The 116,900-nt window shown below is 39.9% G+C and overlaps 1 protein-coding gene across 1 annotated transcript; it reads left to right on the forward strand.

The window, feature by feature from the left end:
- The first annotated feature begins 61,312 nt into the window (after positions 1 to 61,312).
- PIK3CB (phosphatidylinositol-4,5-bisphosphate 3-kinase catalytic subunit beta) lies at positions 61,313 to 107,612 on the forward strand. The gene is made up of 22 exons (XM_074153277.1): positions 61,313 to 61,465; positions 63,354 to 63,579; positions 66,961 to 67,184; positions 69,876 to 70,058; positions 70,322 to 70,492; positions 71,580 to 71,657; positions 75,947 to 76,198; positions 76,756 to 76,852; positions 77,768 to 77,898; positions 81,370 to 81,423; positions 83,190 to 83,378; positions 87,818 to 87,939; positions 89,952 to 90,095; positions 91,090 to 91,189; positions 93,630 to 93,808; positions 94,463 to 94,572; positions 94,882 to 94,960; positions 101,581 to 101,748; positions 102,618 to 102,741; positions 103,811 to 103,956; positions 105,475 to 105,607; positions 106,108 to 107,612. The coding sequence occupies exons 1-22, from the start codon at positions 61,313 to 61,315 to the stop codon at positions 106,243 to 106,245; spliced, it is 3,201 nt and encodes a 1,066-aa protein (XP_074009378.1). The 3' UTR covers positions 106,246 to 107,612.
- The last annotated feature ends 9,288 nt before the right edge of the window (positions 107,613 to 116,900 follow it).

Below are 116,900 nucleotides of genomic sequence, written 5' to 3' on the forward strand. Positions count from 1 at the left end.
TAGTCTTGCTTTCATATCTCTTGGCTATAGAGCAAGAAACACTCAGAAATCTGCTGTGTTCATAATATGAAAAGATCACTTACTGAAAGGGAGATGTTTGGGAGTAACATCCCAGTTTTCCCTTGCGTTTCCATACCCAGGACTTGTGGCTACCAGAAGGGACTGCAAACCGAGCAGGCCCTGGGGAGCAGCGAGCAGCTCTGCCTCTCAGCCTGCCGTCTCCTTCCCTTGCTCGGCCCGAATCGGCTCGTGGTTTACTTTTAACACTTTCTACAGGGCTGCTCGGTACCTGGGGATTGCTGCTGTGCTGCTACTTCATGTGAACGGTTTTTTTGGCTGCCTTCTCCCTTTCCTATAGTGAAAGCAAGATGCTGGGCTTCCCCATTCACACAGTCACCCCGGGCCAGGGCAGAAAGAGCTCTGGGTGGTATTGGCAGACACTAGTCTTAACACATCTTCTGCTCTGTGTGTAGGGGGCGGTGGGGAGAGGGGAAGATTTCTCCTTTTGGGTTTTCTTGTAAGAGTCCAGATCTTTAAAGATACGTTTATAAAAGAAAACATCAACCTTAAAAAAAAAAAAAAAAGTCAAACCAACCCCACCAAAACCCCAATTGTAGTCCTTATAAAAACGTCAAGAATTTAAATTAATAACATGCTAAAGTATAATTTTTGCCCTAATGGTTGCATGAAAAAAATCAGAAATGAGATGCAGCTGTAACCTGATAGTTCAGGCAGAAATTAACTGATAATTAATACAAAAAAGTCATACTTCTAAAGTCATTTGCATGATTTTTAAATGCTAAATATTTGCACTGTTATCTCTTTAATGGCTTAATTCAAGACTACGATGCTGCTTTTTCCTCCAAATAATCACGGAATCACAGAATTGTTGGAGTTGGAAGGGACCTTCTAGAGATCATCTAGTCCAACTCCCCTGCCAAAGCAGGATTGCCCAGAGCACATTACTCAGGACTGCATCCAGGCGGGTCTTGAAAATGTTATAACGATATGGAAAAGCATGCTTAATACTGTTAGTTGACTAGAATTGGGCAAGCACAGACATGAAAGAAATATGGAAGAAGACAAAGCCAATTCCTTGAGGACTTTATACGACCATCAGGACATTCTCACTGCTTATCAAAAAACATGTGAATAGCTCCTGGCTCCCTTACTTGCTCAGATAGTCAGGCAAGACCTTTTTGGGTAAGCCTTCTTCCAGGAAACTCGCCTTCCTCAAGCTGTGTAATGAGAGAGGACAGTAAAAGGAAAAAGCAAGAAGAATAAAAGGCAAGACTAATTAATGACAAGAGTACAATGATCCTGGGAAGTGGTGAGGGAGAGGCATGGATTGTGAGGATCTGAAGAATGCTAAATATGCTGATAGGTGACAACTAGGTGAGATGAAACTGTGGTCGGGAGTATGTAAATTAGGCCGGGCAGACAAGCTGTCTGCGGGCTGAAAAATCCAACTATGCTAGTGGACATTCAAAATAAGATTTCTTCACAGCAAGGGCAAGAAACTGAGCAAGTCAGACTTGTCTCTGCCATACCTTAGTACTTATTTTTACCCTTTCAGGTGACACTTAGGTGCCGTAGCTGTGTTCAGTGCATGGGGAACAGCCTTACTTGGGGAGCATCATCTGTGCTGAGATGTCTGATGGAGGGTGGAAGAAGCGAAGCATTGACCATGCTCTGTGGGAGGAAATTGGAAGTTTGGGTTAAGGAGCTGTCTTAGCGACGCTCTGTGAAGAATTAGAACCAGCGGTGCCTTTGCTGCTGATTGTTCTCTGGGATTTTTAAATTGAGGCATTAGCTCCCTTGGCGTAGGTGGTGGTACCGGGGTGTTGAAAGGAAGGAGAGTCCTTTCAAAGTGCTGTTTAACTTACAGATGCCATAAAAGCTGCTAGTAAAGTGCTGTCAAAAGTCAGTCATGGAGAGCTATACCTCACTCAAAATCTGTCAATTCTGATGCAGATACAAACTCAAAAGCATCAGTAGTCTCTGAGACTTACTGGCAAAAAACACTTCCTAAGGTCCTAACTGAAATTGTCTCTCCTAGTTGTTCCCTCTCAGCTGCTTATAGGGTCTTCGCATCTGCTGGTGATTTATATAGGTGTTAGGATAGGTGTCCGAATTTAGATTATTAAATGACCACTTCCAGATACAGAAGTGAGTACTGGCTCTTCCATGCTCAAAAAAACCGACAGGGTATATTCTTTTTGCATTAAGAAGGCAGTTGTTAAGGAGGAATCACAAGTACATTGGGGAAAAAAAGCAAAAAGCGCTGTTTTGGCCTGGATTAGTTCACTTATCCCACTTGTCTGGTGGGAAAGAAGCCTGCAACAGTGGAAAGGAGGGGGCGATGCAGAGAGCACCGCAAGTGGGCAAGGGAAGGTGGTGTGGGTTTATGCCAGATAAAATTCCAGGGGACAGGGAAGAGGTCTGGCACTGAGGATCCACAAAGCAAGCCCATGAGCGTAGGCTCAAGAGGAGCCTGGAAAAGGAAGCTCCAGGTGGAGGCTGCTTTGGGTTCCTTTGTTTTGTGACATTGGTTTTCCTGCCTGGTTCAGACCCTTATTTGTGACCAGCACAGCTGTAGGGGAGGGTTTGGAGTTGCTACTGTTCATTGCAACCTATTGCCCATACTTAGCACTAAAAGAATGTCAGGCTTTAAAAATATAATGTTGCCACATTTTTAGCATATATTCCAACTTTGTAGGTTTGAAAAGTCTCATTAAACCTTTCTGCAAGTACTGTAATTTATGAGATACCATTAACTCAAGTTCCTCTGCTGACGAACACCATTCTCACTGCTTATGACAGCCAATAAAACAGGAATATGGGGTTCAACTTGTCCTGTGGGATGTTCCAGGCCTCTTGCTAGGGCATTTTTTGGATTCAGGCTTTTCTTAGAAGCCACGTTTGCCTTTGCTCCCAGTGATTGAGGCCACCCCTTCTGTGGGAGCAGCTTACTGTCCTCCTTTTAGCTCTGACGGTTACCTTATGTCTCTGAGCAGAACCCCCCCAACCTTCCCACCAACTACAGCCTGCAGCCCACAGCAGCAGAGCTTTGTGCTCTACCACCTGACACGTCGCCAAATGCCATGACTGGATTTGCACATCTGTGAACACTACACCTGAAGTTACAGATCCTGACTTATCAAAACACCATCACCAAAGTGGTGGCCCAAAACCTGGCAGCTGTGTTGGTAGTGAAGGTTGGCACAAGATGGTACTGAAGTGTGGAGGAGAGTGCTTTGAGTGACGGTGTTTTGATGGCTGGAGGTTAGCAAGATGTCCGTATGGGCTGGGGATAGCTGGTTTCTGCTGGTGCCTGGAAAACGTGCGGCAGTACTGTGCTAGCTCAGGCAGGCCAGAGCATCCCCTGGTCTTGCGGGGAGGCGGGTGTCTGGAGGATGGCCAGGGTGTCAGGCTGAGGGGCTAACAAGGGGCTTCTGCATGAGTTTCTGTGGCAGATGGAGGCCTGTAACACACGTGACGTTTGTGAGGAAGGCAGGCACCATGGATAAGTGGCTGGATGGCGAGGATGCAGTGCCCTTGCTTGGCTGTGGCAGACCTGGGCCATGCATCCCCCATCGCTGTCACGTATTGGGTCCTTCCCAGCCAGTTCCTCTGGGGAAACTGGAGACTGGTGTGCAATGAACCAGCACTTTGTATTGCGATAATCACCTGTCCTGATGGAAGGAGCTAAAGGGGGAGAGAGTGAGGAATATCTGGGTAGCATTTAGCATTATGAGTCAATATTTCACTATCAAGTGCAAAATCACACCTGAAAAAACCCCATGCTTGTAAACTTTGGTGGCTGGCCTGCTCTCCTGCCCAGGGTGAAGGTAGCTTGCCCTTCTGGGGCACCTGTGCACAGCAGTGACATGCTGACAGGCCCCCGCGGGTCTCCCCTTGGCCCTGGGGTGCTCCAGGCAGGCAGCGCCGCTTCAGAAAAGTGCTAACGCCTGGGAAAAATCCGAAAGGACCTGGCCCGAAGCCCCTGTGGGGAGCAGGTTGCCGGGAGCCCCGCTGCAGCCCGGGATACCCAGTGTCTAAACGTGGCTTGGCTCGGGGCCGGGCTGAGGAGGAGGAGGAGGAGGAGGAGGAGGAGGAAGAGGCGGCGGCCGCGGGGCGGAGCGGGCTGCGGGGCAGCGCTGCCGGGGACGCCCTGTCGGTGCGAGGCTGCGGGAGACGCGGTGCCGCCAGCACAGCCGGGTAGGACAGCGGGTCTTTATTTCATTTTACTGTCTTTCCCCCAGGCCCCTTCCCAGGACTTAGAGCCCCTGGGCGGGCTCGCCCGTTCCAGAGCCTGCCGAGCTGTGAGAGCCGGGCGCGGCGGGCGGCTCTGCTCCCCGGCTGGGTTCCCTCCGCTGACAGGGCGGCAGAGGCGTTGAACTTTGCTACCGAGCTCTCCTCGGCGGAGGATGGCGGGGGACGGCGCTGCTCTGCGCTGAGGAAGAGCCCAGGCTTGGGGGATCGGGGCAGCCTGGTCCTCTGCCGTGGCAGCGCCCGGCCGGGCATTGGGCTTCTGCGGCGGGAGAGCTGAGCTCCTCCCTGCTCCAGCTCACCAACAGCCGGCTCCTTCCTGGCTCCTGGCTGTGTGGACTCCGGTGTGGTCCCTTCCCTCTCGCTGGCGCCTGGGGCTTTTTCATTTTGTCAGACGCTCCTCTGTCCCGCTTAGAGGATGCTGGTTGAGCGGCTTCCCAGCCCTTCACGGCGGTGCATCCCCAGGAGGGGAATCCCTCCTCCCTGGAGGTGCTTCTAGGGTCTCTTCCCATTTTCGGGGGAGAGGGGGGAAATGAGAAGAGGAGTTGAGATTGAAAAAGATCAGATGCTGCTGCTACATCAAAAAGAAACCAGACGGAGGGAAAAAAAACCAACAAAAACAAACAAACAAACAAAACCAAACCCGAACAAATATAAAAGAATGAAAAGCCAAGGAGATGTGAGTACAGAGGATAATTTACCAGAAAGCAATGGGAACAGGCCTCCAGTAGGGAAACTTGCAAACCCCAGGAAGGTCTGGCAGCTGCCAGGAGTGGGGAAGCGTGGCTGGCAGCATGTCTGAGGCTAACACCTCCTGCCTGCCAGCATGTGTCAAACCGTTTAGGGCGTTAATGGGAAGAATTCACCAATTAAAGAACATTTCATCTTTTTTTCCTTAAATGTTTTCCACATGTGCTGTCCTGAACGGTAACCTCAATTTTTTTTTAATGATGTAAAGCATTAACGTTGCCTGTCTTCTGTAGCAAGGTGTTTTCCTTAGCTGTGATTAATCACCCTGTTTTTCTGTTCCAATTAAGCTGCTCGCTTGGAGCAGTGAAACAATCAGTGTCTCATCATAAAAAGTGGTCTCAGAATTATCAGCGACTTTGTCCCTCAGACTGGGTTCTTGGTAGACCAGAGGTATTTTCAGTTTCAGGCTATTGTATTTTACTGGCAACCGTAACATGCGGGAGGTTATTTGACTCAATGACTTGAGCAGACTGGGAGGGGTCTGATAAGAGTGGAGCCTTGATTGCCCACACATGTGTGCACTTGGATTTACTTCTTGCAGACATTACATCCTGTAGGAGAGCTCAGACAGCTACTGAGGCACTATGGGCTATCCATTGCCCTGGGATCAGAGTCTCCATGAAATGTTTGAATGCGATGTTCCAGTAACAGGTTTTGTATGTTAAAGACAAAGATCAGTGAGTTAATCTTTGACGTTGTCAGGGTGATGCACAACTTTCCCTGGTGAGCTTAGTCCCTTTAGGCACTAAGAGTGGACAGGTACTGGAGCTGACATGCTTCAGGAGGGGAAGAAATGGAGGAGGAACAGCAAACTACTTGCAATTCCCAAGCATGGGAAGAGTCTGGCGGTGCCGGGCTATGGCTTCTACCATTGGGGTCTCCCATGTCCTGGTGTAGCAGTGGCAGCTTCAAGGTTCCTCAGAAATCATGAGGAACAGACCTGATCACCAGATACATTATATTGCAGAAAATTTTAAAACAAAGCATATGCCTTTTGCCAACACTTGCAGTATATATTTTTTTAAAGTTTTGAATACTTTTGGTTGACAGCTTTGACTCAGCTGCAGACTGGCTTCCCTGGCTGGGCTGTATCTGCCCAATGTGTCATCATCTCCCCTTTGGGTGATCTCACACCGCCTCGTGGGAGGTGTGCTCTGGCGGGTGCATCCAGGGCGACTGAACCACAGCTCTAGCGAGGCACTGCTTCAAACCCAAGTTTTTGTTGAAAAACAAAAGATAGTAGTAGATCTTGTGTTTTTAGAAATAAAATACTAGAATGAGTGCTTTTAGTGGAAAACTTCCCTCCCCCCCCCGCCCCCCGGAGAAAGCCACAATTTTCAGTAGAAAAACATCATGAAGGGATTTTTTTGAGCAGCCCCGCGCAGCAGTTATTAAGATCCAATATTAATGGAGGGATGAGAAATGAATGTAGTTGATCTTGTCCGTTTCTCGCCTTGACAGCATCCATGACTGAAATGCTGACTGCCACGTCATCCCGGTGTGGCACTTTCTTCCCGAAGAGTAGGTGGCATGTATAAATCTTTATCCTTCGCTCCAAAAGCCTGTGTGGTGTATGTGGTAATACTAGTCCCTTTCATGCCTTGGTGGATTTTGTACTGTTTGTACACTAGTTGCCTAGTTCCTAGGCTAACAGAGCAATGAGTAGCCAGGTTTATTTTCCACGCTTTTGAAGCATATATGGAAGTTTGTAAGGCCTGGGAGTTCTACTGGGATGCTGTGTGCTGTACCAAGTGCTGTTTTCAGGGAAAAATGTCAGGAGTAGATTCCAAATTTTATGGCCAGGGATGCCATGTTCTGAATAGCAGATCTTATTTTCTGCCTTGGCTAATATTTCTCTAACCTGGTGGGGAATTTTAGCAAAACTTATCTGTCCTGCCCTGCGGGAATCACGTTTAAGCCTGTCAGACGGTGTGGCTGGGAACCTTCCTCTGCAACATCTGGGTATGAGCAGTGCTGCAAACAGGATCCTTGGCAAAAATGAACCCTGTCTCTGAACCATTGTGGTTTTTCTAATGAGATCAGTTTGCCACCTGCATCTCTGGGGTGTGACTTTATTTTAGAGATAGTGTAAATGTATAAACAACCTTCTGACCTTCCTCACTTCCATCTTTTGCTTTATTCTCCATTTCCTTCTCTTCCTCTTCATCCCCTCTCACAGTTCCGTGTCCTTGCAGACATTCCTTGTTGCTGCCTTGAGACATGTTTCCAATTGACCATTGTTTCACAGCTAGTTCAGACAAGGGAGGAAAAAGCTTGAGCAGTGAGACGGATAGCCTTCGGGATTTGATGAGCACCCCCTAAATATCACATCAGCTAAGCTCTGGGTTTTTTTTGAAGGCATCACAGTACCCTGGTTCTCGCTCTCTGACTCCTAAGCATTTGTGGCAGCTCAGCAGAGCCCAGTGCTGGGATCCCTGTGTGTATAAATTGAATCAACTTCTCCATTTTGTGAACAGGATGGACTTCAACACAGAGTTGTGAACAGTGAGACCGAAATTCCCCAGTGACAGTGTGATCCAGGAACTCGTTTACCCTGATAGAGTAATGCTGTGAGAGACAGGTTTATTATTATTTTTCATGGAAGTTCCTCAGATGTGAGGAATTTGTGTTCAAGGCCTGAATGTTTGGGATTATATTTTTTTATTTACTGTAATCAGTCAAAACAACACTGGCACTGAAACTTCTGTGGGAAGGTTGTTTGTGAACTATTAATTATTTTCAGTCTACTTGGCATCATGTGAAGGGTTATTAGCATAACCAGTCTTGCAGGTGATGATAAATTCAACAAGCATTACTTCTACTTTTTAAAGAGGTTGGTTTTCATGATCGATCTTTCACATAGATGCCCTTTTCCAGCTGACACAAATTCCTTTTAGAGCTGACCTAGACCTTGTAAATTTCCAGGAATTTAGGATAGCTCTTTATTTAAAATACAGTTTTCCCCCTTACTTAATGTAGTGACCAAAACCAGGGCTTTAATTTCATCTTGTAGAAAGCGAAACACAATGATGTTTTCTCAACGCTGTAAAGTTACTTTACATTTAATTCTGTGACTTACCAGTTCATCCTAAGAGGAAGAACATGTCTGTTAAATCACAGGATAATTTTTGTCTTATCCTTCAATTAAACTCCTTCCCTCACCAACATGGCCAGGAGGAAAATGTTTTCAGTTGTTCCTGTGTATTTCCTTTCAATATTGAGTGTAGCAGCCTGAATCACAGAGGCCAGACTGAGAATGGGCTCAGTGTTGGTGAAGAGGATATGTGTATTTTGGACCAGCTTGCACTTTTGATCTACCTACAGTCTCCTTTGGCGGGTTACTCACAGCTCTGACGTAATATTGTCAGCATACGTGAAGCATTAAATTGGCTTTTGTGGCTTTGATGGACGTTTGTTTTGGTGAATATATATAAATTTCTTGCTGAAACTAGTAACCAGGTTGAAACAGAAGACCAGCTGTGTAATCTTACTCATTTTACTGCCTCCATTGCATGTGTTCATGTCATTTCCAAGCATGCATTCGCTGTGCAGTACCATACTACGTTGAATACTACGGTATCCTTTAGGTTCAACAGCTTTTGAAAATGGAGCAATAAAACATAAATTTATGAGAAAATAACATGATAATGTGAATACCCATCTGTTATATCAACTGAAATGTATGTGTGCAAGAAGTTAGCCTTCTAATAGTCTAAATAGAGAGTTACTTGTGTGTATCTATAGAAAAGGGGGGGAAAAAAAAAGGTTGCCCCTCTTGTGTTATTTTTGTTAATAGTAAATACCTTTATTTTTTTCCCTCAGAGAGAGGGTGTGGTGATAGTATGTCTGTAGTTAAAGGAAAATAATCTGTTTTCAGTTATTTTGGGGCATCAGAAGAGTGATGGTCACTTCATAGGGTTAGAAGTACTCAGGTTGTTTTATAATGAGGCACTGCTCCTCCGATGAAAACATACCTTTCGGTATCCCACCCTTACAGCTTCTTATCAGTGACTTACTGGACTTGCCCTAGTCTAAACAAAGCTCTGGTGCTGCTATTTGTGTTAGTTGTTTTCATTGTAGACACCTTTTTTTCCTTTTTTTTTTTTTTTTTTTTTTAAGTTCCACTGAAATCTACTCTCTGTTGGTCTTTTGGTACAAATGGCTTTGTGGCACTTGAAATAAGCTGCCATGAAAATACGTTGTTTATCCTGAGCTGGACTTACACACAGCCTTAGTGTTCAAAGCAGAGTCCAGGGCATACCCTACACCAAGTGACGACGTGCATCATCTCCATGTGTGCCTCACTCTTTTTGCTTCCAACTAGAAACACAGAAATGTGAAGCAATGCAAATAACTGTTTATATCCCTTTTTCCTACATACTCCCCCAGTTAAAATGCTGCAGACAAGTAAATATTAAAAACAAATGTCTATTTCTTGCCTTGACTTGTAACCCAAGTAACATTTCAATGGCAAAGAAATGTCTATCCTGCCAGTCAGCTTTTGTGACGTGGTCCAGCAAGTATCAGCGTAAACTGGATTTCAAAATACTATTTATAGAGAATAAAGAGATTGCCGAGAGAAGCTGGTGGTGTCACTACGCATTACAGGGCTCTTTCAGGAGTACAGATGACCTCAGAAGTCAGTAAAGTGTCCTTTCAACTTTGTTTCCTAAAATACAGGTTTCCTTTGCCCTATTCAAACCTCAGTTAATACTGAACTTTCTTATGAGTCACTAAAATGACTTTTACAGTCCTCCTTTCAACTTTTTTACTTGATTGTGGGGTTCCCCCCCCCCCCCTATTTTTCAGCTGCATGTTTTACCTACAGTATTTGTGCTCTGTTTTTGGTGGGCGAGATGGAAACACGGAAATCCCATTTTTCACGTTCCCCAGCTGCGCAGCCAGCGTATTATAGTTCCACCTGTGTGTGGCAGGGATTTCCTGTTTTAGAAGATTAATTTTGTTGAGCAACTCTGAGTTCCTCTAAAAGAAACGATTTTCCTTTCCTGTATGGCAACGGAGATTACAGCCTCAGAAGATAGCAAACTTGTTTATACCTACCAATAAAGTAGTTGGTATCACTTAGGGATACTTAACTGTCTGGTTTAAATTCTGTTCTGTTACATGGACGTAAATCTGAGTAGCTGCCTCTTTTAGAGGTTGTTGTCTGTGTAGCCAGGGTTTTTCATCCAGCTAGAAGTTTGCCTTTCTCTCTCTCATTATCTCTTCTTTCAAAGTCAAAAGTCACTATTTGTATTTTACTGCATCTCAGAAAATGACTGCCCTGGTTGACTTCAAAACTTTAATTCTGCAAGTGTGCAAAAGTGGTTTCTAACACAGCTGCCCAGTCTGGATGGCCCTAAGTATTCATTTGGAAACAGTTTTCACTCATTTTCTTTTTTTAATTTGCTTTTTTTTTCTCTCCCCCCGCCCCCTTCAGCTGGTTGAATGACTAGTGCTTCTGCCTCACCCAGTTAGCTTGTCCTGGTCAAGTTCCAAAAGGCAGAGGGAGAGGAAATGGCCTTTTTCCTAGTGAATTTTGCCTCTGACAATTTTTCTCATTCATCTCAACTGTGTTAAATTGGTGTATTTCTTGCTTTGTTATGACGTATATTTGAACATAGCTTGCTTTAGGACAGCTAGATTCTGGCTTTGTACTCATTGTTGGGATATCATTGGATTATTTGTGTCCTGTACGTGCAGGGCTACAATTTGGTTTGAATATTGACACTGGGGTGCACATGCACCGCTTGTCCTCGTCCTCTAGAGTTTTGCTGCCAGAACCACAGTGGATTCATAGTGGATTGAGGACATAATGAATAAAGAAGACAGTGCCAAAGCCTTCTGATCCAAAACAGGACCTCCCAGACAGTTGAGACACCTGCAAAGTGAAGTAGCGGGGACATACACTGGGCTTGTTTTCTGAAACATGTCGTGGTGGTAAGTGAACCAGAAAGTAGACTCTTTCCACATGGTTCTCAGTTGTCCTCAGTTGTCTCAGTTGTCTGCCTTCGCTGGCCGGAGCTTCACAGGGATGCTCAGGTTCTTGGGCAGTGGTGGGTGGCAGAGGTGCTGTGGCCAGCCAGCGCTCAGGCTACCAGCCAGAAGGACTTTCTGAAGCTCTACAGCTTTTTGAAAACATGCTGTAGCAACAGAAGCACGTGGCACACACGGGATGTTCTTATTTTCTTCACCTCTAAGATACAAGCAAGTGTAGGCCCTGTTATTGAGTATTCTGTTACTAGAGCTATTTTGAGGCAGTTACAAGAGGCATAGGCAGGTTGATTGAGATAAAATAACTGAGCTGGAACCTGCAGCAAGGCTGATGAGTTCAGGTACGCCCTGTGAGGGCAGCCCTGTCCCTGGGGATCTCTAGCACTGTTGTGTAGTTATGGTTTCTGTGTACTTTCTAGAACTAAAATATTAAAAATTATCCTAGACAATTTAAGGTGCATCTGTTACTGGCTTCTGGCAGTGTAGTTTGATCACTGCTTTAAACTGGGAACACTCAGGACAGATAACACCATAATTTTAAGCAGTCTGAAGTTTTGCCGTTTGTTTTTTGTTTATCCTCCTGTGCTTTTTATTAATGGCTTCTTTGGGGGAGGCAAGATGGGAAGGTCTTTTCGTAGTTGGGAATTGCCAGTTTTCCAAAATGCCAGAACTTAGTGAGTCACATGTCTGAACCCAACGTGTGGTTACAAGTGAACATGAAGTCAAGATGCAGTAGGATGAGAAGAATGAGACAATGGACAAGAATGGGTAAGAGGAGTTAAAAAAAAAAGAAAGGGGACAGTGTATCATCCAAAATGAATAGGAGAGTTCAAGTGGAGAGAAGGAAAGGAGTTCATGAGGGACATTGAGATTTTTACTCGTTTCTAATTTAGGCACGAGCTATAAAAATATATGTATTCATATATCTCTCATATGACTTGCTTTGAAGGCTAGTAGGATTTTCCATGAATAAAACTCTTTGTTCCTCTCTTTGACCTGTCATACTCAATCTTTTCAAATAGTTACGATTTAGCAGCAACTCTAAGAAGATATTTGAATTGGTGTCCTAATTCCAACCTGGCATCTGGAACCAACACACCAATCAGGGATTAGTAAAAATTGTAAGAAACAAGCAACTTTTTCTGCATGTGCCATGGACACGTAACTTATTGGAGGTGGTAGGGCAGCAGAATGAGATGATGTCCCACTATGTTTTCAACAGATTTCATCAAGCCCACATCTAGCATTGTTGATTTGAGACTCCTGTTGACTTGAGATTAAGAAAAAGTAATTCTTAATGAACACTTCGGAAATACTGTTCAAGAGATGTCATTTTTCTCCCCCTCCTGCTCAATGTCTAGGTGGAATTTTGGCCACAAACCAGATTTTTGTGTGTTTTTTCCACTGTGTACTACTTTTGTCTCCTGCAGTTTCAAGGGGTTAGACTAGAAGATGTCGGCTCAGCTACAGAGTATTTTTTGATCTGATGTAACAAAAATCATTTGATACCAGTTTTAAAACTCACATTGACAAAAACTGGAAAAATAACTTGACAAATGACAGGCTTCTGCCAAGTATCTTTGAAAAGGTCACACTCAGCCAGCCAGTTTGGAGAAACACTGTGGAAAGAAATTGAGTTAAGCTAGTTCTTTAATAAATTTCCCCTTAATATCATTACAATGTACATCAGATAGGAAAAACTGAAAGGAAAAAGGTGAATTTGAAACGTTGGAAAATCATAGTCAACTAGATGGAAAAGCTATAAACAAATGGGATGAATTGGAAAAGGGCAAAATGTACAGAACCTGACATGCGCTGAGCACAGACTGGTTTGGAAGGACGGTTAAGCTCAGCAGGATTGCTCGCGCGTGTAAGGTTACCTGTGTGGGTATGTAGAATCGATCATTACAGACCCAGAGTGCGAAACCAATTGTGTTTTTCTGTGCTTTAAAAAGGCAGATTGCTAATTAAGATACTCGGTATCTCACTGCCTGTCAAAGACCCCGAGTGAAGCAACCGCAGTAATGCAGAACTGGCAATAAACTCGTTATACAGGCATTCATTTGTAGTCTTCTGACTTGAGTAGCCTTAAATCGAATCCTAATGCGTTTGCATGCCATCATTTGCTAAGCACAAGCCACTTTGCTAATACGTGGATTAGTTGTTTGATCCTGAGTGAATTGATGATGTGTATGGGCTGCAACAGCATGTTGTTCCCATCATTGTGAAATGCAGGTAGAAGAGGGAACTCGTTTTTGGCGCAAAGGCCAAAAGGAGGAGCAGTGTTATGACAGCTGAGGTCTGTGACAGTCTGCAGGCAATGCCACAGGTGCACCCGCTCTGCGGTAGAACTTGCACGTGCTCTCTGAATACGTGCGCTTGAGTATTATGTTAAGAGTTACCTTACTGGGAGTCTGATTCATGCAGAGTTTGCCCAGAAGGATTTATTTAAAAACGCTTTGTTTCAGGCAGGATGTGCAGCATGGGACACTGGTTTGTGCTTTTCAGCTACGCTACAAAAGCGCCTGTCAGGTGTATCTTAGCAGGGTGTGGAAAAGCAGTGTTACACTATCCCAATATCGTGCATGCTTCCAGTGCTGGAAGGGGCAGCCCCCCCCGGAGCAGTTATTACCAGCTGTAATGAGAAACACAAAGCATCTTTTGTTGAGTCTCCCTACATTATTATTCTAATTCAGGGTTTACACAGTGCAACAGCCCCACTTCTTTATCAGATACTAATTAGAGGCTATGCATATTTTTTTCATCTTTTGAGGGAGGTTATCACCTGATCTTTAACAACTTGAAATAATCAGGTTTTTAATAGAGTTCATATGGCCAAGCCGCTATAGAAGTGCATGTCTATTCCCTCAGCTGTCGTCGCGGGGGAAAGAGAGAAAACAACAAAAGAAACTCATGCTCAGTTTTTCAAGGTATGTTTATGGTAAATGGTAATTTAGCTGAGCATCATCAATACTTAGGTTTGTGTAAAGTCATTAAGCCACAAAGTGTAATGGCATATTCTTTGACAGAAAACCTGACATCCTGTAACGGGACCTCCTTTTCCATATCTATGTGTATTTCTTTTTAACATATATCTGTGAAAAATGGTAGTTTGAAATGTGACTAAGGTTAGAAGAGATGAGATACACATCTCTCTAATACTTCACTCAAAACTTTTTCTCAAAGGAATATTTAGCATTAGAGTCAAGATCTAAAGGTTGAGTACACATCTTTAAGTTCAATTATTAGAGGAAAGCACTAATGTTAAAATATAGTGTTTTAAGAGGTTATTTTCATTATGTTGCATGAAGAAATTGGCAAGGATGTTTTTTGTTAATTTAACAGGCAGTTCTTTCACAAATAGAGACTTCTTTTTCACTACTGTAGAGAAGATTTTCTGTACTGTGGTCATTCTAGGTATTGCATCTGTTTGTTGTTAATGGTGCTCAAGAACAAAGATGGCATTTTTAAGGTGCATGGAAGTTGATACTTGGCACTTTTTTTCCATCATGAAACACCCCTCTAGTGTACACGGTAATTGATTGACCCTAACTGGAAATTGTACTTGGCAAAAATGTTTAAATATAGTTTAATGACAAGGTAAGGATGTGTGTGAAGTTTCAGTTTAAACGATTCTGCGTTTGTACCGGTTGTATGGTGGCATTAGAAATGCTGTTAGATATCCATGGGATGGTTAAAGGCAGTGTGCTCTTGTTTACTGGCATTCCCTCGCTGCGTTGCTGTAGCAGCTCACTGCAGTTTAAGATATGGATCACTGCAGCTGAAATAGGCTTGCCAAAGTCTTCTGCTCGAAGCCCTGTGAGTTAGCATACAGCAGTAAGGATACAGATCTATGGGTAGACAGGTATGCAAACATTTCCATATGCCAAATGTGTATGGGCTCTCATTACCATCCAGTCTCGGCCTTGCGTAGTCATCGTTATCTGTGGGATAATGAGTCTGCTCCCAGCTCCCTGGCAGGCTGTGGTGTACTGGACTTGCGCAAAGATTCTTGTTTGTGCCTAAAATACAACTGCAGAACTGGTACCAGTGACTGTTCAAAGGAAATAAAGCAATTGTGGCCACCATGGCAAAATCAGATCAGAGTAACATGAAAACTATTGTGCCCACCTCAGTAATTGCTGTGGGCCTATTTTTATGTCTGGGCCGATCAGGAGAGGCACAAAGCAAAAACCACGCCAGAAAGAGCCCGTCCTGCTCAGAAAATTGTATGGTGGTGGGTGGGTGGAGGGGAAAAAGGAGAGTGCAAATGCTTTTCTTTTGCTGTCATCACATTCCTCCCTGTACAGGGAGTTTATACCTGAGCTTCGGTGCCCTCGGTGCCGTGACTGAAAAACAAACAGCTTTTCAGTTGAATATAATTTCTTTAAAAGTCTAGAAGCCACTGGTCTTTCTGAGAGTCCACTTAGCCCTGGCAGTAAAGTTCTTAGAAGTCTGGAAATCAGTGGTTTTATTAGTCTTTCACCAAAAAAAGGTTATTTCACAGTATAAAGAAGAATAAAGAATGTATTGAGTTACTTGTTCTTAGGAAAGCAGCAGTGGCTAGCCAAAGCTTTCTCCAAAGGGGTTTGCAGATGGTTTGGTCTTTCCAATAGTTCCTCTTCTGTAGGGGAACTAAAAGCAGCAGGGGAGTAGCATTCAGAAACCTTTCTTCAAAACATTCCTCGCTGAGCAGTGGCATTCCTGTGATAGCTGTAACGCAATCATTAACTCATTGCTGCGTTGATGGAAACAATTTTCTGAGCTGGACAGGCTCTTTCTGGCGTGGTTTTTGCTTTGTGCCTCTCCTGATCGGCCCAGACATAAAAATAGGCCCACAGCAGTTACTGAGGTGTGCACAATAGTTTTCGTGTTACTCTGATCTGATTTGGCCATAATTGCTGTTTCCCCCTGCTTTATTTTCTTCGAGCAGTCACTGGTACGGGTTCTGCAGTTGCCATACAGAGGTGGGAAGCCTACTAAGAGCTGGTGGCCTTGGGGTGGGAGCTGTGATACTCAGTATCACTAACCCATTGCTTCGCATCCAGCTGTGGGAGATTAGGGGAAACAGGCTGCTGCTGTATGCAGGAGGAAAGAGAGGGCTTGGAGGAGGTTCTTCTCTGGTATTTCTGCTTTCCATATATTGCCCAAACAGGAGCATGTTTCTTACTCGTTGCAGTTTGTCTCTAGGAGCAGCCTTGTTGTAACTCAATAAGGAAACTCAGGGAAACTCATTTCACTTTAAGACAGTCTTCCAAAAAGTTGTATTGGAGACACATGATCAGTAAACATCGAAGCGGGCTATTAATCTCCTGCTCTTTGGATGTTCTTATGTCTTGTTATGCTAGAGGACTCCACTTGCACCATTGCTTATGAACTCCGATCAAAACCACGTTAAAACCCAGTGTTAGTTTGCCATACTTTCAGCTTGGGAGAGCAGTTGAGCTTTTTCCTTTTCAAGCATCTTTGTGCACTGAGCAAGACTTATCAGGATCAGTGAGACCCTTGGTTCTGCTGGTGTCGTGTCCTCAGCTGGGCTGCAAGTTTGATTGGCAGGAAAACGATTCGCTTGAGCAAAGGAGAACAATACAACTCAGCCCTGTGCAGCTAACAGGCATTAAAAGAAATAATTTATACTTGGAAAAAGTGATAGAAAATGCATTACTTTACCTTTCTACTTAAGAGCTCTGTTGAAAGTTCTTGCCCAAGCACTTTTCAGAGTGGAATTTGGTGTTGTTTCCTGGGAGTTCCTCAGATACTTGACCCTAGGTCAGTCTCTCCTACAGAAAGCCTTTTGGGAAAGTACAAATTCCAGTGGAAAATCCCAGAAAATTCCTTGGGCGGCTCTCCTTTGGGACTAATGGTTCTCAGTCTCATGGAGGCGATTCGAGAGCCCCTCTTCATCCCAGTGATATTTTAGCTTTTAAGCAGGTCCCTTTTTGGTTAGTTGGCTCAGAACTGCATTTGCCCCCATTGTGAAGTGTCATTGACAGTAAAGGAAAAGGAATTACTGGCATATGCTGTGCAAACAGTACACATGCCTAAAGCAATGCTAAATTCCAAGGGGATTTCCTCTATCAGATTGAAAAGGACTGCGACTTCCTAACACTGTGCTCTCACACCCTTGGGAAAAAATATGTGAAAATATATAATCTCAAAATTGGGGGGGGGGGGGGGGGAAGGGAGGGAATATTGTTGGGCAATTCATGATGGGAAGCCAGGGGTTCCTATAAAACATCCTTGGTAGTATGAGAAGAACCCAACTTGTTTCCAACTGGAATTTGTCAGTTGTCCCTAAATGTATTACCAGAACAGTCATATTTCTGGGACATAAGGTTACCCCATTGCATAGGCTGCAGGGCCAGTCAGAGGCTTTCGGAGAAGGACATCTCTGAGTGAGGCTTCATTAGGTAAGTTTTCAAGGGTTTTAAAATCTATATTGGTAAATAGGGGACAAGGAAGATTCCAGTCAGTAATCGGTAGGAAATGCTTCATTAATATTAAGCTTTAGGTGCAGAAGAACTGAGGAAGTTGATTTTCCACTATCACAGAGGGAAGCAATACCAGTTAAGCTGAGGACTGCAGCAGAAACATTTACTGGAAATGTTTACATGTTACTTAATACCTTGACATGCATTATTCAACTTGTGTAATGTCAGCTGGGGTGGAGCAGGGAGGAATGGCTTTGCAGAAGAATTCGTTTGCTCCCCATGGAATATTTTCCTGAGCATAGCTACCTTCTTTGGCAATGAGTTACATTCCAGGAATAAAAAAAGTGCTCTTCAGCCACATTTTTATGAACTGCTGGAATGCGTTGTCTTGCGGAGGTGACCTAACCTTGTCCAGATGGCTAGCCCTTCTCTGAGCAGTGGTATCCTGACAGTTTTTCTTCACTGTAGAGAAAAATTTCACTGCAATTCTTCAGAATTGCAACAGAAACCTCCTATGAGCCCCCTCCAAGCAGGAGAGCTGCACGCTAAATGGTGGAGCCATTTAAATGGATGCACTTCTCATATGGGAAACGAAACCCCACTTTCCCTCTTAGAGGTGGACGCAGCAAGCGCTCTCTCCTGAGCAAACCACTTAAGCATGTGCTTCGGTTTTCCTGATGTGTCTAAAGGACCTTCTGAACTGCAGCCAAATGGGCTGCGTGGTGAGAAAAAGGCAAGAAGAGTTCGCTGGCTCGTATTAGCAATGTCACGGTGATATAGCGAAGGAGATGGGGAGGAGAAGTAGATTGGGAAGCGTGAAGTTAAGCTGGCATCTCTCCGCTTCCCTCCGTGTTTACTTAGTATCCACACAGACAGTAATTTCATGATTCACCTGCTGAATGATTTGTTTTGCTGACAAAGCTATGATAAATAGAGACTTGGCAACATTTGCATAGTGTTTAATCTAAAGGCGTGTGAGTCATATAAATGAAGCTTTCAGACTTGTTGTGATAGATTGCCAGACAGAGTGGGTGAAAGAGCCACATATTTTGGTTTGGTTAATCAATACCTGGAAAAGTTGTTGTAAAAAGTGATTTAGCACAAAGCCTGGAGTTTCCAAATAGTAACACAGGCTTAATTTGTAAGTTTTGAAAGTAATAATAATACACTTTTCCTCTTATGCTGCAACATTTATTTATTATTTTTGTTATGGCATCTAGCCAGAGTTAGTAACATTAGCTATTGAGGACTAGAAATGAAGATGATGCATATGGAGCTCGAAGAAACTGTCTAAAATGTAATTCCTAGAAATAACATGAGTCTCCCTGGTTCAGGATGACTGGATTGTTTAGGAACAAAAGGTCGTGCAGAGTATTGCTTCAAACTATGTACTGGCATTTTAGGAGTATTCCCGGAGTCTCTCCTGCCTTGTTTGTGCAGTGCCCGTTGACAACACTTTGTGGGTGCTGTTCTGAAATGTGTCAGAGTGCTGGTTTTTCTGAGGGGGGGGACTCATGGCTCCTGATCACAGGAAGTTAAATTAATAAAAGCATGAGATGGAAGTGTTTCTGTTCCAGCAGAGCACTGAATACTCTTGGTTCTCACTGGTTTCAGTGTGTCTTAATGACTGTTTGCACTGATCTTAGTGTAGAAGAACAGTTTTCTAGCAAAAGATACATCGATATGATTAGATGCTCATAAATTAGTATTAGAGAGGCTTCTAGACACTTGAGACATCCTTAATAAGAAATCTATAAATGCCTTTTGAATGCCTAACTGCTAGTTATATGTATTTATGATAGTACTTTTAAAAATAGAAACTCATAAGTAGTATTAAAATTGTAACACATTCACCAGGGGGAAGAAATTCAAATCTGAGATTTTAAATAGGGATTCAAAATAATGGTCCCTTTGTAGCTAAGACTTCATATTTTTAGAGGAATGCTGTTGCATGTAGTATTTGTTATTTTTCGTATGCTTACTGATTTTTAAAATTTCACATGAACATTTTCAGTTTGCCCTGATATGTAGGTACAGATAGATACGGATGTACTAGCTTTCTACTAGAGATTTAGGTGATTTTGTTTTTCCATGGGCTAGCAAAGTGTTAATGCAATACCTGTATTTTACGGTAGCAATAATATATCACACTTGCTTTTATCTTTCTCTTTGGTTTGCGCAAGACACATAACTTGTGCGAGATAAAGAAGTATTTGTTTTTGAGCAAGTCTTTCATGGTTTGCAAATGGCACGTGACCAAATTCAGAAGTGATGCTCACTGTGTACTGCAGGTCAGTAAATGCATTTGACTCAAAAGGTAACTACATCGGTGTAATTTAGGGGCTGAAGGCTCTGTGTTTTCTGTCTTATGGCAGTTCTACACAAAATCAAGTCTTGCTAACCCTGACTTACACCACTGTGACTCAACAATAAACTTCTCTAAGCAAACTTGACAAAGCATCCATTGAAAGTCTTCTGCGAGGCCAAATTCAGAAATAGTATAGTGTATTTCATATTCATAGTCATTAAAAAGCATGATAGACTCAATAGCGTACGTGATCATTATTCATTTTCACAGTTGTTATATCTGTTCTGTTATCAGAATAGCCTTAACAAAAAGGCCAGCTAGAAAATAAATCTGTAAAGAAGGTGGGAGAGATACAGGTTTCTTTAAACCATTTGTGTTCCAGTTCCTGTAATGAAATCTCTTCCTAGTCTTTGCCTCTGGCTGAGAATAGTAATACACCATTAACCCAAGAGATGTGAAACATGCTGTGCTGAGCTTGGAAGGGTGTCAGAAACTCCTCCTGGAAGGATGAGAAGGTATTTTATTGCCTCTTCAATTGTTGGACAGTCTAATCCTAGTAAGCATTTTAGCAAAATGGAACTCTTAATGTAATTGTGAAGCCTGATGCTTGCTTTTCCTAATTAGCATATTGCAAAGATGAACTGGTAGTATAGCTGTATGGAGGCAGGTACAGCAGCTATTACACTTCTATCTAACACATTACAACCTGCTGGACATTGAAGCCTATTTTTAGTAAAAGAATAAATAAGCCGGCTGTGCCCTACTTTTTGTCAAAATGTGTCATGGGATCTTTATATTTGATTAGAAAACTCAGCAGAAATAACACAAGGGAACTCAGTGCCTCATCTGAAATCTGGCAATTCTAACAAGCCAGTGCTGCTTTTTATTACAAAAACGTGTTAATATTGGGTATGAGGTCAGACCCATAAAGTGGGCAGAGGAGATAATAGCTGGCGGGAGACTTGCCTGTGTGGTGCGTGAGGTTACATGTGGACAGAAGCCCTGATTCTATTAGGCACTAGCTATTCAAGATGCTTTTCATGAAAGAAGTTCTTTTGTATTGATGAATGGAACTGGTTTTGCAAAGTCTGTGTTAGGAAACTGGACAAATGAGAAACTATGTAGAGATATTTCTATATAAAGAGAGAACGTAGCAACAAAATCAGACGTCCACTTCAGGATGCTGTTGATCTTTGTAAACTCTTCCTAATTGTGAGCAGTTTTTTTGATTTTTCTCTGGCTGGTATAAGATGGATGTCCACATACCTCATGAACAAGGTGTCTTGTAAGGCGCGCCCATGCCCAGAAGCCCCGGTTTGCCATGAGCAGATGAAGAAAATAAGCAACTACACATCCATTTGCTGTAGTATAGTGACAATTAACTACTTTCAACCAGTTTCTCTACAGATAAGTGATATACAAAAAATATGCTGCTTTATTACAATAGAATTTGGCATAAATCGATCGAGAATGCCGCCTTTTAAAAGTATCTGCCTCAGAGCTCTGAATCACGGAGTTTCTGTGATTTGGAAGCAATATGACGATGTGCCTTCTAGGTGTGGATTTACAGAGTAGGGTAGAGGGTTCAGCTCCCACCTGTTACTGCACACTTGCAGCCTCAGTACAGAGGGACTCTCCTTTACAGTTCCCCCAGATTTAGGGAGCTCAAGAGAAGCAGTGGTGCTCTGTGGGATCACAAGCAAAGCTGGAGCTCCATAAGGAAAGCTTTGGTGGGTTAAGGCCCCTCTCCAGCTTGGACCTGTTTCTTCACGCCGGCTCCCGCAGCTTGGCTTGCCTGAGCAGGGAAAAGGGGAAGAAGCTGAGCCCACTCACTCCCAGCAGGGCTGGGTCTGTCCTGCCGGGTGAATCAGCTGTCATGCTGGTGCTTCTGGTGTGGTACAGAGGCCAGGGGAGGTCAAGGAGGTTGAGGAAGAGGCCCTCTATTTCAAGTGGCTTTACGTCATTCAAGTTAGGTTGAAAATTTCAAAATGAGAGACACCGAATTCGGTAGGGGGACCAGGACAGTGAAGGGCCAGGATGGTGAATATATGGGTATCAGTGCTGCTGGCTCTTTGAGGTGCTGCTGTAGATAACAGAGGGGTTTGCCTCTCTGGCTCCTGTACATACTCAGAGAACTTTTCCACTGAGTTTTACACATATTAAATAACTTGTTTTAGCAAAGCACTGTTAAAAGCTGCTTGTTCTTGCTGCAGGATGTAGCTTCATTAGCCAAATTCAGCATCCGTTTTGTCTGACATCTGCATTTGCAGTCTGGTACTGAATGTCACTCAGTCCATTATTTGCTGCTGCCTCCCCCTTCACCGGAGTCAGTGTGAGAAACAAAGAGAAGCTTATTATAGACACACGCGCCGGTGCAAGCGCAGGAAAAGACACCGATGTACTGTACAGAACACCTCTGAGGGAATGTTAAACTTACAAGATTGAGCTAGTGTGTTACGCTGAGTCTTGCACCATGCCATTAGCGCTTTATCAGTGCACCCTGAGAGGCCCTCATGGCAATGGCCAGCCTTGATTTCACAGAGTGGTCTCACACCCGCAGAGATGTGGAAGGGTCCAGTCCTGCAGGCCAGCTTTTATTTATCAGGTGAGAGTGTTACAGGACCATGCTATCCACATACATCTTCTCTATCATGTCATTTATATCTATTGCACTTTAATCTAGCGCGTGAAATCATGTATAGACTTAGTGAACGTACCTTTAGCATACAAAATTCTTTGGAAATCTCTTAGTATTTCCTTTTTAGGAGATTAAACTTAGACTTTGACAGTTAAACCTGGTTGTTGTGATTTATTTTGTCTAAACATACGGCTTGAAATAGTCACACCAAAATGACTCACTTGGTTATTAACACCGCTTAAATTTCAGTGACTAACAAGAGATTCTGTCCCCCACATGCTAACAGCTTACTACCTTAGGCTACTGGGGACTTTTTTTTTTTATTCCAGGTGAAGGAAGGACTTAAAATGGGAGATGAAAGTTTTGTTAATTACAGATAACCCTTTTTTGAATGTTATATTCCAAACTGGCTTTCCTCTAGTGACTACTTAGGACTGTCTATGTATCTGCAGACATCACGGAACTTAGGACTGTCATGTTATTTCTCATACACGAGATGTTCTAAAGCCTTTTATTTGGATGACAGTAAGCAGCACTCTGACAAAGGAATGACCGTGTGGTGTAGAGTGACCATTATTCTCTCTACTATTGCTCACAGTTTTGAATGTAATTTTTTTTTTTTTTTTTTAAGAAAAGAAATACTCATGAGAGATCCTCATGTTATTCTGTATTCATCACAAAACGTTCTTGTGCATTAACTACCCAGAGCTGATTTGGTTTGTAGATGTTGCCATTGTGTCACACTATCAGACATGAGCAAATTGCTATGAGCATTTTATGTTCTGGATCATCATCTTTTAGATTTCCTAACTTGATTTTTTTTCAGACCAGCTTTTTGTACTTCAGGCAAAACATCCATCACGTGGCATTTCCACTTGCGTGTTCTTTTTCCCTCTGTCTGGGTCTGCTGCCACAGTTCCGTGATGTCTGCAGATACATAGACAACTTGAGCGTTAGTTCCTTTCTTCTGATCACCGCAGTGGCACAGGGCTAAAATAACGTAAACCCAGAATGCTGAAAATGACACATTTTCAAATGGCCAAGAATGTGCCCTAGGTGTACAGCTGTTTCACATGCAAAGACATGACTCAGATACAGCCTTTTTATACAAAACCCTTTTGTTATACTGAGAACACATGTAACAATAGCCTGGGGGGGGAGAAATAATAGAACATTTGTTGCTTTGTGAAGGGGGGTGGGAAGAGAATCTAAAGATAAGGAAATTGAAAATTAAAATTATATTTAAAGTCTGGGGTTTTTTTCACTGCCACGTAGGCTATAAAAACATTTCTTTAAGATGTTTCAAGACAAGTTCTGTATTGCACACACTGTCCATAACAACACCATGCACGGCAAGAACATGAGTATGATGCAAGTTGATCAACTGTAATCTGAAATATGTTGATAATTACTGATTGAGATCTCCCTACTCCCATTGCAAAATACTAATGTTGTATTTGGAGGCATTAAAATACAAAACGGAAAGGAAATTTGGAGTGAAGGTTTACAACTCTACAGAAAACTCTGTGGGCAGATTTCATGGAAGTGTATTCATGGATATAGCAGAAATTGTCTATACAAGACTTTTTTTAAGTGCTTGGGGCTTTATGTGTGACAGGCACTTGAAGGCATTACTGTTCAATTGAAAAGATGGCAGTGCAGTAAACAGATTTTGAAGTTTCTGGATTGTAGCCCTCTGCTCAGTCTAGTAAATCACTCACATCATAGTTGACTTACATTGTACAAAGACTGCACTGGATCTTGTAGAACGGCCATCTAATGTTGCAAGATCCAGAGTAAATAGCTGTTTTCTAAAAAAGCATTATCTAGCCTTTCCAGGCACAAAACCATTTGTCATCAGTGAGGCCAACTAGCGAGCCAAGGTTTGAATATCTGGGTCAAGACTATCTGGAATATTTAATGTCAAACCCACAAGTATTAGAATGGTTTGAAAAGTTATATATCTGGGATTTTTTGAGCTACTGGATTTCATTAATGCCTTATTTTTCAGAAAATTATTTCAGCAGCAATGTAAACTTGAAACAAGAGAGACGAGTGGCTCAATGTGCTGAACTAAACTTCATTATATAGGACACCATCCATAGGGATGACACTGTCTTTGCATGATCTGTGCACTTGCCTGATAAACCAGTTAATTTTTTTTTTTTGTTTGTTTTTCCAGGAAGAAGGGAAGTCAAGTGGAGTTACCACACTCCTGCGGTGTGAAGAAGCGGCACGACGTTCAGAGACCATGCCTGTAGTACCCAGCGGCCTTAAAAGAACTGGTTAAAAGCAGGAAGGGGAACTATTAATTGGCACATGCAACAGACGGGTTGTGAAGGCAACTGACACGCGGTAGGCAACGTTTCTCATTAACTTCTGCCTGTCCACTGAGATTTGCCTAGATGCTGCTTTGCCTAGATGCTGCTTTGCACGCTCACCGTTCGTGCAAAAATCACGTTTGCTGAAATAAGTGGGGAGATCCTTGTCCTTCCCGTGTATTTCCAGTCCATCCATGATGTGGTTGGCTTGTTTGTTTGGAACAAACACCTAGGCGTCCCTTAGATGCTTTCTAATCCAAATTTAATGAATCTTTAGTGCCGTGAGAATTGGTGAGTGAAGTTGAGGAGGAAGTAAATCCATCCATCTTTCTGTTTTCAGAACTGGAATAACTGGAAAAATGAACAGAGAAAAATTAGACAAGACTAATAATACAGCATGATCATTGGCGTAGGGATGTTAAAATCTGCATAATAGGATCATACTCTTTTTGAATGTGGCCAAGGACAGGCAGTGCCTCGCCCTCTGTTCATTAAAGGTGGTGGGAGCGTAACTGCTGATTCCGGCGGGTGGGGAGGGGGCTAGCTGCATGCAAAAGTGAGTTGTTTCATTATATTCTACCTTCCTTTTCTTTCACTGCTTCTTTTAACCTTTAGGAAGCGGCTGGTTTCCCCCCACCCCGAGCAGGGCCCTGCGGCCGCTCGCCGCCACCACCGGCCCCGGCGGGAGACGGGACCCGGGAGCGCCCGGGAGGGGCGGGGCCGCGCGGCGCCATTGGCCGCCGCCCGCCGTTTGATACTGAAAGCTGTGCGCGGATTGGCGGGTCGCGCCGAGGGGGCGGGCCGGGGCCCGAGGGCGAAGCGATTGCCTTGGTAACCCGCGGCTCCCTCTCCGAGCCCGCGGAGGCGGCGGCAGCGCGGCGCGGCCCTCGCCGGTGGCGGCCTGAGGGAGTGGGGTCCCCGCTAGCGCCGGCGCCGCCGCGCTGGCTGGGGGCGGCGCTGGGGACGGCGGCGGCAGGTGGGTGTGCGCGGGCGGGCCGGCCGGCAATCTGGGGCGGCCGGAGCCGGCTGTACCGCGCTCTATGGGGACGGGACGGAGCGGCGGGGCACCGGCGGGAGGGCAAGGCTGCGTGGCGGGGGCTTCCCCTCGGCCGCCACCGCCGGCTCGTTTCGGTCCCTCCCTGCCCCGCGGCGCCGAGCTCCGCAGGAAGAGGGCACTTCTCGGCTGCCGCCCGTTGCGACACGGCGGTTGCTCAACCGGGCGGGAGGGCTCTGCCCGCTCCCCGGCGCGGGGGAAGGTGTGGGCAGCGGCGGGGGGTGGGGGGGAGGGCTCCGGCGGCGGTGACCGGGGGCCCCGCTGCGCCGGAGCGCCCGGCGGTAACGGCCGCCTCAACAAGTGGCTGGCGCGCGCAGCCCGGGACGGCGGGTCCTTGTGCCCCCCGGCCCCGGCCTGGCCCCCGCCGCGGGGCCCGGGCGAGAGCGGCCCCGGCGCCGGGGAGAGGCTAGGGGGGTCTCCAGGAGCTCAGCGCCGCCGACTCCGGGAGGGTTCGCCGGACAAGCTCGGTCTTTGCTTCGTGCTTGGAGATTTTTAAAATATTTTTCTTTTTTTTTCCCCGCAAGTTGAGCGCTCTCAGTGACTGCCTTGGGGTTTGTAAGGGACGTCCAGTTTATTCGATGCGCCTGGCTGTTTTCAGCTGCATTTCTGAGCGCTGTTTTCCTTCTGAACCACAGGAATTCGTGCGGAAAAGCAGCGTTTGGGAAATGTATTTCCAGTGAGATGCTGGTTCTCTGCGCAGCCCAGGGCGGGCAGTGCACAGAGCCATCCCTTTGGCAGCGTGCTCTCGTCCTACGCTTTCTCAGCAGACAGCTGAGCGCTCCCACAGCTGAGGACCTGTTGCTGCGTGAGGGGGGAATAAATCTTCATTAGTCCCAAAGAGATACGGAAACCTTTCCTGCCAGAATCCCTGGTTTGTCTAGCTCCAACGCATGTGCGCTTACGGACTGATGCTGGATACCTTCCAAAATCGAGAAAGTTTAGGTTTCTTTTTTCTATTTTTTTTTTTTTTTTTTTTTTTTTTTTGCCAGAACTTTCTGCATTTACAGACTTTTCTTGTCACCGGATAGGTTCATGAGTTTTGTTCATCTGGAATTGACAACTGTAGCCAAAGGAAATGTTACGTGCTCTCTAAGTCAGTGCTGCTGTTACACTGTTGATATTGCACTTTGTTCAGGCTTAGGAAGTTCTTGAAGCTGGGCGTTACTAAAACCCCCAGTAAGTAGTTTATTTATGTTTTCAGGACTGTAGTTTAGGGTTCAAAGTTACATGAATACATGGAAGATGTCATAGAAATTTGGTCGGCCTGTGGTTTACAATATTAGCTAGACACTCCTACAACGGTAGGTTTTCAAAGATTAATTAAAAAGCAAAGTAAAACTTTTTGTTTACACACTTGTAATACACTTGCTTTTAGGAAAATTGCATATAAAGAAATACTGAATGCCCATACACTCGGTGAGGGGTTGCGAGGTCTAGTGGAATTCATTAAGGTGGCTGGGGAATCAAACTCCAGGTCACTTGGAAACTTCTGTCTAGAAGCTTCAGTTCAGACTGGTGATGGTTTTCCAGGCTTTGGAATTTTCATACCAGCAAGCAATGCTTTTCAGAAGAGTGAGAGAAAGAAAAGGATTATTGAACAGAAATTCTTTGGTGGCTGTTTTTTTGGCCTTTTTTTATAAAGAATAGTGGGAATATCAGTAATATCAAGAATGTTTTGTGGATTGACTTGAAAACATGTTTGGGTGGGGTTTCAGCCTGTAATTAAGTGTTTTTTAAATTTTTTTTAAAAAGGAACTTCCTCCATATGTGGTCTTAAAATACTTTTGTTGATGTCTAGTTAAATATCTGTTTTTCTTGAATAAAAATCACTTCTGTTAAGTCAGGTTTCACTTCCTTGGAATATCTGATGTCATAAATTTGCTAGTTCTCCAATTGTCTATCGACCTGTGGCACAACTCCAAACTCTAGTGTATGAAAGCCTTTGAAAAAAAAAAAAAAAAAAAAAAAAAAGGCTTTCTTTGATTCTTGTGATACAGTAAGGAGAGAACGTATCTTGTCTCTTTTCCCTGATTTCTTCACCCCTTTCCCTTTTTCAGCAGTTGAACATAGTCAGAGAGTCAGTAGGCTTGTGAGAAGTTGCACACTTTTTTAACGTTTGCATATGCCTGGACTGTGCTCTGTTTCGCAAATGTGAAATTTAAAAGCAAAATCCAGTAACAATACAAATTGTCAGAATGCTATATATAGGAGGAGGGTGCAGGAAAAATGCTAACTGTTATTATTGAGAAGTTGGGTGGAAGTGCCTGCTAGTGTTCTGGCAGTTCAGCTGGAAAGCTGGTATTGTGTCTCAGTGACCAGAGGCAGGGGGTTTAAGTAGCTGAAGTGCTTTTTCATAGATCTAGAGATACACATGGAAGCTTTGCCCTTGGTTCTCTAAAAGTTGCCACCAGTTAACTTATCTGAAAATAAATAGGTGGGTTGTTGGGCTGTGGAATGTGGCATTGTATTTTATGCAAAGTCCATGGGGTTGCTTGGCTTTGTGGTAGGCTTTCTGACTTGCCACACTTGGTAGCAGCAGTAGCTCCTTCAGTCGTGAAGTTAACCCTTTCTCACAACTGGCGGTTTCAGTGAAAGCAGGCTGGGAGAGAAAAATCTGAAATAAGCATCATTTACACAGTTAAGTAGAAAAGCTTGCTTGTTTGGGTTGGTTTTTCTTTTGTAAATGTGTGTTTGTTCTCAAACTAATGCCCTTGGAGCAGTTACACACATGATGTTTCACACTACATCTCAATCTCAATTAATTTGCCGCAGAATATGAGGACTTCGAATCGCAGAAGGCTAAGAAAAATAATTCAGTATTAGTGTCTGAGTGCATGAAACAATTTGTTCTGTGGCAGCGTGGTTAGTCCTCACGGTCGCTCACCGTCTGAAAGTTTCAGTGTGTTTTGTTTTGATAACTAAATCAGATCAGGTGGCAAAAATCATCTTGCATTAGAGATTTAACGTGGTTTTTTTTTTCTAAATAAATTTTTAGAAATCACAGTAGTAACTTGTAAGCAGGCAGTTTTGCTTTGGGTTGGCAAAGTGTATATACTTATGATATGGCTATTCTGATTTTTAGAATATCTTTGTGAATTCTGCATCAAAATATCTTAAGGGAACTCTATCAGCGATATCAGTGTCTAGTTTTATGCTTGTGTAACTTAACTCTGCTTGTTGCTGTAACACTGAACGGTTTTACTTCCCATGTTAAGTTGATAAATGATCCCCAGATTTTTTACTACTTCACTTTTTTTTTTTTTTTTTTTTTTAACCAGAATATTTGCTCAAGTGAAGTGTAGTTCCCTGGGGCAGGGGTGGAGTGAATTGACCTGATGGGATAGATCTACCTCTAAAAACCTGGAGACTATCAAAGGTTTAGACTGAAGTCTCTAAACTTCTTTTCATGATGTTCTTCTGAGGCTTTTGTTCCCACATTTCTTGTATCCAGAGCATAAAGTTCTGGATACAAGTTCTTCTGAGGCTTTTGTTCATGCCTTAATTTGGAACCGATGAACATTTTTAAGTGATGTGATGCCCACTAGGGACTTGCCCTGTTTGGGTTATTCCTGTCCGCCCCTTGCCCCCAGTCACCATATATCCACTGGATTAAAAAAAAAAAAAGCTATGAGAGGATTCAAAGATGAGTTAGACGATGTAAGTTTTGAGATTGCATCAACTGGAAGCGTGTGTGCAATAGCTTGTTTGGGTAGTAGAAGCAGATAAATAGTTTTGTGGAAGTGATGGGCGTGTTTGTGGTTTGTGTTGTCAGTTAATAAGAATTAACAAGAATATTTGTGTGTCTTTGGTTTTCTGATACAGTGTTCTTGTGAAGCATTTGCTAATTTTCAGTGTTTCTGGAATTCCTTTGTTTGAATGCACAGAGGATATCTTTAACAAAGCAATGAAATATTTAAAAAATAAGCATAAGAACAGTCAGTTGTTTATGAAAGCTTTTGTGTGGAATGTGCAGTAACTGGTGTTCTGTGGGATCAACCTGACATTTGAAGAGGCTCACAGTCCTGCTGTAGGTGGTTTGGAGAATATTGTAAAAAAACCTCTAGAAAATAGATTAGCTGGTAACATTTACAGTGTTTGAGCTTCTTGTGGTGGCTACCTATTGAGCAATGCCTTTTTTTATCTTATGTAAATAAGGTGCTTGAGAGATGGATTTCAATATTGCTGCATCATTTTATTTTCTAAGAATGAAACGTGGTATTTCGAAATGTTATTTTTGGATAACAATTTGATGTTCATGAGTATAGAATGTTAATAATAGAAGAATATAAAGCATACCTGATTTTAAAGGCTGCTTACATTTGTGTCGCTACAAATAATCCCCCAAAAGACTGTTTTCAAGTGCTGCAGTGTGGCGGTTTTCTGTTGGTGTTTACGAGTATTGCTATTTGGTATTGTGTCCTGTGGAAGGCTGTGAGTTGGGCTGTGGTTTGTGCATGGGGACACACATGGGGACAGACACACGTACACACCGAGGAGAACCAGGTAAACAAGGGTGAATGTTGTCAGTAGAAACTCGAAGTACAAAGTTGATGCGGTAGAAAGAAGCACGTAAATGTCACTTAAAAATTATATTGGGCACTGTATCCCCTTCCTGATTGGCTTCACACCTCAAATTCCTTCCTCTGTTTTTGAAAAGCACTTTGGTCCTTAAGCCTGGACTTTTTTCCACCTTTCAGTATTCTTGGGTTTTTTATTTTTAATTTTTTATGTTTTTTTTTTTCTTCTTCTAGTCTGTCATTAAATATAATACTCTTGGCTAATTAATCCCCCATTATTTCTCTCCCAACCCCCAAAGGAATGAAGGACGTGTGCGTTAACCAGGTGTGAGTTTTCACTCCATTTAGTGTTGTGTCTTTTTATACTGCTGGTTCTTGAAGGCACGGGCTGGTGTTCCTTACAGTGCCCGGGGAGTCCTTGCCTGAGGAGGTGTATTAGAAATAACTTATGCTTTTCAAAGTATAATATTCTGTAAGGTGGAATCTGCAGAGGAAAGGACTCTGGTGACAGCTGTGGGCGGGAAGGGAACCAGTAGTCGCGGAGGAGGTGCTGTCTGGAAGCCAGGGGGTGGCTCTGGTGAGACCTCGGCGGCCTGGGGCTGGAGGTGGGCACGCCAGGGAGATGGGGGCTCGGCGTGGTGGTACTGGATCGAGGCCTGCTGTTGGGTCCCGTTTGCCTCAGCCCTTGAAGGTGGCTGGCAATATTGTCTGTTCTTTGCTGGTATTGGGATATTGGGGTGGGTTTTTTTCCGATCCCTTTCAGACTTAAATGGGTGTTGCGAAGGGAGGCAAGGCCTTTGGGATTCTCCATTTTGTGTGATGTACTGAAACCAGGTGGGCTTGGAGTACCTGTGTTTCCAGCCTTTCATGCTGAGTGTCTGCCTTTTGTTTCAGCTGATAGTAAATTCAGAGGTCCTCCTCTATCTAGTGATCTAATCACACCTGTTAAGGGTGTGATTCAAGATGTCAGTGAAGATATTTAGGGAGGATTGTCTGAGTCATGACCAGGGATCCTCTAGGCAAAGAAGAGTCAGGACTTGGTGTACAGACAGCAGTCAACAGGTAGTGCATGTACGTGTGTGCAGTCCATGTAGGCGTGTGAAATGGCCACATGTCAACGAGGCACAGTAGAATGTAAGTCCTGTTACTAATTTAACAAAAAAAACAATAATTGGTCCAAACCTATAAACTTTTAAATAAAGTTTTTTTACTTTATTAGAGGAAATAAACTTTTAAATGTAGCTTTATAACAACCTGAAAGGAGGTTGTAGAGAGGTGGGGGTTGGTCTCTTCTCCCAAGTAACAGGCGATAAGACAAGAGGAAATGGCCTCAAGTTGCACCAGGTGAGGTTTACATTGGAGATTAGGGAAAATTTCTTCACAGAAAAGGTTATCAAGCATTGGAACAGGCTGCCCAGGGAAGTGGTTGAGTCACCACCCCTAGAGGTATTTAAAAGACGTATAGATGTGGCACTGAGGGACATGGTTTAGTGGTGGAGTTGGCAGTGTTAGGTTAACGGTTGGATTCAATGGTCTTAAAGGCCTTTTCCAACTTAAACAGTAGTAGGATTTTATGATTTTAATCTTTCGGTTTTCTTATGTCAGGTTTGAATGGAGGTTTCCTGGGAGTCTTACATGCATCATGACATTAGGATTAAGCCATAATATCAGGAGGTGAAGAACGCTTGTCTGCGTGTCTGAGGTATTTTAAATTATTTACTTGTAGTAATAATTTAAGTGTGAAGAGGTGGCTGTATGTGTGTGGAGAAGAGCTGTCTTGTTTTTCTTTTCATGGGAGGGCTGTAGTTGGGAAACTGTGATAAACGCTGACTGGAAACTGAGTAGTTTCTCTGAACCCTCTTGAATGAAGAAAAGCATCATTAGTCTGGCAGATTGTCAGCAGCAAATGGTACATTAATTTTTGGCACAAAACGCTTGCTAGCAAAAGAAGAGACATTAGTTTCTGTTGTTAATAGTAAAAATGATGAGGGACTGATTATCTGTTCTCAGCAGGCTGATGTTCAGCTTCTTTTTAATACCCATGTAAGACAGACACTATGCATTTGACAGAAGTCCTTTTATATTTTATTAAAAATAAAAAAATACTTTCTAATATACTGAAAATCTGCATCCATCTACACAGCTGTCTTTTCTTTAATAACTTTATATGATTACAAACTATGTGTGAACTACTAAAAAAAATTGAATATTATTTAAAGATAAAGAGATAGCACTATTAAGATGTTTATTGAACAGTATGGAATATAGTGAGTCTGATCCTAGGCCAGTTTTATTTCCCCAGCGCTTCAGAAGTACCGTTTCGTGTCTACTACTACTAGTAGTAACATAAGGAAGTAATATTTTTTATTTAAAATGTTTATTTACACTTGAATTAGGTGATCTATACCTATGTTGAAAATTTTAGTTAGCTCAACATAATGATCAAACTTTATTTTTAACCTGAGTAATAATAAAAATGTTTTTCTTTACTAATTTGTTGCTTTAAGTGTTAGGGTACTATTTTTTAATGCTCAATGTGATTCTGCCTAAGTTCTTGGAGTTCAACTAACGCAAGTACATAAAAATTGTTTATTTTTATATGGCAGTCTGTTTTGATAACTATAGCAATTTCTACTTCCTTTGGGTGTTGTAAATAAATCTGGTGTATGAAGAACTGCAGTCATTAAGAATAGCAGAGAAGTACTGCATAAAAAGGAAATGTTATTTAGTAGGAATTGAATTCTTCAGTAAAAACAAGATTTGCAAAACTGTGAAGATCTAAGTAAAAAGTTAGAAGTAGTGTTAAGACCACAATCAAGTCTTTTCCTCATCATTTCTCATCTGAATTTGTAGTAGTTTCATCAAGATTTGCAGTAACTGTATCCTTTGAAATTGAATGCGCTTATTGGGTGCTTTCATAATTTCTGTCACTGCAAATTTGCTGGATTAAAACTCACTTTGATTTGCTATTCACCACAAAATGACAAAAATTATTATCTGTTTCCACTTTTTAAATACAGAGCTTCTCTCTCTGTATTTTTTCCCTTTACTCCATTTTGTTTAATTTGAAAGCTTCAACATTCATTTACTTGGGTGAGAAATACTGTGGCTGAAGCACTGGCTGGGGATTTGTAATAATTAGGTTTTGTTTCCAAGTGTGTCACCCAGCTGCTGTGCAAGCTTAGAGATGTTTGGTTATCATCGTATATTTTCATCTGTGTGTTGGGGATGGGGCAGTTATTTGCTTGGTAAACTTTTCTTGAGTTTATGTCCTTGAACATACATAATGTCAGCTGTCATGGACCTTAAAGTATGTGAGATGCTGCTTTAGGATAAATGCAGACACTTAATCAAAAAATACTTTGTAGCAGCGATGGTAGTTGAAATGAATAGCAAATAGGTTTTATGTGCTTTATATTAGGATAGAGAAAAGGTAAGTGTGTTTTTAAAGTGGCCCCATTTAAAACAATCCATTTAAGTGGCTGCGTATAATCATCCCAGCTGATGCACAGCCTCACTTTGCCTAGTATCTGTGAAAATGCTTTTGTTGAAAGAAAATATCCTTGTAGAATCATAGAATGGTTAGAGTTGGAAGGGACCTTAAAAATCATCTAGTTCCAACCCCCCTGCCATGGGCAGGGACACCTCCACTAGACCAGGTTGCTCAAAGCCCCATCCAGCCTGGCCTTAAACACTTCCAGGGATGGTATATTGTACTTAAAAAAAAAAAAAAAGACATTATTCATAAGAAGTAAGTAGGAGCAGACCATAGTACAGCAGCTAAAGTATTTTTAATGCATCATATTAAAAGATTAAAAAGTTAGACTCTTTTGAGTATCGTTGTCATGGGAATAGAAATTTGAATGATTAACCCCCTTCTATTTATAGCTGTTTTCTGTGAGTTAATATTGCTGTTCCAATTAATTTCTAGGTAAATTTTATGAGAAGGCAGAGCAGTTCTTGCCTTAGTCTATCACTGCAGCTAATCATTTTAGTGTCCTCAAGTTACTTTCTTTTTAATGTGAATTTCACAAATCATGCTACTGTATTTTCAGATTTATTTGTACTCTGATAACTTGTCAACTTTTATTGCATGCAACTACAGGATTTAAAGAGGCCTTCAGCGTTTTGTTGGCTCCTTTTGTCCTCCCAGTACTACTTGCCAGTTTTTAAAATGCTGGTATGTCACTGCTTAAGACTGATCTTCTGGGGTTATTGGCTCATGAAAATGAGAGATACGGGCTGTGTGTGCTATGCTGATAAAGCTCAAAAGAGGCAGACCTAATACGTACCAATTATTATGAAAATTTTCCACCCTCTTGATGCCAAAAGTTGCTTCTTCATTGTTAGTATAATTGAGGCTTGTTGGCCAGGAAGTAGCACGCTACTTTTAATGTGTTTTTTAACTCTGTGGAGTAATAAAGGGTTTCTACCTCTGTAAATGGTGGTTTTCTTGAAAAACAGGCAGTGTGGTTGGTTAGACACCTGATATAAGAAGGAGTCTTCAGAAACGGCAGCATTCATGAAACTTTCAGCTTGCACTTCCACATTTTGGTGATTAACAGACCTGATTAACCTGAAGAAAGATTTCTTGGGGTGCAGTGGCAAATGAAATAGTGTCAGTGGTGTTTAATTTTCTGTTGTTCTATGATGTACTTTTTTTTTTTCCCTAGTGATTTACTTGCGAAAAGTAAAGTAGGATTATAGAGGGGCTTTGTTTTCTTTCTGACTTATCATGGGAGAGAATTTGAAAGGAGTTAAGGCAAGTATTTTTCAAGTCTTTCCTCAAGACTTGCACCTCCTGCTAAATCCCTCTTTTGCTGTCAAGTGTGACGGTGAGAAATTTTTATCGTGAACCATTATTGTTTGTGTGAACGCTGAAAAGCTTTTGCTTTCATTTGCAAGAGTTGCTTTTCTGATTTCTGATTTTATGGCATATTTTAAGAATTGCTTTCTTAACTACAAATGCTGCTGCTCCAGTGCTCTTGTATGTGCCCAGGTTTATATACGGGGTATACTACTGCTCTTGTTTGGAGATCAAGCAAGTTCTTCTGATGTAGTGAAGTGATTGTCAAAAGAAAGTCTCTCTAGTGGTTTGCTCCGGAAGAAGGAGCTCTTTCTCGTTTATCGGAGAAAGAGAGAGTTTTTAGGTGCCTGTTGCCAGAAACTGCTGTAAATATTAATATCGTAATTCGGTGGTAGCAGGAGGATAAATACATTCTCCAGCATGCGTCTGCTGCCTCCTCTCCTCCGTCCTTCCACACCTTGCGTGTGAAGATGTCAGAGAATGTTATCATTTTCAGTCCAGCCTTTGTCAGGTTCCTCTTTAGTCTTGTGGCTTTAGAGGTGTTAGACAGAAAGTTAAGAGGGCTGTATTTTATTCTTTCCATCTTGCTGGTTGTGGTTTAGCTTGGTGTCAAGAATTGCTTTTCAGCTTGATCATATTGAACATAGAACTATTCTTAATCTGGTGGGAGCAGTTCTATTCACCATAGCATCACGATACAGCGGGTAAGAAGTCGTTCACATGTGTTAGAGCCCTGTCAAGCAGTTTGCTCTCTTTACGGAGGAACCTTATTCCCCAGAGGTTTCTGTGCACTGCCAGTGCTGCTGTCACAGGGGGTGGTAGCTCTTGCTACTCGTCCTGCGGAATTCGTGGCAACGCACTGAAAAGGGTGCCTAGAGCAAGTCACAGCTCTAGTACTACTACAGCTCTCTTCCTTCTCAGAATATAGAAGTAAATTTCTCACCGCAGTGTTCCCTGATGCCACAAAAAACTTTTACTTCTGTCAGAATTAAGCCTGTAAAAAGATAGCTTTTTAATCTACTGAAACCTTTTCATTGATGAAGGAAGCTGAAAAATGCCAGATAGTCTAAATTACTATGCTGAGCATTCCAGCTGATGGAAATAGAGGGTTGGGGGTTTGTGTTTTTTACATCGTGTTCTGTAATTTTAGGTGATATGTCTAAAAGTAATGAAAAACATGAATACTACTCAAATCTGACTTTTATATATAGTGGATAGCAAACTTTCCATGAGCCAGCAATGTGCCCTTGTTGCCAAGAGGGCCAATGGGATCCTGGGCTGCATAGGGAAGAGTGTGGCCAGTAGGTCGAGGGAGGTCATTCTCCCCCTCTACTCTGCACTGGTGAGACCACAACTGGAACACTGCGTCCAGTTCTGGGCTCCCCAGTTCAAGAGAGACAGGGAACTACTGGAGAGGGCCCAACGTAGGGCAACTAAGATGATTAAGGGATTGGAGCATCTCCCTTATGAGGAAAGGCTCAAAGAGCTGGGGCACTTCAGCCTGGAGAAGAGAAGGCTGAGGGGAGACCTTATCTATGCTTACAAGTACCTAAAGGATGGGTTGAAGGATGATGGAGCCGGACTCCTTTCAGTGGTTTCCAGTGAGAGGACGAGGGGCAACAGGCACAAGCTGGAACATAGGAAGTTCCATTTAAGTATGAGGAGAAACTTCTTTCCAGTGAGGGTGACAGAGCCCTGGAACAGGCTGCCCAGGGAGGTCATGGAGTCTCCTACTCTGGAGATTTTCAAGACCCGCCTTGATGTAGTCCTGAGTGATGTGCTCTGGGCAATCCTGCTTTAGCAGGGGAGTTGGACTAGATGATCTCTAGAGATCCCTTCCGACTCTGACAATTCCGTGATCCCGTGATATCCAAATCCGGATTTGAACTGATGATTTGGTAAGAGGAGGGTTGTGGTGTGTATGGTTTTTTTGTTTGTTTGTTTTAAAACAAGCACTCCCCTGCTTCTAGCCTGGGAGTGGTGCAAATTTGGGGCTCTAAAATTATGTGGTGTAATGAGTTGTCATGCTGAAATTATTCTTGGTATTTTTACAATTTTTTTTGAAAAAAAAAAAAACAACTTTAAAATACCTGCCCAAAACTCAGCCAAACTTCCATGAGCAGAGCCTGGTAGCTGCATACTTCTTGAGTTATTCTTCCTGGGTTTGATACATAGTAACTTTCATAAAGAAACCAAATCAAGTTTATTAATATGGAGGGGAATCTTGTTTTTTTAAAAAAATAAATAAAAATTGTTAGCGATGCTAGGAATTATTTATCAGCTCTAAGAAGACAGAATCATTGATGACTTTCTCTTGTGGATGTACCAGATCGAGAAGGTTATAGAACCTTTATGTAAAAAGGCATTAAGGGAGACAGTCTATCAATATATATTGCATTGCAGCTTTTCTTATATTGAAAATAAAATAGTTAACAAAAGGGATAAAATAATCTTTCTATAAAAATTGATATTAATGCAAATGATTGTATTAGAACCTGAGAATGTGATCATTGAATTTTATATTAGAAAATTTGGTCTCAAACCCGCTCCCGGATATATTCTATATTGTAAACTGTGCATTGATTATTGCTATTGTACTGCCAATCTTAAATTTATACATAAGGACTATAAGGAATAGGGATATCATAAAGCTTCTGTCTTTTCAGTGTTTCAGAGGAAGTGTAAGAATTAAACCAAAAGCCCAAACTTGTATTCAGGCTTGCTACTAGTTTTCTGTTTGGTTTTGCCTGTTTTTCCCTACCTCTTCAAATGTATATCAGGTTTGCTGTTGAGCAGGAGGGTGGCTGTCCTTGCTTTCTTCACACTCTGCTCATCTTGCTTCCACCTTCCCCTAGTGACAGTCTCCCTTTCTGTTTGGTAACACAGTTGAGGTTCTTGGAGGCTTTCCATACATGCACCGAGAACCTGAATTTGTACATTCTGGCGTACAATACGCAACTCAGTTGATAACACTCTGAGTTTTCAGCATCGGAGTGCGAGGCAATAGAATTCTTGGTAGCTGAAAGAGGAGGGAGTCAGGAGCAAGAACAAATTAAAATGCATAGTGTTTCATTACCTAAGAGAGCTTAATAGCTTTGCTTTAAATGTCAGATATAGCTCAAGGTAAACCGCATTTGTTAGATGCTTTAATTTTTCCTTCTCCATCACAAAAAATATTCTTAGTGATTACTTTTAGTTTCAGAGACTATTTACTATATACATGATGTTAGTGATGAAATACTGCTGATATTTATCATGTGGTAATATTTGGAATCAAACAGCACGTTGGACCGCGGCAGCGTGTCTTTGATGTACACTTAGCTAGACACTACTCTGTTCATAATCTCTTGCAATCCACACTTGGGAGTGGAGTTTGTTTTAATCGTAAAGAAAAAAGCCTTTAAATTGGTACCTGGAGATGAGTGGGAAGTAGCTTCACAAAATGGCTCTTAACAATTAATTGCTGAAAAATTGTTTAGTCTTGTTATTTAACTCTAAATATGCACACAACAAAAAGCAGAATTTGGGAACTAAGTAGAAGTAAATTTGCATAGTTTCACCATATCAGGCATTTAGCAGAATGTAAATGGGAAGTGAGACATCAGCATGTGAAAGTAGTGAAGAAAACAGACTGCACAGAAGAGATTACAAGAAACAGAAATCACGAGTAGTCCTATTAATAATGTTTCAAATAACTAAATAGTTGTGATAAGATCTTTGCAGAGCTGAGATTAAGACACTGTTTTATTTCTCTGCACATAAATATTTATTCATTTAGTAATTTTGGGGTGGAACCTGTAGGTTTTTTTGCAGTGTTTTTACAGCTATGACACAGTACTAAGTCGAAAGTGCATCAGCAATAAGGGCCATACTCAGGTGTGCTGAATTCTGAGGAAATGCCTCCTCAGCAGGAGCTATGTGCCTTCAGCCTTTCAGAGTTTAAGCCAGTCAGAGGGAAATCATGGAGAAGGATTTTATAAACTTTAGAATGTCTGAAAATTGCCTTGAGCTCATTACATGAATGTAAGTTTTCTTTATCAGAAAATGATGGTGTGGAGATACTTTGGTTCCTTAACAAGTCCTTGTGTTCTCTGTTATGCCCAATAATTAACTTAGCTGCAAAAGCAGGTTTTAAAACAAAGGTATGGGCCATAATTGTGATGTGATACGGGACCAAAAGAACCAGTGTTTCACTGGCATCTCACAGGTACAGTAATTGCTGTGCTGCTGGCAATTAACGCCTCCCTCCCTGAGACTTCTGTTTTCAAATATTGCTTTAGATGTAATGAAAGTCCACACAGAAGCAACTTTTTAAAATTATTGCTGACAATCCATTTTAGCGTTCAGAAAGATGAATTTTGGTAGTATGACTGCTAAGGGTGTGCAGTGCTTGCAGACCAGTTGATGGGCAGTTAATTAACTCCTGCAAACACCTCTGTAGATGTCACAAGGGCTTGTGCAGGGCGGTGGATTTGCTTGCACCTGCCTAAACTACTGCTTAGTGCTCAAGTTACCTCAGTCTCAAGCCTTTGAGCTTCACACCCTGTGTGTGCATGTGCGTGTGCACGTGCATGTAGATACGTATTTCTTGGAAGAGGAGCACTGATCTGTGACCACAGCTTCGAACTCTTCGCTTCTGTAAGCCAGATTTACTGAACCAGATCTAGAAAAGCTGTAGGACTGGCCTGGATGTGAAAGTGATGTGTGGGCTCTGGGAGGAGGTGGGGGAGCTTACATCTTCACATGGATAAGTCTGGCCAATCTACATTTGTCATTTCTTTGTCACCAGCTCTGGAGCTACTGAATCAGTTGGGTAATCACTTGTGTCCTAAACTGGAAATGAGCTGGAAAGTGCTACTCATTTGACTCCATTTTTATCAATCAATATAAAGCAAATCTAAGCGCTTGTTTGTGAGTCATCTGAAATCATAAAAACACTACTGTTTTTGTAAAGCGGTCACGCGCAGCCTAGAACTTTGTGCTTTTTGAACTCTAGAGTACCCTCAGATGAAGTACATTCTCCCGCCCAGAATCTCTCCTAGGATGTTTCGATATTCCGCTGTTGTGGTAAGTTATCAGCACGGGCAGCCAGCCCTCGCTAATACTGATCATATTTGCAGGGTCTCCCTCTTACAGAGACTTTGCTACTCTTGATTTCAGCACATTGCTCTCAGATCAGAGAATGATTGCTTGCCAAACAGAATGAGAGAGGAAAAATCTGCCGTCTACTAGAGTCTTTTTTCGTTAAGCTTCATTAACAGTGACGTGTTCCCCTTCTGCTTTGCCCAGAGGCATTTCTTTTGAAGGTGGCAGAGCAGAAGAAAAGCGGTTGAATCATTCTGGGAAAATAAAAATAAATTATTTTTGTTCGGGTTTTTGTTTGTTGATCCTAAATTGTGCAGGTAGTGTCTTGCCATCTGGAAGTATCTGTTTTTTCCTTTAGTTGAAGGTCCTTCATATTTCAGTGCCAGTAAGAACCCAAAAGTCTTTTGCTCAAAAAAATAACAAAAAGTCTTTGTTATTGAGTGGTAAGCTACAGTGAGTAGGAGGATTACTGGGTTACTAAACCTTGGGCACCATCAGGATATATCACCGTGGAAGAGAGATTCCCCTCTGCGTCCCCACCCAGAATTAAATCCAAATGTCGGTAACTGACGCCCTGTTAGAAATCAGTATTTTCAAAATAAAGAGTCGATGAGAACTTGCAAGATATTTTTAGTATTGCCTTACAGTTCTAAACTGAAAGGAATTTAGCAGCGTGTGTAACCAAGTAAAAAAAAAAAAAGATTTATTGTAAAGCATATTAGTATGTTCTTGTGTGTGTATAAATTTCTTCTGAGCAAGGCTGTTGGACGCTGAAGGGGACTTCGGAGAGATGAGCCATAGCTTGGTGAGGCGGGCTCTCTGGGTAGGGTGAACGTGGCTTCGTTAGTGGGTGATTCATAGCCATTGAGTACAGAGCTCCTGCTCTGAATCACCCACTGGATAAATGTAATTATGATATCGAGTTGTTCTTAATGAAGACATGTGACTGAATGTAGCTTCAAATTATGTTTTTAACTGTTACCCATTTAACTTAAAGAATAACACTGGCTTGCCTTTTTAGTTAGTCATCAAAATGCTTTGTGGTCTTCGTTTTGTCCCTCTTAAGGAAAAAGAAAGGCTGTAAGCTGACTTGTAGTTCTGACATAGATCTCTGTTTGCAACTCATGTGGCTTAGAGCTTGGTATCCTGCAGTTTCTGGCTTTGCTTGGTTTTGTTTTGTTTTGGTTTTTTTCTGTGGGTATTTTTACAGGCTGGGAGCTTGTAGCTATGTACCTGTTTTGTTTTGGTTAAAAGATTTTGTACAAGATAGGTGGGTTTCATAGAGCAATTGTGTTCTGCATTTTAAAGTGACACATTTCAGAAAACGGTTGAGACTTTTTTGGTTTTTAAAGAATATTATTGGGTTTTGACCAACTGCCAACACCTGTGAAAGTAGAACACAAGGAAGAACACTGTTGTGTGTATAACAGTATGCTGTGCATTATCAATACAATATTTTGACTGTTGATATTAGTGCAGAACTAAGTGCCACCTTTAAAAGGTCAAAACTGGTCTCTGCTGTTGAAGAGAGTATGGGGACTGCATAATGATGCTCACGTACAGTTCTACTGTGTGGATCAGTTTGCACACAGCGCTATGCAACATATAGGAAATAGTTTTTTCGGATTCAAGCTTTAACTTGCATTTTCAACATTTGCACTAAGATGCACAGTATGTGGAAGTTGGAAGTTACTGTGCTTTAGCCAAATGTACCCTGCTGCAAATTCTTCTTTTTCTTACTGTTTTAATTCCTGAACTTGGGTTGTAATGGTAAAAGAACAGTAAAAGTTCTTGAAGAATACTGTGCCTGTTATTATTGAAACTTAGGACCGAAGAATGAGGGGAAAGAACGTTGCTTTATATTTCTCAGTGGTTTTTTCATTTGAAGATATTTGGTCTACTTATTGATGGTTAATCCTTCTCTTGTCTCAGACTGTGAAATGGTGGTTTTTACATTGCCAGGTGGCTGCTGCAGTGGCTAATTCAGCTTGACACTCACTTGTCCAATCTTCAGTGCTATTGAGAACATGAAATGCGTGAGACAGCTTGAGGGAGCTGAAGAAGCGGACCAAAAGCTATAAAATGCCTTAGCTGTGCGTTTCTCTGTGTATCACTGTCCAAAACATCTGGTTGTGCTCTCAGCGCTGGTCCTGATGCCTTCCTCAGTGCATCTTCCAGAGCAAGAGGTTTATTTGCAGAGAGGAAGATACTCAAGAAACTGCTGTATCATGTAATTCAACCTACTCATCAGAGTTCCTTCTCCTAAAGCAAACCTGGAGTATCCTCACTAACAAACTGTTTCTTTGTGTGCTCTGGCAGAATTCACAGAGGAGCCTGTCTGATGGGTCTAGAAATTGTTATTGAGTAGAAGACCACAGGGCCACAATTAGCCCGGTAATTTCTATGTGGCATCTTATATTGCTTATGAATTAATTTTTCTTTTTTCTTTTTTTTTTTTTTTCCTTTCTTTCTGAGTGGGCTGCTTCCCTGGCTTATAATTGTTTCCGGTTTACCTTAGATGCCACACAGGAGTTCTAGGCAAAAGTTTCTTGTACATTTTCCATCTTTCTTTCCTTCTGGTACAATTTTTTTGGTCATAGGTTCATCAGTGTTTCTGTGGACGTAAAGAAGTATAGAGGGTAGCTATAGAACGGTAGAAAGTTTTACTATATTGTCACAGGCGTTTTGATTGCCACCACACAGTTATGTGATTCCTGAATTATTTCAGATTGTTATTGTTTTCTCTAAAACAGTTATGATTTGCATAAAACCAGTATCTATGTAATAAAGGTGTAATGAAAGGATTCGCAAAAATGATTATTTTGCAAAATGCAACTTCTCATGCCAAAGTTGCAAGCTGAAATGGAGTACGATTTCGGTTAGGTCCCTGGTGGTACTTTCTGTAGAAGTGGTTGGGTGTGGGCCCAAGGTGGTTGTGTGGTGTTTTTTGGCTGAGCTTAGAGTCAACAGTGACCCAAGAAGGAGGCCCTGCTGGTAATGTCTGAGTGACAGTTCTGTCTTTGCCATGTTTTCCAGAGAGATGCAGCAGAGAAAAGGTGTGTACTCATCTGCGTTTGGTTTCTGTTCACTCTTTGAGACACTTGCTTCCAGTCTTTCTGGTCTTTACTGTTCCTAGAGATTGTGCTTGCACATTTCTTACATAGTTGTGAGTTCTCACTAGCTGTGGATGGTAGTGGGAAGGCCAGGAGGGTTTGTACCTTGGTTTGGTCTGTTACATGATATAGTTACCAGCCTTTGAAAAATTTTCCACTTGTGCTTTGAAGATGGGAAGTGTACTGGCATATGAAAGGTTGACCATGAGGTGTTCTGAGGTTATGCTGATAACCGTTTCTCATAACCTCTGTTCTGCTGGTCTGAAAAACAAGAAAGGTTGCTTAGCTAGAAAAAGCAAGCTGCACACTGTCATCCTGTAGCGAAGGGTTTGTTTCTAATGCTTGAATATAGTAGCGGGTAGTTCGTCTGTACACATCAGAAATGTTGTAAGGTCTGGAGGACTAGCCATTCCCCTGGCTGTCCTTGCTGTGCAGCTGGTTGCAGAGGACCAGCAGGAGGCCTGTTGTAAATGTCATGTCTGAATTGCAGTGGAGATGCAAACTACTGTGAGAGCAGTAGGGAAAAAGGACGGAGAGCTGTAGGGAAGCCAGCAGAAACCTAGCAAGCAAGAGGCTGTGGAGAACACAGGAACTGATAAACTTACAGGAGCTATTCACAACGTACTGGTTTGTTCAATGTGTACAATTCATGGACCCTGCATATTTTCTGGGCTTTATGCATGTGCCTAACCCCCAGTTTGGATGCCAGTGCATTTCCCACTGTGCTACTGCATGTTTCTGTCATTTCTCACCAAATTCTGAATAAGGCTTGAGGAGCATTAGCTCTCCTTGCCTCGCCAGTGTCTTAGAGATGGATACAGTGCAGGAGGTTTCTTTTTTTTTTTTCCAATGCAGTCTTAGTCAAAAAATCTGATAAACACATCTGTGTTACACATTGTTCCCATTTACGAACTTAATAAAATGGGTACATAGTATGGTATAGGGAAGGAAAAAGGTCACAATTTTTTCCAGTGCCTCAGTGCTGATATTAGAAAACCAGTGTTGTGCATTTTGCCTGTGATTCCCACATTGTATTTAGGAGGCCTTTCTGTGGTTTGCCAACCTCTATGGAAGCAGTTGTTGTTGTTAGGGTAAATTTATATCATATATACCAGAAGAGGCATATATGCAATTTCAAAACACCATTTTTTGCCACGTCGGTGCTGGTAGGTTTCTTATGAAAGGTTTCCTATGGACTTAGAATGGTGTGTTAGGCTCCCACCATTGGATTTGTCATCACGTGACTAGTTAGCCACAGACTTAGTTAAAATAACATCCTACTTCTGCCTCAGGGTATGGTTGTTCAGGCATACACTGTGTCCCCCTTTTGAGGGGCCACAAATCACAAAAGATTGCTCCCTCAGGTGAAAGTTCTGGAAGTAATGACTATCCACCTTGTATCTGTAGTATGATGCATTTCACACCCCATCCCAAGCTCCTGCCTTCTGGCCACTAGCTTTTGATTCTGATTTTTCTGACTCCATAAACACAAATATCAACATGACTGTAAAACATTAGTGCCAGACTGGTACTTCAGCGTTGGTTATAAGAGGTTCAAAGTGTTCCTTTGTCCTTCAATTTCTGCATTGTGTAAGGCTGCCTTCATTTTTCTGTAGTCTTCCTCTTTGGCGGTTGCCTGGTGTAGGATCCTAGGCTTTAATAATGAGAAGTTTCTGGACCAGTTCATACCTTTATGCACCACAAGGTTGTTTTCAAAAGGTTGTGCGTGGAGCGGGAGCTTAATTTTTTCAGATGGGGCAGCAATTATTTTTCCCTTAAAGCCACTGAAGAAATCTAAGTCGCTTGACAGTGCTCTACGTGCTGATCCCCAGAGAGGTTCTGCTCTGTGTGAGACGGAGGGAATGCCAGCCCTCATTCCTGATCGCTGTACTGCACTGTGTTCCTACAAGCACAGTGTGGACTGCTTAGTGTGGTTTAGAAAAAGAATTGTTTATGGGAGGAGGAGCAGAGTTACAGGCCTTGTATTTTGTGGCTTGGCCTACAAACCTGTAGATAATATCAATGCAAACCGATAGCACTGCTTTGTTCTCAAGGGTATTTTAAATATTTTTCCTTTATTTCACTTTGCTGAGTGCCTGGTTTGCAAGGTAGAGCTAAATGGAGATGATGTCTTGGCTCTGTGCAGGTATTTTGTCCTGTACATCTGCGGGATGTTGGTAAGAGGAGACCTATTGAACCTTCCTCCTGCTGTTTCACAAGTTGAAATATGAATAGGAAGATGGGATCACTTGTGTCATCAAATCAAATTCTCCACAATAGAGCTACAGATGACATTACACTCTTTTTAAAAAACCAAAAACCAACTTACAGCCAAGTATGAAAGAGAAGATGTGGTTAGGAGAGTGACAGCAACTCTATTTCCCTTTCTTTTGTCTGTAATTGCAATGGGTGTCTGTTGATCTGATCCAAATTGAGTGTACAAAAATTTAAAAATATTTGTAGCAGCTAAAGAATGTTTTTGACTATGTAATTTATTACTACGATACCTATATTGTTAGAATAAATGGCATCTTCTGCCTATTTTGTCCTTTCCTTTTTTCTTTCTGGTAACCAAGCATTTGAGGATTTGACATTCATTTAATTGATTGTTAACGTGAATATGGTGCTTTAGTATTCAAAGAGAATGAAAGTGTATGGTTAATTAGATATTTCTGTACAGAAAGTTTATAGAGCTATTAATGAACAACTAACTATAAATTGCTGATTTTCTCATTTGGTTAATTACATTATGTTGTGTTTTGCTTCTTTAGGTTGCATTTAGGTCATCTTGTGGAACCTTCTGAGAAAACAAGGGTCATAGTAAGAAAACGATGCTTAATACAAGTATCTTCACTACACAGTCAGACTGAAACAGGAACAGGTTCTCTGCCGTAAGTATTACAGTTATTGGGTTGAGTTTTTTTGCTTGTAAAGTCAGTAGCATGGTTATTAGGCCATTATTCTATTTAACTTTGTTATAGTTGCATTAAAAACAATAAAATCAGTGACTCCGTACTCATTTCAGTTGATCAGCTGGTAATGGACACTCTTTTGGACTCTTATTGAAACCTCTCCCATCTTGGAAGCAATTTCATCTTCTGAAATTTAGATGGGTTTCAGACATTTCTCTTGGTTCCTGTATTGTGGGTGTGGTTTTGAGCAGGAAGTGGCCTAGTATAGGTGTAATTGCATATAACCCCCGATTTACTGGCAAAAGTTAAAGCCCTGTCTCTATCTTCCAGGAAATTTGATAATACAGTTGTTGATTTGGCTGTAACTTCCCACTCCTGGCACTTTCTGTGTGACTTGGATATTTTTGTTGTCGGTATTTTAATATTTGTGTCTTGTCGCAGCTCCATCATCCGTCAAACTAGCATAAGCCTTCAATCTACGGATATCAGATACATCTTTTCTTCACTGTTTCTAGTTAACTTCTAGCTTTGTCAATTCTAGGCTGAGAACGTGTGTCTCAGTTATGATACAAGAAACTTAGATACCTAAATCAGGGACTGTGGATTGCACCTTTTTGTACTAAATACCTAAACATTTATATACTAATACAGTATAATTCTTAATTTCTGTGTGCTTTTCTTGGTTGTGATGGGAAATGTAATAATTTCTCTGTCACCTTGTTTGTAAGATGTTTAAATGTATTCTTGTAGAGGTTAGAAACTGGGAAAAAGCTGCATAATTTTCTTTCTGATGCAGATTTTACTCACTCTGTGATACGTGAATGTGATTCTGCAGGAGTCATTGGAAATACACTTGAGTACACAGTTAGGAATAAAAACTGTATCTGGCCCTTAGAACTGAAAGGGGGTGGAAAATAGTTTTAGTTTACAACAAGTGTATTTTGGCATATTGCTTTATAGCCAAGAGGAAATGACTCTTCTTCGCTTCTTCTTTAAAAAGGGATGTGTACATTGTGTCATAATTTGGGTAGAAAATGTCTGTGAAACCTAGTCAGACGAGCTCAACTTTTCCTACTTGTTTTTTTTTTCCAAAGTGTTTTTAACTGGTTTTAACTGAACAACACATTTGGATCGCTAACTTTTTTTTTTTTTTTTTAAGGCAGGAAAGAAATGATTGTAACATTTCAATTAAACATGAATTTAAAGAGGTTGAGGTGTGTGTTAGTTCCCTTTCTCTAAGTACTTGAAGCAAATGCTACAATTTTAAGTCAGCATGTGTACATTTGTACCAGTCCCTCATCTAGGCCATATGTCAAGTGCTTGATGAACGTACTCCCAAAATGTTCTTGTAGCACCTGATACTTGAATTCTAACCTCTGAAGTTTTCAGAAACTGTTGTATGAAGTTATTTGTCTTTTACTGACTCACTAAACAACACAGTAGAAATACAGGCACCTGTCACAATCTCCAAATAAAATCATACTTAATTGCTGCTTACACATTTACTTTGACAAGTTAATTCTTGACTCTGGTAATCGAGTTACTGAAACAGATGAGCAATAACTTTGAGCTTTCCAAATAAATGAAATGAAAAATGCCCACTAGAGACAGCTTTAGTCATTTTAAATCATTGTATACAGGCCGGTGGCAGGCACAGAACTCGCTCATGTGTTCAGTAGCCAGTAAACTTGTTGTTCCCCCCCCGCGACTTTTTAAAGGGACTTAGAGAATTCAGATGTTTTAACCTAAAATTGATTCTAATTTGTTCTTTTGGGGGAAATATTTTTGAATCCTTTTTAGTTTGTTTGTTTTGATTTGGACATTTGTGTATGCTTGAACAGATTTCAATCATCACAAAGTATTTTGCGGTTGGAATCTTCCATTAAAGTACTAAAAACATTAAAAGACAATCTGAGTAGTGTCTATAGTCACAGATACAAAGCCAGGTGAAGTTCTCATGAGGTCTTAAAAGCAGATGCCAAATCTCTTAGCTGGCAAAGAGTAACCCCAGGCATCCCTCAGGCCTGGGGCTGCTCGCTAAGGGCAGCTCCGACTGTCCTGGAGGGTGGTGGCTCTTTGGGGAGCCGGGAGGCAGGATGCCAGTTGACCATGCGCCTGCGCATTGGTGGTGAAGGCCAGCCACACACCCGGCCACCTCAGGAAAGGAGTGTTCCCCTCCACTCAGCACCTCCAAAGTTGCATCCAGAACGCTGTCTCCAGTTCTGGGCCCTCAGGAACAAGGGGGATGCTGGCAAACGGGAGAGAGTCCAGTGGAGGTGATTAGGGGGCTGCAGCCTGTGGCATTTGAGGTGGGGGGCTGTGCATGACCTTTGCTTGGAGAAGACAGGGAGAGAAAGATCTGTACTATTTTCCACTGCCTGAAGGAGGGTTACAGAGAAGATGTGGCCAGATGTCTGAGAGGTTGAGGGAAAGACAGAATGCAAGTGGCAGAACGCACAAGTTACAAGAGAAGAAATTCCAGTTGAACACAAGGAAAAAAATTTTGCTGTGAGGGTGGTTAAGCACTGGAGCAGGTTGCTCATCTAGGCTGTGGGGCCTCCGTCTGTGGAGACTTTCAAAATTAACTGTGCAAACTCCTAAGCAACATGCTTCAACTTCAGTGTTGAAATTTGGGACCAGATGAGTCCCAGAGGAACCTTCCAACCTAAATTGGTCTGTGATTCTTAGATAATCTTAATTATTTTTGGTCCTTATGGTGAATGGCCAGGAGTACTTTTGGCTTTATTAACATTTAACTTCATTACAGAAATATTGATTGTGTGTGGGTTTTAGGATTATTCTTTTCTACGAAAGGGCATTGTACTTCGAGATACCTTTTATAAGTGTCAAGAACGAGGTACATAAAATGTATCTAGACTTAAATTGTTGGATTTCTGTCAATGCTTGTTCAGCATTGAACAGTCCTGTTCAGTTAACAAATGGCTATGAACAGCCACCTCTGAATCTCTGTAGTGGGACATCAAATCTGGTGTTGGAAGCAAGTTAACTGCAAAAATCCAGACTAGATTGCTCTGACCCAATCAGGAAGAATGTCTAGTCTGATGAAGCATGTAATATTTTAAATTTTTTTTTCCCCTTAAAGGGCATCTTTCAAACTTTTAATCCATGGCATCTCTGTATATGGGACTTAAACACAGCCTGCTTATGCGATAGCTCTGTGGTTTGGTCTGTGTGCCCTCCTTTTAGGAGAAAATTTCACTCCTAATTAGTTTTCCACTGTTTTTAATTTTACTTTTTTACCTCTCTTGCTATATGCATACAATCTGTCTGCTGGAGAATAACTCTCTTTCCTAGAGGTTTTGATTGAAATATCAGAAATAATTGAAAAGTGAATCTGTTAGTCCCTGTGTGAAGAGTTATCTATATACAGAAAAGTCTCAAATTGGGGTCTTAACTTTTTTTTTATAGTAGAAAGTAATCTAGCTCATAATTTAGAGAAGTGGCATTTTAGTAGCTGAAGGAAACGGCTTCTGGTGAAATTTTATGGTCTAGGTCCATTTGTACAATTCAAAAGGAGAGAAAATATGAACCATTTATGTATTTAAATGTCTTGTAAGTGGGAAGTTTATTCCTCCTTTCCTCCATGTTTACAGTGGAACAAGTAATTACTCTCCATGATAAAACAAGCAAGAAAATACCAGCGAGCAGAACTAATATTTAATATTTCCTAGGTTTTTTGTTAGACTATTAAGAATTCTTGTACAATTCTTGTATAGCAGTGGGGAACAGGGACCCTGCAGTTCACTCAGTACAATAAATCAATAAAAGCACAACTCCAGATTATTAATGCATCTTCTCAGATTCACAGCAGACACATTACATAGCCTTTTGAATAATAGGTTGGCCTGTTACAAAGCCAGACCTCTAGGCTGTAGTTTTACCTGCATTTTAAGAAACGAGTTTAAGAACTGGAAAGTGGCAGGTCAGCCCTGGGGCTGGAAGAAGCTGTCGCTGCTCTTCCACCACTCATCTTGCCTCTGTTTACATCTTCGCTTTGCTGGCACAGGCACTTACACAGCTTTGTGGGAAATGGTCTGACTTACCTGTGTTAAAATGACGTCTTTATTCTGGCTTAAAGTTCTTCTGGGTTAAGGTACAGCTCTTTCTCGTCCTTTCCCATTCAGTCTGACTGTCCAGTCTGCTTTCTTCCCTTGTACCACCTCCATTCACCTGTTTTATTAAGCTTGATTTTCTTTTTTTTTTTGGTTTGTTTTAAAATATCCATGTGAGCATCCCATCATTTAAATGTTCAGTAGGATCTTTTTCTAATATTAGAACTCAGCATATCTGAACATTTCATGCTATCCTTCCCCTAGTACAAAAAATATCTAGTGATCTGGATTATCCAAAGTGAATTATCTAGGTTGTGAACTAACCAGGTCTAATCTTCTCCCAAATCTTTCATCGCATTTTACTGTCCTAGAGTGTGTTATACAGAATGCATTGATATTCATGTGTCAGATTAACTGTTACTTACATGATAGTGCCTTTCTAATCTGCCTCATTTCTTTATTTTCCTTTCCATCTTGACCATGCAGAACTGGATTCCAGTGAGCTGAAAGGGGATGTCTTCTTATAGCTGCAGTGTGATCCAGTGATCAAATGGTTCTAAAGACAATGTCAGACAGTAGCATTTAAATGTGAGGTTTTCTTCTCCCTGCAACTCACTTTTAACTGTACAATACAAAAAGATGGCCTGAAACTCCTTATTTTTATATATAGATTTTATTGTTGTCTATATGGTGATTTCAGGATACAGTGAAGGATAGTCACGAATTAGTTGTGAGAAGCTGTTATGTTACTTTTGTATTTCGTGTTCGTTACGAGTAATGTGCTGCCTGAGAATTGTCTGAAGTCTATCAGAAATCTGGGACTTAAGTTTTATTAATTCGTTTGGTTCATTGTGAATAATCTTTGGAGAGAGCAGGAACTGTGTTTACTTGCCTGTGTACAAAGAATTGTGCAAACCAGTTCTGATAAGTCTTCTGAGCCTGGAATACCATTTTAATAGTGGTGTTCTCTACCTGTAGACTTCTTTTGCAAAAAAAAAAAAAAAATTCTGAAGACAATGTCATTTACACCTAGTTTTAAAATTACACTTTCATTAAATCATAAAATAATTTCCATAAGAAGGTTGGGCCAGAGGTAATGTAATCTAACCATCTGTTCAAATCAAGTTGCTTAAATAAATTAAATTTTAATTTCAAACCAGTTAACGTGTTTGCATTTTTTTCATACCTCTAAGTCCCACTGAAGTCAATTTCAAATTCAGGTGCTCAGCATTTCTTGAAAACTGGGCCACTTCTATTTAGAGGCATTAATATCAAAGTGGAAACATCATTCATTGTGGTTTTAGAATCCTGGCTTCAGTTTCTAAAACTTAGTGCATTGTAATGCTATGGCTACAGCAGAGATATAAAGCTATAGAGGATGAACGGGCAAAATAATCAGGGACCATGGAAAGAAACCTAATTAAATTATTTTTGTTTGTGGAAAATTAGCTATATTTCATGGGGAGAATGAGAGAATCTAGACTTGAATAGCTGCGGGACCACTCTTGGTACCAGTCTGAGCACTGTAAGGGAATGACATTTAAATAAGGTCTTTCATGTTTTCTATACATAGATATTTTTAGAAAACTAAATGTTGATGTTTTTATTCTGATTTCTGAAGGAATCCTACTTAAATGGACACTTAATTTTCCATTCCATAGGGCCAGCTCATGTGGCAGTTGAACTAAAACTGCTGGGAAATATTTATAGTACCACATGATCTTTAAAAATAACTTCCCAGGCTATGCTGTAGATGTCTTGAATTCTTAAAGTCTTTGCTATTGTAGATAGATAACCATGACATTCCTGGAGTGGAAAAATCTTAGCTTTGCTGATTTAGGCATTTGTATTTATAATCAAGTTGTTTGTATTTACTTTTTAAGTTTGTAAGGGCTTTAGATGGAAATTCACCCGTGCAGCTGCAGAAGTCCAGAACCCCGAGTGGGTTCACTCTTTAGGGCAAAACAGAAATTTCAGTGGCATGGTATGAAACAACATACAGAATAAACTTTGTTAGTGCATTAGGTCTCATCTTTAAAAGAGGGTCACTCTTGATCCTTTGTGAACCATGAGGTCTAGTGAACAGAAAATACACTTTGTAGTAGTAGTACATTCGTTGCTTAGCAAAGCTGCTTCCTCTTGTCACGTTAAACCTTTAAACAAACCCTAGGTTTCAATTCCACATTACACCTAATCTCATCCCTCTGGGCAGTGCTGGAGGGTAATGGCAGTGTTCTCACCCCACCCTTGCTTCCGATACGGTGCCTGCTCGTCACAGGGTGAGGCAGGATGAGGAGTTGGTGGAAAACTAGTAGTGTTTGTGCCCATTGTTTTTCCATTGTGTGGCTGGGGAGGTGGGGGACACCCAAGAAATGGGAAAAGCATAACAGCGCTGCTTCTGACTGCAGACTGCCCTCAAAGTCAGCTACAGATAAGGTGAAACTGCAGGAAATAGTGACTTAAGGGAGTCAAGCTGGTGTCTGAAGTGATCCTGTTCTAGTCACTGTAAATACAGCGGAAGTCAGCAAAGTGGGAGTCCCATTGTATCGGCTTCAGAACAGTCATTGTGGCCCTGTAAGCTCCCAGGCTGTGGCAGCACCTCTGAATTTCATAGAATGGTTAGAGTTGGAAGGGACCTTAAAGATCATCAAGTTCTAGGAATAAAAGAGGATATAGCTCTACAGAGCCATGAACTGGCACACTGATCTAATGTATATATTTGACTTCAGAGTCTTCAGAAGAAATTAGAATTCTTTCCAATATAAAGAAGGAGGAATTTTTCCTTTGTTTTTTTTTTTAAATGCCTCTTAAATTTCATAGGACATAAACCTTTCTGCATATTCTGACTTTTCATCTTTGCTGATAGATTCTTTTCCCTCATTTGTTCTCAAATATTTCCTTTGTAGCTTGCTCATCTTTTTATAGTATTAGATGTTTACGTAGTTAGAAAAACGATTACAATGATTATATTGTGTAAGTGCTTAGTGTTTCTTCTACTTAGACTACGTGATATGCTGCTGCTGTTTCCTAGAAGATTACTGTGGTCAGATTGTCATCTAGTCTCTTCTGGACAGTAAGATATTGTTTAAACACTGTTCTTGTGTCTGGGTAGGGTGGCCCTTTTCAACTGCTTTCACTGCTGCAAGACTTTTTTTGTTTTCTTTTTTTTTTTTTTTTAGCCCTTTGCCGCATGACAGAGCAAGCAGTAGACAAAAAGCTGTATTGATCACAGTGATGATCATCTTGAATGTGATGCTTAACAGTTGTAATAACTTATTATATAAAGCAAAAATCTGGATAGCAGAGTGCTCTTAGTTTTTGTATAATCAAAACAAGCTAGTTTCTGATATTTCTCCTTTATGTAAATATTCATGTTTTTAGTGAAAAGAAAAATAAATTCAAGTTTATATTTAACCTGAAGAGCAGTAGATACTTATGTGCTCTTAAAATGCACCCTTGTTTGAAAGAGGTGGTGTAAAAGAAACTTCTCAAGGAAACCGACTTTCTCCATAGATAAGCAATTTCTTCTCCTCCCCCCAAGCTTTTTGCCATCTGTTTGGGATAGCGTACTTACTTCATCCTGAGAGAACTGTGACCACATTTCAGGGATAGGTGACATCATTTCAGATGTACAATATCTCTTCTAAAGAATTGTCTGAAGATTTCTTGGTGCCATGAGGCTGCCCAGAAGAAGAGATGCTATGAGAGATAACAGGGTGTCAGAATTTTCCCCTAACGCTGTGTTATGTCAGTGCTTGTATTTACCAGTTTCCTTGCAGCTGCTTTTACTCATCTTTTACTAGTATTATCTTTGATTATGTTTCAGGATAATTGATTGAACATTGCATTGGATTTTAAATTGGTGTTCTTTTAATAAGAGAAAAATGTACCTCAAAGGATGAGAGTTAGGGGATTTGTGGTGAGTTCACAAGTAAAGGAGAATTTCTAACCTGGTGACAAAGTATAAAATTTCATAATTGGTGCATTCTTCAAAATGTTGGTTTTAGAAGAATTTACCTGACGTAGATTAATATTGGGTGTTGATGACAATCCATGTGGATTTGTGAGTACTTTTTAATGTCTAAGTCTTTTGCTGATATGGTAAATTATTTTCAAAGGAAAGTTTATTGCATTGTTACTCTGTGTCTCATTTTTTTCAGTGCCTCCAGACAGGGTTGTTCTCTCTGAGCATGCTCTTGTTCAGCTCTTAATTTCAGGGTAAACTCATGCAAACTCTCCTGCGCTTTGCTTTGACCTTCGTATCTTCTTGGTCAGCACTGGTTTGTGTCAGATATTTGCAACTCCTGGATGTAACTCCTTTACAGGAGCAAGTTAACTACTCAGTCCAGGTAAAACAGAGCTCGCCAACTCTTCGAGCAGTGGTGTGAAGCCTTTGCAGCTGGGTGGTCCTGGGCTCTCAGTGCTGTCTTGTCCTCAGGTAGTCATGATGGAACTGAGTTTGCCACAAGCTGGTCTTGCCTGCCTTCTCAGCAAAATGGGATTAGCTTCTGAGTGGATGGCTCAGTAAAGGAACACAACCCCAACTGGTAACCACAGCTTCTGAAACCCTGATCCTTTAGTCTAAAAGATATCTTATAACTCTAGGGCATATTCTAAATGATTGGATTTTGTTACGCGTTATCGTGTAATGTTCCAGTGGTTCTGCTGGTGACTGACACTTGCTGGAAGTCTCGTCTACATTGTTTTTACAGACTGGTTTTGTACCTGCACACATGGTTCTAGTTCTAGGTGTAGGGGAAGCTACAAGGTCTCTTGGCTTCTGGAATAAGGCTGTTAGCACTAGAGCAAATTCTTCTGTCTGCCTAGAGATGTTAAGTCCTTTAAAAAAAAAAAACAAACCAAAACACCCCCTTCCCCACACACTACCCCCCATCCCCTCCCCAAAACAAGAGCAACAACCAAGAGCCCTGTGCCTGGGAACACACAGCTGTTCTTGATAGCTGTTCAGGGACTGTGGTCTGTTGGCTGCTCTGTCCCGCTTAAAATGTCTGATTATCTTGTGATCAAGGTCACAGTACAGAGGAAAGACAGAAAATTCAGGTCTCTAACTTTCACATCGATTTCACAGAGGAAATTCTCACCCTCTGCAGGAATCCGTAATGAAGACAAAAATAACTTGCATCGCTTCTATGGTGAGTCTGGTCTGTTGGTGAAGCAGTGTCAAGACAAGTGAATGTTAATAGAAGACATCAGTGATGAAAATTTATGTAACTTACTGCATGGCTCACTGGTTCGTTCTCTCTTCTTTTAGGCGGTTAGAATTTTAATTGTCTTTTATTTGGAAATCCTTTCTCCCTATTGAAAGCAAATGAAAGTGTGTTATTTCATGTGTTGCTGAAGTTGCTCAAAATCTGGGCTGCTGTCAGAAGGGATGGTCCTGCCCTGTTCCCAGCTTTTGTTGCCACCACTTTCTTTTCTGTGTTCATGCGTTGTGCCTGCTTAGAAAGCTGTTTTGACAGCTCTTGGATCAGTGCTCTGATCTTGCTGACAGAAAGGGCAGTGTGGTCTTTTATCAGTTTTAGCCAGTTTTAAAACTGCATCTTGAGGCCGTAGTTACCTGAAGTGCTATGACACAATCTGGAGGCTTACTGCTGATGAGAGGAGAAGATCCTGCTTCCATTCTTCTCCTTTCAGAGGCTCCTGGCACTCTTTAGATCCTTCTGAGAGTTGATTCAAGTAGATAATGTGAAAGAAAATGAGTCATTGATTCCCCCTGGACTATAAGCTGATTCAGAAGGAGAGCTGAGGTGGGCTGAAGGAGGTAGAAGGTGGGAGAGGAGAGCTGGGCAGCCCAGAGCAGGGGGAGCGAGGCAGAAGGCAGGATTTCCCTTGAGCTATCAATAAGCCTGGCATCCTATCGCACAGCTTCGCTTACAGTGGGTTATGAAAACCATATTATGACACAGTGTGAAGGCTTACAGCCTGGATGCTGACAGTTTGTAGTGATAGTTGTTCCACTTCAGTCTTAATGCTTGGTGCACACACCAGATGTACAGATTTATAGATAGAAAAAGTTGCAGGCTGTTGTTTTGGTTTGAGAAAGCTTGTAGGGCTTCTTGTTTCTGTACGTCAAATGAATAAATACAAAGATGAGAGATGAGTAGTGAATTCTTTTTTTTCATTTTGCAGATGTTCTACTAATCTGTGTATCTAAGCAGCTCTTTTAGAACTGCTGGTATATTAAAATATAAATTGAGCAGTTTTGAGATTAAGAGTTTGTGTGTATATATACATATCTACAAGTCTGAAATGCATAAGTCAAAGCTTAGAGAAAATTTATACTTTACATGGGACGGTTTGAATGCTGTCTATCAAATGCTACATACCCGTGACTTAGAAAAGCATTTAGTAGTGGGCTTTGCTGCTATTAAATTCAAATAATCATTGATTAGATGCTTGAGTAGCCAAGATTAAGTGCGGTTTTAATTACTTCCTTCTTTTGTATGAAAAGTTGTTTTTACCATGACAGTAGGTAAGAATAGCTATGAGGTTAACAGCCTGAAATAGCTTTTTATTATTATTTTGATTGTTGGTTTTTTCCTTTAGCTGGAAGTTGTTTAAAATGTCTGTGGTGTTGTTGCTCCTAATCCAGATGGCTTTCTGCCTTTGTTTCAGTTACTTGATGTGATACTGTTGGTTAGTCACTAGTGCCACCACACGTGTTACAGTTTAGTCCCTGACTCACTCTCACGGCTGTCTTATGTTGGCCGTCAGTGTTACTCTCAGTATAAATACTTGCTCTTTCTTGACCCCTGTGATGTCAGCTGCTGTTGGAAACTGGGTGCTGACTGTAAAAGACACCCCTTTCCTTGAGGAAGGAAATATTTAGTAAGTGCCTGACAGCAAGTATAGCTTCCCAGCATGCTCAAATTGGTGTGATAATTGCTCTTCCCTTTTTAATTGAAAATGGAATTGAAAATATTCTGATGTTTGTGTTGCAAGTCTGTCATTATAAACAAGTATCTTACAAGAACTTTGTAACTCTATGCATTGTGGTGCCTAGGTTATAGGGTACGTAACAGCGTTTTTAAGTCTTGCTTCTTTAAACGTTTTAAACTCTTGATATGCTAAAGTGGTTTCAACAATTGCAAAGCTTGTGGAAAACATCTAAAAGAGGATGAAAACAGAAAAGATCTTATGCTGAATTAAAATAGAAATTATGAACAAAATATCTACATAGAACAGATTAATGTTTTCTTGCTGCTGTACCTGTTAAGGGAATACTTTATAATGGCAATACTATGATGACCACAGAAAATAACTGAAAATATACTATGTGTGCATCCAAGTCTGAAAAATCTTTAGTTTTAGATAATTCAAATGATTTTTCACTGACTACTGTTGTCAGTTACAACAAAATTGCAGCTAAGATTTTATGGATAGAAGCAGCTTGATGGAGGAAAAGAAATAATATCCCATTTAAATAGTAGCTTGTTAAAGATATACTGATTGGTAATGAGGAACTAGACATTTTCTTTAGATTTTTTGGGGTAGATGCTGTGTTATTAGAATAGTGTAGTCTGTGTTGCGTGATGGGGTTAAAGTTTATTTCTTTCCTTTAGACAATTTAAGAGATGACACGCCATGCTAAACTTTCCACATATATTGATGAGCGAAGGGGTGGATTTGTAAAGATCTGGTAATTGAAATATTTTCATACCTGGTTTGTTATTGTCACCGTGTCTACATCCCCACCTCCAATTCATAGAACCATAGAATGGTTAGAGTTGTAAGGGACCTTAAAGATCATTGAGTTCCAACCCCCCTGCCATGGGCAGGGACACCTCCCACTAGACCAGGTTGCTCAAAGACCCATCCAGCCTGATCTTTAACACCTTCAGGATTGTGGCATCCACAGCTTCTCTGGGCAACCTGTTCCAGTGCCTCACTTCCCTCACAGTAAAGAATGTCATCCTAGTATCTAGTCCAAATCTTCCTTCTTTCAATTTAAAACCATTACGCCTCGTCCTGTCGCTCCACTCCCTGATACAGAGTCCTTCCCTATCTTTCCTGTAGGCCCCCTTTAGGTACTGGAAGGCCACTATAAGGGCTCCCTGGAGCCTTCTCTTCTCCAGGCTGAACAACCCCAGCTCTCTCAGCCTGTCCTCATAGGAGAGGTGCTCCAGCCTCTGATCATCTTCGTGGCCTTCCACTGGACCCGTTCCAACAGTTCCATGTCCTTCTTGTGTTGAGGACTCCAGAGCTGGATGCAGGACTCCAGGTGGGGTCTCACCAGAGCAGAGGGGCAGAATCACCTCCCTTGACCTGCTGGCCACACTTCTTTTGATGCAGCCCAGGATGCAGTTGGCTTTCTGGGCTGCCAGCATGCATTGCCAGCTCATGTTGAGCTTCTCACCCACCAACACTCCTAAGTCTTTCTCCTCAGGGCTGCTCTCAATCCATTTTCCACCCAACCTGTATTTGTGCCTGGGATTGCCGTGACCCACGTGCAGGACCTTGCACTTAGCCTGGTTGAACTTCATGAGGTTTGCACAGGCCCACCTCTCAAGCCTGTCCAGGCCCCTCCAGCAGGCCTTCCCTCCAGCGTGTTGACTGCGCCACACAGCTTCTTTTTTTTTTTTTGATTCGGTCTGGTGCAGTGTAGTGGATTTTTTGGGGGAATGAGGACCTGATGGTGGTAAACTATTATTTGATAATGACGATGATGACAGGAGCTCCCTAGCTGTTGGCCCTGTTGCGGAAAAGTATTTTTCCTTATGTATTTATGCTTTCTGAAAGTTAGAGGGTTTTTGTTTGCCTTAAAAAAATAGAGTTTTCATTAATCTCGTACAAGTGAAATACTAAGTGATCCATATATTTCGTGTGGTAACAAGATGTGTTGGCAGCAGGTATGCTTGTGTGGATCCTCACAACTTTGCTAAGGCCGAATGGAAAGGTTTTGGAATGAGTTGGGTCTCATTATTCAGTGTATTTCCGTGGCAGTTAGAGGTGAGACTTAAGTGTGTTGTCTCATATCTAAGGCAGCTTTGAACTGGTGAGCTGATAGTAGCCTAGCTGCAGTACCCAAGAGCTGCTTTGAGCATTTAGCTGGGTTCCATGCGGGTTTTGGACTTGCTATTCCACTGGGGACTAGTGAGCTTTAGGAGAGTTCGGTTCTTCAGAGCCAACCCTCTTTCTCTGCTGGAGATTTTAATCTCCTGAATTTTTCCAAATGTCAGGTGAGCAATTTTACATATAAAAGTGGTAACTGGAGGGATAGAAACCAGTACTGAGGAATGAGGCAGAGATGGACTGTGAATACTTTAAAGTGGTGGTTTAAGTAGTACTATTTGTTTAACAATGGTGATCAGTAAAAGTTAGCACTGAACAGCCCTTTATAATATGTACAAAATAGCAATAGCTTGTTTGTCAATAAAAAGTTATGCTTCTCCAGTAGTTGATTTTTGTGCTGCTGGTATATTCAGTTATCCCTTGTAGGCACAGTCAGCTTTCCCCTATGCTTCCTTGCTTATTTATTTCATTGCAAGGTGTCTGTATCAAGCAAGGGGTTACAAAGAGGTTTTCTGAAGTACCACTGTTGCATTTCTGTTGTCAAAGGACAACGATGCATATGACAATGAACTGTTTGATTTAAAAGCCTACCAATTTCAAAGAGTGGAATTTCAGTGAAATAGGAGTATCAAACAAATTTGACTTGCTATAAATGAAGTATTAGCTCTTGCATATTGTAAGTTTCGATTTAATTGGCAGGGCTCTGAGCAACCTGATCCTAGTTAGAGAAGTCCCTGCTCATTGCAGCAGGGGTGCACTAGGTGACCTCTAAGGGTCCCTTCTAGCCCAAACCATTCTATGATTTGCTGATGAGCTTGTTTGAACCTGTTCTGTGATGTATAAAGAACAGCAGCCCAGTGTATTGGTTATATCCTGCTTTTTCTGCTGGTGCTGTAATAGGGGAAATGCCTTCAATTAAGCAGAAGAGGCCTCATTTCAGAGCAGGAAAGGGAAGGAGTGATAAAAGTAGTGGAGAGCTGTAACAGTAGTGGAGTGGCACATTCCGGATTGCTTTTTTTACAAGTGGTGATTTCCCACATTTCATGATGTCCAACAAGAATTAGAAACTTGTAGGGTAACTTATCTTTATTGGAGAAGTGATTTACAGTAGTGTTTTATTACAACATTTCCCATCCTTTTGTCAGCTGAAGAGCATTGTCTGGATGAAGAGGAAGGTAAATACTTCAGTGAATAGTAGCTGAAGGGAAGATGCATCTTTAGAGAGCGGTAATCAAAAGATAAAACTTGGAAGGTCAGAAAAACTAGTGGTAGCAATAAAAGTAAATAAAAATGTCTTGAAATCTGAAGAAAAAGTAATCAGGAAGCCAGTGCAGTGAACTGAAGGTTCACACAAAGGGTTCCCCTCTACCCTGCAGTGGATTTAGTTTATGCGGTGGGTTAAATTCATAGAAGATTTGCTTTTGGCCTTAAAGAAAGATAATTGAGGTAAGTGTCTTTGGAGGGAAATGACACTTTCTAATAGAGCTGAAGATTGTTTTCTTGCAATTAATATAGACTTTTCATTTGTGGACAACTAATGGGGAAATTTGCAAAAACAATATTAGGAAATTGATCATGTGTTTCCATATTAAATATTGTCGTGCTTCATCCAAGAAATATGTTTTGATTGTATTTTATGTAGGTAAATAGTTTTAGAGAAAATCTAAATTGAATTTCTAACTTTGTTTTACCTAACCTCTAACTAATTATTTTTTTCACTTACTACTTTGTCGTAATGACATAAACATCTCAACAATAGTGCTTTACCAGGCAAATGCTTTTATTATACTAAATGGAATTAATGAGTAAAACTGTGCTTATGTGTTTGTAATACTGGCATTTGAGACCCCAGACCTGCAAGCTGAGCTGTACAAGAAGGCTTGTGTAAACTTTCCAAAGGCTTTAAAATGTGTGTCTAATTATAGAAGGTTAAGTATGCTCAATTTTAATTTTTTTTTTTTTTTCCCCAAGGCCATGTGGTTATGATATTATTGAGATTCCATAATGCCTCCTGCCGTGACGGACAGCCTTGACATCTGGGCAGTGGATTCACAGATTGGTGCTGATGGCTCAATATCTGTGGACTTCCTGTTGCCCACTGGAATCTACATCAACCTGGATGTCCCTCGAGATGCCACCATATCTCATATTAAACAGGTAATACCAAAGGGTCAATTAAGTTAAAAGTTAACTTACGGTTGGAATAAGTGCTGGTTTTGATTTTTATGTGCCTTTTGGCAAATCAAGTAATGAATTTGAGTAGGCATAATGTTTTGATGGCACGTGCATAGCAGATTGATTAGTAAAGATGTGTCTGTTGGGAGGGTTGGGAATTTTTTTGGCCAGATGGCAAGGTTCGGAGAAATTATTTCTTGCTTGATGGTTACACTTCAGCGATTATTCTAATAGCTCTATATTAATACTGTATTGCTGCACCTAAATCTTTTTTTAATGCATCGTTAATACATTGTACATTGATTTAACATTTCTCCAATTAGTGTGCAAACAGGAGACGCTGTGTCTAATTTGATTTTTAATGTAGAAGTCACAGACTGTGCTTCTGCTTGCTTTGATTGACACCAAAGACAGATGCTTTAAAAACTATGTATGCCGTTTCTTAAAGGTTGTGTACAAGTGCCTTGTTAGGGCATGACTTAAAAAGTGAGGGAATACTCAAATCAAAGGAGGAAGAGCATGTAAGGAAATAACCACAGGTATTAAAGAGTAATCTACTGATCTTTCATCAGATAATGGCCATGTGAGGGCGTTTAGACAAGGTACTGTGGAATTGGGCAGTGAGTGCACAACACCACCAAGTAAACTGCTCCTTAAGCATAGTAAACTTCTAAAAGAAAATAAAGTGTGATTTCTCATTCAGTTGCATTGCCTGGTAAATAAGTACATTTTCATAACTATTCTGTCTGACAGTATTCACTTGTTTATAGAAATTGTTTTCTTTGTATTAGTAGTAGCTTCATGTAATTTATTGTACTCCTCCTTTGAAACTTTCTAGACACTGAAATATTTTTTTTTTTTTATGCAGTGGATCACTTAGTATTTTAGAAGAAATGAGAGCGCCACTAGAAATTGAAGTGATCCGATAAATAAATTTTGTGCTATACTCAAATACTTGAAATTATTCTGTCTAGAAAAATATCGTTGTAGTTTTAGTAAAAGGGTAACCTGGGTAACTGGGCAACTACAGGTTAGCTGGTGGGTAAGGTAATAGAATAGCTGATAGTGATTTCAATTGATAAAGAATTTAAAAAACAAGTGTGTAAGTGACAACAAGAAGGGACTTGAACTAAGCTGTCCGCTATAAACAGGTACTGTTGATATTTATCTGTTTTTCGAAGAAAAGGAGTGTTTGTCATAACTACAGAAGTCTTTCATGGAAATCACTGTATTTGAAAACAAACAATAATGAGGACTTTGACGGCATACTGGACTGAGACCTTTGCTCCCACCACATTGTTGTGGCAAACCCTAATTGTGGACCTGTGGATGTATAAATAGAGGACTTCAGAGTATATATAAGGAGTTTATCTTGTACATTAAACTGTTAAGATTAAAATAAGAGAAAAGAAGAAAAATAGCCAATTATTTGAGGGCTGAAGAGTTTTTCATTTCTGTAGACTTTATAATTCTACCAGGCCATTGCTTTGGGTGGTGGCAAATGGCTGCTTTCAGTGTAAGTCAGTTCCAGGGAGTTCATGATTTTTTGAATTTTACAATCATTAAGTGATATAATAAGTACCAGTAGCTGGAAATTGAAGTTAGGCCTCATAGTACTTGTCCCTGTGTGTTTTCTACCCTTGGGACATTTTTGCATACAAGTTGCTCCTTAAAAATAACCTCAAGATAGTGACTACAAACAAGACAAAGTAAATACATAATGATATTTAGGGATAAAAATTAACTAAGTTAGCAAACATGTTACTCTTATGTTCTTTCGGAAACGTAAATGAAAATTAACGTTACTTTCAGTGCCACGAGGTATGTCCGTGCTTTTTTGTTTTCATTTATTTATTTATTTTCTTTGCAGCTGTTATGGAAGCAGGCACATGCCTATCCGCTCTTTCATCTCCTCATGGAGATTGACTCTTACATGTTCTCATGCGTGAATCAGACTGCTGTACATGAAGAATTAGAGGATGAAACACGGAGACTTTGTGATGTTAGGCCCTTTCTTCCTGTCCTTAAACTAGTGACAAGGAATTGTGATCCAGGAGAAAAGTTGGATTCCAAAATAGGTGTCCTTATAGGCAAAGGTAATTACACTTTTTTTTTTTTTAAATGAGGGTAAACTTTGTTCTGTATATAATTGGGCAGGTGACAGTGGGGGAAAAAAAAAAAAGGATAAAAATTAAGTATTTCCCTGACAGAATGTTCCTTTCTCAGACTAATACTGATGTAGTTTAAAAGAATTTAAGTACTTAAGACAAAACTTTTGGAAGTTGTTGAAAGCTACTTTCTGTGTTGTATTTTGGCACCGTATTGCATTACTACATAAATCAAGAGTTTTACATAAATTTTATCTTACTAGATGAGGGAAAAATCTATAATATTATTACTAAGTGAAGGAAAGCATAATCCCTGAAAAGTGTTATCATGAAGAGCCTAACAGCAAACTGGATACACAGAAGGAACTAGAAATTATTATGGTTTTGTTATACATGGTTTCTGAGTTGGTTAACAATGTGATTCTTGTTTTTGCTCTCAACTGTGGCACTGATTTTCAGCAAACAACGAAAAGCTATTTTTAAAGGTTTCACACTAACTTGTTCTTGATGTTATTTCAGAATTTTGAGCTTTTAAATCTACTCTGCTTGGTTATACAATCGAGATTGACAGGGTCATGTGAGGTCATACCTCTTGTTTTAGAACAATGAACCATTGTTAGTTCTTTTATAAAGACTGCAGGTTTTGTTTAGATTTCAGCAGTACACTGTCTGCCTATTTGTTAAAACTGACAATGGAAACAGTTAGCAAGTTTAACCATTCCGACAGATTCTGACAGATTCTGAGAGATTCCCATTCTTTGATTGAATATTTTGCTTATTATAGCTGGGCAAGATCCTTCCTCATGCAGCCCCTATTCTGTACCTTAGCAGTGCAAAAAATGGGTTCCTGTCTCAGCTGCTAAACTTAGTGTTTTGTTCTCAAAAGGTGAGAACAGTGCTTTGTGTAATTTGGACAATATCCTTCAAAGTTCAGGAGAAAAGAAAGAAAGAAACACTCGCAGGCCCTGTACTTCCTGAAGTACCGAAGAATCACAGCTGTGTGGACTCTCCACTGTGTGTTCTCTCTTTATGTATTTTGGAAAAGGAACTTTATAGGTCTTGGATTGGTTGAAGTTTCAGTCCTGTCATTTTGACTTGAGTAGAAGATTTTAATCACAAGGGAAATTCAAGAATAAATTTATGTATCCCTCTTTTTTTTTTTTTTTTTATTTTTAAAAGAAATAAAAAAGGTGATATCATCTTTCTGTGGGATGAAAAAAAACACAAACAAATTGCAAACACTTCTTCCACTCTGTGGTCTTTATGATGCATTTGCTGTGCTTTCTTTGCATTTGCTCTTGTAAGGAGAAGCTTAAAACTTTCCAAACTCTCTTGAACTCGGAGCTCAGTTGGGAGGGATTCTGTGGGAAGCTTCCATGGAGTATAAAGGAGTTAGCGAGTGCTGGGAGTTTTTCAAGAACACTCTCCTGGAAGCACAAAAACAGTTCATCCCCTTTAAAGGAAAGGGGAAGTAGGTGGAGCAAGAGACCCCCTCGGCTTGACTGCAGGCTTTTCAGTCTGCTCAAAACCAAAAGAGAAGTGTACCAGAACTGGAAAAGCAGAAAAATACCTGTTGAGGAGGAATACCTGTTGAGAACTACCAGGGCATTGCCAGGGCGTGTAGAGATGCAGTTAGAAAAACAAAAGCTCAACTGAAATTGAAATTGGCCAGGGATGTCAAAAACTGCAGGAAAGGGTTCTTCAGGTACGTAAACAACAGGCAGAAACAGAAAGAAAATACTGGCCCACTAAACAGAAGAGGTGAGTTAGTCTCCAGCAACACTGAAAGGCAGAGGTTCTCAACACTTTCTTCATGTTTGTCTTTACCAGCACTGCTGGGCCCCAGGCCTTGTGTCCTCATTTAGCCCCAGCTGACAACAAAGAACCAGGTGGTCTTTCACTCACTGCCCCCCCCAGCAGTGGGAATGGGAAGAATCAGAAGGGCAAAACTTGTGGGTTGAGATAAAGGCAGTTTAACAGAACAGTGAAGGAAAAAGGAAAACAACAACAATAATACTGATAGAGGAATATACGAAATGTGATTAATGTCCAGCTGCTCACCAACTGGAACCCAAAGCCCAGCCCGCTCCGTGGCCATTCACCAAGGGCAAACCTGACCGCCTTCTACAACAAAGTACCCTGTGCAGTTGATGAAGGGTGAGCAGTGGACTTTGACTACCTGCATTTCTCCAGGGCTTTAGACACAGTTCCCCACAGCCTCCTCCTAGAGAAACCGATGCATTATGGTCTAGACAAATGGCCTGTTTGGTGGATGGGGAACTGGCTGACACTGGCCTCCAAAGGGTGGTGGTAAATAGCTCTGTTTCAAACTGGCAACCAGTCACAAGTGTGGTCCCCTGGGGATCGATATTGAGCCCAACGCTGTTTCATATCTTCATGAGTGATCTGGGTCAAGTGTACCTTGATGAAGTTTGCTGATGATACCAAACTGAATAGGGAAGTGGGCATTTCAGAAGGGAAACCACCCTGCAGGCAGGTCTGGATAGGTTGGAAGAGTGGGCTAACATGAACCTTATGAAGTTCAGCAAGGCCAGATGTGAGGTCTTGCACCTGGGAAAACATAATCCAGGAGAGCAGCACAGGCTGGGATCTACCCGGCTGGGGAGCAGCTCTGTGGAAAGGGACCTTGGGGTCCTGGTGGACAACAAGCTCAATAGGAATGAACAACGTGCTGCAGCAGCCAAGAGAACCAACAGGATGCATCCACGAGGGCATCACCAGCAGAGATAAAGAAGCTGTTATCCCACATTACTCAGTGCTTACCAGGCCACACCTGGAGTACTGTGTTCAGTTTTGGTCCCTGCTATGCAAAAAAGATGTGGACAGGCTGGAGAAGGTCCAGAGAAGGGCCACAAAGATGACCAAAGGACTGGGAAGCCTGCCATATGAGAAAATTGGGTTTGTTTAGCCTTGAGAAAAGACGGCTTAGGGGAGACCTTTTCTCTGTGTTCCACTATTTAAAGGGCGGCTACAAAGAAGATGGAGATTCCCTTTTTGCAAGTCATGTGGAAAAGATGAGGGGTAACGGGTACAGGTTACTCCTTGGGAGATTCCAATTGGACTCAAGGAGAATTTTTCACAATGAGAACAATTAGCCATTGGAATAATCCCCCCCATGGAAGCGGTGGATTCCCCAATGTTGGACACTTAAGATTCAGCTGGAAAGGGTGTTGGGCCACCTTGTCTAGACTGTGCTTTTGCCAAGAAAGGTTGGACCAGATGATTCTTGAGGTCACTTACGACCTGGGATAATATGATTCTGTGATAATAAAGGTTTGAGTGGGATGGTAAATAGATGGGTAGTATTTGTACAGGTATGGATCCTTTTGCTTGCTTGAATCCTTTCAGGTCTCCATGAGTTCGATGCCTTACAAGATCCTGAAGTGAAGGACTTCCGAGCTAAAATGCGGAGACTCAGTGAGGAAAAGATTCAGTCGCTTGTGGGTCTCTCATGGATGGACTGGCTAAAGCACACTTACCCACCGGAGCAGGAACCTGTTATCCCAGAGAGCTTCCAAGATAAGCTCTATAGTGGAAATCTTGTAGTTGCTGTTCATTTTGATAACTGCCAGGTAGGAATGGTTGTTCATCAAATTTCAGGTACTGTTCTTGATCCTGATCTGAAGTAGCACGTGATTGATCAAGGATGTAAATGAAATAGAATGCTAACATTATTGTGTTTGCTCTAAAATGCAAATTCTTTCACCAGACGGTGAGGATGTGAACTTACAGTTGTGTACTGCACTTCTAAAGGCAAATTACAGTTCTACTTTTAAAGTCAAAATGTACAACTTTCATATTCTATATTATTTAATGTTTAAGTGTAAAACATAATTCAAGGACTATTTTTGGCGAATTGTTACTGTGTTGCTTCATGAGTGTTCAATTTTAGGCTCAGGGGATGCTGGTGAATTGGGAGGTACCATATTCAACGCACTTTTTTGTGTGTGTGATTCATTGTTGAACATCTTTGGGATTGATCTGCTAATTAGATTGAGCAATACATTTTTAAAAGAAAAAGGAATTAGTATTCCCCACGCTAGACACACATGTAGACAAATAAAACACTAGCTGAGACTTACAGTTACCTTTCTGTTCCAATGAACAAATCTATAGCTTATTTTTAAAATAAAAATTGCTTTAGTTTCCACCTAAAATGCTTTAGCTTCAGTTTTTTGATGTTGAAAATACTCTGATTCTCCTTGAGTCCAGCATTCCCATTATTCATTTTTGCACTGTGTTCTTTTGGATAACAGTGAGAGATCAGCATTGGAAACCTTAAAATCTCACAAGTGTTTAAATATATAAGGCTACACTTGGTGTCTGTTTTGACCTGGGTGCTGGATACTGATTTTCTAATGATTCGGCTGATTTTATTTACAAAACTAAATTATTTGTGATACTGTCTTTTTAACTTAAAAAATAAAAAATCCAAAATGGTAAAATCATATCTGACTCTGGAAACACTAAAAATGCAGAGGTGAATACTAAATTGGGTCCCCAGTAACACTAACTGATGTTGGATGCGTAGGTGTTTTTGTGACAAAATCTTTTTCCAGTCCTCTTTGGCTTAGTAGAGGACTTGTAGTGGTCCAGGAGTGAGAATATCCCAGTGTTTGTCAGCTTTTGATTAAAATATTATATATATGTATATGCATATGATAACAGTACAAAAGCAGTGCAAAAGTTCATGCTGGTGCAGAATGTGTTTGCCTGCCACTCTAATAGCTTAGGCTGCTGACATTTCAAATGTTTCGAATGCTTCTGCTGCCAGTTCTGACCTTCAAAGCTATTAACAGTTCAAATCTGAGCTACTTTTTAGAGCAGTCAGCTCTGCTCCAGACTTTACTACTTGCACTGAGTACTAGAATTGTCTCAGGAGAATTAAATTGGAAGCTATGGGTACTGCTGTGTTCCTTCAGTAGGAACACTGTAAGATTGAGAGAAAGGAATGTTAAAATACTTTTTGTCTAGAATGTGTGGGTGAGCTGTAGAAGCTACCTAATTGTCTCTGGAGCAACAGAAAGAGACTGATCCCCGTTTCCGTGACATACGTGTAGAGACCTACCGTTTGGAAGTCAGGTGGCTGTCATAGAGCATCAGCCTCACAGGAAGACAAAATGTCATTCCCTGTCTACCCACCACAAGTCATGATAGGAGAAGAAAGCTTTCACAGTGTGGCAGCTTTCTGAAAGGGGGGAGCTGTTGTGAACCATGCAGAAACTGAGAAAATACAGAATTTTGCCTGACTTTACAGAGGTAGATTTTTCCATTAGGGCAGCTTGGCTCCTTACCAGTAAACTCCTATATAAAGTACAAGTCAAAAGAATGTAAGCCAGACAACACTTCACATCTGTAAAGAACTGTTTTTAGAATGCTTACAACTTCAGGAGTGTGTGTGTATAAATAAAAAAAGCTCTAAACAAAAGCCCAGAACTCACTGAACCAACCTTTGCAAATAAGCAACCTCAGAGCTTGATGTGGTAGATTAAGGGAGATGAAAGATTTCACAGAAGACCTTTTACATTAGGAACTTTAAATGAATTTAAACCTTTTATTTTAATGTTTAAAAAAGAAAATAACTTCTTATCTGTACCTCTTTAGAACGCATCAGAATTAGAGATACTTTGTAAATATGTAGATAGCCTCTAAAGGTTTGATTAAAAATTTTCTTTGAAAATGCAGAGTCTTTCCATGTTGTATTCAGAATGCTACAGGTATTGGCTGCTACCCCTCTTTTCTGCACTCCTCCAAATAAGATGGTGTTATTGTTCATAAATCACATTAACAGTTTCTTCTGCTTTATTACTTGAAGCTTTCTTTTCATTCTGAGTACAGTGGTACCTAGAAAGAGGATAACTTGCTAGTGGCCAGAAAGAAGAAAAATTAATACGTGTAGTACTGCTAAATACCTTGAAATGTATGGAGGATTTATTATCTCCCTCATTCACGTTCTAAAATACAAGTTTCTAGATCAATATACTAATCTAGAACTCTTCAAATCACTGCTGAACAGTTAGATAAAGTTCTCTGTTCTTAGAAGTATTTCTGATACTATAAAAGTTTGGGAATTGACCATTTTTCCAGGGTGACTATTGCTCTGATTGCACTGCAGATGTAGACATTAACTCTAAGTGTTAAAATAAGACTGGCTTTAACAGCTAAGTATTTCTACGTGTTTTATTGTGTATGCTACAATTTAAGCCTTGTATGACTAACTATGACAAGTTTGACATTCAGTATTCCTGTTTGTCTTTTGTTAGGATGTATTTAGTTTTCAGGTGTCTCCTAACATGAATCCCATCAAGCTGAATGAGCTGGCAATCCGAAAACGTTTGACTATCCATGGAAAAGAAGATGAGGAAGTTGATCCTGCCGACTATGTGCTGCAAGTTAGCGGAAGGCTAGAATATGTTTTTGGTGATCACCCGTTAATTCAGTTTCAGGTACATTAAAGCTCTTTGGAACTTACTGTAATAGTTCTGTGGTGCCTTGGCCAAAATTTGACCTTGCTTTCTGTGCCATTGGTTGGTCAGCTCTGCTAAACAGTAATATACTTCCTCCTCACGTCTGCAACTCTTTCCAGTTGTAGAATTCATGTGCAGCATTTCCTTTGTATCTTTGTAATATATTATTTGTTTCTTTGATTTGAAAGTCACCATAGAAATGGTCTGCTAGCTGATAACAACTGTCTTCTGTGGGCTTCTAGTATATACGCAACTGTGTGATGAACAGGACTCTTCCTCAGCTGACTCTAGTTGAGTGTTGCACCATAAAGAAAATGTGCGAGCAGGAGATGATTGCTATAGAAGCTGCCATTAACAGGAAATCATCCAACCTTCCTCTTCCTCTGCCACCAAAAAAAACAAGAGCAACAACTGTAAGTTGATATGGAAAATATCTAATATCCAAACGCAACAGTGACTTATGGAATATAAATCATAGAATCATAGAATTATTTTGGTTGGAAGGGACCTTCAAGATCGTCGAGTTCCAACCCCCCTGCCATGGACAGAGACACCTCCCACTAGACCAGGTTGCTCAAAGCCCCATCCAGCCTGGCCTTGAACACTTCCAGGGATGGAGCAGCCACAGCTCCTCTGGGCAACATGTTCCAGTGTCTCACCACCTGGAGGATCATAGTCACAATGTTTGGGAGTTGTGCTTCTACTACTGTTTTCCAGTGTAGGTCATCTGGGTCTACTTGGAGCCTCCTGTTACTTATGAGAAGGTTTACATTAGAAATAGCAGACCTTGAGGCTTTTTGGAAACTTCTTAACTTCCTTTGCCTCATCTATCCTCTCTTTCCCCCCACCATCTCCTTTCTGTTGCTTTTATTCACAACCCAGAAGAGCAGGTAATAATCTGTTACCAGAAACTGGAGAAGTTACTGCAGAGAACCTGGATTCTCCAGCTTCAGTGTAATGTGTAGGCTCCACCAACTTCGCCAGCAGTGGTCTGTGATCTCTTCTCTTAGCCCAGATAACTTGCATGGTGCTGCCAATTCAACGATGGCAGTTTTTGCCATAATACACATCTAACTTTTCTTTTGATATGGTGCTTCATTTATTGCTGAAGTTATGGCCTTAACAGCACAGTTATACTTTACATACTGTTGCTCTAAGAAATGTGGACAGACTTTGCTGTATTAGACACTCTGTATATATTCAGGATGAACACTAAATTTGAAGGGTTATTCTGAATTGTCATCAGGTAGTACTGAATGTATGTTCCCAGCCCCCTTTCAGCTGAGTGTTTTTTCAAACTTTTTTCCCTTTAGAGCGTCTTGTATGCTCTTGTAGTTATGATAACCAATTTATTTTTTAAGATTTCAAATGTATATTTTTAAACACGCATCTTTTTTAGTTTGTATTTATGACTTTTGCTTAAAATGCTTTGCCTATGAAATAGGTCTTAATATGTTACAGTGGCTAAGAACGAACTTGTATCTTTGTTTCCCTTCTCAGAGCGTATGGGATATTTCCAGCCCTTTCAAGATTATTCTGTTAAAGGGTAATAAACTAAATACAGAAGAAAATGCCAAAGTAAGTAATTATGCCTAGTATCAGAAGGTGTTCTCTTCATTTTAATGATTTTCAGTGTTTAGTGAACTCAGAATCTTACAGATTTCAATTCAGCGAAAGTGTAAACAGTTTTAGTTATTCAGTTATATTGGTAGCATTGACTAAAATCTTGCTTTATTGCTGAAGTATTGCTTTATTGTCTGAAGTTGGGTATATGCATTAGAACATTATCAATAATCATGGACAATATGACACAAATGTTCTTATGGTACTTAATTTTTTTTAAGATGGTATCCTTAAAGTACTGATATTGGTGTAACAGCAGCTTATTCAAACTAAACTGCCATAAATATCTGCCACAAACAGAAGTAGATGAAATATTAAACATTTTTCAGTGGAATATAAGGTATTTTTGTAGTCCAGAATATATTCTATGTGTTCTAAGCACGAACTGCATGCTTCTATACAATCTGTCTTTTATTTTCTAAACATGCTGAACACAAAAAAAGCGCTGTATATCACTTCCTGTAGAAATGTACATGAGTGGGCTACTGGCTGTTTTACAGACCACAAGTTGTTAACACATGGGAATTTATTGCACAACTACTTTAAGACCTTGCAAGACACTTGCCTGTGAGGTAGAACAACATTAATTTCCTTTATTTTGTTTGGCAATCAATAAATTAAATAGCCAGTCCTGTAGATGAGGAAGAAATTCAATTACCCTCAGCAGCTAATTTGCTGTTCGGATGCTTTATTCAGGATACTTGGTGCGTTTTTTTTTTTTTCTTTCAAAACTATTGTTACAACTTGCTTGTATATTAGCAACACTACATTTTACTGCGTGGCTAAATGAGCCATAGTTACCATTGTACTACCTGGGACACTATGACTGTGGAAATGGATGTCTGCAAAAACAGATGTTTCCCTTTTCTTTGTCTAAACCGTTATTTCACTAGTTATTCGCTAGTAATATCTTATTAACTCTATGTTCTGTAGAATCTGACAGGGGTTTTTTTGTTTGTTTTTTAAAAAAAAAAGGGAAGGGAAAAGGGAAGGTGGATTCCAGAAGCAACATATATATGAAGTTTGGGGGGTTTTTTTCCTTCTTAGAAAAAGTGTGTTTTGGTTAGTTTCAATATGCTTTTAAAGGAACAAGAGAATATGTTGATTGTAAGCTTGAGGAGAAACAGGAGAAATTGACGGTTCTTTGGTATTGGTGCCTGTGGATATTATCTGAATGTTATTTAGTGTTTTGAATGCTTTCTAGTCTTGAAAACCGTGAAGTCCTGTAGTTACTCAAGACCAAGACTGCCTGTAGTAACCTTGCAAGCTTGTGCATGTTTCCCTGCATTGTCTGTCTATGCTATTAGGGAATTGTCACTATTGAGAACGTATTTGTTTCCCAGTCCTGATTCTAAGGCTGTTTAATTCACTGCCATTGTTCTTTCAGTTCCATTGTGCTTTGGATCAAGCCAATATTAATCCATTTTTGCTGCAACCAATAACAGGGTTCCCAAATGCAGTGTTTGTAGTGGGAACCAAGATATTTGTCAGATGGGTAGCGCTCTGCTGCTGTGAGCTGGATGGAGTGTTTTTACCTGGAGCACAAGTGGCTTCATTCACCTAACACCCAATTTTCCAAATACATGACATTTGAAATTGCTTTTCTTTTTGTCTTGCTCTTTGGCTGTACCATCGGTACATACTGTTTCAGTGGTAAAAGGGAAGTGTCAGAATGAAAAGAATAAAATTAGGATCCAATTCCTTACATCAACAGGATTGGAAATCACAGAATGGGAAATAGCCAAAAGGCAAGCAAAACAGCAGTGCGTTCTAACAATACAGTGCTTTGTTACTAGCAAATTTTACATGATCACTTATGCTTTTTGTATTAATAGAGTAAAAGAAAAGTCAGGGAAGTGTGGTGGCATATAAAGTTATATATCAGATGATAGCAAGTCAAAGAACAATATTAAAAATTATGCAAATGTGAATTTAAACCCCTGGTTTAGAAAAAAGGCAAAGGACAGATTTTAGAATGTCTGCCATTGCCGGTGTTAAAGCACAAGCAGTTAATACACTAGACATAATCATATTTCCATAACATATCTTTAAATCAGCAGAGGTAATTAGTTATAAATTCAGTTGAACAGACGGCAGATCTCCAAATGGATTAATAAAGGACCATCTGGTGAATTGTTTCAAGAAGGTTATGAACCCACTGATTTTAATCAGTTCTCTGTCATCAGCCACGGTGTTTCCTTTTTGAAGAATATAGAGCTGCAGTCTTTAATTACAGAGAAATAAAAAAGCCCTATATATGTAGTCAACAAGAATATGTGTGTATATATGTGTAAAGTTACATATAGTTATGTACACACACGTATAGTCCATATACAGTTAGATTTCCTGAAGTAAGATAACTTTCATGTGATCTGTTTCATGGATGTTCATGTTGCTGTTCTTAACTCACAGTGGTTCGTGGTGGTGAAGCTCTGCATGCCAAAAACTAGTAATATAAATAATAAAAAGTATTTTTTATGAGTATTGCTGGTGCAGTTCTCTAAACAGAACTTTTCTTTCAGTGATTGACTGTAAGCTTGGAAAGGAAATTGGGATTGTATATATGTAAGTCAAGGAGTCAGTTTAATAATGGATGTCCCTATGGCACCTGTATCAAGGAGTGTAACCCATAGCAGCATGTTCTCCAAGACCTAGTACCTCTGGCAGTGCCTGTGCTGTGACAGCAGCCTCTTCATTGGTGGTAGCAATTGTTTCAGAGAAGTCAAGAATGATCAGAATGGGTGTTATTTGGAGACCGTATGTTGGTGCTACTAATGCCTTTCCCAGGGATTATTCTGGGCTGAAGACAGATTTGCTCTCTAGCATGACTTCATTTAAACTCTACTACGCTTCGCCAATGACTAGTTTATCTGAGCTAGTTCACAATGGAGGACTTAGTACTGAGCAGTAGCTGGTGTAGCCAAAAAGATACATCAAGATTGGGACTGCTTTGGTGTTGATCGTGCTGTTGTTTCTTTGAAGGAGGGAAAGAGGCTCTCCCCCAGAACAGAGATTGTCTATGTCGGTTGGGAATTCAATGGTCAAATTTTTATTTTTTTTTTTTTTGTCCGAAACCTGTACCAAATTTTAAACATCTCTGCCTTCCCCTTTTACAGTGCTCAAAAAGAATATGATAGTTTAAAGGGAACGTTGGGATGGTTGTTTGAGGAGCATAGGGAACCTGAAACATCAGTTCACCTATTACTCATGTAACCGTAACATTGAGAACTTCTTGGTGCTGACCAAAGGTTTACATTTGTGGGTGTTTTGTTCTTTGTTTTTTTTCTCTTTCTCTTTTAAAAAATCACTGCTATTTTGAAAGGTCACCTGAAAGAAGTTGACGTATTTCTCCTTGTTGTTTGCTCAGGCAACAAAAATAAAGACCTCTTTGTCATTCTTGTTTAAACTGTCCAAGAGTATGGATACTTGGAAACATGCAGGTTTTTATGTACATATGTTATTAAACAGAAATGCAGAAATAAGGCACATCTTAGCATTGACCTGTAATGTGTTTAATTTCAGTGCCAATAACTCCCACCTTCTTTCTTTTTTTGCCCTTCTCCTTTCCTGTTCCTTATTTTTATCATTCAAGGTACTTGGTTTTGTTGGTTTCTGGGTGCTGAAGACAAAAGAGAATTCCTGGGAATTATATATGTTGTTGTTTATTATTATCACTGGTGATTTCTTATGTCAAACTCATCAGTGTTCCCTCTGTACAGTTTTATAAAAAGCTTAAGTAAAAAATGAATTTTCTCCTAAGCTGAAAACTCCGAAATTTTTCTCTATTAGAAACATAAACTGGTTCTACCTGGAGATCTGAATTTGAATTCAGAAAAATAGTCTTACCTTTTTCATTCTGCTCAGTTGTTTGTTTCCTGTTATTTCCTTCTGTGTTAGGTATGGTAAGTTAGAAGCGTTTGTATATTCATATACTGTGTTTGTTACTGCAAATGAGTTGTTGGTATTATTAGTCATATGTGGTAATGTAAGTAATTCAGTACTGAAAAAATTCGTAGCCAACATTATTTAAACAAATATATTTTGATTTGGCCGGGAACATGAATAGCAAGGTAAAAAGAACTTGTTCTCAAGAATTGTTTGGTTAATTTTAAAACCTCAAAATTAGTATTGCTTTTAAGATAGAAATGTTGACGAAATGGATGTGTGTACGTTCTGTATAATATTCTATGCAGAATTCTGTAGGTTCTGTGGCAAGCTTAAAATTTCTCATTTCTTTATTGCAGGTTCATGTGAGGGCTGGTCTTTTCCATGGCACAGAGCTCCTTTGTAAAACTATTGTAAGCACAGAAATATCTGGGAGAAGTGACCACGTTTGGAATGAAGTACTAGAGTTTGAAATAAACGTCTGCGATCTACCAAGAATGGCAAGGCTCTGCTTTGCAGTTTATGCCGTGATGGATAAGATGAAAACTAAAAAGTCAACCAAGGCAATGAATCCTTCCAAGTACCAAACCATTAGGAAAGCAGGAAAAGTGGTAATTATTGCATTTTTCTTGAGTGTACCTCTGAGTCCTGTTAAAATGAGTATTCAGAAATCTTTTGTTGTCCTCGCTTTTGTGTTAAGAATGCAAAATGAAAAAAAAAAATATCAAAAGAGCATATGCATTAAGAATTGCATATCTTGGTATGAAAAAACTTTTCATACTTCTCAGGCACTGAAAAAGGCATGAAAATTTTGGTTGTAAACCAGTTGGCAAATGGGTTTTTAAAGAATTCTATTTTAAAAGGTCAGTTTTGTTCTGAACTCTAGATGAGCTGTGATTGGGAAAAGATGAAAAAAGTACCATCTGAGCTCACATTCAGGGAAATGCATGTTTTTACACTGGAAGAGTGACACCCTTAAAATTAAGCCTTGTCCTCCCTGGTACTGGAGTACATACAAAAAACTATGCATATGTTTAACAGCTTTTCTGAAAGATATCACCATTTAAAAAAACCCAACCCTTTCAATTTTATTTATATTGTCGTGCTTCCTGCATAGTAATGTTCACTGGCATCTTACTTTCCATGTAAAAATTCTTTCCCTTAATAGCATTATCCTGTAGCCTGGGTAAATACCATGGTATTTGATTATAAAGGACAGTTGAAGAACGGAGAACTGGTACTTCACAGCTGGTCATCATTTCCTGGTAAAGTTTAACTTTTAAGATTTGGACTTTAAATACTTGTAAAATTAAAGAAGAGTAGTATCAAATACTAGAATAATTACTTTATGCATGTCCCACTCTCCTGTCATAATCTTTTTACTATTTGTATTTTTTATGTGCATACATACATATTTTTTTAATCTCTTTCCTGAAAGTGTCCTTTTCCTGAAAGTGAAATCAGGAAGGAGGAAGGACAAGAGTCTGCTTGGAGATAGTACTCGAGAGGTTTTATCTGTTGTGGAAGGAAAATCACATAAAAATAGATGCAAGTTTGTTTCTAGTTATATCTGTTTTTAAGATGCAGCTTAGGTTTCATTTGGTTCCCTGTGCTCTGCATCCTCAGCTAAATAGATAAGCTATATTGTGTGTGATAGTATTTACATCAGCAAAAGATGTGAATTAGAATTTTTTTAAAGTCTTCCTTCCCTGACATTCCGATCGGTTAGTAGGAGTGTATGAAATCTCCATGTCACTCTTCATTCCATCCTGAGAAACCTGTATCCGCTTGGCTGTAATGCTGAAAGAAATCTGGCTTAACGCTCTCTTCTTTTTTTCATACTATTTGATACAGAGTTTACAAGTTTCTGTAAACTTGTTTACAGAAGCTGCAGATCTTACTGGGATTTGGTTCAGTGTAGGGATATCTCAGCTTCCCTTGACTGTTATGTTTATTCTGGAAGAGAAAAATCAGTTGGGTGATAATCCAGCATTTGTGAATGTAGGAGATACGGGTGGTTTATGCTGGAAATGCAGTGCATTGTAGTAAAAGTGCTGTGCAGCAGAACATGCTTCTGTCCATTGGATTCCATAATAAATTTCTTATTGCATCTTTGCCTTTCAGACTTTTTAATTTTAGTACATCCCTTACCCATAACATTAATTGTTCTAATGTTTCAGATGAACTTGAAGAAATGTTGAATCCAATGGGAACTGTCCAGACTAACCCTTACACTGAAAATGCAACAGCTTTGCACATTAGATTTCAAGAATATTCAAAACAGCCTATTAATTACCCTCCCTTTGATAAGGTAAGCTATGACATCCAGAGCATGAATGCTTACATGTAGACAGCTATTTCTTCTTTCCTTTCAACACTGCCTTTTCGACTGAATTCCCCACTTCCTGCCTTTTAGTTGACATTCTGCAGGTTTTTAAACTTGCACTGCCTGAGAGTGCTGGTGCTCTGACTTCAGGGTTTTCAGATAGTATTTTGAAGACTTATGCTTTTAAAAATACTTTGTACGTGGTCTCTTGAGGGTCAGAAGCATAATCAGTTTCCAATATCAGTGACCTTACAAAAAGCTAAACTTACCTGCCATTCTGGAAACCTTCAATGTGTACTTGCCTGTGGTCCAGACAGATCTGATACTCCTTCGTACAAATGCACGTTACCCATTCTTTGGGATGCTTCTTGCCTCTATGAGGAAAATGTCCTTTTAAGGATAAATAGAGCCTTAATACTGTATTGAAAAGGATTCCTCAAGGTCTGCTCTTGAACTAAATCCACTTAAGTTGCCTACAGTTTTTTACAGATATGATAAGAATGTGTACTTTGAAAGGAAGTGTGTATTTAGAATACATGTGGTAGTGTCTGTAGATAAGCAAGTTCTTCACAACCAGCAAATAAAGGTAAGGCTGGGAAACAAGTTACAAAATAAGTGTTAAAACAGATAATGATGCATTGAAAAAACAAGGTTTAAGTCATACATATGCTAGTCTGAATTTTGGTTTTGGGAAAGTTAATAAGCACTTAGAGAATTTTTTTTTTGAGAGAGAGAGTTTTGCACCTTTGTGGGGCATGAACAAAAAGACAGAAACCACCATGCTTTATCAGCTTCATCAAAGAGGGATTTTGGGTTTAAGGTTTGTCAAAATTAAATCAAATAACAAGACAGATTTTTTGTTTTGATTTTGGGTTGGTTTTTTTTCTACCTTATTGGCACAGTATTTGTTCTTGTATTAAAACAGCATTGGAAATGCATTAAGAGCTAAAACAGTACTGACTCATTGTCATCTTAATTATGATTGACCGGTTTTCTCTTCACACTGGGCATATTTTAGTCAGTTTTGTTATTGGTTTATTTGTAATGCTTTGCATTTTTTGCTTGTTACGCTAAATGTATTTAAATTCTAAAGAAAAAAGCTGCATTTTCTAAAGAAAAATGCTGCTACAAGCATGTTAAAGCATGTTTCTTAAGTAATAGCATATTTGTTCTAGCTCTGTTGTTCCTTTTGCTTGTACCTGTGATACCATGTTTTCAGTATGTTAAAATGCTCAGGTCAGTACAGACAAAATATTTTACCGAGTAAGTTACCTGATGTATTGACATTAAGGTAGTTTCTGATGGTCTTCACCATCCCATGTGACTTCCATTTGGCTGCTGGATTTTTTTCTTTTGTGGCTTTGCCCCCTTTTTGAACCGTACCTGAGAAATCCTGCATAGAAAATCCCAGAGCATCTTTATAAAGTGATTGTGGAGCTGGTAATGAAACATTAATTGGAAGCATTCAACTTTGAGGAAATGCTACTAAATGCTAAATGTGTGATTTTTTAGCAGTTCTTTTTTTTTTTTTCTAGTAATTTTGCTACTTGCAATTCCCTAGAGTTAAGAAACTAGTCTGTAGTATCACTGAGAAAATCGAAACTCTGAACTTTTTGATAATTCGTTCCATTTCTGTGGGTATACTGAAATTTCTCACTAGGAAATGAGAGTAAGATACCAAATCTGTGGAGGATTCTCTTGGTGAAGGTCCTGTTGGATCAGCAGTAACATTGTAGCTGCTTAAATTATATCAACTGAGAATCTGTTTTTCAAAATTGTCTAGATGAGACTCACTTGGTGTATGGCTGCTTCTAATTTTCCCAGTGGTGTTGTTTGTTTCTGCCAAGAAAACAGAATCAGATGCCAGATCTTTATTTTAAGAAACATAATGTGCAAAAATAGATGAATCTTTTTTGATCATAGCATCAATCCACTTGCAGTGAAGGGCTGTTTTGGGGCTGAGTGAGCAAAACTGCCTTGATAAGAAAACTGTTGTCTGACACAGGAGCTGTATATCGGGCTGGTTAATGACCAGTGCTGCTGACACACCGAGGGGCTCGTAGTTCAGTTGAACAAAGCTGGACTTGTGGAAACTTTTGAAGTTTATTTGCAAACAGCGTAACTCTAAAAAGCACAAGGAGGCAATCATCAAACACAGAATTAGGGCATTGTGGTTTTGTTTATGCGTGTTTTCTCACACAGTATGTAAACAAGCTTTGTAGCCAAGTAGCAGATGTAATGCATCATATTAATAAGCATTTCATACAGAGGAAAAAAATAAAACAAGTTAATGTGCCTTTTTAAGGACTTTAGCTGCTAGGTATTTATGTTCTGACTATTGTAGCCTTTTGTTGTTCCTCATGTTGCCTGAGCAAAGACAATACAAGTCTTGCTGAACCTGTGTCTGGGGGTGGTGTTATGTTCCTGGGTGATGGGAGAGGCAGACCTCTGAGGGAAAGGAGATGGTGTAGTTCCTTAGACTTCTTTCTTAATTGATATTTTGTTTTATTAATTGTTCCTCAAAGCAGCAGCATCTGACAAGTGTAGTTATACCTGCCTGACCAGTGCAGCTGCTCTGATTAGCCAAGGCAGTCACCGCTCTAACACGTCTCTGCTGGTTGCAGTAGTGTGCAGAATATAGTTTGAAGAACTGTATTTACATCTGTACTTAACTACCTGTCATGATTTATTACTTCAAAAACTAAGTAGAATGTTCAAAAGGCCAGGAAAAAAAGGGAGCAAGAGTAACTCGGAGCTGAGATTCTGGGGAAATGTTGCTTTGCTGTTAAGAAAAGTAGCAATTCCTGAGAGTCGCTGTATATTAAGCAGTTTTGAGAGCTTCTTGGTGGAATATTAATTTTATCATGAAATGAGTTCTTGTTGGAAGCTGGCTGTTCATGATGTTACACAAAGGAAGATCCCGGATTTAGAGAAATAACTGAAATGCTAATTGAGATCATATGGGCAATCGGAGAGGGTGGTGAAACAACGGAGTTTGAGGATTCATGCTGAAACAGGGCTAGAAGTGTGGATATGTGGGTGACAGGTATCACTCATGGAAGCAGTGCCCTCAAAAACAGCAGGAGTCGAGATGAGAAAGCAAAGGATGACTTAGAATCAAGGAATTGGTTTGCTGTACTGAAAAATGAGGAGGAAATGCAAACAGAAATGAAAGACACTGCTACAGGGAAGACTGTTTGGCCGAGGAATGATGAAGAAAGAGAAAATGGAGGTAATCATGAGCGCTCCTTTTCCTGATATCCATAGTCCTGCAGATTAGAAAAGGGACACAGTATAGAAGTCCATTTTATATCACTGTATGTACAAAATAATAGTGTTGTAATTATTTAAAAGATAATAAAATTTCCTTATCTGATTCATTTCTGTAATATTTATTCTTTCAATGCAGTCATATTTGTTTTTAAATCTAATGTATTTAAAATTATCTTTTTGCAGATACTTGAAAAGGCAGCTGAGATTGCGAGAAGCAGTGACAATGCTGCAATGGCGGTAAGCATCTGCTAAGAACTATTTTAAAATTAATTTTCTAGGCTTTTTTGGTTTTATCTTCTGCATCAATCTAGAAATATATGTCAACTGTTCAAATAATGAACAGTTCTACTGGTTCTGTTTTGTTACATAATTCACTTTGGTGAACTGCCTTAAAATTCAGGTGTATATCATTTTTTTTCAATATATTTTGGGCTTATTGGCTGCTTTTTGCCAAAAAGCACAATTGCTTTATGTACTCTACGGATTTGGAACACGTTTTCTTTGTATTATATACAGAAATACAGAAGGGCACAATTTAAGACGATGAAAGCATAGTAGTAAGAGTAATAGGAGTAATAATAGCTGCATTTTATATAAGAATAAAGCAGCTAATTAAAGATGTTTCAGTTACAATACCAAGAGCCTAAAGTGCTCAGGAAAAGTGAAAACTACTTGGGGTGCAAACAACTTAGTGTACAAATAATTGGAAATCTTAAATAGCAGCCTGCAAACCTGACAGTATTGTGACTTTTCATTTGAAAGATTAACGTTTTCAGATACAAGAATCACCTTTATTGTCAAGACCGTTTACTTATTTTGATACAGAAAGAGAGTATGTACTTAGTTTTACTAAACAAGCATTGCAATTCATCTAGCTTTTTAAAGTCTATTTACCCCTAAAGAATTTATACTTATGTGGTATTTTTACATGAAAATATTTACTTAAAACATCTCAGCACAATACAAGGCCCAGGCACTTATCATTTCTAGGAGGAGCTAAGCAGGAGTTCTGTGTGCAGCAGATATATTTTTTGACAGGTGGGAAGCCTGTGCAGAGTGTTATTTGATGAGAGCTGTTTGTTTCTGCTATGTATCCTAATTAATTTTTGCCTACCATTTCTTCTGAGCTTTCCTTTGTTTTTTTTTTTTTTTCTATTTTCCATTAACGTAAAGACCTTTGGCCTGCCTCTTAAAATTATGTGGAAACTTCTTCAGCTTTGTGAAGATAAAAGTTTGCTTCAGAATTTACAGCTTGCCATATTGTTTTTCAAAATATATATTGAAACTAATTTATTCCCTTCAACTACTACCTCCTTACCCTGAAGCAGCAGTTTCTTTTGTCTCCCATTAATTTATGGAATGCTGTTGTTGCCGATGCCGTTGCTTTAATCTCTGCCCTTGCAGTTTGCATAAGGGCATGGCTGGGACAGAAGGTATTAACTGAGCCAGAGTGAAGACCCGTTCATACAAACTGATTTACAGAATCAGTGCTAGTGTTAATGTTTCAGAGATATAAAATGGAGCAAAATGTCTGGAACAGACAAGTCTGGATTAGAAGACAAAAAAAGTATGTGTTTGTATACTTAGCAAGTGTACTTCTCTTTGATTATTGTTGGAAAAGTATTTTTTTGGCTTTTAATAAAAAAAATAAAATTATATATATATCCATTGAATTTGCTCACTCAAAAAACAAAAGGGGAAAGTATATGCATCCTAAATGAAACTTCTCCGTGTTAGAGTTGGAAAATAGAAATATTGCCATCTAGTGTCGTGAACTCTGAAGTTTAGTTATTTTTCAGAAACTTCAGTACACTGACTTTTGAGTCTATTAATTGCAGTTGAGCTTGAGGAACCTGAAATCTGAAAGAAAGGCATAGTAGTCATTCCCCCGTGTTTCATGAGTTTTATTTGATGTTCTTCCTGGCGTAAGATTTCTAGTATTTGAGCTAAAATACAAGAATCTTACTGAATATATCAAACTTTATACATTTCTCATTTTCTAGGGTCGAGGTGGTAAGAAGTTTTATATTGTGCTAAAAGAAATAATGGAAAGAGATCCTTTATCTCAACTCTGTGAAAATGAAATGGATCTTATTTGGACTTTGCGATATGACTGTCGTGAAAATTTTCCACAATCATTGCCAAAACTGCTGCTGTCTTTAAAATGGAACAAACTTGAAGATGTTGCTCAGGTAAGGGAAGAGATGGTGGTGGTGGGGAAAAACGCTGGAGTCAAAGAATGAGTAAATAGGGTTTCTTTCCCAAGTATAGACATTTTGAAATGGTACTATTGTATGAACCAAAGTTCATTGTAAACTGGCTGTGTCCTGGACACATAAGCAAGAACTTATCTTTAAAAAACAAAACCAAAAACAAACCCCAAACTCAAAATGCATTTCAGAGGTCCTCTGAATGATGAGAGGGGCACAGCCGTTATTTATACAGGCTAATTTTAAAATCTTGTGCTCAACTTTGATCTTAAATGCAAGGAGTTCCGCAGAATCACAGAATCGTTTAGGTTGGAAGGGGCCTTTTGAGATGATCTAGTCCAATCCCCGGTACTCAAGCGTGGTCACCTACGGCAGGACTGTGTCCATCTGAGCTTTGAGTATCTCCACCGCTGGGAGACTCCACAATCTGTCTGGGCAATGTTCCAGCATTTGACCACCCTCACAGTAAGAAATTCTTTTATAAGGTTGTTAAAAAACAAGAGAAAGAGAAGTTTAAGTGTGTAAATCAAGATCTGAAATAAAGCTTCATCTAAAAATTGTTAAACTGCTCAAAGGCTATAAAAATCCACATCTCAGACTGGGTAATTAAGCCTCATTGAGACAGACAGATGATGTTTCAAAGAGATATGATACCTGCTAGTGGTACAGAATATTTTATTCTCATCATGTTGACTGTTTGAGGGTCTCTCGAAGTAACTGCAGGTAATGAAGGACTTGAAGACCGGTGCTGCTCAAGGAATGTGAGCATTCCTTGCTCACTTCTGTTCTTTCACATGCAAGAATCCTTTGTTCCTTAGTAATACCATTACATCCCTCTGAATTTATTGTCTATTATTAAAAGTTATCTGGAAATACAAACTGTAGAAATGTAAGTATTTGTCTACTTACTGAAATATATGAAGGAAAAAGCATTCTGAATGCTTGTGAGTGCCTTGGAAATATGGCCTTTGGTAGCAGAGTTTTGAAACGTTATTTGGAGTGTGGGTATTAGCTGACAGCTCAAAGTTCTTTAAATTTGGAATATTAAAAAATATGTATGAAGCATTTTAATTAAACAGATGGCTGAAAATATGTAGTCATCTTGCTTGTTACTGTGTACTTTCTGGAAGGAATGTAGTATTTATGTTGGGTGTTTGCTTATGTATAGACAATAGTGTCGTTTATATTTTAATATTGGTTTTGGCAGCAAGAATAGTCTATCTTAAACACGCCAAATATTTCTGTTATACATAGACATGTAAGTATTCCCAGTGACTTAACTTTTCAGGTAAGGCCTCATGAATTTTATGAATTCCAGAAGTAGCAGGACTCATAATATACCTCCCATTAAAATTAAAAGTATATAGTACTAGCTGCGTGTTGCAGTATTTGTGCTGCTACAACATGCATGCCGTGGTACTAGAAGTTTTTTTAATGCCTATTGTTAGCAGTAAGCATTGCAGTAAAAGTCTTGACACTTAAGGCAAAAAGTTTCTAAAAAACCAAACAAACACAAAACCAAACAACCCACTCAACCCCACCCAAAACCCAACCAAAGACCAGCTGTTTATAAGAAAAATTAACTAAATAACTGTATTTCTACTAATGCAGTTCAAAAGTAGTAAGGTGTTTTTTAGAAATTAATTGTAGACAATCTTTAACCTATTAAAGATTCAATGGCCCATAAAGTTATATACAATGGATTAAAGTGGCCTTCTTATATTATTTACTGAATAGATTTCATCCCAGCTCTCGTTGTATTGCAACATTTTAGTAGAATAGTTGCCCTGAAGGAATTATGAAGGTGTTTGCCTTTACTTTTGCCATCACCTCCTGGCCCAGCAGAGTAGTACAGTGGCAGAACTTGTTAGCAGATTTCACATTAGCAGTATTTATTCTTGGAGCAGAACTTAACCATTATTTAAAAAAAAATAAAAAATCCACCCACTTTCAGTGAAGTGACACCATCGTTAGTGAGAATTAGAGAGAGGGCAACTAATTTTTGAAATACTTGAAATATTTAGAATAAAAATACTGGCCTGCTTAATTGCACTGTCTCTTACAGTGAACTTGTCTTATTAGGAAAGAAATTGTGGTTATTTCTTTATAGAAAAAATATTGATACACCAAGGCTGAATTTGAGTTTTCTCTCAACCTTTAGATTGTTGTTGAGAATTGAGTTCCTTGCTTTCTCACAGCTTGTGAGGAGTTGCAGACTGTGTGAGAGGAGTGTGCAGTATTTCACGTGTGAGGCATTTCCACCTGTTAGATATTGCAGAGAAATGTTAAGAACTTGAAACACGAGTTTTGAAATGTAAAATTTCTTTACAGATTAGATGTACTTGGAAGTTCTTCAGAGCTACCTCTCTGTTGCCAAAGCAGATGAGGGCATTTCGTGGTACACGTTTCTTTTGTCCAAATGTAACAAGTGTTTGTGATACCCTCTCACCTGCACATTTGAGAAGCCCTCAGCACACCTGGGGTGTGGAGCTGGTGGGACTGTGCTTCTCTGTTAAGTTCCAAGGCAGAACGTGAACAGAGCAGAAGTGATTTGAGGAATTTTCTTGGCTGTTTTGTAAGTCGTTTAGATCTTGCTTCCTCTAAGCTTGTATCACTTAATGTTTTCTCATTGTAGTAACCTCTGAAATAATTTCAGCGGTCAAAGTGAGGAGCTCTGTATCTTCAAATAAACTTCACAGTTGATGTACACGCTGTAGACCATGACTTTCAAAATCTATCGCCGGATATATGAGGCCTGCAGGGCCACTTTGACTTGACTTTTCAGACTGTATTTCAGGTTCTCCATTCATTTGTATCATTATTAACAAAATGTTTCTATATTTTTGTCAGTTTTGCACCGGATTTAAAGTAGATTGTCTAAAAGATCTGATACATTCTAAGTTTTTTTACTGTGTGTCTGACAAGCATACCTGCTGCTTGCATTTTCAACATCTGTTATATGGTATTAAGTATCTGCCCAGTGTTAGTATTTCTTTCAGAATTTCAGAACAAGTATTCATGATATATAAGTGGTGATGGTGTCATTGACCCTTACTGGGCTATGGATTGAATACGGCTTGGGTGTATGTTTCTGTGGGAATGTGACATCTGTATTTAAAAATACCTTTAATTTTACTTTATATCATTATGAATCTTTCATGTGTTCGTACCAGTTTTGGCCCATGGAAACAGTTTAATTGATTCTTTCTGGCATTGTAGCATGGAGGCTGGTTTCACACTGTCATTGAGCCGTGCCCATTTCTTGCCTTCTGAATTTCACAAAACGGCAGAGATGAACCAGTTCAGAATCTGCCCCCACGGTGTTTGAGGAGAGTTATGAGCGTGCCTGGTACATGCGGGTTGAGACTATGAACTCATACGTGTTTGTCTCAATTGAACTGCAAACATTTGCTCAGCTATGACATAGAGTAGAAAACAGACATTTTTCACTGTTGCTGTAACAGGATTACTAAATCAGGAGGAAAATAAGATCTTAATACCAACTTATAAAACCTGAATGATTTAAATATGAAATACCTACATTATCTAGTTTGTAGGAAAGGGTGTTTTCATCCTGAGTTATGACTTGTTTCCTACAGACAGAAAACATCTTGTGCTGTTGATACAATGCATTTACACGTTCAAGCTTGTTTACTTCAAGTAATAGTGTATTGTTTCAGTCATACAACTATATATTATTAAAAGTATACCCTCAGTGGGTAGCTTCATTAAAATGCAATAAACTCAGTTTATTTTATGAGATCTCTAGATGCTTTACTACTTAGTAGTCCAAAATACTACACTAGTGGGTTCTGTAATTTTTTCCCCACAGATCATTGTTTTTGGTATTGGGGTTTTTTTTTAAAAATACCTAACCTGAATCATCCTTTTTGCAATTGAAGCTCATTACTATGCACAATGCATGTGCAAAAAGGCTCCATCGCTTGAGGTGGATAAATATTTTTGGTAAAACAAAAGCCTTCTTTAAACTTGTTTTTAATGGAAACCTTTTACCATTACCAAAATATTTATATATTTATGAGAGCATTTATAAACCATTTTCTAAATTTTATTGAAACTCTGATTCTAAAACATACACATCTGGGGTTACCTAATATTTGTTTGCTGTGTGTCCTGTCTATGCGCGAAGAAACAGACCTTTTCAGGCTGTGTAAATGAGACTTGGTGCCACTGGTGCCAAAAAACCCAATCTGGACAATTTTAAAGGGTAAAAAACTGAATCAGAAGTGGGTCCATTTTCCCAGAATTATTTATTCCCCCCCCCCCCTTCCCTCCCGCTCAGTCTGTAACCTCATTCTGTTGTTATGAGCATTTATACTCTGTATTATGGGCATTTATACCCGTCTCTTTTCTTAAGTAGTTGCTTTATCTATCACCTAATAGTCATCTTTTTAAAACAGCTTCAGGCTCTCCTTCAGATATGGCCCAAGCTGCTGCCTAGAGAAGCATTAGAATTGTTGGATTTCAATTATCCAGACCAGTATGTGAGAGAATATGCAGTGGGTTGTTTAAAACAAATGAGGTGAGTATATTGTATTACTTCAGCATGCGAAGATTTCTGGGGTGAAAAACTGCATTCTGTTTGTCTATTGGAAGAAAAAGAACCTAAAGAGGAAAGATTTAAAGGTTGAATAGGTGACCAAATAAAGCAGTCTAATTTCTAGATAAGCGCATTGGCAGCCAAATAAAACCTTCTTATTCGGGGACCTTGTATTCAAAGACCATTATTGTCCGTGTTGTTAGAGAACAGCAGTGTGCTTTCGTCCCGGAGAGGGGGGTGTGCTCACCCCTTTCTTGGACAAAGGGAGCGCCAAGATTGTGTGAGAACTTTTTATTAACAAAGGGACAAAGTATTACAATAGTCGAATCCTATAAAAGCTGCCATCCAGCCACTTCACACTGTCAGGTATTGGCTGTATCGTTTAGTAGAAATGTAAGATGTAGGATATAATGAAAAACTGCAGAGAATCACTGATTTGTTTGTTGTTCGCAGTAGCCTTCGCTATCTGCAGTTCTCCCTTTATCACATATAATTTTGTTCTTCACTGTAACGTAGGGCAAGATTTGTATAATATTATCATTTGCAGCATTACTGCATATTTCCTGTCCTTGAATTCTAAATTCTCTGTGGTGAATAGTTTAATGATTAATTTTTTTTAATGGTCAAGGCTAGATTTTTGGGGTAAAAAAAAAAGAAGAATATTTTGACTTCTTTCAAATGCAAACAAGCAATTTAGCTGCTGGGTTATCCTAATAATACTGACTTGTTACATCTGGAATGATTTCCAGAAATCAGTTTTCAACTTCTTTAAAAAGTCTGATGAGGGCAGCTGGTAAAAGCTGTAACCTAAAGGTGTTTCTATTAGCTGAAATAAAATAAAATAGGCAAAAATAAATGCAATACAGCATAACTGGAAGTTTTTACCAAGGCACTGAAGTTTTTCAGAGTGAGATGGAGAGAATGAAAAAATTCAGTATGTGCATCTCTGAAGTCTTAAGTGATGGACAGAAGATGTTTCTACTCTTTTCGTTCCAGCTTAGGCAGATAATATAAATTCTTCAGGCATTTTATAAGAGAAAAGATACTAAAAAGTCAAAGAATGTTCACATTTGTTCTAGAGTGTAATTGTCAAGTGTGAGAGGTTTTGGGGGGGGAGGGGAATACAGGATTTTATAGAAAATTATTAGAATTATTTTTATTATGCCAGAATATTACTTGAAGTAGTTAATTAACATAGAGGCTTTTCAAGAGGCGTGTTTATGAACCGTGGCTAAATACTTAACTTTGCACTTCTGAAGTGGGAGTAATTTGGACACTCTTTGGTTTCTCAAAGATGATACACTTTTCCTTATGCTCTAAAAACCTTCATGTTGTTGGTATGATTTTAACAAACAAAAAAACCCCAAATGAAACATTTTGGCTAAATGGATCACTTTGTAGGTGTGTCTTAATACACCTACTAACACCTATTAACTGTCAGGTAGTTACTTTTAAAGACAGGTTAATTGAATTGCTTTCAGTGGAATGAATACTCTTCTCCCCCTTTGTAAACTGAATGACTTTGATAGGCACATGCAACTACTCTCAGTTCCTGTCCATGCCCTCTGCAGCTGACTGCTCAGTTATAGGGGTTCTTCACGTGGTTCCAAAGGTCCAGCTCCTCAGTGAGAGGTTGAGTAGTCAAAGGGAGCCAATGTCCAGCCTGAAATAATTTGAAATAATCTCCCGGGTGCTTAACCTAGCACTCAGGCTGAGATCTTGATCTTGTAAAAAGCCCATGACAGAACACTGGGGTTTTACTTACAGGTTTGTGGGCCCTAAAGTTCTGTTTGGGGTATAACTTACTGATGGATTGATCAACCTGGCACTAAGTTGTATATTATTGTCCTTCTCCACGTGAGTTAAAAATTGGGGAACACTTTTCCTATTGAAACAAATCTGTCATTGTTGGAATTGTCAAATGCATCTGAATTTCTGCAATAATGTTAATCTGGTTACACTGTTACTAACTGCTTTTATGTACCTCATTCTAGTGATGAAGAGCTCTCTCAGTATCTTCTTCAACTTGTGCAAGTCCTGAAATACGAACCTTTTCTTGATTGTGCGCTCTCCAGATTCCTATTAGAGAGAGCACTCGCTAATAGGAGAATAGGACAGATGTTGTTTTGGCATCTAAGGTAGGAGATTTTCCCTTACGTCTTTCTGAAACTGTTGAGCTTGATTGGACTTTCAAATATGATTTCTTGAGGATTTTTCTAATCAGCCATTATCATAGTCCCCTAAGGGTCCTCTTTATGTTTCTTTACCTTTGGCATTTATACATCAGAGCAAGCCTATAACTAAAAAAGTATTACAATGGTTTGTAATCTACTGTTAGACAAAAGTATTCCAAACTGCATTCAGCTCTAACTATATGATAAATTAGGTTTGTATATAACCTTAGTGTTTGTTTTGGCTGTGCATGAAGTAAAAGTACAATATTTATACCTCAAGTGAGAAAAATTTATATTATTGTTGAGAGTTTAAGAGAAAATAAAAGCGGTTCTATGTGTCGTTGCTACTTTTGATGATGAGTTCCATGAATGGCAGAAACTTTGCAGAGTGGACTGTATGTTGATTCTGTCTTTAAAGCATGATTTAGTTTAATATTTCTAAATAAAAAGAGCAAGTACTACATGAAAATGTTTTGAAGGATAATTGGCTCGGGTATAAGGTTCAGTGGTTTATTTCAAAGTGTTCCTCTTCAGGCAAATTTTGAGTTTTCCCTTACAAAAATTTGAGAATCCACAGTTTAACATCAGCCCTGATTCTCAATATCATCTTCTAAGAGTTAACAGTACTGCTTTCTTGAATAAAAGGGGTTCCTGAAGTAAAATATCCAATCGCTACCTCTTAACATTACTGCCTTCAGAACAGTCCTAGACCTTGAAACAAGCGACATGCATTGAGACCGGCCAGTCCTCATAGTGTTCAGCACAGAAGTGGTTTGTTTCTTAAGAAATCTAGCTTTTTATTTTATCTAGGTTAGGGTTGGTTTTTTTTGGAGGTGGGGTGGGGTTTTTGGTGGTTGTTGGCTTTGGTTGGTTGGTTGGTTTGGGTTTTTTCCATTTTAATGGCTTGAAGAATGCTAATCTGTAAATACTGTGGTCTGATGAGATTTTCTTCTTATAGATCAGAGGTTCACATACCTGCTGTTTCAGTGCAGTTCGGTTTGATACTTGAAGCTTACTGCCGAGGAAGTGTTGCTCATATGAAAGTGCTTGCTAAACAGGTATGGACTTCCCCTTCTTCTTTAAATCGTGACTTGTCCCAGCTTGTAACTCAAATACTTATTCCATTGCTCCTGTGGGGCTCCTATTGGTTACCTTGACAAAGTCCATCTGTTGGGGAACGGGGAAGAGAAGAAAGCATGAGAGAGAGAAATAAAAGGGCTAAATAAATGGAGGATGGAGCTTTCTCCCTGGCAGAGAAAGCAGTTAGCGCCGTGGGGCCTCGGAGGTAGGGAGCTGGTTTTATAGCGTCCTGAGATGCGTGAGATACCTTCAGCAAATAGAACAGCAGGCTGGCTGGATTGTTAACTGGGGAAGGGTTTCTGTGCCCTTGAAACTTAGGACCTTTTTTCCCTACTAAGGGTAGCTTGCTCAATAGAAGCTGTTGCCTTTCTATCTAAACTTTATTTAGGTGACTCCAGGACTACTTCCTGCAGCTTTGGCCTTTGTTAAGAGGTGATGTGAAAACCCCTGAAGTTGTAGTATAATGTAGTACTCCCTGGTAATACAGGTGTTGAAGTAAACCAAATGCTCGTTTTAGTGTTGTTATAGATGTGCTACTTACCAAAAAACCCCAACAAAATAAAACATATGTTTGCTTTTAAATAGCCTAATAAGCATGAGAGGTTTGCTTTTAAATACACTAAGTGTATTAGTAGACACAGTTACAAGGCATGTGTGAAGGCTCTAGTGCAATTTTTGCAAGTTAATTTAGATTGTAATCCTAAAAATCTTTAAAAAAAATCTCTCTCTGGAGTTAATCTATTAACTGTATCAGGCCACAAAACCTAACTGAATAGATACTCGTCTGATGAGTGTTATTTCTAACAGTTTTGATACTGTCTGCGTTGAAGCTGTGCTCTGAGCGACACATGGAACAGGAACGTACTGTTGTGCTTTTTGTTACTGCAGTTCACAGGACATTGAGAAGACCATCTCTTACACAAGCATGCTTGTTAGTATTGTCAAAATTCTAAAAAGATTAGGTGATGAAATGCTTTAAGCAATAGACCTAAGGTCAGTAAAGTTTTTGTGCACTTCACAGGAAACAAATGTCAGTACAATCAAAGAAGGGGCAAAAAAATTCCCAACTGTGCAAACACGGAAGAAATTCAAAGTAGAAATACTTCAAAAAGTTCCTGTTTGTACAACACAGGTTCCATTTTGTTCCCTTGTCCCTGATGTTTGTACAGCTCCTAGAATAGTGGAAAAGCAGAGCGCTTTTGGTTTTGACAGATGGCTGACCTGGCAGGTCTCCATTGCCTCAGTTTTATAATCAAACTGTGTACAATTTCCACAGCATCCTGCCTGACAGGGTTCAGTCTCTCTGTAGAAGTGGTAAGTTTTGACTCAGCACCTTGTAAGCTAGACTGAAGCTTCCTTGTATAGAAATGGACTTCTGTGATTGTTAAGTTGATGCTCTTTGCTAGAGAACGTGTGTATTACTCAGCGTGTTAACTGTGGCTAGTGCAAATATAGCTGATTGTTAGAACAGCTATTTTATATTTGGCTAACAAGTTGTTTAGATGTAGATGCAATGTAGAAATTATGTTTGGTTTATGTGCTGTCTAGGTTTGTTACTGAAGGGCTTTTCCCTGTTAGTGTAATGTATGTGTACATCGCTAGTTTGCATGTTCTCTTAGAAGTTACGTACCAGTACAAAACTTTCCAAAGCAGAAGAAGGGGAAAAAAGGGTTAATTGATATTTGATTGCAAGTAATTGCCTTGCCTTTTTACACATTTTTAAGGTAACAATATTGCTTAGATGAGATACTATGATTTGGAACACCTTAACTCATTTGGGCATTTACCTTATGCCTAACTTCAGTGGGATTTCAATGAACAAACATTTAAGCCTCTGTTACAGTTAAGTCTGTGTAGTTACATACATAAAAATTGTCTGCAAGGAGTCATATGGCCATATCATACTGTATGCAACTAGCATGTGCGATGAGGCATCTGCATCCATAGCTTATCTCAAGTAATGTTTGATTTTTGTTAGAGGTGTGTAGCACTCAATGTTTCTGTTGACTTCAGTACGGATAGAGGCACCTGTGTTATGTGCTTTGTTGGATTAGCGGACGAAAATTGTATTTTGAAGAAGAAATTTGTGTAAATGTATCATACATTAAAATACCTCGTTCAGTCTGTTGGAAATGTTAAGGCATGCTTTAAAAAGTGCCTTGAGGCATAGGAGCCTTCACCCCATTCAATGTCTGTCTTTCAAAAATAGTATTTCTGGGATATGAGCGACTTAGAAAAGGCCTTTCTCATTTTTTTTTTCAGGAATGCCACCTGAATTGCCATCTGTTATTTCCATTTTTAAAAAATTGTAGAATTATTTAATACTTCAGTTAAGTGTTTTGTTTTGAACTGGAATTTTGCAATATATTATGTGTAAAATCAGAGCAATAACTTTTAAAAATAAAATATCTCTTTCAGGTGGAAGCCCTTAATAAAATGAAGACTTTAAATAGTCTAATTAAGCTGAATGCCATGAAGCAAAGCAAAGCAAAAGGAAAAGACGCAATGCATACTTGTTTGAAACAAAATGCTTACAGGGAAGCGCTTTCTGACCTCCAGTCTCCTCTGAATCCTTCTGTTATACTTTCAGAACTGCAGTAAGTTATGAATGAGCGACTAAAATTTCACTGCAGCTTTTCCACAGAAATGGTAAAGCAGAAACACAAATGTGCTGTAGCTTCCTGTGGCTGTTCGGCAGCTGTGCTGTCACAGGGAACTTTCTCTGTAGTGAGAGAAGGTCTGTTGGAAATCTTCCTAAGGTTCGGATATCAGTCAAGTTAGAAGGTTTTTGTGATCCACCATGAAACTTAATACTCTCTTATTCAATGTATTATCGTAGCTAAATATATTTAAATATAAGCCTAAAAGTGAATTAGACTGCATTCGTGGCTTCCGTTTATTTATAAGAATAAGTACAAAAGCTGTTAAAACTTTTGACAGCACTTAAATATAAAGTTTAAAAATTGGAGGGAAAGGATAGAAAGAAAATTATTTTCTCTGAAAATGAAGGTGCTTAATGTAAGCATTAGATAGGTGTGTGCCAGTCATGGTATCCAATACCTTCCATCTATAACAGATATGTTCGTAACCTGGGAAGTGCCCATAGCATCGTGGCGGAATGAGAGCAGAGATAATGCTTAATTACTTCCAGACTGGAAGTCTGTGTGTTCTGTTGTGTTTTGAACAACTTTTAGACTTTTTTAGTTGAATTATTCTTATTTGACTAAAAGACTTGTTGCGTTATCTTTTAGCGTTGAGAAGTGTAGGTATATGGATTCTAAAATGAAGCCTCTGTGGATAGTATACAACAACAAAATGTTTGGAGGAGATCTTGTAGGGATCATCTTTAAAAACGGTGATGGTAAGCAATGCTAAAAATTTTAAATTTTTCCTTTTCCTTCTTCATTCCCACACTCCCACGTAAGCTGTGTTGCTCGGTGTTGCCATAATGTAACATGGTTTACTCTAACATCGGTAAATAAATGAAGCATCTTCTGACTGGGTTTCAAAGTATAAACTTTATTAGTCATGATGATATAATTATGGTCAATTCCACTTAAACCTTAATGAGTATTTTTAGATACCTTTTTCTGAAGGCCTTATAAGCATTCGAAAATTTGGCTACAATGCACGGAGAGACTGAAGGCGCAGTTTCAACCTTTCGTTACAGATCTCCGACAGGACATGTTGACACTCCAGATTCTGCGTTTGATGGACATACTTTGGAAAGAAGCTGGTCTGGATCTCCGGTAAGGATCTCTTGAGGCCTGGTTTATTTGGATGGAGAGTCCACTTCTTTATTTCTCTTGGTCTTATTTCTTAAGGCCATCTGTGGTTTGCACAGCCAAGGCCACAAATGACTCTATTATTGTCCAAATAAATTTTATACTTGCGATCTATTTCCTACAAATTTAACGGAGGGATGTCATCCTTTAGTAACTGCATAACAGGCTTCATGAAGATGAGGGTCTTGGGAGAAGAGAAGTTAGTTGCTTGTGCTTTTCGTCTAGGAGTACTGCTGCACAAAGGGAACGATGATGATTGGGAACGGTCACTATGGATTTACCAGGGGTAAACCGTGCCAGACTACCTGATGAAGGGAAATGTCCTTACCTTGACTTTAGCAAGACTTCTCAGTCTGACACCCATAATGTTCTTGCCTCTTGAGTTAGGAAGTTACAGTCTGGACGGGTGGACAACTACATACTCTGCCTGGAGGCTGATGTCAAGTGGCTGATCACTGGAGTCTATACAGTAATTTTTGTGTTCTTAGCCTTGGCAGTATCCTGCAATGAAAGACTTGTACGCATGTACGAAAAAGTACTTCCATCTGTTTTATGCTTACCACCTGCTAATCTTATCTTTTCAGTTGTGTTTTTGAATCATGATAAATAGTGGATAGTCATTCAACAGTAAGACAAAATTCTATAGTAAGGTTGGCAGAAAAGGTGATATATTTAGAAACAATACTTTTTGGTGAAAAAATATGTTGTAGCTTCCTTAAAATTGCACTTTTCAGTGCCATTTTAATGAAGTAATTCTAACCCAGTCAATTATGAAGTCAGTGGAGAAAAAGCACAATATCCTAGTGCATTTGTACTAAAGTACTAAAGAGGTTTTCAAGGTACTGAACTTGCCCATATTTCATGCTAAATCATCCATTTCTGCTTCCTTTGGGCAGGCTTTGTGAGGCTGTAAACTTACAGTAGGAGTGAAAACTCATAAGTATTCTGCTAGGACAGAAATACTGCATTTGAGAAGAATCTTCTCATTTGCGCTGCTGCTGCTGCAAAGCTGCTTCTCTCAAAAGGAAGTAACGAACCTTTCCAAGGTGCCACGAGTGCAGGAGTTTCTAGCATTTGGAAAACTCGTTCAGAATGATGAGGAGGGATGTGGGATTTTAATTTATTTATTAGTTCATTAGATAAGCGTCTAGGGCAATTCTTCCTCCCATGTAAGCTACTCACTTTTTAATTGGTTGTGTAATTAGCAATGAACTCAACTATTTTTTGTAGTAGCACTTTTTCTTCCTGCTGTGAGCAGTCCTCTTATCGCTGTTTATTCCCGAAAACTTGGAGTCATTGTGAACATCTTCAGTGTACCTTCTGAAGTTCCACTTTGCATTATTTTTGTGGTAAAACACTATTTGGATGTCAGAAAATATTTTTCAGACCTGAAATGTTTTTCTGTCTTCCAAAGTCTCTTGCAAAGTAGCTTTCTTGTTTTCATACGCTTGCTAAGATAACTGTGGCTTCTTTGTAGGAATACTGGAGTATTCCAAAGAGATACAGTATCAGACATTGTTCAATGTTATGATACAGCCCTCTAGTACGTGGGGAGCTTTTCCAGACAAATCTATTCACCAGCTTTAGCTAATATAGTTCTCAAATTCTAATTTCTTTCTAGGAAAACAGTTCTAAAAATACTGGGTATCACATTATTATAAACCATTTGGAAGCTATAAATTCTATTTTGTGTGCCTGTGAAAGAGCTGTAATCCTTTTGTGTTTAATTTGTAAGTGCTGTTCATAAGGCTAGAAGTACTTATTTAAATATTACTTGAAATACTTCATTTATGTTCTTTGAGCTCATTTCAGTTTTTTTGTGGTTCAAGCATAGTAGTATGAGCTTCATAAGGCACATAACATCAGCCCGCACAGATAAGTAAGATTATAAACTAGTTATTTATGCTACTTATGGAAAGGTCCCTTTGAGTTAAGTATGGGGTAAAGTAGGAATGTGTATAATAAATTGTTTCTGGAAGCGTCTGTTTGTGATGAGGTGGCTGAGTGTGTGTTAAGTTGAACACTGATTTGAGGAAACTCTAGATAATTTATGTCGTTAATAAATAGACTGTGAGGAGACTAATCGAGCATTTGGGGGCAAGGACAACCTCTGGCAGCTGTGGAATCCCAGATGAGGCATTCTTTGGTTGCTGCCTTCCCAGAAGCTTCGTTTGTGGTTTCAGCCTGGGCCACACACTGTGCCTAGCGAACAGGAATAGTGATTAGGAGTCATCAAATATGCTTTTCCTGACTAAGGCATTTTTTTAAACTCAACAAAGGAAAACCAAAATGTGGCTCTGATGTCCAAGATTTTTCATAAAACTCTCAGGAAAAAAAAAAGTAGAAAGGGGAAGTTCCTAGTGAGAATTGAAGTTCTATAATTGGCTTCTTCCATTTATTTACTTAAATGGGAGCATCTTCCTTCCATTCATCCTCTCATAGTTATGATTATAAAATAAAATGCTGGGATTGAGGCAGGGTTACAATTCTATCTCTATCAAAGAGAGATTAACCAGGCAGTTGCCAAGGGAAAGCTCTGAAATGGCCTTAATTGAAAACAGGGTTGGACAAAACAGCACTCAACGCCTGGAGCATGAGGATGCAGCTAAGAGAGTGAGACTTTGTGATCTCCATGTTTGCAGTCTGCGTGCCTCTCAAGAAGGGCTGACTCCAAAATCTGTTAACAGCAGTGGTAACGAGTTCTGTTACCCTGTTCATGAATCTGAACCTGTTTGCTTGCTGCTTTTTGCTTGGGTAAGAGGCATGGGGTCAGGCGAAAAAGTAGTGTCAAACAGATCTGCTTTCCTGAAAGATACTACTTCATGCATCCGTACCAATGAGAGGAGTCTTTTTTTTCTTGCCCTGTATCATCCTTTGGGGCTTTAGTTTGCCTGAAGCTGTCACTTCCCTTTTTTCTTTTGTGGATGCATACCGGATTTTGTGCTTTTCAACTTTTTTCCCACTACAGAGTGTCTGATAATGCCATTCAGGTGAAAGCAGGGCTTCTCACTTATTTCACCAGTGTAAGAGCAGAAGCACTTGCTGTTTGCCTCTCTCTTCCCATCGATAATATCTCGCTACAAGCAAATTGTACAGCATTCTATGGAGCATGGATCAAATGGCAACCAATATGCTGCCATCGAGGAGTTTGGGATAGGATCTGTTTCCTTATAATGGCACTGCAATACACAGCCACTCATCTAGTAGTAACTTAAAATGAAATCTTAGCCCAGTCTGTATCTAAAGCAAGCATGATATTCCCAATGGAATTGCTCAGCTATGGAGAGGAACACCAAATATAATATATATGGAATTTTTGAGATCTCCAAAGCTGAAGAAGGAGAAAGATTTGCTTGTTTGTTTGTTTTTTTAACTGTCAACTAATTTGTCTCATGGGTAAACTGGCCTCTTCCACACGTGGTGCGTTGTGTTGTCTAGGTTCCCGTGAGTGCACTCTGACGAAGTACCAGAACGAGACCAGGGTTTGTTGGAAAAGGAAATGGATGTTTGCAGGAGGACGCAGCAGTGCACTCCAGTAGGTCCTTCATCCTGGGTGGACTCTGGAGTGCACAACTGAATAGGACTTCAGATGTAAATTGCATCCGCTTCTCGGTACAGACTCAACCGTTAGACAGCCCAGACCAGCACCCTGGACCTGCGCTGCTCTGTCATTTAGAGTAGTCTGGCTCAGAGTCACTTTACCCTACACATCAGTCAGTCAAGTACTAGAGAGAAACTGGAAAAGCAAAAAAGCATATTCTCTAATTAATCCCCATACTTAAAAAAAGAAACAAACAACCCTACCTGTTCATTTCTAAGACAAACTATTACCTGAAAATTGAGCAGGAAATAGTTGGCCTAAGACATTAGTAAGAATGTGCAGCTAAACTTCCTCAGTTCTTTCTGTAGCTTATCTCTAGTTGTTTCTTGTACTATAAATATGGGCAATTATGGAACAAACGTACTCAGTTAAACAGTATTTATATTGAAATTGCATCTGCAGAGTGACAAAATGAGACTTTCAGAGGTTCTAACCTCCTGAAAAAGTTACAACTACGCAAGCTATTATGCTTAAAATTCTACATCTGAAGTCACGTGTATGGGCATACTCATAGTGGATGACCTAATTTTCTATTATTTCTGGGAGAAATGTTTAATTATTAAAAATCTATGTCACAGCAGAGGAGCGCAACATCTGTCTTCCCAAGCGTGCTGTGGGGTCTGCGGTGTTGCACCTCGTCAGAGAGTAATCCTTGCATCAAAAAGTATTTCTGCTGCTTTCCCTATGTTACAGCATTGAAATTGTGTTAAGGGAGAAATTAGTAAAGTAGCAGAGCAACAGAAAATCCTGAGTTTGAGGAGTTTGATCCATGCCGAGTGACCTTTGCTGTGGTAAATTGCCATAAAAGTATTTAGTACTTAGTTACTTTTTGGACGGACAGAGAGGGGTTCTCAAAACTACTACTTCATTTCAACTGCCTATTTAGAGTGAGTTTTCATTTTCACCTCCCCTAACGTGTGTGAAGGCTGATGTTAAGCGGCTGTGTATGAAATCAGAGTTCACAAACATAGTGAAAAATATATCTGTTACAAGTCTAAAGAATGTCATTATTCTTAAAGCATTGGACCTGTTGTTACAGAGAATGCGTTGATAAATTACCAGAACTTGGTGTAGCATTTGGGAAGATACTGCTTTGGAGAATTAAACTCTTGAAATAAAGAACAATATTAAACGGGGGGAAGAAGAAAATTTTCTGTCCTGCTGTATCGATCTGCCCGTGGTCTTTACTGGCATTAAAAAGCAGGGAGCATATCCTGCTGACAGATGTTGAAGTCAGAGAGACCAGGATGAGATGGAAAGGGCCCAGAGGATTTGTCCCTAACTTGACTCCTGTCAAACTGTCTCTGACAAGGATGTTTTTTCCTCCAGTTGTAAGCACACAGTCCTCCAGGGGCTGAAGGCTTTCATCATTGCTTGCTTTTGAAGGGGAAGTTGTTGGAAGTGTGCCCAGTTAAGCTGCAAGTAGGGTGGGTTGAAATGCCATGGAAGAAGGCCAGCGTGCACTTTAACCTGGCAATATTTGGCTTACGTTTGTCGTGTCGTGATAAGGATGGGCAGTGCTTCCTTGTATCATGAACGCTGCTGTTCAGTAATCACAGATACCCTTCTGTCCATTGTGAGAACCCTCTGGTCTAGAGTGTTGGGGTTTTTAATTGGGAAATAGAGGAGAAACGGGAAGAAGCTTCCAAATCTGCACTTTTGTTTTGTTTTGAAGTTGGGTGTTCTCTAATTACCCTGTTGAATCTGGTTTTCAGTTCCCATTGTTGCCAGTAGAGAAGAATCCCTAAGTATCTAGTTATTAATACTTGCAACGCTTCGGTTGTGTGTTATCACTGAGGTAGAGAAGCGGTTCAGTTACCTAATAGCTGTTATGCCAAAAAATTCCAATCAATTTCATCTGGAATTTTATTTATTTTTCTTCTATGGCTTGGGATAATAGGCTGTGTCAGTTAAGAGATGTGGTTCTGCTTTGCAGCAATCAAACTTACTATCTGTTTTGTATATAAATACCAATGTCAGCTCCCCTAGCAGTGTTTTTCCTTCTATACAAACACACACAAATTTTAATATGTCCTGCAATACTGTATCCAGCTTTGTAAGTTGGTGAGTGCTAGTCTTGTAGCTTGTGCGCTGCAGTTAGTACTGCACGGGCAGCCATTCCTTTACGCATGGATCCAAGACCAGAACGGAGATAATACTCTGGACCTGGATGCCTGGCACGAGAGTAGACACCTCGACTTGTGATGCGGTGCCTTTGAAGAGTTTGCTTTAAGTTTCCGTTGCATGCCTTGAGCTTCCATCTAAGTTGCTGTTCCATTTAGCAATTTGGGCATCCGGAGTGAGGAAGCATTTTGGAAAAATACACCTACCTATTTAGACACATCTCTCCTTGATTCATATCTTTATCTGTGTCTATTTTAATGCAATGATATCGTTATAGGTATTTTTACTAGGCATAGCATACGAATGCACAGGAATATTCTTATATAGCAGGTGGGTTAAAAGGTGTATTCTTGTTTTTCATTAGATTTCTTACGCTTCAAATTAGTAAAGAGTTGGAAAACGTTTTTACGTTTATACTTAAAAGGATTTCTAGCATTTTAAGTTGAAATAGGAAGAATGAGGGGAAAGGGCAAGATCCTCTTTTCCATTTACACAAATATTTTAGTCTAGAATGAGCATGAGTGTAATTTACTGTCTGTTTAGCCAGTTAAATAACAAATGAAAATAAAGGGCTCCCTCTATGGTTGCTCCTGTAACATCACAAGTAACTGTGTTCCCCAGTAAAAGGGAAAAATTGGAGTTGCTTATAATTTTTTTTTTTTTTCCATACATGTACTAGGAAAAATTAACGTTTTAAATGTATTGCTGGTATTTTAACTTTGCAAGCAATATTTGTATGTTAACCTTTGAGAGTTTAATGTTCAAGTTATCATGAGTATTCAGCCCTCTCAAAATATTGATACACTAAAGAAACATTCTTACTATTTTTGTTTTTAACACAAATCTGTGTTTGTTTCAGGATCTTGCCATATGGCTGTTTAGCAACTGGAGATCACTCTGGCCTTATTGAGGCTGTTTCTAGTTCAGAAACCATTGCTGACATTCAGTTAAATAGTAGCAACGTTGCTGCCGCTGCTGCCTTCAACAAAGATGCTCTCTTAAACTGGCTGAAGGAATACAATTTAGGGTAATTGCTACAGTTATTTTCTCCTCTATAGTAGAAGCTACAAAATTCCTGTAAGTTTCTATTTCAATATTGAATGTGTGGCTCTTCTGGCAGGTTTGTTACTACTTCTAATATGTCCAATCCTGACTTAGATTCATGGTGCTCTTTGGAATTCAAGCCACATTCCAGCTGCAATTCTGGCATTTGTAGCATTTTGATGGCATGTTGCTGAGTAAGCCGTGCTAGATTTCACAAAACAAACCAACCAACCCAAGAAAATTACACGCGTCTCAAGTCTTGATGTTGTTACCTTTCATAATATTTGTATTTTGGATAATTTCATATTCATAATATTTGTATTTCTTTTATTTTCCATAGTTACTTTTTACAGTATTTTCTCTCAAATCATAGAATGTTTCGGGTTGGAAGGGACCTTAAAGATCATCCAGTTCCAACCCCCTACCGTGGGCAGGGACACCTCCCACCAGACCAGGTTGCTCAAAGCCCCGTCCAACCTGGTGTTGAACACCTCCAGGGATGGGGTATCCACAGCTTCTCTGGGCAACCTGTGCCAGTGTCTCACCACCCTCACAGTAAAGAATTTCTTCCCGATAGCTAATCTAAATCTCCCCTCTTTCAGTTTAAAACTGTCATCCCTTGTCCTATTGCTACACTTCCTGATCTATAGGCTGAACAGCCTCAACTCTCTCAGCCTGTCCTCACAGGAGAGGTACTCCAGCCCTCTGATGGTCTTCGTGGCCCAAATAAGTCTAGTTTTACAGCATCCTAAAGGGCTTCTAGTTTAAACAAGGAGAAATCCTTTTTGAGGTAAAGGCACAACATGAATTACCAGTAGTATGCACTAATATTTTTTTTGTTTGTTTTTTTAGAGATGACTTGGATCGAGCCATTGAAGAATTTACTCTGTCTTGTGCTGGCTACTGTGTAGCTACTTACGTATTGGGAATTGGTGACAGACACAGTGACAATATCATGGTCAGAAAAAACGGTCAGGTAAAAATCTCTTCCATAGGCAGAATAACTACGGCATCTCTGTTGTGCAAGAATGATCTTGAGAGCTTTTAATTTCTTTAGTGTCTCAGTAAAATTAAAACCACACGTTGTTAGAACTGATGTCTTTGTTTACTGAGAATTGAAAAGAGCTTCAAAGAAAGGAAACATAAGGCTGGTGGAAGGACTGACCAATTAGTCAGCAATTCTATATCAAATGATACTGTTCTACAGAACTTTTTCAGAACATCCAAAAGGCCTGTTAATGCTTCAGATTAATTGAATAAAAGCAGTCTTAGAGTACCTTGCAAAAGACTATCCTTAAAAATATATGAATTGAAGTTTTGAGCAGTGTAGTTTTCCTGAAGTTAGTCTCTGAAGCCCACCCCTGCAGAAATCTTTAATGTGAAACTCGGTACCGGCATAATACTGAGTAGTAAGTCTTTGGTACTTTCTAAGTTTCAAAACCTAGAACCTAGGTAAACTCTTAGAAATGTATTTTCCTCTTTAATTGTTAGTTTCTACTGTAACTTGTCTGATTTTATTTAAATTATTCTGCCTGTGAAACCTAGCAAGGGTGAATGAAAGTTCTATAGGCGTTTACAGTATTCTTTTAAGTTTTTACCTACTGAAAGAAAGCTGAAATGCCCTTATTTTTGATTCTAAAATGGAGAACTGTCACGATTCCTTGAGATTAACTTAAATTCTAACAGCCTTGCCTCCTGACTTTATGTAGGAAGCCCTTGGATACAGTGATGTTGAGCCTCACAGGCTCATTTTCTCTCCGATGTTACGAACATGATGTCTGTTGGCAGATGTCAGAAGCTTAAACCTGAGATAGTCTTTTGCACACTGATTTGTAGCACTGGTCACTCCTAAGAGCATGGATGTTATCACTGACTTTAAATAAATCTTGAAATGTTTTAAAACTATATACTTGCAAAGGGTTGAAATCGTGGGCTGTGGAGAGTAGCGTTGTGAGTTAACTGTTCTTGATACCAGCATCCTGTAGAGATAATAGAAAAGTGAAGTATCTCACTGAAGAAATAAATTTCCACTTCTGCTTTTTTAGCTCTTTCATATAGATTTTGGGCATATTCTTGGGAACTTCAAGTCCAAGTTTGGAATTAAAAGGGAACGGGTACCTTTCATACTCACCTATGATTTCATTCATGTTATTCAACAAGGAAAAACAGGGAACACCGAAAAATTTGGTCGGTGAGTATTATTTTGATCTCTTCCTTTTGTAACTGAGATGATCTCTGGTGATAATTTCCAGCACTCCAGGAACCTATCTGGATTTGGCTTGCTCATTGTGCCTGTGGGGAAGTGGGCTAACTTGCATTTACAGTACTATCTACTTCTCTACCTGAGATGGAATATGTATACAAATTACTTCATACATCAGATACCGCAGCTCTGCAGTGGAAAGACACAGCAGCAGATGGCAGATTCTTCTGGGCTCACTTTTCGTTACTTTCAGAAGCCCTGGGCACTAGGGAGGGGTTCTCCAGACTGATATTCAAGAGAGATGAAGCACTGGGCTTAGAAACAGGCTCCCTTCTGCCCTTTCTGTCTCTCAGAGCACAGTCAGTGCTGATCAGCCCTGGCCCGCTGTAGGTCCTTGGGCCTATGAAGCCACCAGCTCATAGTCCAACACTTTCGCATGCCCCTTCCCACCTTGGTTTAGAGAGAGTTGCAATGGAACATGGAAGCACACGGCAAGGGAAGACTACCCTCTGTGAATCCTACCTGTTGAGGCAGATTTTTCTTTTTCCCTTCTGTATCGTTCCCACCAATTGACGGGAGGGAGGGGCATTCTGAATGTTTTGCTCTCACTTCGTTATCAGTTTTCACAGGAAGAATTTATTAACAGAGTTATGAAATGAAGTACTTAGGTATGGCTTGATAAATCTTATGGCTACTTCTGATAGAGGAAACTGTACATACGTTTTTAATGGTATGTCAAGGAAGAATGGTAATCAGCTGTCAGTGACCCATTTCTCTACTGTGGAGTAAGGAAATGAACCTGTAGCTCCATTTTTAAAATCGTGAAGTAAAGGCTGTTGGGTGACTGTGCTATTGCAAGAGCTGTGGACTAGCAGGAGGATTCCACTTTCACTTGCAAGATGCTTCAGAAGAGAATTTATTCTTCGAAGTGTAACTTGCCATCTTAGTCTGAAGGGTTCTTCCCATTTCCTGTGGAAATCTATAGATTAGACAGAGGACAGTGGCACACTTGGGGACGTTGAGCAAGCTCTTAGGTGTCTGCGTGATGGGTCTTTATGCCAGACCTGGCACTCTGTTCAATTTTGCCCATGTTTGCAGGAAGGAGTTACCTTACAGAGACAGGTTGGGTTTGTAGGCCCACTAGATGGGATCATCAGAGCATTTCACCTGACAAATTCTCAGGGAGATTGGGTGCTGGCATTACATTTGGCATTTTTTGCTCTTTCTGAAGAGTAGTGCTTTGTTTTGTTCTGATTTGTTTTTTTTTTTTTTAAAGCTTTTGGTCTTTTGTACTGATGTTCTAAGGGCTTGTTGGAAAGCCATGGGGTATTTTTGTTGGAATACATTGGAGGTTCTGTAGACATCTCTGTCCTTTCTGCTACTGTGTTCCTACGATACGTGTGTCAGACCAGATAACAATTTTTAGAAATAGTTACATGTATTTATCAACTGTCTAAGTTCTCATGTGTTGTCTTCATTGCATGTGCTTTGTGGTCGAACATGAAGGTTCCGCCAGTATTGTGAAGAAGCATACTTGATTCTGAGAAAACATGGAAACCTATTTATTACACTCTTTGCACTGATGTTAACTGCAGGGCTTCCGGAGCTAACCTCTGTCAAGGACATCCAGTATCTCAAGGTAAAGTAAGATTTACAGCCCAGCAGAACTTACAGCGTTTTTCCAGTATGTGAATTTTGATTCTAAGATGAATATATTTTTATTGTTTTCCCATTTCTCTCAAGATTTCCACACAGTTCTCAAAGCTTTCTTTTTCAGCTCTATAGAACAAGGTCTGTAGCCAGTCCTAGTGGTCAAAGAAAACTAGGAATATACGTGCCTTTCAACTACTTTGTAATGAGTTCAGCATCCCTGCATCTTAAATGTAGTCATTTGAGGGGTGTTTTATGTCTTTGCTCGTGAGCAAGCATAGACCTGTGAAGGTGAAAATTATTTGCTTAATTCTTCCTTAGTTTTATATTGTGGTATTAGAAAATACCACTGATGTATTGCTTAATGAATAAAAGATGAGAAAGCGTCAAAACAGAAGAAACCAGAATGTGGTTTGTGTTGAAAGGTGAAGGAGGCCTTAACTCTGGCTTTTAAAATTCCTAACGGTACTTGTTTTCCTGTCACCTTAGGACTCTCTTGCCTTAGGGAAGAGTGAGGAAGAAGCACTAAAACAATTTAAGCAGAAGTTTGATGAAGCACTGCGGGAAAGCTGGACTACTAAAGTGAACTGGATGGCTCACACTGTTCGAAAAGATTACAGATCCTAGAAGATTTTTGCGTTTGCACTAAGCTGAATGTTACCTTGATAAGTGTTTTTGATGGCGAGCTGTAGAATGGACCAACAAAACTTATTTTACGGAAGAAAAAAAAACCAAAACAACAACAAAAAGAAATGGGCTGAAATAATTCCTGAGTCTTTTGCACTCTGCTTCTGAATGCTTGATTCCAAGACTGTCTCTACAAATAGTGAACATCCTGGATAATCAGTTCCTGCTGACTTTGCACGCTGAGAGCTACTAGGCATTTTAAAAAATTCTTTGGTACTTTATGGAGATGTAAATATTTGTTTTTATACGTTAGGGTAATGTACTCTAACATACTCAGGAGGTTTGAAGACCCCTGACAGAAATGTTCTTTGTTTAAAGCGAGGACTTGAAGAGTAAAAATTTTTTATATCCTAATCTGGCTAAAAATGACCATATTGTGTATATTTTTCATATGAACTCTGCCCTACTGGCACAGATGCATTAATTCTACTGTAAATAGCAACCACAGTATCATCGTACCACAGGGAGCTGCTTCTTCGTGTCTTATACTGTTGCCAAAAGTAGATATTTGTAAGATGGGGAGGGGGGAGAGATGGAGTGTATGGAGGGGAGAGACCTTTGGAAATGATGCAGTGTCCAGATGTTCAGGGTTGCACAGTTTTGTTCCTGTGACATAACACACACAAAAGAAGCCCTTCAGTAAGAGGAAGGTTAGGCCAATTCCAACCACATCTGAGAATCCCCCATTGGTAATGGTCTCCCATTCGGCCTCTGGGGCTTTGTTTTCAACTCCTGAAAGAGGCACGTTTATTTCAGGTTCAGCAAGAAGCTCCTTACAGCCTTACATGGAAATTCGTCTGGAAAGTTTTCATTAAATATACTACACATAGTGATTTTTAGAGCATACGTACCAAAAAAACCCAAATGTTTGGAAAAGCAAGTGTTTATGGGAAAAGATCGTTCCATAAAACACCAATGAGAAGTCGTTAATGTTTTCTTTCTGTATTTATTAAAAGCTTGCAGTAATGTTGCTTTACCGAGATCTCTATGTTGAAGATGGTTGCTGAAGAAACTGGATTTGTTTTAATTTATTTAGTGAGGTACCAGGCTTTTAGGTGCTTAAATGGAGAGCAAATCTGTTACGTGCAATAGGGAACTGCTGGTTAAAAGATGTAACATACTGTTTCTGGACATCAGCAAGATAGACTTTAACTACTGCTTGTTCTCCAAGGAACACTGGTAGCTCTCAATTCTTGTTGACATTTGAAAGAGAATTAAACGTATATATATTTACTTTTTGACTAAACAGTTGTTTTGCATAGAAATGTTGTTTTATGTAGGAATTTAATTAAAGGTGGTTTTACTTTGTCGAGAGTGATTTATTATTCCTTGTTGTTTTGGGGTTTTGTTGTTTCTTTTAATGGTCAAGAAACTATCTGGAGCCAGGATTGGATTTATTTATAGTATTTATTGTGTAAGTGGTTCGATTCTCTTGTCCTCACCTTGGGGCTAAGCTGTGTGAAAAGACCACTGCTTCTAGCATATTGTAAAAGTAACAGATGGTTTCTGGTTTGGTTTGATGTTTTTTGGTTTGTTTGGGTTTTTTTGTTGTTGTTGTTTTTTGTTTGTTTGTTTTGGTGGTTTTTTTAATAATAGCGTTTAAAGTATGCCATGACGCTTTTAAAAATCTTTTTTTACTTTTAAAGCAGATGGGTGGAAGATTAAAAAGAAACTACTTTGCAGGTGACAACTCTGAAAAAAGTAATTTCATCCTCAGCTAATTCACAGCATATAAATTTGCATAAGTAACCGTTCCTGGACATGTTACATTTTCCTGTGAGACAGAGGACACGGACATCTCTGGTGTGTTGTCTTGCTGAGGGAGACGTAGCCTTTCCCAGGACTTGAGATAAAGTTGGCAAGTTCACCTTGGCTGCTTGGGGCTGATGTGCAAGGAATGTGCGAGGAAGGAGCACGATGGCATCTTTATATCCATAGCTAAAAAGGCAAGTCAGTTCCAAGTGCCACCTCAGACTTCTTGTCAGACTTTGAACAAGTCGTTCAAGTCTGTGCCTTGGATTCCCTTCTGCAAAAATGGAGGAAGTAGCACTGACCTCCAGATGCAGAAACACCTTCCCTCAGTTACCACCAGGATATTGCACAGAGTAAAGATGTTTTGTGGTGTGAGATTTTTTTGGTTGTGACTTTAATGCAGGTTATAAATGTACTTGTTATGGGCAGTGTGATTTCCTCACCATCTTCTTTGAGGTGGCTAGTGTTTAGAGGTGATTAGGGAATACTGCTTCTGCTCAGTATTTGTGTTGGTTAATAGCCCTGGAATGGGCTATGTTGTATTTGATTGTCTTTACCTTCACTGCATTTACTCTTGGCAATTTATGAGCAAGTGCAGGGAAAGAAAGTTGGAGGCTTGTTAAATGGTGTGTTTTCATGTTCACCAGCAAAAGAAAATGATGCATTTTCCTCCTGTAAATTGAACTTACGTGCTATCCTCTCGGCTATCTGAAGACCAAGTATCTCACAAGAATGCTTTTCCACGTTGAGCTCTCAGGGATGAACTTTACACGAAGCAGCGTTTATAAGGTCACCAAGGTTAATTTTGTGCTACTTTGATGTTAAGTTTTGAGTGGAGTATACTGGTTTGCTGAATTGTATTAGTAAATAGATCCCCACTTTCCTGGGTTCCCATCATCCATGCTACAGCTTGTGGCATACACATTTTCGTTCAGAAAACAAATAAGTGGATGAATAAATGACCTCCTTTGTGAAAAGCAGGAGGAGAGAGAGTCTGTCCTCCGCATTTTATCATCCAAGAGGAGAATACTGGAATTTTGTCACATAAGTCCCTTAGCTACTTCTGTTCTTACCTCCCAATATCCAGCAATAGTACTAAAATGGTAGGTTAATTTGGGCTGAGTGCGATCGTATTGTTTTCTTTTTCTGAGTGATTGTTTTAGACTGCAGAATTCAGAAGGCATCAACTGATCAGATTATACTATGAGAGTTTAAAGATTTTGTTCATAACAATGAGTAGAAACACCACCTTTTACATGTGGAAGCTTTGGAAAGAATGTAGGTGTATGCAGCTGCAGAAAAGAAATGTAAGCTACAGCTTTGGTATGAAACACCTTCAGTTCCGATGGTCTCATCTTCATTACTTTGCTCCAAGTCTACTTGTAATTGGGTCTGCACATTTCCAGTGGAAAAATTACTTTTCTTAAACCAATTCTGCTTTTCAGGGCCTTCATTGTGTCTGACGGGAAAAGATACCTAGACACTGCTTTATAAACAACAACTGAAATTGGGTATGTGTGGTCTGTGCATTGTATAAATTTGTTCTGTTTTTCTTTTGATGGCATGATTACTTGATGGGTTTGCTTTCTTTATCTTGTATCATTTGATTTGTGACAAATGGTGACAACCGCTGCTTTTACACTCCTGCTTGTCCTATGTTAGATTTCCAAGGAAAGAGCTTCCATGGATTTGCCCCTCACCAGTGGAGTTGCTTCCTTTCTCTTTTATGCTTGTTTTGGGTTTATTGACAGTGGTGTGTTGATTGTTAAGTCATTCACATTCTAGCGAATGCCTCTGACAGCGCCTATTCATATGTTTAATATAATAGAGTCCAGTATTCCTCTTTAGTTTTCTAGAGCTATTGGAATCAGATAATTAAATAGTACAAGCTCTTAATGATTAATATGTCAGGCTATGATGATAGATTTATTCTTTAGGAATGATTTCAAGCCGAAATCTTTTAAGTATGTTATCAGTATTTCTATTATGATTGGTCCACAATATATTGTATTGATTTAATTATATGTCTGAGCTGGCTTTAAAATCTGAAACTGAAATCCTGTGCTCACATAATGCTTTCCAGGCTTTGGCAAGTTTTCCTAAAATAATTTTTAAAATAACTTGTCTGGCATTATACTGCCGAGAGATGAGGGAGCAGAGCTGTCCTGATGCTAAGCAAGTTTTATTAGGTATTGCCATCTGAGATGGCGATGCTGGGTCGCTGTTGGGCCTCACAGTTTACATGTGGCTGTGCTTTTTTTTATAGACAAATGTGCCTCCTTCTGGCTTGGCTCACGAGATGAAAGTCAGACTAAGCTCAAGGTAGTGGTTTTATGGCCTGACCACGACACCACACTGACTACTATTTCCCATACAAATCTGTTTTGTTTGAGGGCATGTCTGTCTGCCATTGACTGTTGGTGACATAGACTGGGTGCAAGGTTAATAGTGACATTATTTCTGTAACTAGAATCAGTCGCAGTAAGTTCATAATCACAAAATCTCAAGTGATTTAAATGGACGTAGGAACTGCTGATCTTTCATATTTTGACATGTCAGTTCAGAAAACTAGCTTTGCCTTCCCTTAGCAAATTTGTTTAGATGGCGTGGATGTGAAAGCTTCCTCCGACATCTTCTGTGGGAACAGCATGCATAACCTCATGCCCACATGGGTCACTTACTTAGGGAGCTCAGCTAAATATCCGTCATTTCAGGGGCTGGGGGGTCAGCAGAGCTGGATTTTCTAATGTTTCCATGGTGACACTGGGGACTTTTACATATAAACCTGAGTGTGCAGAAGGAACAAACGTGGTCTCAGGAATACGCAGTGCCAAGCAGATTTCAGTAGCCAGTCCAGGAAAGGTGCAGAAATTTTAATGGCTAATGCTACTGAGAAAACCCGAGTACTGTGCTGTTCACGCTACCTCGATGCATAATAAAAATCTTGTAGTTATTCTTTCCAAGCATGACTTCGTGAGCGATCAAGAAGAGGGCATGTGCTTCCGCCAGTGCTGACTAGGGAATTTCTTTATCTTGCTCATATCACTAGCTGTTCTTCAAACAGTGGAGCAAAAGAGCGTTAACTGCTTTTTCCTTTAATGAGCTACTAATGCATACTACTCTTATTTGGGTGTCTTTCCAACCTAATAGCCCACATGAGGAACTTGCTGGGTGTCCTGTAGCAAACCACAAGGGAAAATTCTACCAGCCAGATGCTGATAAAACTTGTTTTGTCACCTCCAGAACACTTGGCTAAACTCCAGCTCAACTATGTAACCTATTTTAACAGGTTTTACTGTATTGGACTGTCAGATTTAAAATAATGCTGCTGTGATGAGCTAGTCCTTCATGTTTTCAGTCTGTCACCTTGCTTGTCCTCAGGTCATTATCTGGAGTAGTTTCCCCTGGAATTGCTTGATGAAGAGGGATGGGGATGAATATATATTTCTTAAGTAATGGCTTGGCTTATTCTTGGGAAATCTGTGAAGGTTCAGAGTTTTAAGAATAGCAGTCATAGAGGAAGGTAAAAGGTTAATTCTGATTTGCCAGACATCGTTTGGCTTTTATGAAGCAAATGAGCGGAATCGACAATCAAGCACCATGGAAACATGGTTTCTGAGGGATTACAGTCATGTAGTCCAAGGATGTTTGTAAAATCTAATTTTTGACTTTAGAAGCGTATGTTTGGGCAGGAAGACCGGGCACTTGCTGGGAGTGCCCAGAACCACTGAAGTCTGGGCAAAAGTGAGGACGCTGATAGCGGTTCGTTCCTATTTGTGAATCCTGCCTAAGGTTTTCCCCTGCGTATCTTACCTAATGGGCTTTTCCCTCTGAGCATGCTCTGGATGCGCGTTTGTTATCTGACCACCTGTACAACACAGGCAAAGCAGCTCATTCTAGTTTCTGAAATTGTCTCTTTACCTCCTTTGCTTAAGGAGCATTGAGTGTTCATTTGAGGTATCACAAAGGGAGTTGAGCAGTATTGCTCGGGACGCTCTGGAGTGTGGGAATGTTGTAGACATGGCTCTGAATAATTCCTGTTGAAACTGTTTTCCATGGCGGGGGGCGACCAACAGAAGAATGTCTGACATAGCTCAGTTAAAGTACTCCCTAGGGATAGGAAAAAAAAAAATCTGGATTCCAGTCCCCTTGCCAAACATTAATTGGAACAAAAATGGAACAGCTCTAAAAGGGGAGGGGGAAGAACAGAGAGAGTCCTTTGCCCTATGGGCTAGTGGCTTGGGAACTTAGGAAGAGGAGTGATGAAACAAAGGTCCGAACTTCCCAGCCTGTGTTCTGTGTGCTTGGCTAAATAAGAGATTCCTTAATATTAATGGCTATGTGAGACAAAGTCTGTTTAGCCTGTTCCCTACCAAATGGCAAGGAGTTCATCCTGCATATAGAGTTGTGCCGGTTAGCATGGGAGGAGACGATACGTGCAGTTAGGCTTGCGGTAATCTGCTGCAGAGGCTACTTTCACCATTAACCTGCACTTAGGAATTCCATAAAGTTAAATAGTCTTGTGTATGCCTGGATCTTAATGCCACCCACCGCCTATCATTGTGTATTGGCTTGTCACCATGCGGCTCTCCTGATCATTGCTGGGCAAGTCCTTCCACACACTGAAGAGAATGAAAGGAGACAGGCATCTCAAGGTGTGGGTTCCACTGGTATGCTTAAACTTTGAATACTGTGTTATTCAGTGATGTACTACACACATCTTAAACCCAAAGAAGGCTTAAATACTTCATGAGTTGCAATCATTGTTGCTCCTTTTAAGGAAGGGTGCTGGATCGTAAGTTAGGAGTTGAAAGTCAGTAAAAGTTCAGAAATTCTAGAAGGGAATTTGAATGTGATCTGCAATTTTTGTGGCCAGGATAGCCTTCAGAAGCCCCTTTCTCCCATCAAATTACATAGCCATGCTAGTTAATTCAAAAATACAAAGTTTAATATTCCAGACCACAAACAATACTGAAACATACCTAGGCGTTACAAATTGCAGTGGTCCTGCGTTTAATATTCACTTTCTCTTTTGCAGCTCAATGGGATAATCTTGTTTTCTTGAGAGGAAAAAGAAGACTCTTTGAAAATGTTTCTTAAACAATTCCCTGTTCTTAATAGCTGAGAAACTTTTAGCTTCTACTTACAAATATTTTTTTGCAGAGTTAATGCTAATTAAATTAGTGAACGTTCATTTGCTACATATAGTAAGTATGAGCTACAGCATGGTTGTAATTGCTGGCGCTGTGTACAGGTTGTGCAGGCTGAAGATCCAGTCAGCCTGAATGGATCCAAGCTTTAGCATTTTGGACATAGTCAGGCACCGCCGAGGCACCCACACCAAACCTTTAATCACCTCTACGTACTTGACTTTCTGCAATCAGCCAATCCTCTGTCATAGTGATCGAGCAGACTGTGGGCAATGAAGCTGCTTTCTGAATGCAGGGTCTCGCATTTCCAGCAGATGAGGATTTCACATTTCGGACACATTTTCCCAGAGTGTGGCTGCCTTAAAGAACAAATTTCCTCCCGCGCTGGCTTCAGCTTTTTGGAACCTTTCCTGTGTAAACATCTTCTCTTGTCTTCAAAAAGTTGACTTCTTCCCTGAGGGCTAGAGCAGTCAGAAAGAAAGGTGACAAGTTTAACCTGTACACTTCCTAGATGAATGAGATCAGCAGAAGCAATTAGTGTGTGATTTATGAACTCTTCCTGAGGCTCTCCCTGTGACACACCAAGAGCAGGTGCAATGTGTGGTCACCTGCAGAAAACAGGAGTGGGCAGAAAAAAGAGAGTCTGGCTCTGGTGCTGTGATGGCAGTGACAAGCCATTAGTTTTAGAACACAGAATTATTAAAAGGATTGTCACCATCTAAACAAAAGCATGAAAAAATCCTAAGTCAACTAGCTAGGTAGAGGCTTTCTATTCAGTTCTTTAATATGCAGCTTTTCTGTATGTGATCGTGGCACGAACCTCGTGCTTGCATGAAGACAAATTTCATACAGCTCCATGTATCTAAATTACAGGCTTCAGACCTGGTGGACCTCACCTATACTATCATAAAGGTTCTTTTTCCACTTGCATGCACTAGTAATTGTGCTGGGTGATAGATAAGCCCTATACTGCACTATCCTTGAATAGAGATGGAAGGCCTGAATGAAAAGCCTTCTTGATTGAATTATATACCTTTACATTTTATACAAAATAGTACTTCAAAATTAAGAGGCTAACCTACGTAATCCCTTACAAGAGCTCACAAATCAGTGCTGAACTGTAGAGATGATCTGATTTGGCCACACCCTGGGAAAGTTCTGTAGGCCCTAATGACTTGAAGAATTTTAAAAACCGCTGCTATGCAATGCATGTGTAGAAATATATCCAGTAAAGTCTGAAGACGGACTCTTTCCATTAATGTGCAAGTACCATGGGAGGAGGATGCTATGTTACTATTTGGGGTTTTTTTTAGATCAAACTGGGAAAAATCCATATTAATCACAAAGAAGGATCAAGGAAAGCATGATTTTACTGCTTTAGCCTCACTTGTCTGCCTCCCAAATGCGTGCTTCAGTGAAATTATGAACTACGGAGAAAAGTCACAGCTGTAATTCACTAACTCCTTGGATGTTAGACTGTTTCCAGTCCAGTTCTTCAGCAGTGCAGCAAGATAAAATCCCAAAGCAAAGCCCTCAGTATTAGTTGTTCTGCAATTGGATCAGTCTGAGAAGAATCTGGCTCTCAGGATCATTTCTGGATAGTGTATTTTAATCTTATGTCGAGCTTGTAACCAGCTGCTGTGGCTATCAAGCTTAATGCAGTTAGCTGAGTAATTGCTGAGACTTGCATGCACTTCCTGCTAAGACGGTAATTTCATGATAATTATCAAAGACAGACTCTTTTTAGGAGATCTGTATAGAAAACAGCTCTTGTAATGGATAAGAAAAGACACTTTTTGGAAATTACTCCTGATCCTTAGCATGATGCATACACTTCAGTTTACTTCATGTTAAGGAAGAATAATATCAAATATAAAAGCCCAGAAGAGAATTTCAAATCCCATAAGAACAATGATGATAACTCAAAGCTAATACATGTACAAAGCAGTAAGCTCAAACTCATTTTTGCCTTTTTGCTTACTTTGGTTAAAAGACGCATAGTTTTGCATTGCTTGTTTTTTTTTTCTTTTTTTTTCGTCTATCTGAAATGTAGTAGGCATAAAACACCATTATAAGAACATAAGCAATAATTACGCTCTGATTCTGATGAAACTTGGTAGCACTAACTTTCTGGAAGAGTGATTTTTGGGTGCTGCCCATGCGTTGCCACTGTGCATTACAGCTTGGAGGTAAGAATACTGGTGCAACAAAAATGGCAGCAATGTTATTCCTAGAAACCGTGTCCTGGGTTGTCACAACTGGCAGCGCTTGTGTGTTTGCGGAGAAATAGAGATGCTGCCCCTCCAAATCTCTCTTGCTGAGTGTGAGGAAGCACAGGGATTATAAGATAAACATGCAGACACACAAGGTTTGGAGACCTTAATTTCATACCTACTTCTGCCAGTGACTTGCCAGTTTTTAGATCAAGTTGTTAAATTAGCCTGTAATTGTTTTGCTGTTTGTTAATACAGCAGAGGTAACAAAGGTGCCTGCGGCTCTTTGAAAGGTGCTCTGGAAATATTTCTAAAATTTCTTGGTTAAAAATGTATACAAAATATAATCTTGGATGTACTTACAGTTTGTTCTTAGGAGATCCAGAGAAGAGGCTCAATCCAGAAAATCTCTTCTTAAATAGTCTCTCTCGCTTTTTTCGGCTGTGCTTCCCATCTCCTGTGCTTTCTTCTGTGGGTTCCTTCTTTCCTTTGTGCCAGCTCATTTTATCTGTCATAACAACAGCACCTGCTTAGAGGAAAGCAGAAGTCTGAGCTGCTTTTTGAAAATCTCTTCCTTACTGTGTTGCACCTGGTGATGTCCTGGTCTGTCACTCTACAAACCTGTGTGTGTCCTGGTTATGCAGAAGGTTCGGTTGAGATCAGTGAGCAGCCGCTTTCCATCAGATGGAGCAAATACCTGCTTTGAAAAATCCTGCAGACGCAAGGCAACTCTGGATATTCTTACTCAATCACTATTGCACGTAATTATGGAAAGTAGGCTTGGACATTGAATATAATAAATATTTCCTTCTACGTGCTCTCTTTCATGGTTAGGCTAGTTGCTGAAAACCAAGAGAGGAGGCGGCTCGTTTGATAAAAGCGAAGAACCAGGAGCCAATGAAACAGTTTCGCACAGAGAACAGAAGCAGTGAAACAAATGTGAGATGGAACAAACACTGCAAAGCAGAAACCAGAACCCTGAAAAGATGAAGAACCAACTGGGGACTTTAGTTAAGGCTTGGAAATTGTTTCCTTTTTCTTTTGATAAAGCAGTTGATTAGTCTGCATTTCCGCGTTGCGTTGCTTTGTCTCCAAGAATTATCCCTTTGGCCTCTCTGATCGAATTAGTCTCTCTGCTCTACATTTGATATTTAGTAATTGCATTAACTTTTGGTTGTTTGACTTGGAGGGTCGTGTTCACCCCTCCTAGTGATTGCAAGAGCTTGTCTGTTCTTACCTATTCAAAATATTTTCCACAGGTCATCTAAAACAAGTCACACAAAGTTTGTAGGCGTAAAACCAAAATTGACAACCATTTTGAACTATGCACTTTCTGATTTCACTCTTCGTTTTCTCCCTGTCCCCCTTCTCCAAACCAGTCTGTTTAAGGACAGTTCTCTTTAACCAGTTCGTACAGTAGGATGTATGCAGGCAGTAGGGAGTCACTGTGCAAATGCTTTACAGAATCACACCCTGAAAT

The sequence above is a fragment of the Numenius arquata genome, chromosome 9 (genome assembly GCF_964106895.1).
Source record: "Numenius arquata chromosome 9, bNumArq3.hap1.1, whole genome shotgun sequence".
NCBI lineage: Eukaryota > Metazoa > Chordata > Aves > Charadriiformes > Scolopacidae > Numenius > Numenius arquata.

Excerpts from the sequence above, each read along its gene's own strand:
- PIK3CB (XM_074153277.1), top strand. The coding sequence starts at position 61,313 with ATGCCTCCTGCCGTGACGGACAGCCTTGACATCTGGGCAGTGGATTCA. Across the intron at positions 76,853-77,767 it reads CAGCTGGTCATCATTTCCTG|ATGAACTTGAAGAAATGTTG; the intron begins GTAAAGTTTAAC and ends CTAATGTTTCAG. Across the intron at positions 105,608-106,107 it reads AGGACATCCAGTATCTCAAG|GACTCTCTTGCCTTAGGGAA; the intron begins GTAAAGTAAGAT and ends CTGTCACCTTAG.